At 42.1% G+C, this 144,179-nt stretch overlaps 1 protein-coding gene across 1 annotated transcript; it reads left to right on the top strand.

Moving 5' to 3' along the window:
- The first annotated feature begins 78,495 nt into the window (after positions 1 to 78,495).
- On the top strand, positions 78,496 to 139,224 carry MTNR1B (melatonin receptor 1B). The gene is made up of 2 exons (XM_089512853.1): positions 78,496 to 78,736; positions 135,172 to 139,224. The coding sequence occupies exons 1-2, from the start codon at positions 78,496 to 78,498 to the stop codon at positions 136,041 to 136,043; spliced, it is 1,113 nt and encodes a 370-aa protein (XP_089368979.1). The 3' UTR covers positions 136,044 to 139,224.
- Positions 139,225 to 144,179: the final 4,955 nt, after the last annotated feature.

Raw genomic sequence — 144,179 nt, 5'->3', positions numbered from 1 at the left:
TGCCGGTACTACGAGGTGGGGTTATTGTATCATTATAATTCAACCTAGATAACAAGAAAATCAAAATAGTTAAAGAATTCCCATATATTGGGTCAATCAGAATGGAGACAGCAGTAAAAAATCAGAAGAAGATTAGAAATGGTAAGGGCAGCTATGAAAGAACTAGACAAAATCCTAAAGTTAGAACCATTTAAGATATTGTATTCCCTATTGCTATGTATGGCTGTGAGAGGTGGACTGTGAAGAAAGTAGATAGAAAGAAAATTAATTCATTGAGATGTTGTGCTGCAGAAGAGTGCTGACAATACCATGCACAGCTAAAAAGACAAACAAATGGGTCCCAGAACTCTCCCTGGAAGCCAAGATGACTAAATTGAAGCTGTCATACTTCGGCTACATAATGAGAAGGTACGGTTCATTAGAAAAGATAGTGATGCTGGGGAAGGTGGTGGGAAGTAGGAAGAGGTGAAGACCACATGCCAGATGGATAGACTCAATCAGGGAGACCATGACCTGAGCCTGTAGGACCTGAGCAAAGAGGTAGAGTTAGGGAGGGCTTGGCAACATTGTATTCACAGAGTTGTCATGAGTCGACATTAATTCAAAAATTCAAAAGCATATTACAACAACAACAACAACAAAGTAAATACATGAATTTATGAGTTTAATAAATTTTTGCATTAATGTTAAATAAGTATTCACAAGCACCAGACTTTCCTGGTTAGTCTTTTTGGTCGCTCAGTTTAGAGACCTTCTATGTGTATGGGTATATTGCTTTATATTTCCTTTTTACCCTCTGCCAGCCTGACATTTGTTGAGCTATATTTTTTTAAAGAGAGAAAATCTGGATGATGGCTCTTATTCAGGACAAGGTCTTTCTATTTTATTTTCTTCTTTTACATTGCTCCTCTTTTAAAGGGCCCACTGAAATTTTTCTTAAAGCAAACATTTAAAGCAAATGGAATGACTGCTGAATAAAACCTACAATGGACTGATAAGGGCTGGAACATTTCTTTGGCTATGTGCATTTCATAGGTGTTGTGGGTGTAATGAACACTTTCCCACACCCCTACCATAAGATTGCAAGCCTTTCCTGCTAGAGGCAAAGAAAAGTGAACTTTGAATTTCCACCTCAAACAAACCATGTCAGATATAGGACTGAAGAGTGGGGTATAAATACCATAAATACAGTCCGTCCTCGCCTTACGCAGAAGGATCCATTCCGGATCCCTCCGCGTAAGGCGAATTCCGCCTATGCTCGAGCCCCATTGGAAACAATGGGGCTTGTGCATGGCAGCGCGGCAACGTGGGCGCGCGCGGGGCGCAACAGGCGTGCACGCCCATTCAATTGAATGGGACGCACCACCCCTTCTGCCTCGCGCGCGCCCCGTGGCTTGAGCGCGTATGCTCAAGGCCGCGTGTCCGCGTATGGCGTGGGCGCGCTGTAAATAAGTCCAAACAAGCATCATTAAAGCTCAAGCAAAACAGGTTGTTTTTTTAGGGGGGTGTATTTGCTACATTTGTATTTGTTACATTGGCTAGTTATTCAGGGAGGAGATACAATTAGATTTCAAATAAAACATATTATTTATCCATCTCTCAGGGAAGGGACCTTTCCATCTTGTTTAAAAGAAGCAGCAGTTGCTTCTTTTTACATTACATTTGTATGGCTCTGATGTATTTGTTACATTTGCATTCCTCCCTTCCAATGAGGAACATTTTAATTTAACAAATATGTGAGAACATTGGGGCAGGGGTGGAGAGACACTTCCCCAAGGACACAGAGCCAAAGCTAAAGAAAAGTTACTTATTTAGTCTAAAATTCACAAAGTCCCATGGCCAATGATTGTGCTGGCTAAGAGAATCAGAGAGTTCTAGCCTGAAAAAAGTAATTTCACTGATCTCTACTCATACCTGAACAAATATTCAGTTCTGAGAATGAGCAAAATGGGATCTACAACAAAGCTGGACATAGAGAAGTGTTCCTCTTTAGATGCTAGTCAGCCATCCATGACCTCTTTCTAGATGTTTTATTCTGCTCTCCCTCTACCAGCCCTTCTTGGGCTTTCAAACTACTTGAAAAGAGCATTAGGAAGAACTTCCTGACAGTACAAGCTGTTTGACAGTGGAACATGCTGCCTTAGAGTGTACTGAAGTCTCCTTCTTTGGAGATCTTTAAAGAGAGGCTGGATGGCCATCTGTTGGGGGTGCCTTGATTGTGAGTTCCTGCATGGCAGAATGGGGTTGGCCTGGATGGCTTTCGTGGTCTCTTACAACTCTATGCTTCTATGATTTTATGATTCCATTCCCTCCCAACAGTTGGTCAGTCTTCTTTGACCATGTCCCTTGCCACACAATAGAATGGGGAATTAATGTCCATTTCTTCTAACTGCTATAACTTTTTTGCATTTAGTAGCTCAACAATTGTTTTTGTATGTGTAGGAGGACAAAATGTGGCAGTCCTGTACACCAGAGTACTGAGTGTTAATCAGATCTCTAATTAGGTAAAGATCTTTAGCTGTGTGAAGCCGTGCTTAATATCCACTAGAGCATCTAATTCACAGCATCAGACTATCTGGTGTCATTTCTTGTGGTGCTCAGTATTGATTTGCAAATCCTGGCCACTGAAGCAATTAATTGGATTCACAAGAAGATCTTCAGAAGAGGTGTAAAAATGTAACCTGCTGTGAGGATGAAGCATATATCACACACGTTCTCTACAAATTAGACCATTATAATTAGTCTTTTATAAGCAAGCTTCACTCTACATAGGGCACAGATACAGGTTTGACACTAAGGTCTCAGATGAACTCCTGAGATGAACTCCTCCATGGGCAGCAATAATGGTAAAAAGGGCTCCACATCTTGCTATCCCACCTTTCTCCCAGTGTGAGACTCAAGGCAGCTCACAAAGTAAGTTAAAACCCAATGTAGTTAAAACTATGGATAACACAAAAGTTAAGAATCAACTGACTAAAACAATCAATCATATATTAAAACATCAATATAAAACAGTTTAAAAAGCAATTAAAACATGATCATAATGATAAAAACAGAGCACATCTCAATTAAAAGACCTCCTGCAATGACCAATTAACAGTCAAAAGTCTTTGGTAAATAAGACGGTCTCTGCCTACTGAAAAAGAGAGGTGGCTAACCTAGCCTCCTTGAGGGAGGGAATTCCACTGCCTCAGACAACCACAAAGAAGGCTCTCTACTGTGTCTGCAACAACTGAACTTGTGATGGTTGTGGGACTGAGAAAAGAGACTTCTTTGAGGATCTTAAAATCTGGACAAAGCCATGCTGGGAGATACAGTTTTTTCAGACAGGCTGGATCTAAGCCATATAACACTTCATGGGTCATATGCAGCCTCAGTGGCATCCCTAGCATTGGTGTCAAGGTGCCTGGAAGGTGGCCGTCTAACCTGCCCTGTCCTGCCCTGTCCAAGGCCATGAAACTCACTGGGTGACCTTGGGCAAGTCACATGCTGTCAGGGAAGGCAATGGCATCCCTCCTCTGAACAAATCTTCCCAAGAAAACCCCATGATAGGTTCACTTTAGGGCTGTAATAAGTGGGAATTGACTTGAAGGCACACAACAGCAACAATGTACTCAGGGCATCACTGGCAGATTATAGTCACATTTCAGGGTGAGGCACTCCCTGCCATGATGCTTACTTACTACATATAGGAGATTATCAGGAAGGAAAAAGACGTCAATCTGGCTGCTGTGTTTTGAACTAACTGGAGTTTCCAAACCTAGTACAGAGGTAGCCCAGTGTACAGTGCATTACAAAAGTCTAGAGTATGCATGACCTCACCTTCCCACTCGTGCCCTCCGCTCTGGTAGTCAAGGTCTGCTGTCCCAGCCCAGGATTTCCTCTGCCCCATCTCGGATTCGCCCATTTTCACTTGCTGCCCCTCTCCTGGAACCTTCTTCCCCGCGATACACAAGGGCCATCACTTCTTTAACCAGCTTCAAAACGGAGTTGAAGACCATCCTGTTCATGGAAGCATTCCCAGGCATTGCATGATTGTCACTTGCTATTTGATGTTCTTTTCTTGCCTGTCTTATTGAACCATTTCCTGTATTGCTATGTATTTTATATGTATTATCCTATTATTTGTTAGATTATATGCCATAGGCAGGTTTACTCTTTTATATTTATTGTTTTTATGTACAGCGCTGTGCAAATCTACAGTGCAATATAAAATAATAATAATAATAATAATAATAATAATAATAATAAGTCCTCCAATTCCAGGTAGGGGAACAGCTAGCATAACAGCCAAAGCTGATAGAGATAGTTTTACCTGATGTGGTATTAAAAAAAAACCCCACCGCATTTCCAAAATGTGGAATTCATTTCATGCTGTAAAAGAATGACAAAGTGCAAGAAGCATGAAGCTAAGAGACAAAAAATTGTGCTGGTGATCAATCATGCAACCCAACAAACAGTCCTAAGGACTGAAGCACAGCTTTAGCGCAGCTTCTGGCCTCTTAAAATGTGTGTGTCATTTAAACAACGCACTTCCAAAGTGGCCTGAAGCAGCTTTATTTTGGCCTGCCTGTTCAGGCCCATAGTGTGTTTTGTTAAACCTTTTGTGGGATTTATTATACCACTCTAAAAGAACTCTTCAGTTGCATCTGCATTGCAGAAATAATGCAGACTGACACCACTTTAACTGCCTTGGCTCAATGCTATAGAATTCTGGGATTTGTAATTTGCAGAAGGCTAAATATCTCACAAAACTACAAATCCCAGAATTCCATAGCATCAAGCCATGGTAAAGCCAGACCCAAAATGGGAAAGAAAACCAGAGCAAAGCCCAACCCAGGGTAGGAGACAAAACCAGAGTAATTCACTGAATTACTGATGAGATCCAAAGCTATATCAGTTTAAACAATTAACTACTAATCAATAGACCAACTCAAAATTTTTGAATATATTTTTGTTTTTTAAATCAGGTATTTGGTTTTTCGCTATGCCTCTGCATTATTGTTTCCTTGGCCATTCTGAGAAAGGAATTGTAAAACCACAGAGCTGCTACAAACCAAAATGATAGAAATCGTTTCTGTCTATTACCCTCAACAGAGACACGGTAACATCCTCATGCTGAGCTACTCCTCTGAAAAATTATAGCTTGCGCTTTGGTTGTACAGAAAAAACACTTTCCTGACTTCTTCCAGGAATCAGAGCAGTCAAGTGGGAAATATTTCTGCTTTGATGTTCCACTGCTTTGTGCTAGAGTTAGAACCGATGGTTATGATTATGAAGGAAAAGAACGCGACAGATGCCTGCTGGAGTTTCTGTTTAGTGGTGCCTCTAAAATGTTGTGCTTTTTGCACCATTTCTCTATTACATTATCAAGTCAGAAACCCACAGTTCTGCAGCTTTTCTGCAGCATTGTGGTCAGCGGCTGAAAAGTTCTTTGTCAAATGGGCCTCCAAAAGTCCTCAAGTGGGTTGCATGTTGTATGCACACAATAAAATGTCGAGTTCAAAACCTCCAAATAATTATTATGATTGGAGTCTTAGAGATTTTGCTAGTCACTGCCTCTGCCACTGACAGTTCAGAAAATACGTGGTGACTGACAACCTGTTAGTTAGTTGCACAAGCATAACTCCATCTTATGCCTGCATATGTCTCCTCCTCCTCCTCCTTCTTTTTGGTCATTGCAGAGATTAGTATTCTCTTCCAGCCTTTGCAATAACCAAAGCCCCCTCCCCACAACTCATCAATTTGCTGTGCTAGCCCCTTAAACAGCCATTCAATGGCTGGTGGAGAGTGTAAGGGGTCAACGAAGCATCTTTCTCTATCCAATAGTGGAAGATGTCATCTGTTTGCATCTGACTATGAGGAATGGTCACCTTCTCCCACCCACTGAATGGCCATTTAGGGCATGGAATGGCCATTCATAGCAAAACCATTAAGTCCTGGGGTTTGCAAGTGAGGAGACATAGCAGAGTTCTGTCTGCAGAACCCTTAAACTACATTGGAGAACATAGACATTTAGACAGTGTAATGACATAATGAAACAGACTCCCCAAATAAATCTGCTACTGGTTTGAATGCCAGCAGGATTCCAATCTCTTTTCAGCCATGGAAACTCCCTGGGTGACCTTGGGGAAATCACACTTTCTCAGCCTAAGAAGAAGGCATTGGCAAACTCACCCTGACTAAATCTTGGCAAGGAAACCTTATGCTATGTTGTTGTGCCAATGTAGTATAGGGTTTCCTTGCCAATATTTAGTCAGATAAAATCAATCAATCAACTTGAAGCCACATAACAACAACAGTCTGCCCCAACCCCAATTTCATAGCCTAAAGCAATGACATAACAGAAGTTCTTCCCAAATTCTCCTGCTCTGATTTCTTCCGTAAAATCTGTCCTAATGCATGGACAAATACATTAGGAATACAAAGAATGTTATCTCCTTTTATGTCTGTGTGTACATGTGTCTTTCTCTCCATGCTGGAAATACAAAAATAAAATAAAATAAAAATAATTTTCCAGGCCCAACCAGCTTTTGAGCAGTAGCTCTGATTTTGCTAGTGAATCTGAAGTAAGCTAGAATTCCTATTGTAGTTCAGGGTTGCATTGAGAATTCTCACTTCATTACCACTCCTGTCTAGGTTACCTTGCCTTATTCTATCTATGATACTTTAATTTTTGCTCTTATGCATGTACTTGACAATAATGATGAACAATTTCACACAGTTCATTTTTACCCAGTCTCCTTCCCCGCCACCAAAAAAGTTTTATCATAGAGGGTGCTTCTCTGATGAAGGAAGCAACATTATTCTAGTTAAATATTATGGGGAAATCACACAAGAGACATTGGCAGTAGTAGAGTGCATTACTTTTGGGGAAAATGCATTCTTTATGCTTTGAATAAACAGCTGGACCAATCACTCACAATCAAGTTAATATAGTCTTATGTAGGGATGGCCTATTCAATTAGGTTTGGTTTCTCCCTGTTTACAACCTTAAGTTCATCTTGTCCTATTTTCATATCACTTTGCAAAAGTTTTGTAAAAAGTCTATGGGATCTGACAGGGTTGCATGTAGGATAAGAGTTCCACATGAGAACCTCTGCTATGGCTCTCCTGTCATCAGCCCCAGGACTCACTGTACTGCATCTCTCACCATTGTTATCCCATGGTTGTTGGAGAGCAAGACAGATTAGAGAACTATCTGAACAAGGTCATCTTCCTCCAATATCAGCCGAGGTCCTCTGGAGGTTTCAGCAGATTATGTAATCACTTCTCCAATCTTCTCCACTCCCCACCAGCAACAAAATGGCCATTGGTGGTGGTTCTCACATGGGAGTGGCCTGTGGTTGTTAGGGAGAGAGGGAGGTCAGACTGGGAGACAAACTTCATAGATTAATAAAACCTCCTTTGAAAGGAAGGGCAAGCTTTGCAAAGTGGCATTTGATGTCTCCCCATGTGATTGAAATGTGCCTTGAACTTTAGTTTAGACATTACAGGAAGTATTCAAGCTGCTGATCCTGTTTTGGGGGTGGAGTCGGCCCCTTGGATAGGTCTATAGAATTATGGGTAAAACCCAGAGTGGATTCACACACACCAATTGACATTAAAATCGTCAGCAATCCATGCCTGGAACCCTTGCTGGGGTCAAGGAAAAGTTCCATCGTAAATGCAACAGCAAGTGGTAGCATTTACAAAATTGAAAGTGTTTTTAATATAGTCCTCTCAAAAGTATTGTCTATTGATATGTGCCTTCAAATCATTTCCAACTTATGGTGACTCTGAGTTTTCTTCCACCACTGGAGAAATAGAGTCCAACACATCCTTTATCCCCTATTTCAGGCATAAGGTTCAGTGTCGTGGGTAGCTCAATTAAATTTCAGACTAAAACTTGGGTGGAATCCCAGCCCATTTGACATGGAAGCCACCATCCCTCTTCCACTGATATATTTCCATTTTGTCTCCAACTTAGTTTTAAATCCAAGGCTTATAGCATAGCATCAGAGCTGTTCAGCCACTTCTTCTGAGTGGTTAATTACCTTTGGTCCTCCTTCCATTGTCAATTGGAGGCAGTTGTTCCATCAAGCAACCTGAATTGTTTCCATCCAACTGGTCCATAGCAAGAACTGTAATCTGAACCTCCTTTTGAACCTGCTTCCTCTGTGTGACCTCTGTAGTCTGTCTCACCAGCTCTCTCACCTCCTTCAGATAAAAAGTGCTGAAATATATCTCCCACCATGTTGAGTCTTCTAAGTGACAAGAATGAGGTCAATTACCATTTAACCTGCCTGGAGATCAAAATTAATTTACTGAACTTGGCTTTCAGTGTTCTCAGAAAACCAGATATGCTTTCTAGCAGAGAAAGGTAAGGGAAATGTCAGCTGCGAGAGCACCACCGCCACCCCTTCACAGTACTCCCTCTTAGACTGTGTGGGTGTGTTGGTTAAGCGTAGGTTACACAGAAAGTGGATACTCATGTCCTGCCTAGAAATTGCCCTTCCTAGCAATTCAAATTAGTAGCCTCTGTTTCCTGTTTCTTGGCTATACTCCATGCTAAGGAATTTTGTAATGGCCTTACTCTGGGTGATTATTTCAGAAGAATGCAAAGGGATCTTGCAGCACCTTTGAGACTAACTGAAAGAGAGACGCTGGAAGGATGAGGTTTCATAGACTTCAGTCTCTCTATACATCTAAGGAAATAGACTCAAGTCTATGGAAGTTCAGGTTAGCAACCTCTCTTTTTCAGTTAGTCTCAAAGGCGCTACAAGATGCTTTTTGCATGCTGATTTTCTAGTCTAACATGGGTATGGTAACAGAATGAGAGAAAAAAGTCCTTGCAATTGAAGGACCCCCCTGTCTCAAGGATAAGAGCCCTATTTTGGAGCTCATTTCTATGTGTGACTCAAGGGAACAGGACTCACATGCTCTACCCCTGCTCTACCCCCTTCTTATGTTGTCAGGGAAGGTCTTGAAGAAGCTGTAACCCCATTCAGATGAACACTGTCACAGAAATGCTCATGACCAGAAGCGGGAAATACAAATTATTATTATTATTATTATTATTATTATTATTATTATTATTATTATTATGCCTAATCAGTGTTTCCAAGCATTCAAGTCAAACTCCTTTTGTGACCTTCCCAAGCAAAGCATGGGGCACAGGCAGTAGAGGTGTTGGGAATGGACCATGCATCCCTAGCTCCATCTATTCATGTACAAAAAGAACATCAGAATAGGACTGAAGTCTGACATTATGGTTCTCAAACTTAGGTCCTCCAACTAGTTGAGACTTCAAAGCCCAGACTTCTCGACCATTGGCCATGTTGGCTGGGACTTCAAGGAGCTGAAGTCTAAAAATTCTGAAGGGCTAGAAATTGAAAGGGACTGGTCAATCATATGTGAATTTCAGCCAGCAACCAAATACCTTTTTATTAATGCAGGCCTTTGGCAATTGATCTGGTTTACTATGGAGGGCCTCTCAGGGGGTTTGAGGGGCTGGCTGCTGAAGCCCCATGCTGGCCCCTGATCAGAAAATAGCCATGGGGCCACACTGGCACCACTGGTGTGAGTAAGGGCACATAGGCACCAGGCAACAAGAGTGTAAGAGTGGGGAGTAAACATAGATGTTCCTGCTAGATGCTGACAGGCTTCTCCCCTTTAAAGTTACGTGGCAGATGAGTATAACATAATGATTTCCACACTAGGAATAATTGTATAACTTACCTATTGACTTTGACCAGCCCAGATGGCTGAGAATTTTGTTCAGTTTATTTTTCATAAGAACTTAACAGTACTTACATAGTCTCTTTCAAATCAAGCAGTGGCATTATTGTACATGCATTACATTGCGAATATGAAAATCTTCTTGCCTTATCTTCATTGTGTTTCTCAAGTACAGAAACACACTGGGATTTTCATTATGTCTCAGTCTTATACAAAGTTACAAAAATTTTCTCTTCTTTTCAGCATGGAAATTCATGTACAGTATATGCTTTGTGAAGCATTGGTCTCATAAACACATATGAATTACAGCACTGCATGCACGCTTTTAAAAAACTTTTTTCTCACATGCATTTTTCAAACACACATAATTCTGCATACATGTTTTCCTTATCAAAACTAAGGTTCCCAGATTCCTATCACAAATAAAGTGAGAGGATTGATTTTTATGGGTTTTTTAAATGAATACTTTTGAATTATTGAATGCTCCGAGCAAGAGAAAAGTCCTGTTAATATGCTCCAGAGAACAGGACCCGGAACAATGGATGCAAGCTACAGGAAAAGAGATTCCACCTCAACATTAGGAAGAACTTCCTGACGGTAAGGGCTGTTCAACAGTGGAACAAACTCCCTTGGAGTGTAGTGGAGTCTCCTTCCTTGGAGGTCTTTAAGCAGAGGCTAGATGGCCATCTGTTGGGGATGCTTTGATTTGGATTTCCTGCATGGCAGGGGGTTGGACTGGATGGCCCTTGTGGTCTCTTCCAACTCCATGATTCTATGATTCTATGAAATGGACTTTGAATTTCCTGGATTTTGTTAAACTCCCAGTTCCCACATGGCCAGAAGGAGGAGGAGCCAGCCTACAAAATTTATCTTCCTCACACCATCTTAACTAAGGACAGAAACAACACAAATGCAGGCATCTTAGTAACATCTCCATCCCCCCGCTCCTGTTTGGTTTGTAACATCTTGCCTGATGAAGAAGCCAGTGGAGCTTCAAAAGCTTGCAACAAGTATATTGTGCATTTCAGTTGGCCAATAAAGGTATCACTGGTGCGTTACAGACTGCCTGAAAGCGGCGGTCTGCCGGTGCTGCCGGTTGCTCCATGAGGGAGCTGCAGCTTCCGTACCGCGCGGCTCCCTCGCAGAGCAAAAATAAGCCCGACAATGGCGCTTCTTTCTGCGCCCCGGAAGTGGCGCCGCAAGTACCCAATGGCACACTCGCGGTGTCACTTCCGCCGCGCGACGTGTGGATGCACTACATCAAAATGGTGGCGCCCATGTGGAATGGGCGCCACCATTTTGTACGTACCCAGTACGTACTAGAGTTAGGGGCGTGCGTAAAGCATGCCCTTTCCTAACCCTAGTACGTCCTGGGGACATACTTTACGTCTGTCTGGAACGGGCCACTGTTTGGTAGATTTTGTTTGAATTTGCTAAATGGCCAACACAGCTACCCCTGCATATGCTCTGTCCAACAGTTATTGATGGTCAATGTATCATTGGTGCTCAATGTTTCCCTTGTAACATCAGCCTTGTTTCATCACAAGGGATCCTTCTTAGGTCTCAAGTCTTGGCATTGAAATTTCAAGTCCTGGGATAGCCTTAAATTGTCAACTCTAATCACCAGCATTGTGTAGTGGTTTGAGCATAGGACTAGGACTTTGGAGATCAGGGTTCAATTCCTCCCTTGGCCATGGAAATCCACTCGGTGGCCTTGGGCGACTCATATACACGGAACCCTAGAAAACCTTATCATAAGGTCACCTTAGAGTAATCATAAGCTGGAAATGACTTGAAGACATATAACAACAAACTAACAGTTCAACCCAGTAAATGGCAGTTTCACCTATAATCACATAGATGATCATCTGAACAGGTGTTGGCTACTCATGAAGGACATGTGACTCTTCCACAGTTGCAGTTAAGAATTTTGCCCTGCACACCAATGTCTTTTCTGATCTTGGGCTAGGAACTTGAATATTTTTTTGTTGCATCCACCAGCCCATCTGCTAAAACAATCACAATCTCATTGCTAGAGAGGTGGTAAAAATCTTTTGAGTGCTGCTGATTAAAAGCACACCACACAGCTACCGCAAAGCCTTTTGATTATTTATTATTTCAGACCATATTGTCTAGATTCTTAATGAGGAGGACTGGGAAATTCAGAGGTAGAAACTGAAGTACAGGGCTTGAATCAGAAAATAACAGCTCCCCCCCCCCTTTATGGAGTGTAATAAATATACTCCCGAGTGTTATACCTCACCCCGCCCCCCAAAAACCATGCTTGATTTATGGAGAGCTGGTGAGATGTAGATGAAGGTAACACACAGGGTATTCCTTCAGGCATAAATTGATGCATACATAGGACCTGACTGAATAGTTGGATTGCTACTGTCTAGCTGTGAAAGATGCTCCTACATGCAGTGTTACTGTACTGAAAAGCTTTGTTAAGTCTCTGGCCACATGAGTTACTACATAGATATTGATCCATACTTTCTTAGGTGGTTTTCCAAGACTCTTATTCCACATGTTGAATGATATTCTATGCCTCTTGATCATTCTCATACTGAGTTATCTAGCAATAACTAATCTGGCTACTTTTTTAAAAAATGCACTAATTTTTAATACAGTGTTGGATTTCACAGTGCATTTTGGTATACTTCTTAAAGAAGAGTTTTAACCACACTTAACAGCATAGCATTTACAACCCAGAATGGAGATGGGATACAATTCATTGGACTCAACTGTCTTGGAGAAAGTAACATTTTTAAACATTATCTTGAAAGAAAATACACACCTCAGTTCAAGTGTCTCCACAACTGCGAGGCTCCCAAGATATAGATTGTTTATGGAACAATGCTTATATTTCAAAATGTGGATGACTGAAATGTGCACAATCGAAATAGCGTCTGGCATTCTGTAATGCAGTTACGGCTCCGTAACATAGAGTCATGGTTCTGTAATTGCTTGGTATTCACTCACATTGCATAGTCACAGTTGTGGCCACAATTGCAAATACCCTCCCAAACCTACTTTGCCAGGCAACAGTTGCACCAAGAGATGGAGGTCTGTTCAGCTGGTGATCAAAGCACAGGAGAATCACATTTTCACTCCCATCCCACTAGCAATTGAGGTTGCAGCCAGGAATTACAACAGGGGTCCTGTTGTTTTGTTCACTGTTACAAGTAGGGGTGGAAAGATACTAAAGAAACATCCTCCTCCTGTGTCCCGATCAACAGCTGAACAGACTTTCATCTCTCAGTGTGGCTGTCTCTTAGTAAAGTGTGTGGGGGGTGTTGTAGACAGGATATGTGACTTGGGCTGCATCTGCACTGCAGAAACAAACCAGTTTGATACCACTTTAACTGTGAAGGATCAATGCTATGGAGTTCTGGGAAGTGTAGCTTGTTGTGGCAGAAGAGCAAACCCCTGGCATCAGAGCAGAGGAGAGCAAAGCAAACTCTCCAGAGCTGTAGTCCAAAACTCAAACCACTATGCCATGCTGGCTCTAAAATATGCATAAACTTTATGAAAATTTTAAAAAGTAAGTTAAAACAGTGCAGTGTAAACCAATACAGCATCCTCATTACAGTCCTTAAAAGTCTTAAGTTCTAGATGACTGTCTGAATTAAAAAAAAAAAAAAGTCTTCATCTGCAGACAAAAAGACAGCAAGGATGGGGCCATTCTGGCTTCCCTAGGAAGGGAGTTCTAGAGGCTAGGAGCAAATATAGAGGAGACCCTATCTCATTTTCCCACCAATTGTACCTGTGAAGGTGATGGGACTGAGAGAATGGCTCTGCTGTGGATATCATGGTCTGGGCAGGAACATAGAAGGAGATAACAGCCTTTCAGATAGCCAGGACCCAGCAGTACAGATAAGCTATATGAAGAACATGAAGTGTGTATATTCCTGTCCAGGGTTCATGAGATCATGTGTTGGGACTGGAAAATGAAGTATAACATAGCAGTCATTACTGTTCAATTGACTGGGAATGAGTAGGACTCTAGGCTCCAAGTTAGGCATGCTCAAAGATTTTGTTCTGGCTGCATTTTAAAGCAAACTGACCAGATTCATATTTCTTTCACAAACTATGCACACTGGAGCATTGAAATATTTTGGATTACACCCTTCTGACTATTCTGATGCAGTTATTCCTGAAAAAGAAAATCTTAAAATACGTTACATTCAAATTACAAAAAGTGTGTTTTAGGATGAAACGTATATATGTGATGGAACAAAACGGGCACAAAAAAGGTTATAAGATGGCATGAATGCCCATTTTATTGGGTTTAGGGAGTTTAAAATCACACAGTCATGGGCAAAACAGGATAGAATGGATTTATGAGTGAACACACATAAAACTGGCATGGGCTGGAATTAGATGGATTTAGCCAACTCCTGCACAGCACAGCTGAGCTTCCATTACCAAATGACTGTTTGCAAATGTATTACTTGATAAAACTATCTTTCATCTAAACCTGTTAAAGAGACAAGAGCCTCCTTTGAGTCATAAAGATTCATGGTGAAATATAAGCATGTCTACATATTTGTTTGCTTCTAAAACAAACACATTGAAAAATACCTAACAATCTGCTTTCTCTGGATGGTATAAAATTAAAAATTATGGTGTATTTCCACTGGATTCCACTGTTTCTTCTAAAATCTGGGATCCCCTTCCTTCTAGAGAAGCTTTTTAGGGTATCCTATGGACCTATTGGGGCATAGTGTTTTGAGTGTTGGACTGTGGGTGCATCTGCAGTGTAAAAAGAATCTGAACACTTCTGGTATTTCAGATAAGGGAGACTCAGCATGTAACATAAATCAACAGGGATAAAACTGTGCAAATCTAAAGGTATTTAAAACATTTCCTAAAATGCTTGATAAGATTTTTTAAAAAGCATCATTACCTGGCACCCAAAAGAGCATATTATAGGTATCAGGCAGATCAATCTGAGCAGGAATAAACTCTTCTAGAGCATGGCCACATAGCCCTAAAAAACCCACAAAAAAACTATGGATGCCGGCCATGAAAGCCTTCAACTTCACAGTTGCCTTGACTATTTTGTTTTCCTGAGCAAGGATGCATAATTACAGTACAGCACAGTACAGTCAGCCCTCTGTATCCATGGATTCTTTATCCATGGATTCAACCATCCACGACATGAAAATATTTTTTAAAAAGTATAAATTCAAAACAGCAAACCTTTATTTCACCATTTTATATAAGACACACCATTCTACAGTGCCACTGTATTAAATGGGATTTGAGCATCCATGGATTTTGGTATCCACAGGGAGTCCTAGAACCAAATCCCAGTGCTTAAAAAGGACCCACTATAGTTTTTTTTTTTCCTACAGGAAGAGAAGATGAATACTCCTCCACAGTATTCTTCAAGCACTTCAGTGTTCCAAACTGTTGTGCAGGAAATATCCTGCGGAAGAAAACAAATAAGGGGTTATGCACAAAAGCACTTTGAGATGTATGAAATTCTTATTGGTCAGCAGAAATTCTTATTGGTGTCTTATTCTTCCCAACCAGGTTTCCCACCTGTTAGCAAACTCATTTTTAAAAAAAACTTGGGAATATATAATTATGAATTTTGGCTGGCATTCTCTTTGGGACATATGTCTCCTTACCTCTGTGCAAAATTAAGTTGAGTAGTTTCACAACATCTTTATTCACCCAGGGGATGGTGTGACATTACAGCATATGGTTATCCATTGCACAGTGGTGGAGTGACTGATGCACCATGGCCTGATGCTCAATAGACACTAATGCACATTGAGCACTTCTGATGCACATCCTGACTAGGAAGTGCTGGAGCACAACAGGAATATCCAATGTGCATCAGAAGTGCCTGATGCATTGGCGTCACTAGGGCTGGCATCACCTGGTGTGGTAATTCATGGTGCCACTCCCCCATTGACCTCTTCCCATACCATACCATCCTTAGTAATGTTTTATGCAGTAATCATAATTCTTGTGTATCACTGAATGTAATGACAATAGTTTTGAAATAAACAACTAGCAAAATTAAAATTAGACGTTTAAATTACAGTAGCATACACACACAGCCTAAATGTAGTTAAAATTAAAATTTGGTAAGATGTAATATTTTTAAAGAAAAATGTAAAAGCATTATTTTAAAAATTAAATAAAAAACTACTTTTTAAAAAAACCTAAGGCCTCTCTTTTCTCTTCTCACTGAGCCTCATCCCACTCATTCTATCCCTTCAGTGTTTTAAAGGGATGCAGGAGAACACCAGAGCCCATTCTGCCAAAATGGTAACACATCTGGAAGTTGGGCCCTATGACTGGTGGCTGGAGACCTGGGTATGTTTAGCCTGGAGAACAGAAGACTGAGATATGACATGATAGCCATGTTTAAATATTTGCAATGTTATCATTTTAAGATACATCAAGCAATAGATTCAAGCTACCAGAAAAGGGATTCCACCTAAATTTCAGGAGGAATTTCCAAATGGTAAGAGATGTTTGACCTTAGAATACACAGCCCCAGAGAGTGGTGGAGTCTCCTTCTTTGGGAGTTTTTGAACAGAGGTTGGAAAGCCGATTGTTGCGAGTGCTTTGATTATGTATTCCTGCATGGCAGGGGGTTGGACTTGAGGTCTCTTCCTATGGATGACTTTGTGGGAAATAACAATCCCTCAGCCTCAGAGGAAGGCAATGGTAAACTACCTCTGAATAAATCTTGCCAGGAACCCCCTCTGATGAAATTGCCATAAGTCGAAAATGATTTGAAGGCACAGAACAATGAAGATTCACCACTCCAATGAAGTGGAAGCCACTAAGTACCACTGGATAAATAAACTGCGGAGAAAAGAAGCAAACTGACAATAAACTGTTGGTTTTGATGTGTTGAGCTGGAAATGTGAGATCTAGCACCAGCAATAAGGCAGTTCTTGCAATTTTCCTCCATATGGACTGTGGCACTCTTTCTAACCCCCTCACTGTCCAGCAGGGATCAGCAAGGGGATTTACGTGGTTCTTGTATAAATTGTATAGATTACAGCATCTGAGTCCAGATTAAGACCTGTTCATCTACTTTCCAATTAAATCAAATAATTTGGAATCAGATTTCAATTGCAGCAGTTCCATTTAGCCTTTTGCAATGTGACTCATTTGGCTTAGAATTTAATTTTAAGTTAATGTTATTATGTGTATGGTGACTAAAATAAGCAAGCACTCACTGCAATTACTGGGATGCGGACTGTGCTGGAAAAACATCAGACTGAGTGGAGGAGTTTTGTGGGATTGAATCCTATCCTTTCTTATACTTCTGATATTGGCAGTAATCCTAGTGGATGAATGGCAATTGGAGTATTTAAAATTACCACACGAGAAGATGCTTCCCACCAGTACTCTGGCAGTAGAAGACATGAGTAAAGTAACTCATTTATTAATTGTTAAGAGCTGATGGCATGCTCAGTGCCAGGAAAATGCCAATAAAGGTAGCATTTTTTCCTCAGGAACCAGAAACAGATCACCTTTTGTAGAAGATGACCATGGTTTGACAACATGACATTGGGCCATCTAACCAGAGGTATGATGAAGTCTGTATAGTACATTTATCTGTTTTCATACCTTTCTCATTGGGAGAACTATAAAATTTCACCATTTATTAAACAGTAATGTTTGTGTCCAAGCTTTATTATCTGAAAAGTACCATCTACATGGACTATGAAGCAAGATCATGCTTTTGTCTGAGTCTGGTGCACACTGTACTCTTTTCAGACATCACAGTTACATGGCAAATCTACTGTATAGGATTTCTCTACCAACAGGAATCAGGGATGGAAAGACTATTTGTAATTATTCTTTCTCAGGTTTAAAAATGGTTTCTTGACATTTGGAAAACTCTAGTGGGAAGAACAGACCAGTGAGAATTTTGTGGAATTTCCTCCTTGTATTTAAAAGTCCTGAAGCATGTTGAATTATTTTGGAGAGAAAAACACATGAACTGGAATTCTTGTATTGCAGTTATGGATTCCTAACCTAGCATTATAGATGGATAACTCCTTTGTATTCAGTAACACTATGTAGTCATAACCATGGCACTATTGCCGAAATCATAACTGCCCACCCAAATCCACCTTAATAGCTCAGAGCTTCATTAAGCAAAGGAGGTTGGTTCAGCTGACACTTAGGGTGCAGGAGGATGACAATTCCAGCTCCTTCCCACCAGCAAATAAGGCTGCAACAATCAGAAGAAAGATGCCATCACAATTCTTAGAGTCCTTAGAGAGACTTCCACTTGCTCATCCTCCAAAGTGATTTACGGCATACTATGTCAGCAAGGCAAACAGGCCGGTCTCTGCACCAGAGGATAAACAGGCATAAATCAGGCATTAGGAATGAGGATACATGAACACTTGTTGCAGAACACTTAACTCTTCCTAGTATTCCATCTTGGACCTCAGAACTGCGGTCCTTAAACAAAAGAACTACAAAGGAAGACTGGAGAGAGAAATAGCAGAATTGGAGTGTATCAACAGGTTCCAGTCCATCAAGAGTGGGTTGAACAGAGACAATGGTTTCTTGTCACACTATACACAGATAAACATGATCTAAACCCCCCTCATCCTCATGAAGGCACCCCTTGATCACATCTCCGGCCTGTTTCCCACACTATATTCCAATCCTCGTTCATATGTTTAGCTACTCTTCTTGGCTTTAGGCAACATCCTTCCTTCTGCCTTTGTCCCCCAATTATCATCATTAAAATTGAACTCATTGCCTCATCTCCATACCCACAAGGTTTTGGATTTCTATTGACATTCTCATACACAACTAGCCTATATAGGACTCTCTGTGTACTCTTCACTTCACCCCCATCCATCTGAGGAAGTAGACCCAAATCTATGAAAATTCATGCTACCAAGTTCTATCTTTCAGTTAGTCTCAAAAGTGCTACAAGATCCCTTTGTATCACAATTCCTTGTTTAGGGTGGGGGTCCATGACTCTGGAGATCAGTGTTCAAAATCTTGCTCAATCATAGATCTCCACTGGGTCACCTTAAGGAAGTCAGGCTGCTGCAACACTGCTGAATTATTGCAATTTGACACCACTTTGCTCCAAAACACACTGCAGAAATAATCCAGTTTGGGATCGCTTTAACTGACCTGGCTCAATCCTAGGGAATTCTGGGACTGTAGTTTTGTGAGACATTTAGCCTTCTCTGTCAGAGAGTTCTGGTGCCACAATAAACTACAATTCCTGGGATTCCCTAGCACTGAGCCAGGATAGTTAGAGCAGTTTCAAACTGGATTATTTCTGCAGTGTCTTTTGGACCTTAGTTAGCATCTTATTCTGTTAGCTCCCTTCTATTCCCATCCAAGTTTAACAGACTGGCGCTGAACCTTTGGCCCATCTGGTGCATTGAGTTTTGGACCTTTAACTGGCATGACTCTATCCTATGGAATCCTGGGATCTGCAGTTTTCTGTGGCACCAGAGCTTTCTGACAGAGAAGGTGAAATAGCTCACAAAACAACAAATCCCAGAACTCCAAAGCTTTGAGCCATGGCAGTTAAAGCGGTGTCAAACTGTATTAATTCTGCAATGTAATGGCAGCTGAGGTTCAACACTCAAACCACTACACCACACTGGCTAACAAAAATGCATGAATTAATGAACAAATTAATGAATTCTAGTTTTTAAGAAGAATTCTGCTTAAAACAGACACTACAGGCAATTCTAATCTCTAGTAGCAAATCCATGTGACTATGAAGGAAAGGAAAACTATCAAGTCCACATGGCATGTGAAAATATCCATTCAGACAGGCTGCCAAGAGCTTTTTATAAATTTGTGGACCATATGTTCCTTTGGCTTGTGTTCTACTAAGGATAGAAGGGATCCAGTAATCAAAAAAGAAGAATGAAGGTCATCTACATCATTTGGAAAGATTGTGCTTACTAAGGATTTATTTACTTTTTGTCACAGCTACCCACATTCTGAGGTTGTGAGACAGTCAGGGCTGCTTCTCCCATTAGGCAGAATTAGCCAGCCGGATCAGACAGTATACTTTGGGTGCTATGAAAAGGCAGCAAATGATAGGTTGTATAAAGGTATACCTCAATTAATGAAGCTGATGTGTTCCCAGTCTTTACTTCTTTAACAGAAAATATGGTATCAGAGGCAGAAATAAAATGGAAAGAATAGGAATAGCTTCCTGCACTGCAAAATAGAAAAGTACAGTTGTCCTTCCATTTTTGCAGGGGATTCATTCCGGACCCTGCCTCAAAAATGGAAATTGGCCTATATTCAAGCCCCATTGGCTTGAATGGCGGCACATACACACCTCATTTTGTCCCTCTCCATTTGCCACCAGTGAACGGGCAAAGGATGTGTACTTCGAGTCCATGAAAACAGAGGGGTGATTGTAGTTTCAGCAGGCATGTTTCAGCACACCTTTTATTCCAAACTAACAGTAAGAACACGTGAAACGAAAATGAAATGAAACAACCAGGTCAGGTAAGCCTTGCATACATAACCTGCTGCTAAGATTCTGTAACGAAGGTTATAAAATATGAGAAAGCTCAGGCACTGCTGCTAAAATTCCTGGAAATGGGGAAATGGGAGACAGGTGTCAAAAATACCGCTGGTTACATTTTGGCTGAGATTTATAAAAGAAGTGAACAGAAAAGCAATAAGTCTCCATGGACTCATTATTAGGTAAAAATCTTATACTCTCTGACACTTTAAAGAAGAAAGCCAGGGCACATGTGGCCAAGTGACATCAGAGTGTGATCAAGATGGCAAAAGGTATTAGTGAAGAAGAGACAAGTTAGGAGAGGCTGCAGAAGTTTGCTTTTGCCTTGGTTTACTGGGAAGGGCAAGATTGTGTCCTCTCCTCTACCCCTGCTGACTTTAAAATGAGTACAAACAATTTTTGCACTATGAACTGAGGCCTGGTACAGACTGGTGCTTTGCTCTGGCCTGGGGCCGATTTTAGGGCTCCATAGGGCTGTGCGCCATCTTGCCATGCCCCTGTCCATACAGGGCACACGAAAATGATGCGTGGGCATCCGAGCACTCAAATAGCGCTCGCCAGAAGCAGTGCCATCATGGCACACGAATGCCATTATGACCTAGAGTGGCTCCTTTTTAGGGAGCGCATCAGTGCCGCGCATGGAGCATTCTGACGGTACGGGATCTGAGCAGTGTCAGGTATACATCAGGGATTTTTTCTCAAATTGCAGTGCCCACAAATAAACATAGAATTGCAAGTCAGGTCTGATCAAAGCAAAATAGAGTGATACCATGACCTTGGGCAAATCACACTCTCTCAGCCTCAGAGGATGGCAATGACAAACCCCCTCTGAAGAAACCTGCTAAGGAAAGTCCAGGATAGTTTTGTCATAGGGTTGCCATTAGTTGAAATGACTTGAAGGCGCACAACAACAAGTCATAGTATGGATGCTGTACATTTCTTCATCTAGCCATGCAGTCTAGAACCACAGCCTAGATAGAGCCAGCAAGTTCTGATCTGAACCCTCTCCAAAACTAAACTACTGCCGCAACTGTGGTCAAGATGATAAATGCTAATACTTTGCTACTGAGGAAACAATACTCAGACACCAAATTCATTGACTTCTGCATATGGAATGAGTGAGTTGTTTGATCATTTTCCCCAGGCAACAGAACAACATGGGTTCGCTCTGACCTTCTCCTACAGCTTTTCAGATATATTGACTATATATCTATTATTTGACTAACCCTTTTGCCTTCGTGTCCCCTGCACATTTTGTTTCTTTCTTTCTTTCTTTCTTTCTGCAGCATGGTTACGGACCATGGTGCTTGGGATATCCTGGGAGCTGTATCTCCAAAAAGATAAATTTCACAAACCTTCTCTCTATAGAAGCATGGGAGAGATGGCCAAGAAGGAATCCCGTTAAAGGCTGCCATGCTGTAGGTCGGTCCTCACTAGATTGGACTTATTCAAGCAGTTGTTGAATGGTGAGTCAAAACGTAGCTAAACCAAATAGAATTAATGGGTCCACTCTAGTCAAGACTAAAGGTGCATCTACATTTTAGAAATGATGCAGTTCTAAATTTTAGAAATAATGCAGGAGCATCATCCTATGGAATCCTGGGGTTTGTAGCTTTACAAGATCTTTAGCCTTCTCTGCCAACAAGTGCTTTACAAAACTACAAACTCAGGATTCTATAGGATGGAGCCATGTCATTTAAAGTAGTGTCAAACTGAATTATTTCTACAATGCAGATGCATCCTAAGGCAGAATTTAGGCCAAGGCTGATTTTCCAGCATAAGAGGACTGGTTGACAGTTATCTAATCTGTGCTGTGGAAATAATGCAACTTTAACTGCCATAGCTCCTACAGAATCCCGGAATGTGTAGTTCTCTGAGACATTTAGCCTTCTCTGTCAGAAAGCTCTGGTGTCACAACAAACTACAATCACATTGAGCCTTGGCAGTTAAAATGGTGTCAAACAACATTATTTCAGCAGCACATATTAGACCTAAAATGGCTGAACTCACTGAAATAGACAAACTGACAGTTTTGATCCCGGAAAAAAATCCTTGACAAATCTCCAAAAAAGACTGGGAAATGTTTATCTCTTTTTTTACAAATATATTGGGGTTTTGTAAAATGAATTGAGATTGTTTATACAGTAGAAGCAAAAGGTATAGAACTGTTTAGAGGAAGTGTGGAACTTAACAGGATGTAACCTGTTAGAGAAGGGATGGTTAGGGAAGGGATAAGTCAGTAGGGTTATGTGTAGTTGTTAGATTTGTTGTTATGTCTTGAAATATTAGCTGATGTTATATTTTGTTTTTAGCGTGTGTGTGTGTGTGTGTGTGTGTAATATATATATATGTGTGTGTGTGTGTGTGTGTGTGTGTGTGTTATATGTGTTTAATAAAAAATGATTATTAAAAAAGATTTTAGGCCAAGGTGTACATATGAAAGTCTAAATGATATTGTTAGTTCTGAACAGAGTAGTGTCATGGATTTATCTGTGTGTTGACTCAAGGATCTACTCTACTTATTCATTTATTGTTTATTTTTTACCTTGCCTTTCTCCTGGCATGGGGCCCATGGCACCTAGTCAGAGGTAACCAGCAAGATTTGAGCCAAAGTATAGTAAACTTTCAAAAAGCCACTTTCATGTTTGTATATGCTGCCATGCACGTAACCTTGTGACAACGATATTCTATAAAATGTAATTAAAACTCTCCACTTCAATTCTGTCAAGGCTTCCTTTGACCTTTAATCAGACTTAACTGATTTGCTCCCTTTTGTAAGGACCTCAGAAGGAGACAGAGAGATCCAAGAGTGAGAGCAAGGTCAAGAATTGCATCCGGTAATAGATTATTTGAGGCATCTTTTTTTATTAACTTCCATTGACCAACATGAGGTTGAGTTCAGGCTGTGCCGTTTTCCATTGCCTTGAGGTTAAAGGTGAGACATGCACCATCACTCCCTTTCTTTGATGTTTGGCACTTTTGTTGCTTTCTCTGTGCATTTCATACAAAGGAGAAATGATAACTCCAGAGGGTTTTTTATTGCTTTAACATTTTAAATAAAAACAGACACAAAAGTTACTAACTAAAGACATAACATAACCCAAAAAACCTCAACATCTTAACACACCCCAAACTAAACATTAGACAACACAAAAACACAAAATACAAAAATAAAACACAGCCCTTCCTGTTTAGTTCCCTTCTTTTTTGATAGCCGTTCAAATAGTAAGAGTCGTCCCCTGGGCTTTTGTTATCTTCACAAACCTATCTACAACCGTGCAAAATCTGCTGCAAATCTAGGCGATCTATTGCAAAAATGTCCTCCTGGTGGAAATAAATAAGGAGGAATAAATTATGTTTTAAAACTGCCTGTAAAATATATGAAGATAGGATACTCACACTGCACTCCTTCAGTGGGATTTAAATTTTTCAAAAGTTCACCTCTGAAGAACCTGGGCTCCACAGCAGTGAATTATTGTAGCAATCAAAGTGCATTTTCATTTGCAGTAGACTTGGAAAAGGTACTTTTTTGTGCTATACCTCCCCAAACATTTCTGGCTGCTCTAGGAGTTCTGTTTTGCAGATATGTTATTACTGGCTCTGTTTATATTGTGCTGAATTTAATTCTGTCATTGAGTTTTTCCTCTTTGATATATTTTTGATCTTCAATTAGTTTTATTTTAAAACCTAAAGTGAGCAATTGGACAATCAAGTCCACATAAACTAATCACTCAGGATCCAAGGAAATTTAGGCAGAAGAGGGGTTTTTTTTGGGGGGGGGGGTGATAAATGGAAATAAAATAATGAGGAAAATAAAACAATGAGGAAAGGATGAATCTTTTACAATATCAAAGCCAAAAATAACATCCAAAATAAAAAAAAAACAGTGATATCTTTATTATGACAACTAAAGTGCACAAATTACATGTTGCAATCATTCAAAGCTCCACTGGCTTCATCATCAGACAAAAGTGTTAAAAATCATACAAGGGAAAAAATGTATAATGATGTTAGTCAAGGTCCTGCATTTTGTCAAGATGTTGCTGATGTTGTTCTGAGTGGAGATGGGATGGAGGCATATCCATACAGACATGCAAGCAGAGAGCATCAAAGCCAGGCATTTTAAATTTGTGAATGCAATTGTAATGCCAATTGTAACTGCAATTACGTTTTGTGACTGTAATTTGTAATGATTCTAAGAGCCTCAATGGGAGCATAGAATCTTTGCAAAACAGCCAGATGATACATGTTTAAGAACTTCACACATAAACCTGCATTATTACTTGGTGAGCAACTAGGTAGATTTACACAACCTGTACATTTCCGTCAGTATCTCCAGAGATAGAAGCTTTTGAGACCTGACCCCTTTCAGACATCGTCTGCTAACTCATTGTGGTTTATATCAGTTATATTTCTGATACTGAGAAACTGTGGCTTGTTACCAGCCAGAAATGACAGTTTTTGACTGCTTATGAAGCAGGAGGGGATGGTGTGTCCTTCCCTTTCCAATGGAGCTTGTTTTTAAATGCAAGATAAAAATTAATAAAGGGCCTTAAATATTCTGAGGAGAGCTGTCCCTTGCAACCCTATGGTTACAACCTTGGCTTTCCAACTTGAGTCAACAGGAGTGTCACCAGGAAAGAAATAATGAGGGAGGGGGGGAATCACCAGGAAAGAAATAATGTTGATGGTTTATTATTCCAACAGTACAGAGTAGGAACCTCATAAACAAAAAGGTGCAGCTCCTACCTCAAAGGATTTACAGTGTATTTAGATACTTGTTCAGTATAGACATAACACTCTTGATCTTCAGGCTGCAACTTGCAAATTGGAAATGTGCTATGAACATGCATGCTCTGTCTTGCCCCAATGTGCTATGCTGTCACACATAAATTTTCCCTCCCATTTTTAGCACATTGATGCTAAATATGATTAATGTTAACCAGTATCACTCAAAAATAGAATTTGTTACAATTAACACCAGCCTTATAAACATAGAAAGTATCTGTAGGCAGATGAAGAGTAATTTAGAATGTTACCTTAGACTGAGTCAGATCATTGGTCCATCTAGCCTAGTGTTGCCAGATATGAGTGTTGGTGGCTCTGCAGGGTCTCAGGATGTATCCACACTGCAGTTTGATACCATTTTAACTGCCATGGCTCCTTCCTATGAGCTCCTATGGTATGTGTATTTTGGTCAGGGATGTCAAATCTTTTATAGCTCTTCCCTGAACTGCAGACGAAGAGCCCTCCAGCAGATAAATCAAAGTAATATCACTTGACCAAATGACACTTCCCAAGATTCCACAGGAGAGAGTCATGGTAGTTAAAGTGGGATCAAACTGTTACAGTTGTGCAGTGTAGATATTGCCTTAAGCAGGGGTCTTTTCTTAGCCTTACTTGGAGATCTGCAGATTGAACCTAGAATCTAGTATATACTGCAATACAGACGCTGCTGTCCACAAAATGGATGTTAAATTTGCCTAATCTGTAAAGCAGAGGAAAGTTGTGCCTGCCATGGACAAATGAATGAAGGACAACAAAGGGATGGGGTGGGGGAGAAGAGGAGAGAAATAGAGGATAGTACGTCCTATTGTCGTAAATCAATAGTTTTTCAACTTCCTTCACGCAGGGGATTTGTTCCACACTTATTGATGAGAAACTTTCCACACTGATTCATTCCACAGTGATTGTCAATCCACATTGAGTGACATGAATCAGAAATTTAAGAAATATTAGTCACCAAAGTGCTACAGGTTCTGGTTATCTATTTAGTGCACACTAGATTTTTCATTCATAAACATCACTGGTATAATCTGTTAGTGCTGCAGATGCATGTTTTGAAGTCAGGGAAGTAAGAGCCCCACTTTTTTCTATACCAAACAGACTGCATTTGGAGTACTCTGCTCACTTCTGGGTGCCAGTGAGTGGGTCCCATGTCAGTGGGGCAGTTAAATCACGAGAGGTTTGGGCAAAAAGATCTATCCAAGGTGCTGAACCGAGTCAGAAATTGTCGGAAATACAATTGGCTCCACTCCTTGGAGAGCTCCTAAAACATGGAGTGGATTTACCACCCCATTGACATGGCATACACCAGACATCACTGCTGGGTACTTTCACATCATAAGAAAGATATAGTCAAATGGAAATCTGCCCAGCTCTGATAGAAAGGTAGAGTATAAATAAATATAGGAGGAGGAGGAGGAGAAAGCTCTCTTTTGAAAATGTATGGGTCTAAATCCTGTTTTCAGTCCTAACGAGAGCCACTGAAATAATTGCCTGTATATACCTATTGACTTAGAGCCAACATGATGTTTTGGTTTGAGTGCTGGTCTAGGACTCCAGGTGACCAGGGTTCAAATTTCAATTTGGTATAATACCATGCCTCTATCTAACTCAATGAACATGCTTCATGGATGGAATCAGAAAGAGTGCACAGTCAGCCCTCCACATTTACAGCTTTGACTTTTGCAAATTATTCGCAGATTTGATTCATATGTTTTCTCTAGGAATCTCTAGGTCTTCTAGCACAACGCTGCCAGAAGTTGACCATAGAGTTGTGCTGGAGGACCTAGAGATTCCTAGATAGGTGTTGTGTCAGATAAAAAAAAATAGTGGTTTTTTATTTGTGGTTTTCCCACTTTCACAGGGGCCCTGTGCCCTAACCTGAGTGAATGTGGAGGGCCCACTGTATTGAAAAAGATCAGCACAATAGCACAGCCTTTGTCAGATCTGAGTTAACAAGCTATGTTTCATTTCTATGCGCACTCCAGATTCACTCTCTCCTCCCTTCACACTCAGTTCCCATGCAAGGCCAGATACTATGTGAACTTGGTTCACACACAGCAATTACCTGCAGCTGCTTATCTCCTTCTTCTTACACCCAAACTCCCATCATGGCTACAGCACAGCTAAGCAGGCCTAACTTGAGCATGGCAAAGGGAGACTGTGGAGTTTATCAAATGGGAGAGAAGGCTCTCAATTTTGAAAGAGACGATAGCACGGTCAATTTGAAAATTCATGCAATTACGTGATTATTTATCACACCTTAAATTCGCTGTAACGGCCTCCCCGAATGTGACAACTCACAGATCCTCTCCACTGATGATCTGGGGTTAAAAAGTTTATCACACCGGAGGAATTTCCCTTAATTTCAAATGAAACAAAAGTGGGGCCAGAATGCATTCATGTAAAGTTGCTAGTTTAGCAAAATTACATGAATGCTCATTGCATTCAAACTGGCTCCCCATTACCCAAAAATAGCATGCCATTGCCTGAATTTGCTTGTGGCAGTCTATCACGCAATAACATGAAATCCCATGGTTGCGTTCAGACTGACTTCCCATTGCCCGAATTTGTGTGTGGCGGTCTATCACACAATAACATTAAACCCTATGATTGCGTTCAGATTGCCATTGGATTATACTTCCAATTTCCCTTGTCTGATAAACTCCATAAAGAGGTACTCTAACCCTTGGACATGGAAATCCACTAAGAGACCATGGGCAAGTCACACTCTCTCATCTTCAGAAGAAAGCAACAGCAAACCCCCTTGCATAAATCTTGCCAAGAAACCCCCAGAATAAATTCACCTTATGGTGAGAGTCAGTCAGAAATGACTTGAAGGCACACAACAACAACAACCCCATCCAAGAACTGATTGAATAGATTTATTCTAGTTTGGACTAACCAGCAGGGCTCTAGCTATGTTCATTCCAGGGAATTACAGGGTGCCTAGGTTTAGTGTGACAGCTTTTGTATTGATCATCAGTTTATGGCCTCTTCGTCAGCTTGATTCATTGCTGTAATAAACAATCTGTTTAATAAATAAATTAAACACGTGGTTCAGCTTGATTTCTTGCTACAATAAACAATCTGTTCAATAAATAAATTAAACACATTAGAACAAATTAGGCATTTAAAAACACAAGTATATGTAGTTTTAAATTGGTTTTGTTTTAAAATAACTAAACTGGGAAGTAGCATTGAAAGTGAAGTTAATAATAGTTGTTTAGAGTTTTAGTTCTAGAGTTTAAGCACACCGCTAGATAAAAAGAGGAATTGAAATATCAAACTCATTGAGAGATGCAAGAAATATTAGTCACCAAAGATCTACAGGTTCTGGTCATCCATCTAGTACACACTAAAATAATAGTGTTCAGGTCTACTCAGCAGCCTGTCACCATTGCACTTCAGAGTAGCCTTCTAATGCATTTGAAAAGCTTTTGAAGAATCCTTCCACCTCAATCCTATTGCACTTCACATTCACTGTTTTCTCTGGAGAAATGCACCCACCCCATGGGAGCAACTTTTGCCTGATGCTCCTGGAAAAAGCTTTTGAAAACTCCTCCAATGTGCAGCATGACAGACTGCTGAATAGACTTCGTTTTTCTAAAATGCAATCTTGATAAATTGCCTATGATAATGTAACTTTTTTAAAAAAAATCCAACATTGTGCATAGTTTCTTTATTTTATAGTTATTGAAACTCCACACCACCACCACCATGTCTTTTTATTTTTCCTGTTAAAGTTAGCTTCCAGACTTGAGACTTGACTTGAAAGTATTGTGTAAGGACTTGAGGCTTGATTTTATATTTGTAGTAAAAGACTGTCTCTCATGTTATTTAACACATGCATGAAACTGCTGTGAGAGGTTGTTTGGATTTGGGGGTATGGTGGCATCAGTATGCAGATAGCACTCTATTATTCTTTCCATCTCAATCCAGGGAAACTGTTTCAGTTCTAAACCAATGTGCATCACTGCCCAATTGCACCATTTTCTGCACAGAATAGGGATTATGCAGGATTACATTCCTATGCAAAAAAATTGCTATTTTCAGTGACAATCAGCCATGTCTGACTTTTGCACAGAACAAATCCCAAATTGTTAAGATTCTTGTCACTCTAGGATTCATCTCATCAGAGTTTTTCAATATTTTTTGATCATCTTTTAAAAAATATATATATTCATATGAACTGGCCATTCTGGTATACCATTCAAAACACCTAGGATAGCTCCTTTGAAATTCAGATAAAAATATCAAGCAGATGCATCACCCTACAAATATGGAGGCCATTTGCCACTGGGCTGACCTTAAGGACAGATAAGACTTATTTTATAATTTACAGAAGGGAAATTTAGGCATGGGGACACTTTTACTTTTACCCAAGGTTACCTAAAGTGTTTGTCTCTGAGATGGGCCAGTGAAGCTGAGAACACATGTCTCCGGGTCCGATTCTTCTCTCCTGTGATTAGTTCACAGGTTTAAAAAGTTATGTTTCCCAAATGCCAGGGTCCTGGGAGGGCACCCACCATTTCTATTCAATGGGGAAATTTGATTGGCTCAATTGGAAGCAGCGAGAGGGCTCCAGCAACTGAAACAGGGATCTAGCCTGTATATATTGTTTCTGAAAATACTCCAGAGTGTAAGGACAAAATTAGTTTTATTTATTATTTGGAAGCAAGTAACCATCTATGCAAAGACACTTTCTCATGCACACCTCCAAGAACTAATGATATAAAAGGCAGTAGCAGACAGCAAAGTAAGGGGGTGCAAAGGGCATTACTATACTGATTCTAGAAGTGGAGCTCCAATTGGGGGGGGGCACTGTGAAGTGGAAATAGTTCAGCATGCTGCCTGAGGATTGTGGCATGGTCAGCAAGCTGAGGAGTCAAGTGAGGTCCAGACAAAAGGGTTTGTCCAACCTCAGACAAGACCAAATTGGTGGTGGCCAAGCAGTCATGTTTATGTTACAAAACCTATCCCGGGGTAGAATTTGGGGTTAGAGTGGATTTTCCAGGAGAGAAGAATGGGAAGGGGAGTTGGAAATGATGAGAAACTCAAAGCAGATGTCTCTAGACAAAGGAATATTGCTCCTAAAAGGAGGTATTTCTGGATTTCTGTTTACTTGTGAACACAGAGAGTGGTGAAGTCTCCTTCTTTGGAGGTCTTTAAACAGAGCATGGATGGTCACTTGTCAAGGGTGCTTTAATTGTGAATTCCTGCATGGCAGGGAGTTGGACTGGATGGCCCTTGTGGTCTCTTCCAACTCTATGATCCTATGACTGTATGAGACTCATCACCCAAAATTGCACCCATCAGTGAAGGGATTGCACAAATTTTGATTCTGATTGATCTGTTGTCAGCTATGTGGTTTTGCATCTCTCCATGCTGAGCCTTCCAGATCCACAAATATTGTCCTGGGTCTCCTTATATGGTATGGCTGTTTCCTCGCTTTGGGGCTCATTCGCAGATACAAGCCTCAGATAGTCATTTTATATTAACTTAATATCAGATGGGGGATGAAAGGAGGAGGGATCTTGAGGTAACAGTTACTGTGATGCTATAAAGAATTTCATTATTATGGGCTGTAGAATCATAGAATCATAAAGTTGGAAGAGACCGCAAGGGCCATCCAGTCCAACCCCCTGCCATGCAGGAAATCACAATCAAAGCATCCCCGACAGATGGCCATCCAGTCTCTGTTTGAAGACCTCTAAGGAAGGAGACTCCACTACACTCTGAGGGAGTTTGTTCCACTGTCAAACAGCCCTTACTGTCAGGAAGTTCCTCCTAATGTTGAGGTGGAATCTCTTTTGCTGTAGCTTGCATCCACTGTTCTAGGTCCTAGTCTCTGGAGCAGCAGAAAACAAGCTTGCTCCCTCCTCAACATGATATCCCTTCAAATATTTAAACAGGGCTATCATATCACCTCTTAACCTTCTCTTCTCTGTTTATTTTTAAAGGTACATTTTAAAAAGATAAAATTGAAATTAACAATGCCAAAATGGATAGTAATGCTTACTATGCTGAGTAACTAATGGAGGGCTAGCCGATGAGCCATCTTTCACTATTATTTAATTGTGGAGAATGTCAAATATTATGCCTCAGATACCTTGCTGGGTCATTCATTACAGGGTGGAAAAGTCATCATGCATATGGATGTGGCACAATCAGGTTGGAGTGAGTCACTTATATGGAATGCTTGGTTGCCCTCACTTTGATAGAATAATTGCTCAGAAGAGAAAGTTCCTGTTGGCTGCTCCAGAGCTGAGGTATTGAAAAGCAGACAATTTAAAAAATGAAATATCTCTTTGTGGGCAAAGCATAAGGATAGAGATATGCTGAGTGGTCAGGAGCACTGCAACCAGCTTGAACTTATGGGCAATGAAGCTTGCAACCTGCATAGATATGATAGTATTACAAGCAGTAAAATGTGAAGTACTGAGTATCACTGGGCTTCTCTCTCTCTCTCTCTCACGCACACACACACACATGAGTTTCCTAATTTTGTTATTATGAAAACAGCATGCTTAAAATGATTAAGTTCCTGCAAATCATGATCCCTCACCATTGCCTTTGCTTCCTAAGGCTGATGAGAATTGTGGCCCAGCAATATCTAGAGAATCACGTATGCCCCATTGCTGGTTCTCTTCACATATTTATATATTTTGGCGCAATACATAGGCTGAGATCCTGGCATAGCTATACTTTCCTCCTCCCTGTGTGCCCAGCCTATCTGTTTTCAGGCTGAACACTCAAGAGTTCATTCAGTGACTGGTGGAGGGTGAGGGGGTGAGAGCAGCAGGCATCAGCTGGCTGTATTCCTCCAGCTGGCTAGATAAGGGAACTCAGCCAGTTGTTGTCTGATTGTCCACCATCCTCCCAATGCTGGATCAAGTCCAAAGATTTATCTAATTCAGCATTACATTCTCATGGCCAGCACCTACATGCCTATGTAAAGCACACCTATATAACACCTATTTAAGTGGTGTTTTACTGTGGCTATGGACCTTATCACACAGAGAGACTTACGTTGCCAAAATGTTGCTGAACTGTTGCAGAAGCGCTGAAGGTGGGATCATTTGTCACACTTCTAAAATGTAATTGAGGTTTCCCGCTTTCCTCCCATCGATGAAGCATGTGCGGAGAAGCTAGGAGAAGCCATTTTTTTAATAACGGGATATTCTTCCAAAGAGTCAGCATGGTGTAGTGGTTTGAGCGTTGGACTAGGACTCTGGGGATCAGGGTTCAATTTCCCGTTCTGTCATGGAAACCGACTTGGTGAACTTAAGCAAGTCACACTTTCTCAGCCTCAGAAAATGGAAATGGCAAACCTCCCCTGAAGAAACTTGCCAAGACAACTGCATGATAGGGTCACCTTAGGGTCACCATAGGTCAAAAATGACTTGAAGGCACACCACCACCACCACCAGTGTTCCTTCTAGGAGGCTGATCTTGGAAAGTAGTGTTGGGGAACTCATGTTTGACCCCCTTGACCATTTGTCTGTGGGGTCCTCTGGTGCTGCCTCTGTCTCTCATGTTATTTAACATGTGTTTGAAACTGCTGAGAGTTGTTTTGGTTTGGGGGTCTAGTGCCATCAGTATGCAGATGGCACTATATTATTCTTTCCATCTCAATCCAGGGAAACTATTTCACTTTTAAGCCAATGTACCTTTTTTCAACATAAGGAGTCATGGTACTCTGTAAACTGTGAAAATATGAGAGCATTACAGTCATTAAATTGGGTACAATATAAAAATAAATAACATGAGCAACTCTCATGTGCTGCATAAATTCACATCCATCTTTAATTCAATAAAAACATCTCTCCTTTAAAAATTTATCTGGTGTTGCAGCAAGATTTCCATTGGCAGAGTACAGCATCCAAACATCCTGTCCTGGATAGAGATGAAAAAAATTGAAACTTGCTCCAGACGAGATAGAATTCAAAGGCATAGCCATGTTAGTCTGGAAAATCAATATGCAAAAGGATCTTGTAGAGTTAGTCTCAAAGGTGCTACAAGACCCCTTAATATCCATACAAAACAGACATACTCTAGTCAGTTAAATCTATGGCTCCAGAGCAGAAGACATGGTGGTGGGGTTCAAGCCCCTGCTGAGATTAGGCTGGGTGAGGACTGTGTTCTCCAAAATGATCTGGCAAGATTTGACCACCAGGACTCTTATGTAGTTGAGCCTCCAGATGAATGATCAGTTAGAAGTAGCTAATGCAGTCATAGTATTCAGATCATTACTACCTTCAATTGGAGAATGGTAATTATGAATGTTTTAATGTACTGTATTGCATTTTCATTGTTTTGTAAAAATATATCTGCAGGTAACCAAAGTAAATAATGACTTTCCTGCCAACATCTAGCCCTCCTCCCTTAAAAACAGTTCTGGGGTTCCTGGATGAAGAGCAGATCAGGGAATAAGGATTCAGCCTGTACCAAATAATGCTCCATTGCATATAGACACAAGTCTGTACTTGGGTGTCCTCCTGGATTCATCCTTGAGCCTGGAAGCTCAGGTTTCTGTGATGGCCAGGAGTGCATCTGCACAGTTTAAGCTAGTACTCGAGCTATGCCCATTCCTATGCAATGCCTCAAATCACCATGGTGACACATGTCTTAATGATACCACATTTAGTGGATTGAGTGTTGGGAGACCAAGTTTTGAATCCTTACTTGGCCCTGGAGAACCAGGGAATGAAATTAGACAAGTCATTTTCTCTCATCCTCAGAGGAAGGCAAAAGCAAAAGCCCTCTGATCAAACCTTACCAAGAAAATCCCATTCACAAGCAAAGGTCTAAGATTCAGTAAACATTTTGATGACACTGGACACTTGAAACTAAGCAGAGTCAGTTCTGGTTAGTATTTGGACGGGAGACCACCTGTAACAGAAATTTCAGGAAACTTAAAAATCTAGGATTGACAGAGCAATAGAATTGGCAAGAGGACCTAGTAACTGAAAATCCATAAGTTTATTTCCAATTGTCGACAAAGGAAAACAATGAACTCAGTGGAATTCAAGTTCCAAAAAGCTGAGGCCCGGAACAAGACAAAATGGCTCTTTTTATATTATTCAAGACAAAGAAGCTTCTTCAATACACCTGATTGGCTAATTACAATTTAAACATACAGAATTCTTACAATCAGAACAGAAATACATGCATACATTAAAATTGCATCATCACTCCTTACCCCCTCCTGTAGGAATTTAGTAGCTTTCCTCCTAACCTTGCTTCTGAATGTCAACTATGTATCCTTATCTCAGTAGTTTATGTTATGTCTTTTTTACTGGTGCCAGCTTCCATCCAGGTCAAGATGCACTCATTATTCCTTTGCTCTAGTTTTTCCAAACTCCAAGCCTTTATTTCAAAAACCATCTCTCTGGCTGACAAAGGTGACTCCATCTTTCTATAGCTTTTTTATTTCAACAAGGAATTTCCACCACACACCAAAGAATACCAGTTGGCTATATTTGAGAGGAAGGCAGTGGCAAAAAACACTTGTGAGTATCCATTGCCTAAGTAAACCTGAAGGAATTCATAAGTCAACAAGAGACTTGAAGGTGTGTGTGTGCATACACACACACACACACACACACACACACACACACACGGAAAGGCCTGCTTTAGAGCCTTTCTCCATGAATTACTTGCTTTGCATTTGTAAGGTTTTTGTTTTTTCAATGGGAGGAAAGATCCCAAAGTAATATGCCCACTTGTAATGTGAAATGGCACAGTGCTAATTGTTAGAATAAGTGTGTTAACCTCACATTCTAATGCTCAGAATCCTCATGTTAACATCAGGATTGCTTGTTTATAAAGTATAGCCTATATAACACCTATATAAGTGGTGTTTGGGGTCTCCTGCTTTTCACCTCAGGAATCCCGTTTGGCCATTGTGTCTCTATGAAAGTAGAAATACGTTCACTTTGAAACTATGTTGGATTACTCAGTTTCACTGTGGAGAACGTCACTCGCTTAATCAAACCTGAATACTGATGGACTATGCAAGCACAGGCATAGAATACAGAATATTTGCAAGCATATGTGGCAAATATTCAAAATTTACACAGGAGAATGGCTGAAATTAACTGTTTAATAAGGGTTTTCAAAATAAACTATTGAAATTCCCTCCTCTTTTTTCTGTTAAATTAGGTTCAATGTGAAATCGAAGGCTTTCATGACCAGCCTCCATAGTTGTTTTTTTGTGTGTGTGTGTGTGTGTTTTTTTGGGGGGGGGCTATGTGGCCATGTTCTAGAAGAATTTATTCCTGATGTTTCTATTGTATCTGTGGCTGGCATCTTCAGACAATGGCGACATGGAGGTGTGGGACACACACACACACACACACACACACACACACACACACTGTGTGACCCTTGGTTGGAAGTAAGTGATTTACATGTTAATCTGTGTGTTGGTCTGTTGTTGAATGGAAAGGCCTCAAGGTGTCCATTTAATTAGTGATTCATTGTCTGCTGGGAAACTCTCTGATCCTGGGTAATGTTCATTTGCATGTGCCGAGTCTTCATTTTGGTGTTTTTCAGGACTGGTAGCCAAACTTGGGCACGTTACAGACCGCCAGAAAGCGGCTGTCTGCCTGCGCCATCATTAGCGATGGCGAGAAGCCCCAGTGGCCAAACCGCGAGGGTTCCCACCACCGCTAAGAAACGCCAAAATGGCACTTCTTCTTGCACCACGGAAATGACACAGTGAGGCGCCAATGGTGCACTCACCGCATCATTTCCGCACCACCATTTTGTACGCGCAGAGCGCGTATTAGGGTTAGGGGCGTGAGGCAGTCACACCCCTTCCTAACCCTAGTACACGCTCCATGCGTACTATATGCCCGTGTGGAACAGCCAAAGTTTACTTTCAGGGTTTCTTCTTTCCTGTTGAAGTTGTCCAGGTGTTTCTGACTATCAGAATGCACAGGGAAGCTATTGAAATCCACAAACACCTAGGACCTTACTGCACAGGAGCTCTGCGGAACAGCCTGAGAACAGAATGGAAGGGGCCTGGAACAAGTGTGGAACGAGTGGGGGATGCATTTTACTGCACACAGAAGTCTCTCACTCATTCTGTTCGCTTCCATTCCCATTCCGTTTCAGAGGAGGCGATTTTTGAGAACTGTTTGGAGATTGTAAGCCTGAGGGCAGGGAACCGTCCAATTAAAAAGATTGTATGTACAGCGCTGTGTAAATTTACAGCGCTTTATAAATAAAGGTTAATAATAATAATAATAATAATAATAATAACAACAACAGATCTCAAAAATCGCCTCCTCTGGAATGCAATGGGAATGGAAGAGAAGGGAATTGAATGAGTGAGGGACTTCCTTGTGTGCAGTAAAATGCATCCCCCACTTGTTCTGTTCCCTTTCTGGCCCCTTTTGGACCATTCTCAGGCTGTCCCAGGAGCCCTGTGTGGTAAGGTTCCTAGACAACTTCAACAAGAAAGAAAAATCCCTGAAAGTAAACAAAGGCCCTGTATAGAGAGGCCAAAATAAAGCTGCTTCGGGTCACTTTGGAGGTATGCTGTTTAAATGATGCATTTGTCGCTATGATTCCAGAGGCTGTACTAAAGCCACACTCCAGTCCTAAGGACTGAGGTGTGGCTTTGGTGTGGCTTTTGAACACTTAGGATGCATGCATCATTTAAACAGCATACCTCCAAAGTGACCCGAAGCAGCTTTATTTTGGCCTGTCTGTAGGGGCCCAAAGTTTGGTTTCCAGTCCTGAAAAACATCAAAAGCCTTGGGATCCTGGTCAACTTTATGGTTCTTTGATTATTTCCTCCACTTATAGACCCTGTTCCCACTCATTCTTTTACCTCTTCTTTTCTTCTTTGCCTTCTTCACGAGACCTATCTTTTCTTTTTGGGAAGTGAATGGATAAGGATATACTTAAAGAAGTCTTTTCAAAGAAAGGAAGACAAAAGCCATTTGAGGTTATTTCTTTGAGTGTTTCAGAGCTGTTCCCTTACATTGCCATGCAAGGCTGAAATTTTATAGCCAAGCTGTAAAAGAGATCGGAACAGAGGGATGTTAAAACAGTCTTGAGTTGGATAGCTGTAGCCAAATCCAAGCCATGTTATAGCAGCATTATAGAGCATTTCACAGTAAAGTAGCATTAAAGCTTCCTATTGAGCCCCCAGTTCTGTGGAATAGATTTCTGCTTCAGTTGTTTTGTTAAATTATGAAAAAAAATTGCAAAAATTACCTTGAATTTTGTTATGTTCTTAACAAACGTCTTCCTATGTGAGATGGAAAAAACCTGGGTTTTAAAATATTTGAAGATTGGAGACAATGAAACAAGTAAACCTGCCTATCCAAGCCCACAGCTTTGAATGGTTAACTGTTAAACATTTACATATTAGGATGTAAATCCCTGTACTGTTACTTCTGGTAAAGCTTTTAGGTGCTGGATTGGTAAAAAATTGTCAATTACAGTCCAAATGAGAGAATTTTACCTTTATTGGAGGTAAAAATCTCAGAGTTAAGTCCTACTCCATTAACTCCTTCTTCTTGAAGTTTCCCCCATTGTAGAAAAATCTGGTAATCCAGGAAGCATATTCAGTGGTAGCTATGTTAGCCATGCAACAAAATCAAAACCCACAAAACACTGAGTAATACCTTTATTGGCCAACCAAAATGCACAAAATATAACTTGCAAACTTTCAAACCACCACCAGCTTCTTTCTTTGGTAAAATATGTTTTAAAAACATAGCAGAGAACAAAAGTGATGATGGTAGAGTTGCATGCCTAGATTTTGTATCAGATTTTGTTTCTGTTGTGGTTCAGTTGTTCTGGTAGGATCTCAATGGTGGCAGAGACCAGCCCCCTTCTTGGCTATTTGGGGACCAGAAAGAAAGGGCAATAAAAGAGAGGTAATAAAATTTCAACTTTATTAGCAACAGAAAAGTAATTTCCCTTGAGGCCCAGGTTGTCCCTGTCCTCTACAAAGCTAACTGCTCCTTTCTTATGCAAGGGAACAAGACGTTACTTGAGAAGGTCAATGTTCTCTGCCTAAGAAAGAAACAATTAGCTTCACAGAGGACAAAGACAACCTGCATCTCATGGGAAGTTACTATTCATGCTGGGGTTTCCTAGTTTGACTGATAGAAAGAATGGCTTAAGACTGCCACTCACCCTGGTTGCTGGACACCTATGGTCTCCAACCTGCTTTTCAGCCTAGTCTAAAGAAGGCTTTTCATCAATTCTAACCAGCTCTCCATCACTAATGGAACTTTCTGTAGCAGTCTCCAGGCCCTTGCTGCCATGGCTTTTCAGGTCTCAGTCTCTCTCTTTTAAGTTTATCACACTTAACGTTTAACGTTACCATAGAATCCCTGTAATGTTCTGTGGAGAAACGATATGGGAATGGGTGTTACTGCATTTGATATTTTGTAACGTAATGGTAACGGTATGCGAACACATTTCATCACACTGCATATTCTGTGTCTCCATTACCAATATTACAAAGTTCTGTTCCATATGGAAATTATATTTATTAACTTTACAAGGGGAGAAATTCTCCTTCAAAAATAAATCTACAGAGAAGTTTACATTGTGATCATTCTTTTCCACAGTACACAAATAAAATGAAAAAAATAATAATTGGTGCCCTCCTCGTGTCATACCAGGAAGAACAGCAGAGATTGCAGACGTTCTAGGACGGGAGGGCAGGATATTGTCCTAGCCAATCAGAACACAAGGACAGGTCGAGAATTGGTTGGCTTATCGCACTGAAATCACCTGGAACAGTCCGAAAACATTCCTGATGGCTGAGAACCCTTTTTAACAGTTCACACTTTGGGACGGGTGAGGGACACTCTGAGCACTCAATGGGACCTGGATGAGAACCTGGCGATCTGTTCTCATTTAGTAGCCAGAACGCTGCCAGAACGCTGTGTGATAAACTCATTTGTTTAAGGACTGCTCTGCTCTGACTCAGAGATGCCTTGGTTTTTCAGTGCAATGAGATTCTGTTGTATGCAGCGCACATTCCTATGTGGTTATATTTACCTCCTCCCCCACATACACAGTAGTGGGGCCTACTTAATAAATAATAAAGAAAGAAAGAATAATAAAGAATAATAATAATTTCAGAGAGGTGAAGGCGGACAGGCTGTAGTATAAATGGGGTGCTGTGAACGGGAGAAGGCTATGGAGATGGAATGAGAAATGCAGATGCCTTATCTGGAGAGACATGAGACTGAAGTTAATACTGAAAACATGAGAAATTCTCATGTTTCTTCATAAATTTAGTGAAAAGAACTTAATGCACTTTATGTACAAACCAAATTAAAGACAGAAGAAAGTGAAAACCAGCCATACAAACATGGCCAGCCATTTAGACAAGAAGATACCAATAAGTAGTGAGGGTCTGTAGAATAACTAAAAGTGGAATCTCAGAATTTCTGGAGCCTTGCAGAAGAGACATAGACAGTGTTGATTTGCACTGTAATCTGTGGCAGCATCTACAGCAATGACCTGAACTAGAGAAAGAGCACCTCCAATTCTGTAGCGAAAGACCTCTGGAAATATCCCAAGAAGTGACAGTTACATCTTCCATAACAGGTAAGGTCACAGATAGAATCACCAAAGTATACAGAAATACAGATGTGCCACATTCAGATTGAGACTATATCTTCTGAGACCTGAACGATGCAATTTTCTTTCTTTCCTTTTAAAAAAGTGTTTAGTCAAGACTTATTAAACAGGTTTTGTAAGCTTCTATAATACTTGAGTACTTGGGAGTATTCAAGGCCAATACATCAATTCCTTCCTCCCTCCCAGAGTTGCTGAACTCTCTAAATGAGACAGAAAAAGGAATGAGTCTGCACCACCACAGAGCAATAAAATGGAAACCCTGCCATGAAATGTGCCATACTTCTCTCCACCACCCTGTTCTTTTTGAAAGGAAATGAATTTTATTCAAGAAAGGAACATCTCTTTTATAAAACATATTTCTAGTACTGGAGCTCTGTAATGCAGAGTGAAAACACTACAGCTCAGTGGTGGTGCATTTACTTTGTGAACAATAACTATAGTTTAAATAAGCTAAAGCACATTAAGCATGATAATGAGTCAAAATAAATTTTAAAGATTTTTAAAAGTTAAAATAATGTAGGATCAATATTTCGAGTGAATTAATGAGGCCCAGAGGCCTTGATGAAATGCCAGGTTTTCACTTGGTGCCTAAATGAAATGAGTGTTGGTGCTAATAAAGCCTTCAAGGGTATTTGACTGCTGAGGTGCCACAGCTCAGAAGACTTTTCTCCCAATCAGTGGTGCCATTAACCTTGGTGTCACCCCATGTGGAGGGGCTATCAGGGAGGTTGCAGTGGCCTGCCCTACCTGCCCCCCACTGCCTCACTAATCTGCCTCCCCTCTCCAGCTGCCTGTCACTTGACCAGACCAAGAGCTGCCAGAGAGTGAAGGCGGTGGCAGATTCATCTGTCTCTCCTCCTGTCCCACTGCCTCACTCACTATTTCACTTGCTTGGCTGCCCATCCAGGGTGGCTGAGGGACAGCTGGGCAAATGAGGCAGCAAGAGAAGATGGAAGGGATGCACTTGCCCTTCCTCTTCCTCCACTGCCTGGCTTCTTTCTTTCAAGTGGAGGAGCCTTGAGGGGCAAGCATTTGTCTCTCCTCCTCTACTACCTGGATTTCTCCTGGGTCTCTCCTCCTCCATGTGGCTGTTGCCACCACCACTGTGATTGTGTAGGGCTGCTGCTGCCGCGACCACAATTGCAACGGCAGCGATGGAAGCTTTGCACAGCGGCGGCAGCAGCAGGCCAAAGGAGGCCTGACCGGTGCTGGAGGAGGAGGCAACGGAAGCCCCATGCGATGACAGTGGCGGCAGGCCAGAAGAGGCCTGTCTGCATGGAGGAGGAGGAGGAGAAGAGGCTTCCAGCGGCCTTTGCTGTCAGAAGTCCTGCCCCTTCTTCTGGCCGGCAGCCTACCTGATTGGATGGCAGGCTGGGAAGGGGCATGAATTCTGAACGCAAAGGCCGCTGGGGCTTGTAGACAGCCAGAAGTCCAACCCCTTCCTGCCCTCTCAACCAATCAAAGAGGCCATCAGGCCGGACTTCCAACTGCAAGGGAGGTTGTGGCCCAACAAAGCTTGGGAACCCCTGATCTAGACACTATACTTTTATTGATGCAGGCAAAATTGCATTAGCCTTTCTAGCTGCCACATCACACTCATGACTCATGTTCAACTTGTGGCCCACTGGAATTCTGCATCCCTTTCACATGTCCTCTTGTTAAGCCAGGTGTCCTTCATTCTATATGCATTTTGTTTTTCTGCCTAAGTGCAGTACCTTACATTTCTCCCTGTTGGAGTTGAAGTTAGATTTTACAAACTAACATGGCTATATCTCTGAATTCTTGCAAAGATTCTTGTCAGTTCAAGATTCTCCCTGCCGGGGTTTCCTGGTACTTGGGAAGCATGCTCTTTTACCATTTGTTAAATATTTTCAAATATTCCTACCATCTCTACCTGAGGCTGCCCTCAAAATCAACCCAACAGTAAGACTAGCAGCCCTCAACCCTGTGTAGATTTAGCAGTGAAGAATCAGATGTATGAGCTAAAGCAGCAGCAATATCTTTAACTTCTAGGGACTGACAGCTCTTCTGCTGTTTTGCTCCTCATCATGACACATAGCGAACCACTATTGAAATAGAGGGCAATTGCAACAAACATTTAAAAAATAGAGTTGGCATTGGCAAAAAATAAATCACCTGTCTGGACTCATCCAAGCTCTCTGACACTGCTAAAGTAAATCTGTGGAACGTGGCCACAAACTCATTACATTTGGAGAGGTCCCCCCACCAACTCCACATTAGGCAACAAGGGTTGATGTAATGGTTGAAGTTCATGAAAGTCAATTCATTTTTAGCAGAGTCCTTCTGTTGGCAGTACAAGTTGTTAAACAATGGATTGTTCCCAACTTTAAAAAGGGCAGGCAAGCAGCCAGGTAAATCACTAATTGAAGTGTGTGTGTGTCTGTGTGTGAGAGAACGAGTCAGCAACTTCCACATTTTAGGATTGGTTATAGAACTCCAGGTGACCAGGGTTTGAATCCTTGCACAGCCATGGAAATTTATTGGGTAATCTTGGGCAAGTCATACTCTCTTGGCTTCAGAAGAAGGCAATGGCAAACCTCCTTTAAATAAATCATGCCAAGAAAACTCCATGCTGGGTTCCCCTTAGGGTTGCCATGAGTTAGAAGTGACTTGAAGGCACACAATACATGTACCTACACATGAGCGAATGATTGTTGGCATGACTGACTTTCCCAGGATGGGATTAGACACCACGATAGGTCCTGGTTTGCACACTTAATTTCAATCTTAATTCATTAGTAATGTCAAAGCGTTTCAAGCAAGAAGAGTCGTGGTCATAGGATTCGTTCTGCAGCTGGTCATACATAATAGATTTCTCCATGGTCCAAGTGAGTGAAAATATTGCTTAGGCAACCTTTCCCAATGTGGTATCTCTCAGATTAGCTGAGCTACAGTTCCCACAGGCCCAAGCTATTAAGAATGATATAGAATATTTATCCATCATGCCATTTTGATATGTGATTAGACTGATTTATCACCTAATGACACCTTCATGTGATACTTGCTGGTGGATTTGGGAAAGTATTTATTCTCCATTTTTTGAAGTAAAACAGATGGCTAAATTGTCCTGCCATCTCTCTTAATCTCAGCACTTTTGGAAACTCGTCAAAGAAGAAAAACTAGATATTTCATAATAAAGGGCGATAGAATTTCAGACCATCTGAAAGGGATCTGCTTCATGTAGAAAGAAGGAGAAGTTAAGGATGAGGGGGAATGATGATGAAATTGATGAGGCTCCTCCCTCCCTAACTGTCATCTTTCGGCCTCTAAGGGAGAGAGAAGGCTGGCCCAGTACCACCAGGGGCTAGCCTGAAGAAGAAGAGCCCTCCCTCCGGTCCATCTGCCTTGGTCCAGGCCTCAGAGGGAGAGAAGAATGCTGGACCTGATTCCCTCCCTCCCTCACCATTCCCTTCTCCTTTTGTGTCGTGTCCTTTAGATTCTAAGCCTGTGGGCAGGGAACTGTCTGTTATCCCCTCTATTGTAAACTGCTCGGATTCCCAGTGATTGGGCGGTATATAAATAAAACCTATTATTATTATTATTATTATTATTATTATTATTATTTATATCTCACCTTCATATCTCTAATGAAGCTCAAAGGTCTACAAGATCTTTTGTAAAAGCTACAATAAAAACCACAAAAATATAGTGCTGAATCATGATTGAAGACATTGTTACAGTATTAAACACAATTGAATTAAATACATTTTAAAAGCAGATCAATAAAAAAATAGTGTACACATACCAATATTAAAACCCTTTCTTCAGCAGCTAGTCAGTCACCAGGGGCAGCTAGTGGCTTCTTAGTCAATGGGGTTGTAAATACACTTTGTCTTTTAGTATAAAATGTAAAGGAGCTGGCCCAGGTGTGACGCCAGTGTTGGAGGACACAATTCAGAACCTTCGATAGCTCCTGTACAATTCAAACTGAAATTCAAAGGCAGGTAGTCATTGACCCATAGACATAGAAGCCACTGCTGTCAATTAAGACTGCTAGCTTTGCCTTAACTGAAGAATCACAGACTAGAGTTGGAAGGGATTGCAAGGAACATCTGATCCCACCCTGCCATGCAAGAATACACAATTAAAGCTCTCCAGAAAATAGCCGTCCAACAGTTTAAAGATCTCCAAAGAAGGAGAGTCCATCTGCCCTTCAACATGCAGTCTATTGTTGCAGGGCTATTGAACAATTCTTGTTCCATTTTTTATTTGGCATTCCTTCAGATATTTAATGATACCCATCATGTCACCTCTCAGGCTGCATCTGCCCTGCAGAAGTAATGCAATTTAACACCGCTTTAATTCCCATGGTTCAATGCTATGGAATTCTGGGATTTGTGATTTTGTGAGCTGTTTAGACTTCTCTGTCAGAGAGCTCTGGTCCCACAGCAAACTACAAATCCCAGGATTCCATAGCACTGAGGCAAGACAGTTAAAGCAGTGTCAAACTGCATTAAAACTAAATCCAAAGGTACACTACAGACACGACATGCAGCTCTTGGACCCACATTAATAGTTCCTGAAGTTCCCCAAGCACTCCACTTAAAAAAAAAAAGTTCAGTGTGGTTCTCCCACAAAGCCCCTCAAACATATGAAAAGGTGTGTAGGGGTGTGTGTGTGTGTGTGTGTGTGTGTATAAAAAACCTCCCACATATAGCCCAGAAACCTTTACTATTCCCCCCCCCCACCGCCCCAATTATTTCATTTTTCTCTTCAGCCCTTTTCAAAATGTAGACAGGAGAACACACAATATCATTTCCTTTCACCATTTTGGAAGAGAATACCTAAGAAAAAATGAAGTACTTGTGCTTGGTGTGGGTTGGGTGCAGCCCATGGGGGCTGTCTGAGATTGAGAAATTGTTCCCTGGCCTTTACACAATTGCCCACCCTTTTTGGGGGGGAAAGTGAGCATTATCAGGGTCTCTCTCCTACAAAGATTCCAGACAGTTCCTTTTCCCCAGCTGATGCATGACATTAATGTAGCTCTCTGTGAAATCTGAAGTGCCCTAGCAAACAAAACTTTCCATTTTGCTGCTATTGTTCAGAGCTATACATCACCAAGTTGAGGCAAAGAACTAATACTCAATTAGTCATCGCCTGCCAAAGTTACATTTCAGAATACTGTAAATGCAGTTCAAGCTTCTTAGAGCCAGCCAGCTCATTTGAGAAGGTGATTTGCTGCTCACAAAAGCCAAGCAGGCATTTGAAAGCACATTGACATCTAAAGACTATAAAGGATTTGCTCTCCATACTCCACCCTGCCAATACTATTACAAAAGAGTTATGAGAAGGGTGGGGAGGCATGGAACTTGAGGCTGTCAGCATTTTTTTCAGAATTACATTCAGAAGGTAAACAGAGGGACTAAACAGACTGGCATTTAATGCTGGCCTCAGGGCAGAATGTGAGCTTGGCATCCACATGCCACATGCCCCGATGTTGGCATCACGCCGCACATCCGACTGCATGGCAGGGGCATCATGGCACTCCTTTGCTGCAGCATTTAGACGTGCTGCACCAAAGAAGTGCCGAAAAGCTGCCAACACATTAAAACACAACACATTTTTGCCGGTGCAGCAACTTTTAACTATGTAAGGCGTTTGATTGTTTTATTACAAAAAGCGGAGTAGAAATAAAAGTATTGTTATTATTATTATATGGGATGGGTATTGTGACTTTATTTTAGTTTTAATAAGTTTGTAATTTTATACTGTTTTAACTGATGTTTTAATTGTTTTATAGCAATATGTTTTTAGAATTTTTATTTGTGAGCGCCTTGGGAATCTTCGGAGAGAAAGGCAGGATAGAAATTTAGAATTTAGATAGATAGATAGATAGATAGATAGATAGATAGATAGATAGATAGATACTGCCCAGGGCTGACCATGCTTAGCTTCCAAGATCAGACAGGATCCAGTGCCTTTATTTTATCTTTACTTTCTAGGACAAGATGTAATTTTTGAAAGAAGCTATACGTATCACCATTTTCCACTGTGTGTTCATTGACAACTACAGAGAGGGAGAATTGTTATTCATCTGTTCAGACTCATTAATCTTTAGGTTCTAATTAACATTTCAATTAGATCACTCTTGCCTTTTCAGTCAACACACCAGGATATTGCTCTTTCACGGTTAGTCAACATTGCTAGGCAACAATATGTACAGCAGTGGTCAGTCATAATTGCATGACAGCAGTGTAGTCCTGATAAGTCAGTTTACTATACTTAATATTTGTATAATGCACTATATCAGAGGATGATTATCATTTGAAGACTCATGTAGGTCTACAGGTTTGATTTGCAGACTGATCTACAGAATCATGACCCCTCCTGATGTCTTGGAGTGGTGCAGTAGTTTCATAATATTTGTGTGTGTGTGTAGGATTCCTTAGTATTGAACCATGGCCATTAAACTGGTGTCCAACTGCATTATTTGTGCAGTGTAGATGCAGCCGGAAGTTTGATCCTGACTGGATCATTTTTAAAAGTGACCAAAAGTTGCCTCACCCTCACCTTGGTCTTTTCTCACCTACCTAGCTTTTCCCAATGTTATGTTTTCTTTTGGACAAACTAAATATGTATATATTTTCCATCAAAGCATAGGATTTTTAAAAGCAAGTATCCTATTGATTAGCCCCACAAAAGGGTAAATAGATTGTTGAACAGTGAGTCAATACATAGACAAAACATATGGGCACAATGGGATTTAGGCCAAGCTTTTTAAATCGCTGGTGTAGTGATTTGTTGTACTGAGATTTGAGAAATCCAGGTCAAAGTCTGCACTGAACCATAAAGCTCAGTTGATGAATATGAACTGTGTGGCTCTCCAGATGTTGTTCTCCTATCCAAGCCAATATTTAGCAGCTGCGGTTCAACGATGCCCTAGCCCTACTATTAAACCTCTTCTAGTCCTCACACCAGGATCTTGAACTAGATCTGGGCCCAAGGACCAGCAGATTACATAAAGAGTGGGGGGTTGGGGAGAAAGAGAGAGGTGGGTTTGTTGCAGTGGAGTGTGTGAAAGAATGAATGGAAGTTGTGTTTAACGTAAATATGTGTGTTTGTGTGTCAGGGGAATAGAACGGGCACACTCACTCTGGTTCTGAATATCCTTTTGTCTCTTCTTCTGCTGCTCCTCTGCAATGCTGCAAAACAGTTTGTTTGAGTTTGTGGCCACAGTGTAGTGAAAATGTTCGCCTCAGTGTAGTGAAAATATTCACACGCAGATCTGTGGTATGCTGAGCTATATATCCTTCCCTCAACCTACTCTAATGCTCTTGAAGCTGCACCTCACATCCATTCCATACCTTGCAACAACCAGGCAGGACTGGAGAAACATCTGGTTAGATCCCCGTAGCCAGATGTACAATTATTAGAAAAGAATTGAGGCCTTCCCCCCCCCCCCCAGAGGATCCCCATAGCACAGATGTCTTCAATATGTGTCTAGCTGTGGGGATGTAGCCAGATACTTCTCCAATCACCTTCTATGGTGTGGATGGGTGGTGGTGGGAGAGCTTTAAGGGTTTTATAGTAAGTTGTGTGTGGTTGGCATTGTGGAGGGAGGAAGGAAATACTAACCCCCATAAGTGCCCCCTAAAAGGGCATTTGCAAGCATAAGGGACAGCCTGTGCCCCTAACAGAATTCTGGTCCATGTCTGTCTCTCTCTGCCTAAGAGGCTGAGAGTCAGAGCCCTAATACTTGCCAGGAACTGTTGCTTGCTTGGGAAGAGTTTCTTCTTGTCTCTGAAGTATTCCTAATTACGTGGAATGCCCTACACTTGCATTTCCGAAGCTGCCCTCTCTTGCCTCATTAGATTTCTAGATGCAAAAATGTCCCTGGCTATGAGAGGCTATGATTGTCTTACGTCACAAATACCTTACATAACATCTCATCTTTTCATTGTTTTGACAGTTTCCTTAGGTATGATGCTATGCGATGAACATTTTGTCGGTTCCATTATGGGGGGGTAGTGGAGGGAAGAAACAGGAAACATCAATAAATTTATCGGGTTTAAAATGCTGCCTCTCCAATGAAGTGGACTGAAAATATCCTCAAGGTAATCTTTGGTGAGTCATTTTAACAACCTCTGAACCATTTAGCCAAAGAGGTGTTACTTTTCTCAGGAATGATGCATTCATATACACATCATGTTCTTTTATCTTAAAGACTAGTGATGAGCCAGTGTGGTGTTGTGGTTTGAGCCTTGGACTACAACACTGGGGATCAGGGTTTCTTTTCCCCACTAGGCCATGGAAACCCTCTGGCTGAGAGTTACACACTCTCAACCTCAGAAAACTTTGTGGTATGTTCACCTTATAGTCACCATAAATCAGAAACAGCTTGAAGGCACATAACAACAAACACTTGATAATGGAAGCTGTTGGCTGCAGTGCCAATGGGGCAGTGTATCCAATCCAAGCTTTAAAATAAACTTTAAAGATGCAGCCAACAGCTAATGTACTGCTTTGTTGTTGTCTGCCTTCAGGTCATTTCTGACTATGGAAGCCCATGGCAAACCTACCACAGGGGGTTCTTAGCACAATTTGTTCTGTAGCTGTTTGCTCTTTCCTTTCTCAGAGGCTGAGAGAGTGTGACTTGACCAAGGTCAGCCAGTGGGTTTCCATGTGGGGGATTTGAACTTAGATCTCCCAGTGTCTGAGTCAAACATTCAAATCTTTATACCAATTGGCTCCTTGGATAGCTCTTTTAAAGTTTTCCCCTCGAGTGACATAGATGCTACCACTGACAGTTGAGAAAAAGGCTGAAGTGTGCAGGACTATATACAGAGCTTAAAAAAGTTACTTTGGGGGGCTACAACTCCCAAAGTCCCCATGGACATGCTGGTCGTGAAATTCCAGGACTTTTTTTTTTGGGGGGGGGGGGAAGGCAACTTCCCCAAGTGGACTGGATCCCTTTCTGTATTCATGTATATGTTCTACTCCTGTCACATCATACAGAATGCCAACACATGTTTGTTTACATGATTCAGAAGATGCACACACTTGAAGGAAAGTAACAAGAATTTTAGTGAGATTACAAAACACTCTCTTATAATCTGGTGGCAAATATCTCAATCTCTCAAAGGAACCTTTCCAAGCTATGGTTATTAGACTGATACTATTCATTTTTAATAGCAAAATAAAACTTCAGTGTTTCTTTTCGCACATAAAGAATATTAGCCAGCTCTGATTTCATCCATATTTTGAATCTATGGAATTTAACAAGATTGTGGTGAAAGTAATGTCAGGTGAAAGTCATGGAACACAAACCGGCCACAACAACCTGCCCAGGAAAAAATGGTATTTCTGCTGGTGAGATATATTTGATTTATATCCAGTGAGACTGATGGCAGTAGGCTGAGGGCTGACAACAGAGTATGTATAATGTGTATTTATTGATAGAAATGGGATTCACTACACAAGATGAAGAGGTTGTCACTAGAAAAGCATTTGTTTTGTACCACTTGGAAACTTTAATCCAACATTATTCATGTCAGGCTAAAATGAGGCATTATGGGTAAATCATATCTTGATGATTATATGGGTAAATAGATGGCAATTTTAGGTTGACCAACATCCAGAGTTCTATAGACAGTAAACAATACATTAAAATAATATAAAATACAAACAATGAAACAGAAATAGCACACAATAAAACCAGTGAAGACACTACCGCACATGAAACCAAAGTAAAAGCAGCAGCAAAATAGAAGAGTGCTAAGATATAAAAGCACTAAAAACATTTACAATACCTGTGAGGATACCTGCTTCGTTGCTGTTGTGTGCCTTCAAGTCATTTCCAATTCTAAACTGACTATAAGGTGAACTTATCACAGGGTTTTCTTGGCAAGACTTATTCAGAGGGGGAGGTTGCTCTTACCTTCCTTTGAGGCTGAGAGAGTGTGACTTGCCCAAGGTTTGCAAGTGGGTTTCCATTGTCAAGTAAGGATTTGAACTCTGGTTTCCTAGTATTCTAGTCCAACATGTAATAATAATAATAATAATAATAATAATAATAATAATAATTTATTTATATCCCACCTCTTCCGCTTTGAGGATCGAGGCGGGTAACAGCAAAGTTAATACATTATACAACAATAAAAACAACAAGCCCCACAAGACCCCGACCCAACCCTCCCTCCCAACTATAAAATTAAACAGTAAAAGATGGTTAAAAAGTACATAACAATACATCAAAAATCTTTATCTCACAATTATGTCATATCGCATTGATTTTGAGAGTATCTCTGTGGTCCATAACAAGGACACAAAGAATACCTGTAAATTTTTTGCACCATCGCTGAGACACCTCATTACGAAAATGCTTAGCCACCATGAGCTTTGTCTCATTTGAAGACTTTGGGTGCATCTACACTGTTTAAAAATGCAGTTTGATACCACTTAAAGTTCTGTAGCTCCATTCTATGGAATCCTGGGATCTGAAATTTTGCCAGGCCTTCTCCGCCAAAGAATGCTGGTGTTTCAGAAAACTTCAAATTCCAGGGTTCTGTAGGACAGCATCATGGCCATTAAAGTGGTGCCGATGGCATTACAGTCAACCCTCCAAGTCCGCGGACTTGAAATCCATGGACTTGAAAATATGCGGTAGGGTGACCAACATTATCCTCTATAGGGTCGGTGCCCATGCCACGCGTCCTGCATGCACACATCCCATTCAAGCCTATGGGACTTGAATATGCACGAGATTTCAAACTGGCGGGGGGGGGGGCTGGAATGGATCCCCCACAAGTTCCAAGGGGCAACTATATTTGTACTGTGCAGATGCACCCTTTGTTTTGAGAAAAAAATAATTTATGAAAACTCCCTGATTCTATAAAAACCTTGGCTTTTGCATCAGAGAAAACCAGCAGACCACACTGATTTCTGTGCAAAAATGTTGCGTTTTGATTTTTAAAAACTATCAAGGTCAAATTAAAGTTCGACATCTAGGCCAGATGATAGTCCAAAATTGAATTGGGTTGCTAGCCTATAAACTGGAGAAAACTGAGCCAAACCAAGGGTATGACATATCCTTGGTTTGGCTCATCCTCACATGTTAAGCTAAAGCAGGGGTCGGCAACCTCCGGCCCGCGGGCCGGATGCGGCCCGTGAAGGTCTCACTACCGCCCCCCGGCTGCTGTTGCCGCCGCTGCCGCGGTGGCCGCCCGTCGCGGCTTTTCGCCACTCTGGGCGCCGCCATTTTGGGCAAAAAAATGGCGGCGCCCATAGCGGCCTCTGGGGCTATGGGCACCGCCATTTTTTCGCCGCCATTTTGCCTCTGTGGGGCCCGCTGCCATCCCTGGGGCCCTCCAGGTGGGCTCCCAGGGCGGCAGGGGGCCTCTGCGGGGCCCGCTGCCGTCCCTGGGGCCCTGCAGGAGGGCTCCCAGGGTGGCAGAGGGCCTCTGGGAGGCCTGCTGCCATCCCTGGGGCCCTCCAGGTGGGCTCTCAGGGCGGCAGGGGGCCTCTGCGGGGCCCGCTGCCGTCCCTGGGGCCCTGCAGGAGGGCTCCCAGGGTGGCAGGGGGCCTCTGGGAGGCCCGCTGCCGTGTCTGGGGCCCTCCAGGTGGGCTCCCAGGGCGGCAGGGGGCCTCTGCGTGGCCCGCTGCCATCTCTGGGGCCCTGCAGGAGGGCTCCCAGGGCGGCAGGGGGCCTCTGGGGGGCCCGCTGCCGTGTCTGGGGCCCTCCAGGTGGGCTCCCAGGGCGGCAGGGGGCCTCTGCGGGGCCCGCTGCCATCCCTGGGGCCCTGCAGGAGGGCTCCCAGGGCGGCAGGGGGCCTCTGGGAGGCCCGCTGCCATCCCTGGGGCCCTCCAGGTGGGCTCCCAGGGCGGCAGGGGGCCTCTGCGGGGCCCGCTGCCATCCCTGGGGCCCTGCAGGAGGGCTCCCAGGGTGGCAGGGGGCCTCTGGGAGGCCCGCTGCCGTGTCTGGGGCCCTCCAGGTGGGCTCCCAGGGTGGTAGGGGGCCTCTGCATGGCCCGCTGCCGTCCCTGGGGCCCTGCAGGAGGGCTCCCAGGGTGGCAGGGGGCCTCTGGGAGGCCCGCTGCCGTCTCTGGGGCCCTGCAGGAGGGCTCCCAGGGAGGCAGGGGGCCTCTGCGGGGCCCGCTGCCGTCTCTGGGGCCCTCCAGGCGGGCTCCCAGGGCGGCAGGGGGCCTCTGCGGGGCCTGCTGCTGTCCCTGGGGCCCTGCAGGAGGGCTCCCAGGGCGGCAGGGGGCCTGTGCGGGGCCCGCTGCCGTCCCTGGGGCCCTGCAGGAAGGCTCCCAGGGTGGCAGGGGGCCTCTGGGAGGCCCGCTGCCATCGCTGGGGCCCTCCAGGGGGTCCTCCAGCGCTGGCAGGCCCCCCCCCCCAGCTTTTTTGCCGGTCTCTGACGGGGCCTGGGGCCCCGTCATGGGCCAGCAAAAATGGGGAGGCCTGGCCCCCGGAGGGTGGAAGCTCCGCCCCCGGCATGCAGCCCCGCCCCTGGAGGGTGGAAGCTCCACCCCAGCACACAGCCCCGCCCCGGAGGTTGGAAGCTCCACCCCTGGCACGTGGCCCCGCCCCGGAGGGTCGAAGCTCCACCCCCCGGCTTCGGCCCCCCAGTCGTCTGAGGGACAGCAACCCGGCCCCCGGCTCAAAAAGGTTGCCTACCCCTGAGCTAAAGGAACAAAGCCAAACACTGCCTGGCCACTAACACCCTTCCTTGGACATTAAATGGTTGGGAAGGGAAATGGTCAAGCTGCAGAATGATAAGTGAAGGGTAATGGAATTTCAAGTTAATGGCACCATCATGGGCATGCACATGGCATCACAATATGCTAATATTTTCATGGGCAACCTAGAACAACGCTTCCTTAACTCCTGCAGCCAGAAATTGCTCCTCTACCTGAGGTACATTGATGATATCTTCATAATTTGGACTCATGGAGAAGATTCATTCAAGACATTTCACCAGAGTTTCAAGAACTTCCACCCCACCATCAACCTCCGCCTGAAACTACCTACAGAACAAGTTCACTTTCTGGACAACACAGTACAGCTACAAATTGGAATCTAAGCACCACACTATATTGCAAACCTACGGACCACTACAAATACTTACATGTGTCCATCCATCCTGAACACACCACCAGATCCATAGTCTACAGCTAAGCCCTCCAATACAACTGCATCTGCTCAGACCCACAAGACAGGGATGCCCAACTCAAGGAATTACAAGCATTTTTCAAACTACAGTATCCACCACATGAAATAAAAAAACAAATAAGCAAGGCAAGACTTATACCCAGGACTGATCTATTACAGAACAGATTGAAGAGAGAATATGACAGAACTCCACTAGTGGGCACATAAAGCTCCCAACTAGGGCCTCTCAGGCACATCATCAATGAACTACAACCCATTCTGGATAATAATGCTACTCTTTCAAGGGCTCTTGGTGACAGACCTTTACTCGTCTACAGACAGCCTCCAAACCTCAAACAGGTATTCACCCACAGGAAAACACATGACACAGATGGGGACACAGGTACTAAGCCTTGCCACAAACCAAGATGCCAACTGTACCTGCACATTTATCCAGGAAATGTCATAACAAGACCAAATGGCATCACCCACAATATTGGGGTGACCTTCACATGCTCATTTTCCAATGTGATTTATGCCATACTATGTTATCAATGGCTGTCAGCACTCTACATTGGGCAAACAATCCAGTCCCTGTACCAGAGGATAAATGGACATAAATCAGACATCAGGAATATCCAGTGCCAAACTGGTCTTGCCTCTTCATTTCCATACACATTGGCCAGTTCACATTGTCTTTATTCACTCATGGTCATTGTTAAAATTGGACTTGCTATTTCATTTCCATACACAAAGGATTCTCACAGAACAATGGCATCTATATGTCTGTCCCTGGTTTCCACTCCACTAAATGCATCTGAGGAAGTAGATTGAAGTCTATGAAAGCTCATGCTGCCAATTGTTTTTTTTTTTTTATTTCAGTTAGTCTCAAATGTGCTACAGGATCTCTCTACCTATGGGTATTGGAAGTGGCGGAGTAGAGATACTCCTGGTAGAGTTTTATGTTACTCCATAAAGCTCCGCTTTGGGCAGCAAGAATGATATGTCTTAGGCCCACATTGCTGCCTAAAGCAAAGGTACAGTAGTTGACCAACATCCCCCTTTGCTAATTCCATATACAAAAACTGGATTGACAACTGAACATATTTTTTCAGCAATGACAGTAGGATAGTGTACCTCACCCCACAGGAGAGCAGCAAACCTGGTTAGGACACATCATGTGGCACATAGAGGACTCTTTCATAAAGGTGGGGGGAGGATGGATTTCAGCAGCTCATATCTGAGGCTCTTGCCTCATTCTGCCTAATGGCAGGGCCAGGTTAAAGCAAAGACCTACCTGATCCAGCACTGCCTATGCAAATATCTTGGGAACGGTTTTTAAAAAGTAATGTTGCATAAGATCCCAGCAAGAGAATGCAAAATTCAGCTGCAGAGAGTATCTATTTCCCTGTCTCCAACTGGATTTCACTTTGGAAATCAAAACAACTCATTAGCATCACCTTTCCCATGGCTTTTACATCATATTTGATGCTTTTACATGCTTTTCTGCTCTGTGCAGCACATCAGAGGTGTTTTTCAAATGCAATTATCTACCCATATAAAATGCCTCACAACACCACAACCTCACACCTTAATTATCTTTTCCAACACCTGCTGTTTTCTTGTCACTGAAACCAGCCAACTTTGGCACAAAAAGCTCCGTTCAGCTCCCTCTCCCCCATCCACATTTCTGCCTTCTCTCACTCTGTTCCTTGACTTTCACCCTCTTTCATGGAATCCCAAAAGATGAGTTTCAGTCATCTAAATATCTTTAAAAGAAAAGTTTTGTACACATGAGCAGTTTGCATCAATTTTGACCAGCCATCTTCTCCCTTGACTTCCTTCTCTGCATATTGATAACAAACAGCAATTTTAAAAAGCTCCCAGAATACACAAGCAAGCAAGCAAAGAAACAAACAAAAACCTATATTGGAAATGAAATGTGAGTGAAGTCCTACTTTTGCTTTCGAGCAGCAAATGGAGCAAACATCTGAATGCAAAGTGTCCAGGGAAGATTGTGGCAACAGTTCTTGAACCTTGAAATAGTCCTCTTGAGTAATCAATAACTTTCTGCCTGTGCCTCCCACCTACTGTGTGATACAAGCCTAGAAGTCTTCACAACAACGCTGCACATTTTAGCTTGCCAACTCATTTCTCTGACAGATGCTCTTTTCAGAAGAAAACTAACTCAGGGTTCTGGAATGCTTCAATGAATAATTGACTCATTTTGCAATCCAAAGAAACCATTTTCATACAATTTGTTGGTGCGTTTCAGTATTTTGGATGTTCTCTTCTTTGAGTATTATATGTCTTGTACTGGCACCTTGTACTGATTGTGATCCCAAGAATGTTTTTTTCTGGAATGTCTCAGGAAGGTCCCATCTTCTTAGGAGGGGTAGCTGCTTTCAAAGGTCTAAGTGTGGAATCATTTTACATAGCACCATATTTCTTTGGGAGAGAGAGAGAGAGACCTCATTAGTTTGGAAAGTAGAGGATTGACAGGTGATACAATAGCCATATTTAAATTCCTGAAAGAATGTAATATAGAAGATGGAGTAAGCTTGTTTTTTGATGCTCCACAAACTAGAACACCAACCAATGGATTCAAATTACAAGAAAAGAGATCACACCTAAACATTATGAAGAACTTCTTGACTGTAGTTGCTGTTCAACAGTGAGACAGATTCTCATGGAAGATAATGTAGTCTCTTTTCTTTTCTTTTCTTTTCTTTTCTTTTCTTTTCTTTTCTTTTTTTTTTTTGGGGAGGTCTTTAAATAGAGGTTGGATGGCCATTTCCAAGAGTGCTTTAGTTGTGTATTTCTGCATGGCAATCACTTCCACCTCATGAATCTATTATTATACAGCCATGGAGGCTGCAGACTGTAAACCCTGCCTAATAAAAAATGGGCAACCACTGACACTTTTTCATCTGATAATCCTTCTTTCACTCCCTCACCTCACCTGTACTGCAGCTTTTACCTGCCTTGACGAGGGGGGGGGGGGGAATGAGAACCTATATTTTTCCTCCAGTGAGCTTCCAGTTGTTGAGAGTACGTACAAATTTTCTGCCCTCCAAACAGCCCTAGTCAGCATAGCCAATGTTGGAAAGTAATGGGAGTTGTAGTGCAAACAACATCCGGAAGGCCAAAAGTTGACCACCCATGCCTCATCTAGGCCCAAACTTGATGATACAGTAGAAGTGTTTCCTCTCATTTCAATCATGTTCCTAAGTGCACTGATCAACATTTTTCTCCCATGGACTTCTTGCTATTTGTCATCAAGTTGACTTTGGCTTATGACAAACCAAATAATGAGATACCTCCAAGATCCTCAGTCATCAATTGCCCTTCTCAGGTGTTACTAACTCAGGCCTGTGGTTTCCTAGATCTATTCAATACACCTGTAATACCTCTTTACTGTCTTTCACTATACCAGGTATTAGATTTTTTCCAGTGAATCACGTCATCTCATAATATGTCTAAAGTACAGCAGCTTCAGTTTAGTCATCTTTGCTTCTTGTGAGAGTTCCTGCTTGATTTGCTCAAAGATCCAATAATTTGTCTTTTTGGAAGGCCATGGTACCTATAGAATTTTTCTTCAGTGCCACATTTAAAATAAGTTGATTTTCTTCCTCTCAACTTTCTTTATTGTCCAGATTTTGCAAATAGATATAGAAATAAAAATATTATATCCTGGATTGCTCTGATTTTGGTATTTAATGATATATCTTTATACTTGAAGATCTTATCTAGTTCCTTCATGGCTTCCTTTCCAAGTCTTGGTTGTCTTTGAATTTCTTGACTGAAGTCTCCATTTTGGTTAATGACTGAACCAAGGCATGGGAAATCTGTATTTCAATGTCTTTGTTACCCACTTTTAAATTATTTAAATCACATTTGGTACTTTTATTTTGTCATCATAATCTTCAGCTATAACCCAGCTTTTGCATTTAGTGATATATAGTGCATCCACACTTTGTTTTTTCCCCCCCTTGCTCTCCTTGGTTTTGACCAGCTTAGTGAAAGCCTCCTGTTAGCATTAGGTTTTCTTGGGACTGAGAGAATGGCCTCTCCTACAGATTTCAGAATATACATAGGCTTGATAGGGAGATATAATGTCATATAAAGACACACAAGAGCCAGTGTTATGTAGAGGCTTGAGCACTGCAGTATGACTCTGGAGATCAGGGTTTGAATCCTCACTCAGCCATGGAAAGCCACTAGGTGACCTTGAGCAAGACACATGCTCTCAACCCCAGAAAACTACATGATAGGTTCATCACCATAAGTTGGGAACAACTTGAAAGTACACACAACAACCACCACAACAAAGATTGTATAAGAGAATAACCTTCATTGCTTGTATTAGTGTAATTTTAAAATAGAATTAGAGGTGATATGATCTGAAATAGAGATAGTTTTGTAAGGTTCTCCCCAGCTTTAAATACAATTGTGTTATAGTCCAGTGAGACCAGGTATTCCACCTAGGTCTCTCCTAATAATTAGAAAAAAGAAAACAACATTTTAAGAGAACTGTTTAAAGTCTTTTAACATGAAAGCCAACACACAGAACACTATCTTTTTCCCATGGGCTGTCCATGTGTTTCCATTTGGCACTGGTACTTTGAATAACACAGCAAAGTTCAGCTGTGCAGGGTCATTGCACTTGAATCAGTGCAAAATTAACATCTCATTCAACACTGATAAATAAAGTACTTAGAAATGAAGTAGTAATCTATGTCTGTGGTTAAAGCTCTTCTCCACTCACTTGTGAACCCAGAGGTCACCCAGGTTTACCAATTCTACTTTATATCTCTTTGCTGCAAAAATAAATGACTAAATAATATGCACTTGTCTGGATGGGACTACTGGTGGCTTCTATGTCAGTGGGGCGATGAATCCACTTTATTTGGGTAGTTGTCTGAACATTAAAGGAGCTATCAAACCTGCTGAGACTGGTTCCCAAACAGATTCATCACCTTGGAGAGTGCTTTCTCTCCCTCTCTCTGCTTTTTGTGTGTCTATACAGTGGGCCCTCCACATTTACTGGGATTAGCAATGCAGGACTCCCACAAAGTGGGAAAACCATAAATTATTTTGTTTTATCCTGAGCGAACACTTCTTTAGGAATCTGTACATCCTCCAGCCCAAATCTGTGGTCAATATCTGCCAGACTGGAGGACCTAAAAATTCCTATACAACTATTCTCTCTAGGAATCTGTAGGATGTTTATCACACTATACTCTTAAAGTGCTACTATTCCACTTTGACTCCTCTAGCTGCCTCCTGTTGCATTCTGGGATTTGCAGTTTTAAGGAGGGGTATTTAGAATTCTCAGGCAGAGAACTGCCTCCTCAAAATGTCTCCTCAAAATGAATGCCTGGAGGAGGCACTGGATGAGGAAAAACAAACTGAAACTGAATCCAGACAAGATGGAGGTGCTTATTGTAAAGGGTTCTAATCTGTGTGTCAACCAATTGTGGACAGGGTTGTAGTCTTCCTGACTTTTGCAGCCTGGGAATCCTTCAGGATCCATCACTCCAGCCAGGAGTATTTATTATCAGCTTTGACTGTTATGCCAGCTGTACCCCTTCCTAGATCTGATTGACCTAAAGATGGTAGTGCAAATGCCAGTAATCTCAAGGCTTTGAAATGTGCTGTACACTGGTCTACCACTGTATCAAGTTCAGAAAATACAGTTAGTACAAAACATGGCAGCCAGATTGGTTATTGGGATCCAGGAGTCATCTTATTACACCTGTATTAAAATCACTCCAGTTGCTGCTAATTAGTGTCCAAGCAAGGTCCAAAGTGATCACCAAACAGTAGACACTAATCCGCTTTTGCTTTAGCCTCCCAGCCTGAGGCCTGCCATCAGCAACAGAACAATACACATGCAAATCACTCCTGCATTCCCAGGCTCACACAGTATATATATACTCAACATTTTCCAGGCAAGCATTCTCTTAAGATGCCAGCCACAGATGCTGGTGAAACGTCAGGAAGAAACTCTTCTAGAACACAGCCACATAGCCCAAAAACCCACAAAAAACTAAGGTACAAAGTGTTGGTTGTTACCTTTAAAGACCTGCATGGTTTGATTCCAAGTTACCTATGAGATCACTTTCTCCTGTTTAATCTGTCCCATATGCTCAGATCTTTGGGGACAGATTTACTTCATTCAGCCAGAGCTAAGCTGGCAACTGTTAACCAGAGGACTTTTTCATCCATTCCATCGGTCCATCACCCATTCCATCGATCCCCCACTCAGAAGAGGAGGAAAGGAGGCACCTGTGTCGGCTCCTGGGGCGTTGGCCTGGCAGGCGGTCATGGAAGCTGTTTTTGCCTCCTTTGAACTTTGATCTGTCATAATTGGTTTTTATTAATTGTGATAAATTGTAGTTTTGATGTTTATTATGTAATATGGATTATGGTTTTGACATATTGTAATTGCTATTTTTATGTTTTTTCTGTCAGGTATTATGTTATGTTAAATATTGTTTTGATGTGGACCTGTGCTGAGGGGTTGGGGGAAAGGATTTTTTATGAACCTTGTTTGACTTGTAATGTTCTTATGTTTTCCTATTGATTGCCACTGTATTGATATATTGCTTATTGTTATTATGAGTTTGTTTTATTGTATTTTTATTGTACTTCCACTGTTGTTAGCTGCCTGGATTCCTCGTTGATTGGGCGGAATACAAATCAATTTTTTATTATTATTATTATTATTATTATTATTATTATTATTCAGCCACCCCAAAATTTTTGGAATGACCTGCCAGAAGAGACTAGACAGCTAGATGCACTATGTTTAAACCTACATTAAAGAACAGGCCTATCTAGATGGTTTTGAAATTATGAGTTTTTGAATTATGAATCGGTTGCTTTTAATACATTTGCTTTTAAAACGTATGTTATATTCTTTCAACTGATTTTTTTTTTAAGAGTGTTAATCTTTTTACCTGTGTTGTATGTCTATCTGTTGCTATATTTTAAAGGTATTCCCCATCGTGATCCACACAGAGAGGTGAATAAGGAATAAATATTATCATTGTTATATATTTTTTAAAATTGGGATTTTCCCAGGGTCTGTATAGCACTACACTTATTGAATAATGGTTTTTTTTTCTTTTCCCTTTTGTTAACTTACTGGAATTTAAATAAAGTTACCCTAAATAAAGTTACCCTAGACATTATGATCCCTTTATTGTGAAGCTAATATCTAACAAAAGATTTACTAGAAATCTCTGGCGAGCACATAAATGTTCGTTCTCTGTTATAATCAACATTTGCTTTGGTGGACACCTGGTGTGCTGAAAGCAATTATGTTTTGGTTTCCAGGAACATGATTGTCTTGGCTTTATAGGTGGTAAACCTGGTTGAGAAACTGGTGCATTTCACAGGGGGAAGAAACTGAACTATGACACTGTTTTTGACAGGATTAATTAGGATCATCAGGAAGACTCTTCTTAACTTCTCATTTTATTTTTTAAATCTTTTGGACAGTATGGGGTGTGTTGTCCATTTCTTGCCTGATACCATGCTAATAAATTGGGAATATTTGCCAATCATTTTCCAGGCTGATTGGTAAGCTTACGTCTGTCATTTTAATATGCAACCTGGAAGCTGACTGACTCATATACTTTCATAACAGGATATCAGCTGGTGTCAGAAATACAGAACTTGGTAGGATGTTTAGTGACCTGCAAGCCCCACTGTGCTTGAATCACATTTGGATCAGGCACATCAGAGAAGATTATCTTTTCCTTACAAATAGAAATTATGAGCAAACCTCCATGTAAGCCCTGATAGTAACTCCTGGAAGAAATCTAGAAGAGCTCATTCTTACTTGTTTGGGGCTGAACAAAAATGCCTCCCCCCCCCCCTTTTGAGGTGCCATTCTCTAGTCTCAAAAGTCTGTGATTTGTGGTGGGGAGCAGGAAGTTTGAAATTGGGAACACAAAAACAGGATATTGGCCCAACTATCATGGAATTCTGGGATCTGTAGTCAACTCGCCCACCCCAAAAGTACTGTTATCTAAGCTCAACACAAAACTCACCAAATATAAAGTGATCTTATAGCTCCTTTGAGACTAACTGAAAGGAAAAATCTGGTAGTATGAACTTTCATAGACTTGAGATACCAGCTTCTTTGAGTTAGTCTCAACCATGCTACAAGATCCCTTTGCATACTGATTTTCCAGACTAACAAGCCTATGTCTTTGAATAGTACAAAAGTCATCAACATTCCTGTCCACCATTTTAAATTCCCTTGAATGCGCAGGAATGAAATAATGGGCAAGTGGATTTCAACTGGCATAAAGATGATATCCAGCTGTTCCGGGAGGAGTCTGTGGCATCCTAGACTTGTATTGGGAAACATACTACTAGCAGAAAGTATTGAAGTTTTGGAAAGACTATTGAAGAAAGTCAGGGCAGAAAGCCCAAAGGCAGGTTGACAGCTCAATGTTAAGAAAACAAAAATAACAACAACAGATGATCTACATAATTTTTAAGCAGATGGTGAAGACATCGAAATAGTTCAAGATTTTCCATACTTCAGCTCCACCATCAATCAGGGTGGATAGTGATATCAAGAAATCAAAAGAAGACTTGGAAGAGCAACTCTAAAAGAACTAGCCAAGATCCCGAAGTACAAAGATATATCATTGAATACTAAAGTTAGGATGGTCCATGCTATTGTATTCCTCGTTTCTATGTATGGTTGTGATTAAGCTGGACAGTGAAGAAAGCTGAAAGGAAGAAAATCAACTAATTTGAGATGTGGTGCTGGAGAAGAATATTGTATACTACTTTAAAAAAATATCAATAAATGGGTCCAAGAGCAATTCAGGCCCAAACTCTCCCTGGAAGCCAAGATGTCTAAACTGAGACGGTTGCACTTTAGCCACATGATGAGGAGACACAACTCTTTAGAAAAGACAGCAATAATTGGTAAAATGGATGGCAGTAGGGAAAGAGTATAACCCATTCCAGATGGATGGACTCAATCAAGGAAGCCACGGCCCTGAGTTTGCAAGACCTGAGCAGGGCTGCTGATAGGGTGCTTGGAGGTCTCTCACTCATGGGATAAGTCAAAGTTGACAAAGGCAGCTAACAACAAAAATATGCTGCTCAGATAACAGAGTTCTATAAGATGAATTTTAATGGGGGGCAGGGGGAGGAAGGAATAGCTCCCAGCAAGATCCTGGCAGCCTTTACCTTGCTTTCTTCCAGTGTTTCTCACTTCAGAAGGTAGAGACTGAAATTGTGAAAAAAATTCTGAGACATTTAAATTTAAATCCAAGAATGCAGGTAAATGAAGGTAAAAAGAAAGGGATGATGGTGTTTTTTTGTTTGTTTATTTTTTTGAGGGGGCGGTCCCTTATTGATTTTGGCAAGCAATGGTATAACTTGCAGAAATATTATTAGGAACCTTGTATTGCTAAAGGCTGACACTGTTTCATATACTCTTACAGTCTTACCATTATAGTTAGAAAATTTGAATTGTTTCTGGTGACTCTCTGAATTCTTGTAAAGTTATATATTTGGAAAATGAAGCAATGGCAACTTGGCAAATATTGTATCATTTTAAAGATTGTAATTCATTAGGCTCTTCAGAAAAGAATGGGGAGGGTTATCAGCTTGAGTTGACTGGTTCTATGCTGAATTAACACAGGGATATATTTGGCAAGAGAAAAGTACGAAATGAATTATGGATAAACTGGATAGTAAACATGGACTACTTCTTAGATTTATGATAACAGTGGAAAGACCGCTGTTTGCTCCAACTTGGAAATGGACTGAGGCACCAATGGCGGAAAAATGGATTGTTAGGATTCCTAAAGTATTATTATTATTAAACTTTATTTATAAAGCGCTGTAGCCCAAATTGTCAAATTAATGTAAAGCCAGTTGAAGAACTGTTTTTGAAAAAATGGAAACCATTTATGGATTTTGCACAACAAAGTTATAGCTCTTTGATCCCACCTTCATTGTGATGCATGCATCCTATGGAATTCTGGGATCTGAGGTTCACAGCATGTGGCTTGCTCAAAGTCACCCAGTGGGTTTCATGGTCTCTAGAGTCATAGTCATAGTCCAACACTCAAACCACTACATCACACTGGCTACCCCTGGCATGTTTTAAAAGGCACAGATCTAAAGATGAAATTATGAGAACAGCTGAGATCGATTAAAATTAAAAATAATCCCTGGAGGTATTTTGGAAGAAATGTCAAGGGGCCTGTAGAAGTTTCAAAATGTCCAAATGTTACCTGACTAGGTTGTTTCATTTTAAGTGTGCAGATTGTTAGTTTGCTGAAAACCACTGATTTGCTCTTTTCTTGTGGGGGTGTATTCTGGTTCTTCCATGCTTTTTTCTGTGTTCAGTACCCAATGTTCTGCTAAGGCAGGAATGGCTAGGGACACATCTACATTAACTCAAGTATACCTTCCACCTCCAAAATGTTGTTATTCTAATTGCTTGTTTCAAATGGAAGTTAATACAGTGGGCCCTTGGTATCTGCTGGGGTTTGATTCCAGCTCCCCCCCCTCCCCCCTGCCGTGGATACCAAATCCATGGATGCTCAAGTCCCATTATATACAATGGCATAGTAAAATGGTGTCCCTTATATAAAATTGCAAAATCAACATTTGCCTTTTGGGATTTATATATGAGTGGCAAGGGCAGGCCAATGGAAAGTAAATGGAGGTATGAGTAGGTTGCTGAGGGTGTAGAGAATGTTGAGGAGAGAAGAAAAAGGAAGATTGGAATGAGAAGCAGGAAAAGAAGTTAGAGAATGAGGGAATGAGGAGAGCTTTAAGAGAGGGTGAAAGGAAGGGAAGTGAAGGGACGGGACAAAATAGGAAGGAAACTGGTAAGAGAGTGATAAGAGATGAAAGTAAGATGTAGGATTAGTGGAGGCTTTCCACTGTAGAAGATGGTTGGATGGATGTGTAAGAGCTCTGCTGGGATTGCAAGTTAAAATAATTATTTAGTTTTTATTATTTTTATTTTTCAAATATATATGACTAGAGTATATTGCTATATTGTATCTGTTTATTGGATGTGTCGTGTGATTGTCTATGTTGTTTATTTCAAATAAGGGTGAGGAGGAATTTATAATTTTTGGAATATTTTGAAACCATGGATGCTTGAATCAGTGGATAAAAAAATCCATGGATATGGATGGCCAAATGTATTAGTTTTCCACCCATTAGATTGCTGCTGCTTCGTTATCTGTGGATTTTCCAGATTTTTATTTTAGAGCAACGAAATTGGCCATTTTGGTTGACAAGTAATATTCCCTCCCAAATACTTCATTTGCATTTGATACTTACTTCTCTTTTCCAGTTCTATTTGGTGCTAACAGCCTAAATCCAATTGCTAGTCCCAAAGACATTAAACCCTTTGACTCAGTCGGATTTACATGTATTTTGGCTTACTGTTTAGCAAGCACTTCAATGAGTCTACTTGTGCTGGGACTATTAAATGAATTTAGACTACTTCCCCCCAGGACTTACTTCCTCAGTGCCGCTGTCTCCCTGTTGGTTGTTTTTTCTCTCTCATTTGTGGATTAGTCACATGGAAAATGACAATCAGTCAGGAATCTCACATCAAATGAGCTAATGTCACAGATATAACATGATGTGGCTATTCGGATCATTCTTTCATCCAAGTCATTGATAAAGATGTTGAATAGCACTAGTCCCAGGACATAACCCTATGGCGCACCACTAGTCACTTCTCTCCAGGATGAAGAGGAGCCATTGCTGAACATCCTTAGTGCACCCTTAGCCTGCTAACCAACTACAGAGCCACCTAACAGTAGCATTGTCTATCTAGCCTATATTTTACTAGCATTTTTGCAAGAATATCATGGGGAAACTTGTGAAAGGCTTTATTGAAATCAGAGATATAGCCATGTTAGTCTTTAATGCTACAAGATCTCTCTACTTACTGAAATCAAGATATGCTACATCCGCAGCATCCCTCTCATCTGTAAAGTTCATAACTCTATTTAAAAGAGAGGGGGGGGGGGAGAGATAAGATTAGAATGGCAAGACTTGTTTTGGGGAAACCCATGTTGACTTTTAATTATCATGGTATTCCTTTCTAAGCACTTGCAGAGATGTTTGTTTAATGATCTGCTCTAGAATCTTTCCTGGTTGGGTGACAGATGGCTACCCAACCTCTGCTTTAAAACCTCCAAAGAAGAAAAGCCCACTACCCTCCAAGGCAGTCCACAGTTCTACAGTCAAGAAGTTCTTCCTAATGTTTAAGTGGAATCTCTTCTTCTGTAATTTGAATCCATCAATTTGTCTTCTAGTGTGTGGAGGAGCAGGAAACAATCTGACTCCATTTTCTATATGACATCTCTTCAGATATTTAATGACAGCTATCATATCACTGGCACCAGAACCTCTCTGATCCTGTAGCTATCATATCACTGGCACCAGATCCTCTCTGACTAACCAGAGTCAGCTGCTGGCTATATTTCAGAGTAAGAAACTGGCAAACCACCTGTGAGTATTCCATGCCTTAAGAAAAACCTATGAAATTCATGGGGTTTCCCTTAAGTGACAGATAACTTGAAGCACATACACACACGCACACCATATCACCTTTTCAGCTTCTTTTCTTCAAGCTAAACCCACCTCATAGACCTTGGTTCCGTAAGCCACATCTCAAACAGCCTGGCATTCAGACCTTTTACCATTTTCATCACCTTCCTCTGAATGCATCCAGTTTGTCTGTGTCCTCCTCTGGACACAGTACTTCAGGTGAGGTCTGCCCAAAGCACAATAGAATGGTAGTGTAACATCCCTCAGTCTGGAGACTATATTTTTGTTGATGCAGCCCACAAATGCAATGGCTTTTTTGGCTAGCACATCACATAATTAACTCATTTTTCACATTGGTGTGTTATGTACTTTGAAGTTCATTTGTTTCTGCAATGACCCCCCCCCCCAAAAAAAAAACAGACAGAAGATGCTCTGCTGTGCATCCCAAAAAGATTTGCAAAGAGTTTCTAATTGCCCTTTCTTCATGCAGAGACACAGACTAACTTAATGATGATCACCAACCATTATCTATTCTACTGGGAAATTCAACATTCATAGGATGTCCGCTTGAACAGTGCTGTGTGTCTTCTGATAATTACACTCATGTGAATGTAAGAATTCAGAGCTTTTGATAACAGAGCAGAGATAAATTATTTTGAATTGAAAATCAGCAACAAAATAGGGGAGAAGCAGGAAAGCATCTCCCAGAAGCGGCCATAAATCGATAGTTAAAATGAAAGAACAATCTGGAAAAAAATGCTTCAGGCAAAAAGTGCTGGTGGACTGCTTGATGGCTTCACCATACAGGCAACATTTCAATTTTCATTCCCAGAGCAGAAGCGTCTGGATTTTTTCTGAGGGGAGCAGAAAGGGTGGAAATAAATGGAAAGCTAGTTTGAAACTACCTCAAAGAAAGAAAGTTCTTCCCTTAGAACTAAATGGAGAACGCCTAAGAAATTATTCAATGAAGTGGGGTTCTTTTGTCTTTTAAAAGCAAAAGCCCAGCCATGTGTTATTTTGAAGTTTTCAGCCTTGTGTTGGATGAAAATTTGGAGTCTGAGAAAGTTTTTATTTCACAATCATTTCTCAGGCAGGGAGGAACAGCCAATGAAACTCAATAAAAAGAAACATGAAATCTCAGGGGTTTTTTTAAAGGCTTTAATTTGCTGAAAGTGCTCAGTGAGTTTTGGCCAATGAATTATTCTATGGCCTTCTTAATGGGAAATAAAGTTACAAGAGCTACAGAGGCTTCCAAATGTCATTGAGCGGTAATGGCCTCTGAAAATTGATTGAATTGTCCACCCAGGCCCCGATCTTTGGGTCAACAACTATTAAAGGTCTGGGTTAAATTTGTGTGTGTTCATCCATATTGGGGGTGGATTTCTGCTGTCATTTCATTTTTTTCTGTGTGGCTGCTCATCTTTAGCACCTATAAACCAGGCAGTTACAAAATGGTCTTTTCCTATACTGGGAACAATAGTAACAATTGAATTTGGGTGGTGCAAATGGGGAAGAATTTTGTTCATCTGTTCTGTTAGTCTTATTCAATCTGTGCCTACTAGTAAATGAGCACCTTTGGGAAAAGAAAACAATGGTAGTTCCAATAGGGATAGGTGCTCTGGGAATAATTCAGAACCAACTGACAAGCTATCTGAATGAAATCACCAGAGATAGGACCACAATAGCAAAACTACAAAAAGTGATTTTACTTGGAACGTGCCACTTTGTCCAACAATATATTATTGATTCCTACATTATTGGACAGAATCCAAATCACTGAAGGTCCAAAATTCTAGTCAGTAAAACTTGGTAGACTGTAAAAACAAGATGATGGTGGTGGTGGAGATACACATTCTCTTGCTGTGACTAACCTTTGATAGCAGTTGGGAAGGGAAGGGAAGTAAAGTTTTACTGTGACAAGAGAAGTAGGAACTCTCCTTTCTCCATTAGTATGACTTCAAGCCAAAGTAAGGAAATATAACCTTTGAGGAGCCATAGCTCCCAAGATGCCCCAGCCAGTGTGGCTGGGAAATTCCTGCGGGGGGCATTTTTCAAAAAGTAACATTTCAAAGCTCTATTCTCTACCAGTGGAAAAGCAGAGGGGTTTCTCAGATTTGAGAAAAAGTATTTATCTTTCCGTAGGGTAATCATGATGTAGAACCTATCTATTTGTCTTCTGTAGTACCAGAAAACCATTTGTGTGACAGCCAAGAACAGAGAGTGACTGTACGGAGACATTCTTTGACTCTGTCTCATGATTTCAAGCACCAAGTTGTCCTGGGCTATTATTCCCTGTTCCCCTTTTAAAATTGCTTCTAAGGACTAAATGTCTGTGGTATTTCTAATGCGTTGCATCTATGACTTGTTGTCAACGTCAGACACAGTCTTACTCAGATGAGAAATGTGATTTATGACAGCAAAGCAGACTTAGCAAGTTGAATGCTTCCCATCCAAACTACATTCTCCTGTTTTTGCTGCCAATCATTCCTATTCTTCATTCTTTGTTTCAGCAGCTTCCCAAGCCATTTGAAGAATTAACAAAAAACCAAAAACCAATAACAGCTTTGTCCCTGAATATGCCATCCTATGTATCAAAGGCTGTGATTAGGGCAGGAGTGATGAGGGCAGCAGGTGTTCTCCTGATGTTCTGGATTACAAGTCCCATCAGCCCCAGCAAGAATGACTCACAGCCAGGAAAGGATGGGGGCCATAGTTTAAAAACACTGAGAAAACACCACTGGGTTCTTTTCATATTATACAATTGTAGCACTATGCATCTACTTAAACTGTCATGGTTCCATTTTATGTAATCCTGGGCTTTACAGTTTAGGGATGGGTACTTAGAAATTTCTCTGCAAGAGATTTTTGGCACGTCACCAAATTACAAAGCCTAGGATTCCAGAAGATGCTAACATGGGAGTTAAAGTGGAAGCATGGTTTTGTAACTGTGTAATGCAAAAAGGCCCCTGCAGATTCCCTATATCTACCTTAGATCGAGTTTGAATTTTCAATGCCAATTTGTTGTTGTTGTTGCTGCTGCTGCTGCTGCTGCTGCTGCTGCTACTGAAACTGGACAGCTGATTTGACACCCCTTTTCTATTTTTTTAAAAAAGTCTTAAGGGCATAGGAAAAACCCAAACTAAAATAAAGCTGCTTTGGGTCTCTTTGGAGATATGCTATTTAAATGATGCATGGGTCCTAAGAATCTGGAAGCTGCACCAAAGCTACACTCCAGTGCTTAGGAATGGAGTGTGGCTTTGGTGCGACCTCCGGACTCTTAGGACCCATGCATCATTTAAATAGCATACCTCCAAAGAGACCCAAAGCAGCTTTATTTTGGCAGTCTGTAACAGGCCATAGAATCGTAGAGTTGGAAGAGACCACAAGGGCCATCCAGTCCAACCTCCTCCCATGCAGGAAATCACAATCAAAGCATGCCCGACAGATGGCCATCCAGCCTCTGCTTAAAGACCTCCAAGGAGGGAGACTGCACCATACTCCGAGGAAGTGTGTTCCACTGGCAAACAGCCCTTACTGTCAGGAAATTCCTCCTCATGTTGAGGTGGAATCTCTTTTCCTGCAGCTTGCATCCATTGCTCCGGGTCCTAGTCTCTGGAGCACCAGAAAACAAGCTTGCTCCCTCATCAATATGACATCCCTTCAAATATTTAAACAGGACTATCATATCACCTCTTAACCTTCTCTTCTCCAGGCTAAACATCCCCAGCTCCCTGAGTCATTCCTTGTAGGGCATGTTTTCAAGACCCTTCACCATTTTAGTCACCCTCCTTTGGACATGCTCCAGTTTCTCCACGCCCTTTTTAAATTGTGGTGCCCAGAACTGGACACAGTATTCCAGGTGGGGCCTGACCAGAGCAGAATAGAGTGGCACTATTACTTCCCTTGATCTAGATACTTTACTTCTATTGATGCAGCCTAAAATCGCATTGGCCTTGTTAGCTGCCGCATCGCACTGTTGACTCATGTTCAACTTGTGGTCTACTTGGACTCCCAGATCCCTTTCACACGTAGTTTCATTCAGCCAGGTGTCCCCCATCCTATATCTGTGCATTTCATTTTTTCGTCCGAAGTGCAGTATCTTACATTTCTCCGTGTTGAATTTCATTTTGTTAGCTTTGGCCCAGTTTTCTAGTCTGTTCAGGTCATTTTGAATCTTGATCCTGTCCTCTGGAGTATTAGCTACTCCCCCTAGTTTGGTGTCATCTGCAAATTTGATAAGTATGCCCCCAATTTTGTCCTCCAAGTCATTGATAAAGATGTTGAATAACACTGGGCCCAGGACAGAGCCCTGTGGGACACTGCTGGTCACTTCCCTCCAGGAGGAAGAAGAGCCATTGTTGAGCACCCTTTGGGTTTGGCCGGTCAACCAGTTACGAATCCATGTAACAGTTGCCTTGTCTAGCCCACATTTTACAAGCTTCTTTGCAAGAATGTCATGAGGAACCCTGTGAAAGGCCTTACTGAAATCAAGATATACTATATCCACAGCATTCTCTTCATCTACCAAGCTGGTAATTTTATAAAAAAAAAGAGAGAGAGATCAGGTTTGTCTGGCATGACTTGTTTCTCTGAAACCCGTGTTGACTTTTTGTGATTATAGCATTGCTTTCCAGATGTTCACAGACTCTCTGTTTAATGATCTGCTCTAGAATCTTTCCTGGTATAGATGTCAGACTAACTGGACGATAATTGTTTGGATCCTCTTTCTTCCCCTTTTTGAAGATGGGGACAATGTTTGCCCTCCTCCAGTCTGCTGGGACTTCTCCTGTTCTCCAGGAGTTTTCAAAGATTATTGCCAATGGCTCCGATATTACATTTGCCAGTTCTTTTATTACCCTTGGATGTAGTTCACCTGGTCCTGGAGACTTATATTTGTTTAGGTTAAACAGGTATTCCTGTACTATCTCTTTACTTATTCTGTGCTGAAATTCCTGTTTTCTGTCCTCTGCTCCATTATCCTCAGGTTGAGCACCCTTTGCCTTTTCTGAGAAGACTGTAGCAAAAAGGTGTCCACAGAGGAATCTAGAGATTCTTCTTTAATGATAAAAATCCCAAAACATTTTGGCACTTCAGGGTCTATATCATGCCCTCAGTCTGAGTACCATTCCTCATCCATGCTTTAATCTATTGTCCTGCCATACTGCCAATCAAATTGGATGCACCCCTGCTTAATTTTTAGACACATATGCTCCCATTGGCATCAATAAGTACTATTCTAAACAGCAGGCATCTCATGCTGACCAAAGCCTCCACATCTTATTTTTAGGGTTCAGCAGCAGCCAAATATGCAAATAGTTTCACTATAGCAAGAAATACAAGCACTTTTTTCCTGCCGTGTGTTCTTCTCATATATTGGTTCAGAACATATTGCATTATAGAAACTTTCTATAAACAACCCTCTACCAAGATCAGTTCTGAAACACCGGTGGCTAAGGGAGAAGATGAGATGGTTAAGACAGAGGATGAGGTGATTACATGGGCTCTTAATTAAGATATGAATGGGGGGAAATCCAGAGCTCTACCCTGTTTAAGAAAGGAGATAAAGGAGATTAAAGAGGTCTTTACTGCACTTGATTACCTTATCTCAGTTATTTAGGCCATTCATAGGAGGTAAGGGGAACTAATGAATAAGGAGTAGTACTTAATTCCCAGAGCTTACACAAGTTCCTTTTTTTTTGGGCTAGGGAATTCTGTCGATTGTAATCCAAAAGAGCAACAACAACAAAAACGCAGTAACTTGTCCAAGCTCTGCTTTCCTTGGAGCCACAAGAGAAAGCCTAAGGAATTCATTACCTAAGATTTCTCATCTCTCTCAGAACTGCTCCTTGATTCAAGACTGCTTGATTCAGGGCTGTTCACGCCAACATGAACACAGCCCTTATGACTGAAGCTTGGCATTAATCAGATTGGTTTTAAATACATGCACACATACACACACTGAGCTGCCTCAGCCACACATCTTGCCTCCAATAAAAGATTCCTTTCTTTCATCCTCATTTCATTCCAAAGAGGAATTCACATCTAGCCTGACCACTATTCCATTGATAAGGCTGCAACATGATGTATAGTCCCAGTGGAATTGTAAAAAAGAAAGGGGGGGGGGAGATAATAAATAATTTCCAATCTTTAAAAAAATTGTTCCAAGATTTTCTTTAGTCAATATTGGCCCAGATCAGATGGGCCAAATGAAGCGGCTTTTGGCCACTTTGGGGCCATGATGTTTACATGGCTGGTCCATCCTAGTGTGGTCAGGGCATTCAAAGCAGTGGTGGCTCCCATGTCAGTGGGGTGTTAAATCTATTCTAGGCTTTAATCCAGATTTAAAGGTGCTATCCAAGATGCTGAACCTTTTTTTGCATGGCTCCTTTAACATATGGACTGAAGCCCACTGCCCAATTGACATGGCAGCCATCTGGTTCAGGAGCTTGGAAATTTCCTTTGATTTCAGCCTTCAGCTGCCACTGCTTTCTTGGGAGGCAGTTCCACAGCCTGACAGCAATGGCTAAGGATGGTGACACTGAAAGAAGAGCCTTCAATGCCCAAATAGGCTTGCACTGGATAACACACTCCTTCAGAGAGATTGGATCGAAATTACATGCACTTTAATAATAATATGATTTATTTATATCCCGCCCAATCACTGGGAATCCGGGTGGCTTACAACAGTAGGGAAATACAAAGCAATAGCAATAAACAATAACAACATAAAACAATAAACAAATGTAACTTAGCAATACATACAAAAACATAATAATAATAGTAATATAGTAACAATTCAATAATGACAAAAGCTTAACACTAATGATTACATTCAAATCAATAATTATCAAAAAGAACTCCCCATTTCCAACCCACCATTCCAAAAAATAACAAGCAGATACCAATAAACAATGAAATAATAAAGGAAATACAGCATAACAAGTTACAACATTACCGTTAGGGATTTACAATAAAAGATTACAATCTAACACCCGGAAAAAGAGGGAGACTGCAACAAGAAATGTTCTTCTTAGTATTGCCCAAGGCTTTATGGGCCAACACCCAAGCTGAGTTGGTCCGGGGCTGGAGGAGGGGGCAAGATGTTAAAGGGGCCTCCCTCACTCAGTCCTCCATTCTCCTCCTGGCACTTTTTCCTTATAGGAGTGTCATTCACAAGTTTTTCCACATGTTCCAGATGACCATGCAGGCTATTCCTTCCTTATCCATGTCATCTCGGGTTGCACTGGTGGCAGTACCTATAAAAGTTGTGCCATACATATGGAGGGGCTTGTTGGAGGTATTGATCTTCACATCAAGGAGATTTATATGGAGCCTTCCTTGCAAGATCCATATTATGGGAAGCAGCTTCAAAACCCACCCATGTCCTTGCCAAATATACTAGGGCATGCTGCCATAACAATCTGAATGTGTGTCCCAGAGATAACTCTCATAACTTGGCCTCCTCAGTAGAGCTTCTCTTATGGATGAGAAACAATGGATGATGAATGGTTTTTGGCTATTGGCTTTGGAAGGCCAATGTGCACAATTAAGAATAGATTCAGACATCCACCTCTTTCTTTCTCTCTTTTACCACTGTGGCAATTTTTTTGTAAACTCTAAGTGGTGAAAACTTCATAAAAGAAAGTTCTCTAAAGAATGCAATGTGTTGTGGCATTTTTGCATGCTCAACAGCAGTGTCAACCTTTTTCTGGACCCTTTTCTCCTATGCCTTTTAAAACGTCCTGCAGCTTAAAAAAATGAATATGATCCTAGGGTGCATCAAAAGGAGTGTAGTGTCTAGATGGAAGGAAGCAATAGTACCCTTCTATTCTGATTTGGTCAGATTCACCTGGAATATTGTGTCCAGATCAGTAATTCCAGTTATAGAATTATGAGCATAGCAGATGAGTGGAATACTGTGAATGTAACATATCTGGATTTCAGTTAGGCCTTTGACAATGTCCCTCATGATATTCTTGCAAAAAGGCTGGTAAAATGTGGGCTAGACAATACTACTTTTCGGTGGATCTGTAGTTGCTTGACAGACCAAACCAAAAGGGTGTTCACCGATGGCTCTTCCTCATCCTAGAGGGAAGTGACTAGCAGGTTGGCACAGGGCACTGTCCTGGGTCCAGTGCTATTCAACATCTTTATCAATGGCTTGGATGATGGAATAGAGGGCATACTTATCAAATTTGCAGATGATCCTAAATTAGAAAGGAAGGTAGCTAATACCCCAGAGGATCAAAATTCAAAACGACCTGATTAGATGAGAGAATAGGGCCAAAACTAACAAAAAGAATTTCAATAGAGAGAAATGTAAGGTGCGACACTTGGGCAGAAAAAAAAGAAAGGAAAACTTCAGATATAGGATGGATGACGTTGGGCTTGACATCAGTGCATGTGAAAGGAATCTGGGAGTCTTAGTAGACCACAAGCTCAACATGAATTAACAGTGTGATGCAGCAGCTAAAAAAAGCCAATATGATCTTAGGTTGCATCAATAGGATTGTTCGGATCAAGGGAAATAATAATACCACTTTATTCTGCTTTGGTCAGACCTCACTTGGAATGCTGTGTCCAGTTCTGGGCCCCACAATTTGAGAGGGATATTGACAAGCTGAAGCATGTCCAGAGGAGGGTGACCAAAATGGGAAAAGTCTGGAAACCATACCCTATGATGAGTGATTTAGGAAGCTGAGTATGTTTAGCCTGACAAAGAGAAGGTTAATAGGTGACATCATAGTTTAAATATGTGAAGCTATGTCATATTCAGAATGGAGTGAGATTGTTCTCTGCTGCTCCAGAGACTAGGACCTGGAACAATGGATTCAAACTACAAGAAAAGAGATTCCACCTAAATATTAAGAAGAACTTCCTGATGGTAAAAGCTGTTTGACAGTGGAATATGCTGCCTTGGAGAGTGGTGGAGTCTCCTTCTCTGGAGGTTTTTAAGCAGAGGCTGGATGGCCATCTGTCGGGAGTGCTTTAACTGTATATTCCTGTGTGACAAGGGGTTGGACTGGATGGCCTTGTAGTTTCTTCCGACTCTAGGATTTTATGATTCTTACATATCCTAAAGGTTCTTTTTATTATTTCCCCTTTATGCCACAAAGGGCATCACTGGTTACCTTGTTATGTGGCATTAAAGCCACAGGAAGAATGCCAAAAAGAACACGGAACAAGGAGCTTTCTAGCACCTTCAAGATGAACAAGAATTAAATTGCATGATCTTTCATGGACGGCAGCCCATTTCTTCATATGCATCAAAAGCACTGGGCAGCAGTCCACAAAGGCTTATTTCTCCTAATAAAAGATCAGCATGTCTGTCTGTGCCTGCCTCAACCTATTGGAACATTGTATTAAGTGCTTCAAAATTTGCCAAGGTGTTTTCTATTATTGTTCAACTGGCAGTGTCCACTTCAAAGTAAAAAAAAGAAATCAAATCAAATCAAAATTCCAAAATGGGGAGCTTCCTAAAAGAAAAAGAAGTGGGCCTGCCATTATTAATTGGAAATTGTGGCAGATTTAGGGGTGTCACTAAGGGTGCAGGTGGTGCTGGCACCAGAGGACTTCTCCGTTCCTCTAAATTTTTCTTTAAAAACATCACATCTTACCAAACTTCACTTCAACTGTATGAAGCTAGCTACATATAAATAGATTTAGGCTGTGTGTATGATACTGCAATTTAAAGGTATAATTTTAATTTTGCTAGTTCTTGATGTCACAACTATTGTCATTACATTCAGTGATATATAGATATATCATGGACTTTTTGACTTCAAGGTAGACACTGCTAGTTGAACAATAACACCTTGGCAAAAAGCAAAAATGGGTGTGCCATAACTCATTGGAAATATATTTTAAATGGTTAGATGACAGCAGAGGCTCTCTGAGACAAAAAGAGAAAATTTCAAATGAATTGCCACACCGTGTGACACCAGCCCTAGTGACGCCAATGGGCAGATTCCTGAAATTTTGAAATAATATTATTGGTTAATTTCCAAACTGCAATGGACACTTTCATACTGAAAACCCAAACAGGGGTGTGCCATAATCCATTCGAAATATATTTTAAATGGCTAGATAACAGGAGGGGGCTTTCTTAGACAAACACTGCTGGTAAGATTTCTGAGTTATAGAAAACACAAGAGGATTAAGGCACTGCTGATTTAAAAAAGATGGGGGGAAATGTGAGAGGGAATAGATTCGCCAAGGAAGCAAGACCCTGACTTTGCAAAGGTTGAGCAGGGTTGTTGTTGACAAACTGGCCTGGAGGTCTTTCATTCATGTGTGCTTTCAAGTTGCTGGTTGAATTTTGGAGGGTTTTCTTAGGCAAGGAATACTTGAATCCCCTAGCACTGAGCCAGGGCAGTTAAAATGGTGCCAAACTGGATTATTTCTGCAGTGTGTTTTGGACCATAGTCCAAACACTCAAACCACTATGTTATGCTAGCTCTCTTGTCAGTACATGGCATCAGTACATAGCCAATAATTTTTTTAACATGAGAATGGAGATTTGCATGCAAGGAAGGTGCAGGAGAGGATTCGTCATTTGGTGAGGATAGGAGAGACAGCCTTTTCAGTGGCTGCTCCCACAAATAAATGAAATGCATAGATATTGGGGGGGGGGGGACCTAGCTTGACAACAGTGCATATGAAAGAAATTTAGGACTCTTAGTGGACCACAAGTTGAACACGAGTCAACAGTGTGATGCAGCAATTTAAAAAGTCAATATCATGCTAGGTTGCATCAAGGGGAGTATAATGTCTAGACTGAAGGAAGTTATAGTGCCACTCTATTCTGCTTTGGTCAGACCATATCTGGAATACTGTGTAAGATCCTGGGTACCAGAATTCAAAATGAGCATTGACAAGCTGGAGGATGGCAACCAAAATGGTGAAGGGTCTGGAAACAATGCCCTATGAAGAGCGACTTAGGGAGCTGGGTATGTTTAGCCTGGAGAAGAGAGGGTTAAGTGGTGATAGGATAGCCCTGTATAAGTATTTGAAGGGGTGTCATATTGATGATGAAGCAAGTTTGTTTTCTGCTGCTTCAAGAAATGGATGAAAACTACAAGGAAAGAGATTCCTCCTCAACATTAGGAGGAACTTCCTGACAGTAAGAGCTGTTTGGCAGTGGACTATGGAGTCTTCTTCTTTGGAGGTTTTTGAGAAGAAATAGTTCTCTGGACATCAGAAGGAAAATCTAACTGCTGACCTCCGACTTCACCACAGTTATTGTACTTTTTTAAAAGTATGTTTTTATGTTTTTAATTCCACAGTTTAATTGTATTTTAAGGGGTGGGTGGGTTGAGGGTTTGGACTGTATATTTTAACTTTGTAAGCCGCTCCAATTGCTTTTTGTAGAGAGGCAGGATATAAATAAATTTTATTATTATTATTATTAGGAGGCTGGATTGCCATCTGTTGGATATGCTTTGATTGAGTGTTTCTGCGTGACAGGAGGGTTGGACTGGATGGCCCTTGAGGTCTCTTCCAAGTCCAGCTCTTTGCTTCTATAGGTTTATAAACAAAGGCTGGATGGCCATCTACTGGGTGGTGGCTTGATTGTGAGTTCCTGCATGGCAGAATGGGGCTGGACCGAATAACCCTTGAGGTCTCTCTGATTCTCTCTTCTGAAAACGTTGCAAGGTAGGTCCCTGGCTGGGGTGTTCTGGGAGATGTAGACCCAAAAGTAACTTTTCCAAGATTTCATATAGACTTGAGAGGGGGGGGGGTTCCCCTCTTTGATTAGTGCTTTGATTGTGTCTTTCTGGAGGGCAGGAGGTTGGCCTGGTGGCCTTGTCAATTTCTATGATTCTTGCACATCCGGAAAGCTCTTCCTATGACTTTCCCTTCCTGCCACAAAGAGCATCTACTGGCTCCGTTGCTGGGTGCTATTAAAGCCACAGGGCCAATGCCAAAGAGACCGAAACAGGGAGCAAAAGAGGAGAGAGGTCCAGTTCTAGGATTCTGAGATCCCACCCTCGCCCTCCTCCTTCCTCTAGAAACAGACGCCCGTCGCCTCCTCCTTCCAAATCCCCCGGAGCCGCACAGCTTAATCCCGTGAGTAAGCGGGGAGTCACGGCGCATCGGTGGGTGTGCAGAGAGAAAGGGAAGCCTGCCCACATGCTCGCCTCCGCTACATCCCAGATGCTCCCTCCCATCTCCACCCATCATCATCATCATCATCATCATCATCATCATCATCGGTGGAGATGGGAGAGAGAAGTAGGAGTTTAGCAGAGGAGAGCAAGTGGGAAGGATTCCCTTTCCCTACCCACCGATGATGATGATGATGACTACTAGGTTCACACCTGGCTTCTTCCTCATTTCGTTCTCCAGTAAGAGAAGGTTGGCAAGTGGAGAGGGAAAGAGAAAAGATGGTGGTGGTGGTGATCATCATCATCATCATCATCATCATCATCATCATCATCGGTGGAGATGGGAGTGAGAAGGTGTAGTTTAGCGAAGAAGAGCAAGCAGGAAGGATTCCCTTTCCCTTTGCACACCCACCCATGATGATGATGATGATGATGATGACGACGACGACGACGATGATGGTCTGGCTCCTCTTCTCTGCTTTGATTGGGAGTTCCTGCATGACAGAATGGGGTTGGACTGGATGTTCAGTGGGGTATCTTCCAACTCCATAATCCTATGATACTTCATGTAGTTGCTGGCCTTACTATCATCGTCATCATCACCTTCTTCTTTTTCACCACCATCATCTTCTTCCTTGTCTCCAACTTCATCACCTTCATCCTCATTATCCACCTTCCCAACCTCCTCCTTCGGAAGCTGCCGGAGAAATGAAAACCAGCCCCCTGGAACGCTGCTTTTATACCCAGGAGTGGCTCCTCCCCTGGTGGGCGGGGGCTAGTGGGCGTGTTAAGGCAGAGTGGGCGGTGCTTCTCCATTTCCCCGCCCCCTTTCCTTCCCAGCAGTGAAGAAGCGAGCGAGGACTGGATACGGATGCCGGGTTTTCCCCCGCCCACTTGGAGGCTGGAGCTCCGCCCCTTTCCTTTTTAGGAAAAAGGGGCGGGCGTTGTGTCTTTAAAATGCTTGGCTGGCGCGGGAGCGTGGGGGCAGTTCGTGGAGGCGCTGTTCCGAGCGAGGCTGAGAGGTGTCAATGCCAGGGCTCCGGCGGTAGGCGCTCCGCCATGCTGGAGAATGGCTCCCTCCGGAACTGCTGCTGTGGGTTAGCCCAGAGGGGGCAACAAGAGGCGGCCGTGGAGGCAGCGGAGGAAGGGGCGGCTGGGGCTGGAGCTGGGGCGGACCCTCGTCCCGTCTGGGTGGTCCCTGCCCTCTCCAGCGTCCTGATCTTCACCACTGTGGTCGACCTGCTGGGAAACCTCCTGGTCATCCTCTCCGTCTTCAAGAACCGCAAGCTCAGGAATGCAGGTAAAGGGGAGAGAGAGAGGGGGAGGGAGGGAGGGAGGGATCCAGGAGTTAGGGGTCGCGGGGGGAGTTGGGAGGGGAGTTGTGGGAAGTGCTGGTTTGGGGTTTCTGTGGTCCCTTTTTGGGGGGAATTTCACACCACTCCTGGACCTCTATCTATGAAGGTGCTATTGCATCCCCAACAGATGGCCACCCACCGTCTCTCTAATAGGTAGGTAGGCAGGTAGCACTTGCATGGGTGAGTTGGGAGGATACTTGTGGAAAGGGCGAGATGGGTTTTTGTGGTCCCTTTGGGGGATTTCATGCCTCTCCTGGGCCAGTATCTGTCTGTCTATTGCTATCTATCTGTCTCTTAAAGAGAGGCTGGACGACCACCTGTCAGGGATTCTTACATGGCAGAATGGGGTTCGACTGGATGGCCCTTGGGGTTCCCCTCCAAGGCTATGATGCTATCTGCCTGTCTGTCTGTTTATGTGAGGGGGAATCCAGAGCTTGTATGGGTGAGTCGGGAGGGTAGTTGTGGAAAGTTCTGGTTGGGTTGTTCTTCTTCCTTGGGGGGGGGGGGTTCACATCTCCCCTGGACCAGTGTCTGTCTGTCTGTCTGTCTGATTATTCAACAAATATACAAAACCGCTGGGTGTAGATGTGTGAGGGGGGATCCAGAACTTGCATGGGCGAGTTGGGAGGGTAGTTGTGAAAAGTGCTGGTTGTGTTTTTGTGATCCCTTTTGTGTGTGTGGGGGGGGGGGGGGGGTTCACACCTCCCCTAGACCAGTAACTATCTATCTATCTATTAAAGAATGGTTGAGTGGTCATCTGTTGAGGATACTTTGATTGTGAGTTCCTGCATGGTGGAATGTGGTTCAACTGGATGGCCTTTGAGGTCTCTTCCAACTCTGCAATTCTGTCTGTCTGTCTCTCTTTATTCAACAAAGATACGAAACCTCAGGGGGAGATGTGTTAGCAGCAATCCAGAACTTGCATGGGCAGATTGGGAGGGTAGCTGTGGAAAGTGCTAGTTGTTTTTTTGTGGTCCCTTTGGGGGGAGGGGGTCACACTTTCCCTGGAGCAGCAACTCTCTCATTCGTGTGTGTGATGAGTGAGAAGGAGTGGTGATACAAGGAGGGATGGGAAGGTCTGTGCTATGGTTAGGACATGTGTGGAAAGGATGTATAAGGAGATGAAAGAAGTAGAGGTATAAAGTGAAAGGACAAGGAAATGAAAGAAGAAGGAGATGAAAGAAGTTGCTTGATAATATTGGAGGAGACAAATAAATTACTAATAAATAGGAGCTAGAGTATATCTGATGTTGGTGATGTTATGATACACATACATACATATATATATATATATATATATATATATATAATGTACATTTAAACAGAGGCAGGATGGCCATGGTGCTTTGATTGTGTATTCCTACATAGCAGGGGGTGGGACTGGATGGCCTTTGAGGTCTCTTTCAACTCTTTATTCAACAAATATACAAAGCCTACAAAGCATTTTAAAACATTAACATCCATATGCTGTCATCAACTACCCTACTATCATAACATCACCAACATCAAATATACTCAAGATCATGTTTCTTAGTAATTTCTTTGTCTCCTCCAGTATTATCAAGCATCTTCCTTCATCTCCTTATGCTCCTTATACATCTTTTCCAAACATGCCACTACCTTACCATATACCTTCTCTTCCCTCCACCTCCTCACTCAGCATACTTTCTTTCCACTTTAATTGCTTCTTGTTCTTCTGTCTCTTTTCCCACCTCCCTCTGCTTTCCTCTTTTTCTTCATTCTCCTCCAACTCCTTCCCTGCTCTCTTCCTTTTCATCATTTACATGGGGGTCCCTGGAGCAGTATCTTTGATGTGGATAGGATTCAAAAACATCTCTGTGCTAGTCTGGGGAAAAAAATAAGTATGCAAAGGGATCTTAGAGCCCCTTTGGGAGAAGTTGGTAGCATGAGCTTTGGTAGACTTCACCCTACCTCCTCAGATGCCTCCATGGCTAAAAGAATTACCTCCATGACATCTTCTCACCCTTCAACTCTCCTCAATATGTGCAACAGCGGGTTTTTCTTGTTGATGTGTTTTATTGGACCTTACTTTTCAGACAGTCTGGCTTGTATCTGAGTATTTTCTAGGTGGTCATCCATAAAAGTGATAGGAGCACTCAGTGAAATGCTACAACTGTGTGTATGCGCTGATGTCTAATGCCACAGCTACATGCTATACCAAATCTACAATGCATCAGAGAAAGTAGACTTAAGTCTACCAAAGCTCACGTGACCATCTTTTGTCTTTCACTTATGCTCAGTTGGCCTATCAGCTCTCTTTTTATACATGGGGAATCTGAGGATGGCATAAAAAGAGATGAAAGAGAGAGTGCAGTGATGGATCTGAGGTCTAGAGCCAGTTATTGGTTGGTTTCCAATTGTCTGTTTGAAGTTTGAAAACTTTGAGCGAAGTCATTACCATTTAAAAGGACTTAGTTTTGAATGTAAGTTCAGCCCTGCTTAGGACAGACCCATTGAAAGCAGTGGAACGTGAGTTAATAGTGACACTGTTAAATCTCAGTGGCTCTGTTCCAAGTTGGATTAACAGTAGATCTGACCTATTGTTTCCCATCAAGTATATCTGAAGTTTCCACCCCAGATCTCAATTTAAACCACTCCATCCTTGCCAAAGATTGCTGTGTTTTGTGGGCTGTAGGTGTCAAGCTTGCCTCAAAGTCATAACCTTGCCTATGGAAACCTTTCCTCCATAAACATGTAAGAAGAGCCCTGCTATGATTGGCAGATGTCGCCAATCTTGTTCCCATGAAAAGGCACAAAGTGGGCATGAAAGGTAGTGACTGGTAGTTAGAGGGATACTGCACCTGATGTGAAATCTCCACTGCACTGCCGGGGCTAATAGCCTTTATCTCCATGGATTCATTACAACACTCATCTCTCCTCAGTATATGCAACAGTTGGTTCTTCTTGTTAACTTGTTTTATCAGACCTTAGTTTTCAGACAGTTTGGCTTATATTTTATCTTATATCTGGATAATGCTACAACTTTGTGTGTGCGCGTGCACTGATGTCTACATAGTACAGCTACATGTCACGCCAAATCTAAAATTATAACAACTCTGAATTTCATTGGAATAGTACTACAGCCCTACTGTTGAACTCCTTTCCCATCATGTGGAGTAAACTAATGGAACTTCCTTCCTAACTGAAATCTGTATATAGTTAAACATTCTTGGGTATTGTTAGTCTTTTGTCAGATATGTTTGTAAAGATTAATGTATGCACACCAATTTATAAAAGTTGTTTATAAAGCTTGATTTATTATCCTTTCCAGAATGCCTGAAAATGAATATACTTCCCTAGATGTAAGTAATCCACCACCTGGGAGATGGGGCGGAGGAAGGAGAGTGTCACTGTGACGTAAAGAGATTTCCCTGGAAATACAGTGCCTGTTGTCAATGCATCTTATTTCTTTTTGTGTGAAGAACTGTCATTCTTACAGTTGTCAAAAGTGAACCAAGGCTTAGTGATATCCATGGCACTTAACATCCCAACTTACTGATCTCATTTGCCAAAATTCATCATCTGCTTTCCTGTCTTTGTTACATTCTCTCCCTCTTTTTCATTGTTCAGTAATACTTCAGAGTAGAGAAATGCCAAATAAAAAGCACAACCCATCCAGAGTTAAGTCATTGTGAAATCCTGTTGACCTCAAAAAAAAAAAAAAGGGGGGGGGGATATGCAGCTCCAGGCTAAACGTTGGATTTGGGGAGTTGTAACTGAAAGAAAGCAACTTCTCCAAAATCTAGTTAACAGGCAGGTCATTGCCAGATGTCTGTTAATAATAAAAGAGCTTGGTGGGAAACCAGAAGGCTGACTTCTGAACTAGAGTGGGTAATTTTGCAATTTTCAAAAATGTTGATCATTTTATGAATCGGCATGGAGCTTAGCAGAGTGCTTGGATGCTGACTGAAACTGATGGCTGTGCAGTTCTAGTAGTGTTTGCAAAACTCTCCCTCTGCAGGGAGCTCTTCTTAACTGCAGGATCTCTCAATGAAAAAGAGCCTGTGTGTGTTTCAGCACCTGGTAGGTAGACAGCTCCCGCATATTTGGCTTTTTAGGTCTTGAATTAGAGCATGTAAGAACTATAGGATTCCCTCCTCTCTCTGAGAACTTTGCAAAGCAGGGTAGTTCTGGAATAATGCATCCAGTTCAGAACTGACAAGCTGGAGTGTATCCAGAGGAGGGCAACCAAAAGGGTGAAGGATCTGGAAACCATGCCCTTCGAGAAGAGACTTGGGGAGCTGGGTATGTTTAGCCTGGAGAAAAGATGGTTAAGAGGTGATATGATAGCCTTGTCTAAGTATTTGAAGGGGTGTCATATTGAGGATGGAGCAAACGTGGTTTCTGCTGCTCCAGAGACTAGGACAAGGAGCAATAGTTGCAAACTCCATGAAAAGAGATTCCACTGAAACATACTTGCTGACAGTAAGAGCTGTTTGACCTCAGAGTGCAGTGGAGTCTCCTTCTTTGGAGGTTTTCAAACAGAGGCTGGATGGTCATCTGTTGAGTGTGCTTTGGTTGTCTAGCAGGGGGATGGGGCTGGATGACCCTTGAGGTATCTTCCAGCTCTATGATTTTATGATTCTTTCTTTGAAAACTTAACACAGCATGGAAGTTCTTTCTGGGAACTTTGCAAGATAGGTTACTGGCTGAGGTGTTCTTGGTGATGCAGACCCAAAAGTAACCTTTCCAAGCTCTGATATAGGTTTGATAATCACGAGAGAGAGAATGAAAGTTCTCCTCTTTTCCTTGAACAAATGTTTGGCTCTTGTACCATCTTGGTTCATTTTTGCATAACTGATGGCAATGAATTCCAGAGGGAAATCTCATTAATCAGCTCCATGCAAATGCTCTGTAGCAATCTTGAAGTTGCCTCATGCTGAGCAGATTTACAAGGCAATCCTATGCCGGTCTCATAAGAAATAAATCCCATTGTATTTAATTAGTTTTGCTCCCTGGCTAAGGCATCAAGTGGTGTGTGTGTATGTGTGTTTATATATTTGTCTGTTCTTGAAGAGTGTGGCTTCAAATTATTTTTATTTATTTAAAAACATCCATACACTGTTTAGTTCCAAAAGCTTCAAAGTGCAAAACATCAATAAAATGTAACATATGTATAAATACACAATGCACAGATTAACATAAACCATACATCTCAGCCCAACTCTTATGGTCTTTGGGGCAAGGCTTCCTCATGGTCCCACCACCCTCATGGGTTCATTTCATAGCATTTATTTATTGTTAGCAACAACACAGGAGGGAACCATTGTGGCATAGTAGATTGAGTGTTGAACCAAGACTTTGCAGACCAGAGTTTAATTCCCTGCTTAGCCATAAAAGCCCACTGGATGACTTTACTTGAGTCACATGCTCTCAATCTCGGGGGAAGGAAATAGCAAAGATATCATGCCAAGGAAAGTGTCACCATAAATTGAAAGTGACTTGGAGACCCACAACAACATTTCCTCTTTTCACCGACAGGCAAATATATTTTAATTTAAACACTTCAGCCTTTAATTGATTGGGGTAGAAGGATGTACAATGTGTTTACAGTAATTTTTTTTACTATATGTTAAATATTTTTAAATTCTTTTAAATTCATGTTATAGTTGAACTGATTGTTCAAGATTCTTTAAAACCTTTGTACTGTATACTGTTTCAATTATTCTGCTTTAACTTACTTTGTAAGCTACTTTTGCTTCCACACTGGAAGAAAGGCTGAATATAAATTAATAAAATAAATGAATACATCTTTACGTGGTCTACAGTGAGATGTTAAGTTCAACAAATGCTTGCAGTAATAAGCATGCCTTTATCAGAATTGAAAACTAAGGGTCGTTGGAGGGTGTTGAATTGCAAAGGGATGGACAGTCTATTAAGTATGTGTTTTTTGCTTCAGAAGAGAGAGTTGACACCATTGACATACAGCAGCAGTAGACACATGTATGTTGGACACATTCTGGAGAAGGCTGAGAGGAAATCTGTGATCTGCCACCAAGTTTAGTATCCGACTGTGTTACCATCCCTCCACCAAACCTACCACAAAGGTTTGTGAGAGGAGAAAGCAGAGACAATGTGGTCTTGAATTCCTCAGACAGCTACCAGCTGAGGGCTGGGTTATTTGAAGCACTCTATCTCCCTTTCACAAGTCCATTAGAGCACAAAGATTATCAGGGCCTCATTCCCACTACAGTTTAATACGGATCGTGATTCGGCATCATCCGATTTAAATGAGCATGGTTCCCACTTAATCCAAATTGCTGAAGCGATTATAAGAATAATGTTTATCTTTAGCCCACCTCTCCCTTTTGGATCATGGCAGGTTCCAAAAAATAAGCAAATATCAATAACAATACAAAGTCATAAAATCGCAATCCCCATTTCCAACAAGAAACAACAAATTATACAATCTAAAAACAATTCATCTTAAAATTCCAATCTAATTTAAAAATTATAAAGACAGATGAATAATAATTGGCTTTAATTGGAATCAGTCGGGGAAGGCCTGCCGGAAAAGATCTATCTTAACTGCCTTTTAAAAGGCTTCAAGGGTATCAATCTGACGAAATTCATATGGGAGGCTATTCCACAGTTTTGGAGTGGCTGATGAAAAGGTCCCCTGGGAAGTTGCATCCAGCCTAGTCTTCATTGGCTGCAAAAGATTCCTCTCAGAGGACCTAAGAGTGCAGGGTGGATTATATGGGAAGAGACCCTCCTGCTTTTGACCCGTTTAACCCATGTCAAAAAGACACTGGTTTTTCCTGGGTCTTTTGGGCTGAATCAATTTATTTTGAGATAAATCGATGCAGCCCAAGTGGGAACCAGGCGGATTCGAATCTGCCCTGGAAGTCGCCGGCTTCCCGGCTTCTCCATCCCCATCCTGGCCTTGCCTCTCCTCCATCCTCCCAGCCTGCCCCCTCCATCCTCTGGCACAAATGCAGTGGGAATCATGATCTGATTTCAAATAAATTTGTCGATTTGAATCGGACACCGATTTTTGGGTAAGTCGGAATGAGGCAGGAGAAACCCTACTCTATGCCCCACCACCCTCTTAGGTTCACTTGGTGGGAACAAGGGAGAGGGCCTGCTTGGTGGCTGCTCCCAGGCTCTAGAACCCCTTCCCTTGAAGAGCCAGGATGGCCTCATTCCTACTTTCATCTTGGCAACAGGTAAAAACATTCTTGTGCCATCAGGCTTTTTAAACTGATGAGGGTTAGGCTTTTTAATCCTGTCTAATTCAGATTTTAAGGTTTATATAAAGCTTTTAATACATTTTAATATGCATCGCTTTTAAATTTCAAAAATTGTTTTTCAAACTTTGTATCCACATTTTAATGTTTTTGTATTGTTTTTAGCTTGTGATGGTGCTGGTTATGTGCCTTCAAGTTGTTTGACTTATGGCAGCCCTAAGGCAAATCTATCATTGAGTTTTCTAGGCAAGAGTTGTTCAGAGGAGGGTTGATATTGCCTTCCCCTGAGGCTGAGAGCATGTGACCTGCCAAAGTTCAGCCAATGGGTTTTATGGCCAAGCTGAGAATTGAACCCTTGTCTCCAGAGTCATAGCCCAACATTCAAACCATTATGCCACACTGAGTGTCGTACTGTTTTAAATTTGCTGTTAGTCATCTTGAGTCCCTATATCGGGGAAAAAGGCAGGATATAAATAAATAAAATAATACTAAATAAGGTGCTGAAGATAAATTTCAACCCAGCCCTTATAATAAATAAATAAATAATAAAGATTTTATTTATATACCGCCCTTCTGTATAACCAGGGCGGTGTACAACATCTTAAAGATACAAAGTTACAAATGCACAAAACAGATCCAAATACATTAAAAACAGTTAAAACAATTCTGGCCAGCTTGCCACTGCTGACATAGAGGGGGGGGAAGCTAGTTGGGGCCTATATCAGGGAATGCGAGTTTAAACAGAAAGGTCTTCAGCCCCTTTTTGAACTGGGCTAGGGAGGTGGCCGAGCGGAGCTCGTTGGGCAGCGAATTCCAGAGGGTTGGGGTCGAGATGGTGAAAGTCCTCCTGGACGTGGAGACTAGTCTGGCCCCTGGAACCCTCAATAACTGCTGCCCAGATGTTCTGAGGGTGCGGGGCGGATTGTATGGGGAGAGGCGGTCCTCAAGGTATCCTGGGCCCAAGCCATTTAGGGCTTTACAGGTAATAACCAACACCTTGTATTGCGCCCGGAAGCGAATAGGCAGCCAGTGCAATTCTTTAAGCACTGGTGTTATGTGACTGGCTCTGGATGTACCAGTGACCAGTCTGGCTGCCATATTCTGCACTAATTGTAGCTTCCGGGTATGGTACAAGGGTTGCCCCATGTAGAGCACATTGCAGAAGTCCAAACGAGAGGTTACCAGAGCGTGTACTACGGTTTCAAGGTCCCTCTGGCCCAGGTAGGGACGCAGCTGGCGTATCAGCCGAAGCTGGTAACAGGTACTCTTGACCGTCGCGTCCACCTGAGCTGTAAGGTGGAGGGACGAGTCAAGGAGCACCCCCAGACTGCGTACCGAGTCCTTCACGGGAAGCATGATCCCGTTCAGGACAGGTGGAATCACCACCATCCCCGGGCCAGGGGAAACTATCACGAGCACCTCCGTTTTCTCTGGATTTAGGCTGAGTCAGTTTTCCCTCATCCAGCCCATTACCGACTCCAGACAGGTCACGAGAGGAGAGATGCCATCCTCGGTCACTGCAGCAGTCGGAGACATTATGTTTTTAACTGTATGGTTCTCTTAAATTGTAAGCCACTTTGAACTCCAATTTTGGGAGAAAGGTATAATACAAATAGCAGCAGCAACAGCAATCATCATCATCTCCATATGCTGATGTGCCATTCTGAGAGACAGCATGGCACTTCAACATGGCATAGTGGCTAGAGTGCTGGACTGCAATTTCAGAGACCTGAATTCTAGTGCCTATGAGCCATGAAACTCCAGACTGATCACTTCCTCTCAGTTTGACATACCTCAAAGGATTGTTTGATGAATGAGGTGGAGAAGAAGACAGCAGTGTATGCATTGGTTGGGAAACAGCCAGGATATAAAGGCAACTAACTCATAGTAGTGCCCAATAACACATTTATTAGTTGAACTGAACTGAGTGCTTTGAAGGGTGGACTGAATATAGCCTGTAGGCAGTACTGTCCTGATCCAGTCCTTTCTGTTTCCTGAGGCCAGTTCTGAATGCAATTTCTGTTGTTTTTTGTCTGAATTTAAATAGAATTCTCCACATGCATAGGGTTCCTGATAAATAGGTTCCCTAAATACTGGAATGGTCTTCAAGTGATCAAACTGGAATGGTCTACCTTAATTTAAATATATGTAAAAAGAACTCCCAGTCAGAACTTGCCACTCAACATGGCAAAGTCTGAACACCGAGACACCTTGACCACTCTGGTTCTAACCCCTTTAAAGCCACCCAAGTTCACAACTACACTTTCTTGCATCCATTTACACTGATGGGTTGCTGCTGCTAGTGATGATGATGGCTTGAATGAAACACATTAAACATAAGGCAATGGTCAAAACCCTATAACAGACACCCGTGCAGTTCTGTGTCCTCCCCCGGCAGCTGTCAAGTCCTCGGAGGATCCACTGCTGCTGCTTACCAGTCAAATGAAGTAATTCAGATGAGCGGGGGGGGGGGGGGGGAAGCAAGGTAGGGAGGGGAAGAGAAATGAGGATTTGCTCACAGATTCATTCATTCATTTAGAGTATTTATACCCTGCTCTGCTTCCACAGAGGCTGTCAGAGCAACTTACAGATGGTTGATTAGATAGTACCCTGCCCCCTGGTCTACAATCTAAAAAAGACATGAGACAAAAGGAGAAGAGAATGGTAGTGGGGAAGGGGATCAAGTCCAGCAAATACTGCTGGTTGCTCTCTCCCTCCGAGGCCAAGGTAGTGGTAGTTGGAATGGTGGGATGGCCTCTCATCTGTCTGTGGGCTAGACTTGGGGAAGCTGTTCCTGCCTCTCTTTCTCTCCCTCCAGGGCCAGGGTAATTGCAGTTGGAATGGATGAAATGCACCTTCACTCCCTTACCTTCAGGACCCAGATCAATTTCATCTTTATCATCTGAATTACAAACCTCCCTCCCACCAGTTAGAAGTAGCTGCAGCAGAAGCCCCTACCAGGATTTGACAGCTGTTGCAGGAGAGGTTTTAAACAGTACAGAAAGGGCTAGACTAGAGAATACCCATGTGGTCCATTCAAAAAGAGATAAATACGCATGCATAAGCCCCCATGGAGATGCACCTATGTCATTAACAGGATGCTTCCCAAAGCATCCAGGGGTTGAAATGGCCACAGCTTTATTGGTTACTGTTGTTAAAGCCTTCGTGCACCATAGCAGATGGACCAAACCATCAGGCAACCGGAATGCTCCCCAGTAACACCTGCTCCCAGCCCACCTGCTGGTGGGAGACATGTTGAATGGGATTCACATGGGCAAAAGTCACTGTATGGTTTCTGCTGCCATCTTGATGTGAGGCAGGGATGATAGTCCCATGAGCTGAGCTTGTTCCAATGTCTCAGCCTCTAAGATTCTGAAAACCAATCCCCCAAAAGGGGTGAAAGAGGCACACTAGCCTTGATTTCCCACAAAATAATCTAGTTTAGTGCCCAAACTGCTACCTTAGGGGATGTGACAAGAATTAGGCCTCCACATATCAGAATTAGAAACCTATGATAGGGCATGACTACACTAGAATTCACATGTATGGCTTAAATCGAGGGAGTTGGTTTGTGGAATTTGGTCAAAGGAGGACTGGCTGGAATGATGATCAGAGGATGACTATGCTCCTTAGTTGGACTGAAGTGAAGGTGTCCTCATCCAACATCGGTTTCATGGATTATGCTTCTAACCAATCAGTCTGTCTTTCCAGCCTTTTACAGGAAGCTTTTGCTTGCCACAGGATTCCCTGTGAAGAAAGCTAACTGCTGGGCACCAGGGACGTAGCCAAGGGGGGGATTCTTGGGGTCCGGACCCCCCCTTCCATTAGAAAAATGAATGGTGTGTGCTGCTGTGCCGCAGCACCCAAGCCCCATTATAATGGTGGCACTTGGTCTGGACCCCCCCCTTCCTAAAATCCTAGCTACGTCCCTGTGGGCACAGAAAAGAATGGCCCCCTTCATGTCTTCCTTTCAGCACCCTTTTGTAACCAGCAAAAGAAACTCCTGATAGGTTCGAAGCCCAGGATACAAATTTGAAAACAGTGTAATTTTTTTTATTTTTAGTCCTGGATAGGAGTGGAAATAATTGGAAGTTTTAAAAACACTAGAAAGAGATTTTTTGTGTGTTTGCAAACCCCAACAAGGCTTCTTGTTTTTTAATCCTCAAGGCATTTTCTTGTTTTTCCTCTGTCCTCAAACAGGTTTGAGGACTGCTCTTATTTCCCCAACCCAGACTCATCTATTCCTCTCCCCCACTGCCCAAACACAGCTATGTATGTACTACACTATGTATGTACTTTTAGCATGGGAGTCACTGGGGAGGTGCAGGCGATGAGGGATGTACCAGGTGCCATCCTAAGAAGGGGTGACACCATTGCTCTCCAAACATCTGCTTTATGGCACAATTGGGCTGTGGCAGTTGTCTGCATCCCTTTAAAATACTAAAGCTCAGCAGAAAAGATCATGTGAAGGAGCCAGGCTCAGTGGAGAGGAGAAAAGAGAGGCCTCAGGGTTTTGTTCATTTGTTAATTTAAAAAGTAATTAAAATTTTAAAATTTTCTTAAATGTCACATCTTACCAAAATTTCACTTTAACTACATGAAACTATATACATGTAAATACAGGCTGTGCATATGGTATTGTAATTACAAAGCATAATTTTAATTTTGCTAGTTGCTAGATTATTGCATACTGTGTTCTTATGGTTGGCACATGATGATGATATCTGCTGTAGTGAACCAGCTATCAGAACACAAGCAGTAAGAGGATCCTTCTTGGTCAGCTGCTCCATTTCATGTCCTGAAACATCAGGGAGAGCTGAACCTGTATCTTGCAGGAGGGCGAAAGCCAAGCAAGGACTGTAGAAGACTATAGCTTCTTCCATGAGGGACAGTGTGCAGTAGTGGTTTGAGCTTTGGACTACAACTCTGAAGACCAGGGTTCAAATCTATGCTTGGCCATGGAAACCCACTGGGTGGGTTTCCACCTCAGAGGAAGGCAAAAGCCACTTCCTTGTGAAAAAATCTTGTGAAGAAAACCCCATGATAGCGTTGCCATAAATCAGAAATATCATGAAGGCAAACATTAACAACACAATGTTTCCTGCCAACCTGCCATCCTAGAAAGCCTGAAAGCTCCCATTTTCACGAAGACACTCAAAAGGATGTTAGCTTTCTCTTTTCATATAGTTTTCACTTTTAGTACTTTTTCATTCAAACCAATATATTCCAACAAGTAGAATGTACATAATGCATAATGCTTTTTTCCCTGCAGAGGTACTAGCTTTCTCTTTTCATATAGTTTCTTTTGCTGTCTGCTTGGATGGACTGGTAGATGAAAACAATGAACACCAAGAAGCACATAACATCCCCCTTTTCAAAACACTTATTTCTTTATGAGGGCATTTTTGTTGGACCTTTCATTCCAAAAAGTTCCAAAGTGGTTTATAATTTTCCATATTAAAACCCAGTAGGTGCAATAGAATTGAGACATAAAGACTTAAAAGATCCACAAACATTTCTTTAAAATGTCCAGTACTCCTCTCTACAGCTTTAATGGCTGAACAAAGAGAAGACAGTTTGGCCTGTAACATCTGAAATAAGTCCATGCCTTCAAAATGAGTGCATTCACACAATCATGCTGTTATCACTTGGAGCAGTATGTGATGATGAGAATCTCGATGTGATGATGGACTATGCCACTTCAGCAGGGCAATAACAACAAAAGTTCTCAGAGTATTTAAGTGGAGGAGTGGACCAGACAGAAAAAACATGCAAAGCACTGAGTATCTTTAACATTAATCAACAGTTTTACTTATAGAATCATAGAATCGTAGAGTTGGAAGAGACCACAAGGGCCTTCCAGTCCAACCCCCTGCCATGCAGGAAATCTCAGTCAAATCATACCCGACAGATAGCCATCCAGCCTCTGCTTAAAGACCTCCAAAGAAGGAGACTCCACTACACTCCGAGGAAGGAGTGTGTTCCACTGTCAAACAACTCTTACTGTCAGGAAGTTCCTCCTAATGTTGAGGTGGAATCTCTTTTCCTGCAGCTTGCATCCATTGTTCCAGGTCCTGTTCTCTGGAGCAGCAGAAAACAAGCTTGCTCCCTCCTCAATGTGACATCCCTTCAAATATTTAAACAGGGCTATCATATCACCTCTTAACCTTCTTTTCTCCAGGCTAAACATCCCCAGCTCCCTAAGTTGTTCCTCATAGGACATGGTTTCCAGACCCTTCACCATTTTAGTCTCCCTCCTTTGGACACACTCCAGTTTCTCAATGTCATTTTTGAATTGTGGTGCCCAGAACTGTACACAATATTCCAGGTGGGGCCTGACCAAAGCAAAATATAGTGACACTATTACTTCTCTTGATCTAGACACTATACTTTTAGCAAAAGTCCTTGAGTATATTAGCAAAAGTCCTTGAGTAAACTAATTCTTGCATGCTTAGTCTTGTATCTCCACATGTAAAATTGCTAGATAATTTTCTTTCTCTTACACCAAAACTGAAGGTTCAGAAAGTGGGATCCAATCTCCATGGCAGTTAAAGTGGTATCAAACTTCATTATTTCTACAGTGTAGATGCAACCTAGTGTCAGCTCATTTTAGCCAGTTAGGATTGCACTTTAAATATGTGTTTGTGTCTGTGTATTCCACTGTTAGTACCTTTCCATTCAAACCAACATACCCATGCAAGAAGTCATCCCACTCACCCATCCCTTAATACATCCTGAAATGGTGTAACCCACTTGATCATCCTCCACCCCACCCGAAATAATTGTGCTACATATGGAGATCCAGGCTCAGCTGCCAGTCATCAAGTGGTGAGTCACCAAGTGCATGTGTGAATCAGCTGTGCACTTAAATTCCTTTGGATTGTGTGCTGGGTGACTCCAGCCATTTTGGAAAATGGAAAGCTCGGAAGAGGTGCAGCATTTTATTTTAATTTATTTTTGAAGGCAAGTTGTTCTCCAGGGAAGGGTGTTGTGTTTTTTTCCAAAGAGGGAAGAAAAGTAAAAAATAGAGCCTGTTTGTTTTGCGGAAGGAATGAGTCACAGAATTAGAGTTTTGAAAACAGCAAAAAGAGGTGGGGAGAGCTGAGAATGAATGCCACTGGGAGGTAAAAACACATGGACTCCATGGGAGTTAAGTATTTCACTTGATGAAAGGGAAGAAGGGAGGGAGAAGGAGATAATTTTGGAAGCTGATGAATAACTTCTTAATGAAACCAGCTTGGAGAAAGCGTTGGGGTACCAGTGGCAGGAAGGAGAGGTATTTGGTTTGAAATGAAGACACATTCTTCATATAATAAACTTCCCAGTAAGGAGAATGTATTCATGCCTATTATTCTGTTCCTGAGTCCCAATCATGTTCTATAATGCAAACTGCTGCCATCACCACAGCTCAGAAAAGTTACGTTTTTGGAATGACTCTCCCAGAAAAACCAAACAGCATGACTACTAAAATTATAGTCCAAAAATAGTTACATAGAGAGAGCTTGTAGCACCTTTGAGACTATCTGTTAATCTCAAAGGTGCTACAAGATCTCTACGTACTGATTCTACAGACGTAACTTGGCTGTATCTTTGAGTCCAAAAAAAATAACTTTTCCTCTTTCAGACCCTTTGGAAAACTGGTCTTGTAGTGAACTGGGGAAAGAAGAGGATGAGAGGAAAAGTACATATTTCTGGGTGGCCTTGTGGAACTCTCTCCACCTCAAAGGATGGCAATGGCAAACCCTCCCTGAAGAAACTTCTCAAAAAAACTCTATGAAAAACCCCTTAGGGTCACCACAAGTCGGAAATGAAGGTGCGCAACAAGATCAACAACAGGGGACAGGAGGTAGAGAGGCAGGTAGCTAGAGTTCCCTGGCGTATTCCCTTTTGGTCATGTCTGTTCTCTTACGTCCTGGCCAACAAGCTGATATTTTTCAGGTCTGGCTACACTTCTTCTCACTCTCTTCTTCCTGCATTCTCCTTCTTAGCAGTGTAACTGTAGCCAGCAAATTCCTATCCTCTGCCTAGCTCTAGTTGCTGCTTTTGTTATACCCTGCCTTTTCCCTGAAAATGTGACTCGAGGCAGCTTACGGTTTTAAACAAGCAAAATATATCTAAAAGCATACAAAGGTCCTAATTAAACAGAATTAAACTATTCACAATAGTATAAAATCCTCGATTTGGAAGTCCAACCTCATTCTGCCATGCAGGAATACACAATCAAAGCACCCCTGAAAGATGGCCATCTAACCTCTGTTTAAAGACATCCAAAGAAGGAGATTCCACCAGTCTTTGAGGGAGCATCTTCCACTGTCAAACTGTCTTACTGTTAGGAAGTGCTTTCAAATGTTTAGGTGGAACCTCTTTTCTTCCAACTTGATTCCATTGGATCTTGTTCTAGTTTCTGGACCTGCAGAAAACAAGCTTGCTCTGTCTTCAAAATGGCATCCCTTCAGGTATGTAGATGGTTACTGTGCCATCTGTCAGTCTTCTCTTACTTACATTCTCTCTCCTCATAGAGAATGGTATCCAGACCTTTCACCATCTTTGGTCACCTTTAGGTATACAGTTTAAATCGTATACCTAAAAAGCTGGAAATGCCGTTAAAAATGGTTCACTAAAAACAATACAGTGCCATTTAAAGCTATTTTTTTAAAACCTTCAGTTCTAAAAGTACGTTGGAATTTTTTTAAAACGAAAAACGTTTTTGCCTTCAGACAGAAGGATGGCAAGGAAGGGCATTTTTTGCCTTCTTGGGAAAGGAGTTTAAGAGCCTCAAGGCAGACACTGAGAAGGTCCTATCTCATGTCCCCACTACCCATGACTGTAAAGGTCATGAGACTGAGAAAAGGGCCTCTCCTGAGAATCCCAGGGCCTGGACAATAAGGACTTTATCATGCTGGGCTGGTGAGGTGCCACAATCCCATTAGTCTAGCAAATGCAAGCATATGTGTTTGGGGATAATCATTATTGCATAACTCTTCAAAAGTGTGATGGTGCTGCTTCTGTCCTGAACGCCACCTTCCTCACGCTGGTATTCATAGCCCCACTCCCTACCCTGTGCCCTTCCCAGCATGCCTTTCTGTCCATATTTATATGTATATATATATATTGAGTGCATTTGCATCACTGTGGTAATCCATTCATAAAAATAACAAAAGAAAAGGTTTAAAAAGACAAAAACAAAAACAGCCTGCTTGGGAATGATGAGGGAAAGAGGGACAGGAGCAAAATCATGTCCACAGGTGGAACTGCTTCAGTAGGAATATATCACACTGTCTCACCAGTGAAAAAGCAACATGGTTGGGAGGCATTGATGGGTTTTGCTTTCGAGTGAAAAGGAGCACTCCAACAGCAGGTGGACTATAGCCCAGCTACTGGATAGACACAGTGCCATGTGATAAAGTATGGCCAAAGATGCTATGATCCTGCTCCAATTTCACTTTTCAAGCCTGGTGTGAAAAAGTCCTCACTTTCCTTAATGTGCTCCCATGTGGATCCAAAGGAACTTCATGGCTTTTGGTGTCAATCCAGCAACTTTTCATGTTTTTCTGTTTACCTTATTGAGAAACCTAGCTGTGGAACAGAGTTAAGGAAGGAGAGTGTTCTAAATGGTGCTGGGGGGGGGGGGGGGGGAGAGATTGCTCTGACAGCTTTTCCCACCATTGCATGCAATAATTGGTATGAATCAGCAGCACTTTGCCAGTTACATAAATATATCTAACCTCTTTTGTAAGATGTGGAGTAATATCTGATCTTTAGAAATTGTGGGACGGGAAGAAATTGGTGCTTTCAATGTGGCTAATTTTGAAGAATTAATTTTGCCCAAGACAGAGCTAAAATAAAATGGCAAGTCAAGGGCACCAGAGGAATGAGGGTGTTTCTTCAATCTTGCACAGTAGTTAGAGCACCTGCTGATTGCCTTTACCACTGTTTGGGCATGACTTAGAAAAAGAATTGCCATATGTCAAAGACAACCTGATGGCACTTAGCCCATTAAAAGCTACTAGAAAATCATGTGTTCAGGGTGGGAAGTTAAGTAGATGAAACAGACAATGATAAAATGGTCTTTGCATGACACCTAATAGCACCAGAGGCTTTCTGGGAGAGGCACTACAAATAAAAAGAATCCTGCTTGCCACATGCCTCATTTAAAATGGTAGGGGTACCCCGAGGAGACCATCAGTAAATGTCCATAACAGATGGCAGACTGTTAAGGGAGTAGGAGTGTATGATGTTTAAAATAGTTTTAAATTAGTGTTTTTAATGGGATTCAACTTTTTTATTCTTAGATATTGAATTGTACTTTGTACTTGTTTGTATTTGAACCATAGGCTTCATGCAGGGAGAAAGGTGGGATATAAATTGAGAGGATGAATGAACAAGAATGTCTCACTCACTCTCTTCCCTTCTTGTAGGTCAGGCTAAAATTCAGGTCTTGTAGGCCAGCTGCATCCATCCTTGGTTTAAGTTTATTTCCTCCAATATTTCACACGTGAAAACTGGGACACGTGGCCAAGCAATGTCGGGGTAGCACAGACTTCCACAGCCTGGTTGCTCTCCAAAAGGAAAGATGTGAATCGTGCCCTTCCCTGTAGTCACTGGCAAAAGCACACTGCTGCAGTCAAAAGCTTTTTGTGAGGAAATACACATGAAATAGAAGAGGCCGCAGCAGTTTGCTTTTACCAGAGCCTACAGGGAAGGGTAAGATTCTACTCCCTCCTCTTCTTTTCACAGTACAAGTTGTGTTTATACTTTGAACTGAGTTTTCAGCAATTGAAATCAGTGGAGGACAAAGGGGGAAAGTGGGAAGAGGAGAGAGAAATTGGGACACTTTTAAAACAGCTTAAAAAGTAAGGTGACAGGACAATTGGGATATATGTAAGGTGGTAGATGTCTTCTTAGAGAGTGGAGACATGAGTGTTTTGTGAATACTACAAGGCCTAATTCCCACTTACTTTATAGTCCGGTTCTGGATCCAAATTCTTCACTCGGTTCCAGTCCTGGTGTGGTTCCCACTATGTTTGTGCCAGGTTCTGTTGCAGCAGAGGAGGTCACAGAAAAGGAGAGTCGCACAGAAGCCAGGGACACTGGGAAGGCGGTTGCACGGGAAGGAGGCCAAGGAGACAGACTGGCCAGCAGGTACAGAGGAGCAAGGGACACTTTTAGAGGCCAATAGGCTGGAGCCATTGCAGCTGCTCCCTCCCTCCCCCCCCCCATCACAGGGAGCAGAATCGAATCTGCCTCCCTGTTTCCCACTTGCGTTGGGGGGGGGGGGCGGATTCGAATCTGCCTGGTTCCCACTTGGGCTGAATCAATTTATTTCTAAATAAATCGATTCAGCCCCAAAAACACCCCATTTTACCTGCGTCTTTTTGATGCAAGTTAAATGAGGAAAAACCATGCCCCCCCCCCCCCACTTTCCAAATCGCTTCAGCAATTTGAATTAAGTTGGAACCATGGTGGTTTAAACTCGATCATTTCAAATCACGATCCAGTCTAAACCATAGTGGGAATTAGGCAAAAGGGGTAAGATAGAAATGGTCCATGAATCACACTCAGACAAGCCTAATGGCATAATGAGAGAGCATTTCCCTCCCTGTTCTTTCCTTGAAAAGTTATTTCCCCAGCAGCTATTAAAGAGCTTAATCAAGTTTTCAAGTAATTAATTTGCAATTTAAAACAACTAGGAATCTCAGCCTACAGACTGCAATTTGAAGGCAGCGAAAGACTGATGTTCTTCCTCTGTCTTAAGAGCATTTGTCATCAATATATACTAAAGAACACTTGATTTCAAGAAAATGCACTATTTCTTGGATAAAAAGTTCTCTAATGCTTCTGCTTCTCCTGAGTATGAGTTGCTTCCAGCGTGAAAAAAGAATGAATGAATCATGAAGGGCAACAGTCAGAACTTGGAAAGGTTCTTTATTTTTTTGTGTTTCAGGTCCCAGAATCCCCAAAACAGCATGGTTGCATGTCCAAATATGTAATTTTTCCAAGATCTGCCAAAAGTCTGCTTGTGTCTATGTGTCCTAGCTGTTTGTTCCTGTCTATTGTGTGGACCCAGTGAGGCAGTTACTTCAGCAAGAGGGCTAGAGAAGGGAGTCCATTCATCATCTTTCCAGTGTATCTTTTCTCAGTCCAGTTGCACTCCAGGTGTACTAGACTGTAGAATCCATAATCCCCAAATAACATGGGCCATTGTGTCTAGAGATGACAAGGCTTGTGGTCTACTCCATTTGGAGAGCAACCAGGCTGTGGAAGATCTGCTAGTGCTACCAAATATAAACCATTAAATTGGAGTGGGAATGTATGTGGCCTCCTCTAGTTATTGAACTGTAACTCTCAACATAGCTGGTGATGAGGAGTGTTGGGATTAGCAGCTCTACAACATCTGGAGGATGATCCCTGGTTTTGGCTACATCTGTGTTGTAGAATCAATGCAGTCTGAAGCCGTTCTAACTGCCATGGCTCAATGCTAAGGAATCCAGGGACTTGTAGTTTTGTAAGATATTTAGCCTTCCCTGTCAGAGAGCTCTGGTGCCACAACAAACAACAAATCTCAGGATTCCACAGAATGGAGCCATGACAGTTAAAGCGATGTCAAACTGCATTAATTCTTCAGTGTAGCAGGCACTGTGGTGTTGTTTCTCCCCCTTTCTGTCCTAAACTTCTAAGAACCATGGATACTATGTGCGCCAAGCAGCAGGTGTGTTGGGCAACAGCAACAACAACTGGAAATCAAGAGTGTATGCTTCATAAGAATTTATATTTTAGATACATTCTTTTAGACAGCAAAGCCCTCTTTTGGAGTGCATGCAAAAGCTAAGCATATTAATGGTGAACAAATTTAGGATACAGTTTGCATTTCTAAACTTTGTTTGGAATGTGTGCTATACGTGTCTGTCTTTAAATACATGGTTGTTCATGCATTAAGAGAATGTTCTATGTTTTATATGCTATGTTTCTTTCCACCTCCGTGGTGTTAGTAGGTATTAGTTAAAAAGCTCTCCGGGGACTTTAAAAGAGTTATATTGGGTTATAGGAATATTTCCTGTGTCTATAATTTTGCTTTGTGGTGTGTGTTACTTATGATTTAGAAATGACTGTGTGATTCCACGCTACACAGGTTAACCAATTTGATATCAGTCTAACTGTAGTTTGGGAGTTTGGGATTTGTAGTTTGATGAGGGCTAAGAATTGGCTGCTAGAGTATTATTATTATTATTGTATTCTCTTGTATCCTGCCTTTCTCCCAATATAGGGACTCAAGGTGGTGATATTAATATAATTCTAATATAGTTCACTGGAGTTCTCTAGCAGGGAATACAAAGTACCTCACCAAATTACAAATCCCAGGATTTTATTGGATGGAGCTATGCCACATAGGATGCATCTACACTGTAGAAATAATCCTGATGGAAACCACTTTAACTGACATGGTTCCATCCTTACAGAATCCTGGGATTTATAGCTCAGTGAAGCACAAGCCCTCTTTGACAGAAGACTAAAGACCTAGGAGTTTATCAGACAAGGGAAACTGGAAGTATAATCCAATGGCAATCTGAACGCAATCATGGGGTTTCACGTTATTGCGTGATAGACTACCACACACAATTTTGGGCAATGGCAACCTATTTTCAAGCAATGAGAAGTCAATCCGAACGCAATTTGAATTCATCTAAATTTGCTGAACTAGCGAATTCACATGAATGCATTCTGGCCCCACTTTCTTTTCATTTGAAATTAAGAGAAATTCCTCCCATGTGATAAACTCCCTTGTAAAACTACAAATCCCTGGGATTCCATATGGTGGAGGTACAGCACTAAACATGGTGTAAAACTGTGTTATTTCTACAGTGTAGATACACTCTTATAGTTCTATCAGACTGATATATCGGCATAGTATAAATACATTTTCTTTCTTAAGAGCAAAGGGGCAAGGAAGCAGGGACTTCTTCATGGAATGTTGCAGGGGAATTTGGGGGGAGGATATATTCAGGTGGACACCTGGTATCATGGTTGCTGCTCTCAAAGACCCCTTCCAAGGGTATGAGTCCACATTTTGTTTAAAAAAAAAATCAGTAAATTCAGAAACAGTTTGAATTTTGTGTAGAGGTTTATTTTCTTTTTAAAAATCCAGATGGAATTGGACTCAAGATGGAATAGACTTATGAATGAATAGACTTATGAATAGACATGAACACATATAAAACTGACACAGACTGAAAACAGATTGATTCACCCATTCCTATTTATACATTGCTTTTATTTATCATCAACTGTTTAAGGAAACTTGTCAGCTGAAAAATGGAATACATAGGATGCAGCCCTGCTTAAGAAAATTACTTGTAAAAATACAGCTTTCAGAGTCCTCTACTTCTACTGGTAGCAAGGGGATTCTGGGCGTTGTAGTCTCACACCATAAATTTCCAAGCTCCATAAAAATATGTGAAGAGGTTAACCAATAAACTAATGTTTATTTGTTTTCGAGGCTTCATTGCATTAGAAAATAGTGGCTCCTTTATGTGTGCAGCTCAGAACTGGCTTTTGCCCTCTCTGACTTGCCTTTCAGATAATGCTGCTGTAGTTTTTTTCTACTGTTATCCTGAAAAAGTTTTCTCTAAAAAAAACCACAGGAGAGTAAGACGCAAATATGTTAACATTTAATGTGTTGGAAGGTGCATCAAATAATAGATTGACAGTTTTATGGGAATATTTTTTAAATATTAAATGAATTTAAATATGTTTCCGGAAAGGAAGTGATTAAACAAAGTGCTGAATGTATGCTGCCATGGATTGATGAGCAGCGCCCACATTAAGAAGCTGAAGCATAGTTTCCCTTGACCAGCTTTATAAATTGGGGAAATTGTTCAAAGCATGCAGTTAATATCTCTTGGGCTGCCTGGCGCAATTGCATTTAGGAGCCAAAACATTGCCTTCCATCAACAGTATGATTTTCAATATGGGGTTTTGAATTCAGTCCAAAGATTTGCTTTTACTCTGGCTGGTTATGGGTAGGGTGATATGGCATTTCCAAGAAAGTTGAAATGGTGTGCAGAGCCCTGGCCCAACAGCTAGAGTGATCAGATGTCCTAACCACAATGGAGGACAAGACACCACAAAATGTAGGTCATTCAAGCAAAATGTATGACATTGCAAAATAAAAGCTAAAAACACTAATATAAATGTAAATCCATGCTTCTTAGTCATGCACAGAATGGAGAATTCTTCCTGGACAAAAAGTTGAAATGAAGGACATGTCCTGGAAAATGGGGATGTCTGGTCACCCTGCCTACAATCTTTCAGTTGTATCTCCCCCCCCCCCCCCAGAACTTCATATCCTTCCCACCATAATAATCATGCAGTATTTCTGCATTCAGTCCCACAACTAAACTTATACTGCATAATAATAAATAAATAAAAATTTTATTTATATACCGCCCTTCTATATAACCAGGGCGGTGTACAACATCATAAAATACAATTACAATAAAAACAGATACAGTTAAAAATAGTTCAAGCCAGCTTGCCACTGCTGACGTAGACATGGGGGGGGGGGGAACTAGTTGGGGCCTGTATCAGGGAATGCAAGTTTGAACAGAAAGGTCTTCAGCCCCTTCTGCATTCTGCTTCCTTGAGCAATGTAACACAAATAAATTGTCTCATCATAATCATGTAGTGATGGTTTCATGCAGCAGTATGTACCTGCCCAAAAATTGAAGTCTTCTGAGGGAAAGCGCTATATGGTCCTGCCACTGAGATCAATGCACTGTGCTGGGACAAGGTTTTGTGCATTTCTGAGCAACATCAGTCTGCTGGTCACTAGAGATGGGATTAATATTCTCTGTTACTCATTTCCCAGAGGTGAGGTTTTGTAGTTTTTGCATATCCAAAATGTTTTGGGAAATCATGTTGCTCAGAAATGCACAAAACCGGCAATGATTGCACCAAAAATCTTTTTTTCCTCCAGATTCCTAGAATCATAGAGATGGAAGAGACCACAAGAGCCATCCAGTCCAACCCCCTGCCATGCAGGAACTCTCAATCAAAGTATCCCCAATAGATGGCCATCCAGCCTCTGTGTAAAAACTTCCAAGTAGGGGGACTCCACCACTCTCCGAAGGAGTGTGTTCCAGTGTCGAACAGCCCTTACTGTCAGGAAGTTTCTCTTAATGTCAAGGTGGAACCTCTTTTCCTAAAGCTTGCATCCATTGTTCCAGGCCCTATTCTCTGGAGCAACAGAAAACAAGCTCAATATGACATCCCTTTAAATATTTAAACAGGGTTATCATATCCCCTCTTCACCTTCTTCTCTCCAGACTAAACATCCCCAGGTCCCTAAGTCATTCCTCATAGGGGATGATTTCTAGACCCTTCACCATTTTAGTTGCCCTCCTTTGGACATGCTCCTGTGTCAGTTTTCTCTGTGTCTGGAAAACTGATATTTTTTTTTGTACAAACCATTGCAATTATGCATCAAAAATGGGATCTGAAATAGGGTTTGTTCTTTTTGTACCAAACGCACTCTTTTCAGAATCCCACATGGGGCTCATTCACACTATGTTTTAACCCAGTTTGCAAAGTGCCTCGTTCACATTCAAATTGGTTTCACCCCTGAATGTATCGGGTGAATCAGGGCAAACTGGCACAAGCCCTCTTGACCTGTGTCATTTTGAAAAGGTTATTTTAGACCAGGGGTAGGCAACCTGCGGCCCGCAGGCCGGATGCAGCCCGGCAAGGCCTTGGGACCGGCCCCAGCTCAGTCCCGCCGCCGATTGCCGCCGGAGCCTTTGGCCTCTTGCGTGAGAGCGTGGGGCCTTTGGCCTATCAGGAGGAGGCGGGCAAGGGAGGGCAAGCGGCAGGCAAGGGGGCAATTGTCTATAGAAGCCTCCGAAACATGCATTTATATTAACATTTTTTAAAAAATCAGCAAATTGTTTTGCGTGTCCTCCATTTTTTAAAAAAAGTGTCCTCCATTTGAAAATTTTGTCCCACATTTGTCCCGGTTTTTTTATTTATTTTAAAAAAATCATTTAATTATTTATTTTTTGGCTTCGGCCCCCCAGTTGTCTGAGGGACAGCAACCCGGCCCCCGGCTCAAAAAGGTTGCCTACCCCTGTTTTAGACCCTGTGCAGACCAGAACTGTGGGCCAGCCTGAGGGTGGAGTTGGTACATAGTGTCTACACAATGCATGCCCAGTCTCCGCCCCAAGGACACCACGCACCACACGCAGAGTCATGGTGCTCTTCTGGTGCTGCATCCACACTGCACAGCGCCAAAGGAGTGCCTTCAAGCCACGGTGCTGTGGCTATCGTAGTTTCCAGGGCTTTTTGCAGCTCCTTTTTGCACCCTGGAAAGGCCGGATCAGGCCCTCAGTGTGCAGTTGCCACAGCCCCAATCTGGCTCACCTGAAGGCGGCTGCAGGTCGCCCTTGGGATGGTCTGCACAGCCCTTTAGTGAGTCTTTTCAAAAGACAAGGTTTGCCCCAAATGTGAACAACCTGTTGTTCACATTCAGGCAGCCGGGAGGGAGGGCCAATGGGCAGAGGGTGGGCAGAGGGCTGGTACATACCCACCCCAAATGTCCTGCCAAACTGCTCTAGCATGTATAAATCCTCCATGCATGCCATAGGGAAACACTACAACCATGGATCTATGAATGCTAGAGCAATCCCCCCCACTGTGCCCATGAGTCCTCTCACCCATTCATGCATGGTCCTGAGATCCTGCGTTGGAGTACAGGATCTGCCAAAGTTTAAAAAGAACACATGCCACACTAAGCCCCCTCCATGGACCCCCTCTCCCCTTCCCCGACCTCTGTCTGATTGGGAAAATGGGAAGCAATTCTCCAGTAGAAGTGGGAAACAGCTGCACAGTGATTTAAAAGGACCCCTTTGACAGCACAGGAAATTAAAAAGCACCAGAAGCCCCACAGAACTGGCACAAGCTGAGGGGGGGAGGGGGAAGCCTGGGAAGACATTTGGGGTGGGTAAGTTCCATTTCTCTACCCACCTTCTGCACATTGGCCCTCCCTCCCAGGTGCTGGCTCCCATCACCATTCATATGTGAACTTTAATGGGAACACAGACAGATTTGATCATGGGAAACATAGTGTGAACATCGCTTCGGTTTCGAATCACTTCCACTGTTCAAAATTATCTAGTTAAGAAACTGGTTTATCCCTAGGTGTGAATGAGCCCATGGTTTTCTTGTGCCAACCAGCTCTGTGTGTGTGCGCGTGCATGTGCGCTCACATTATGCAAAAAAGAAGGGGATTTTCTCACCAAAAGTACAATTTTCATGCAAAACCCCCATGTATATTTCTGTGCAGATTAGTTTTCTGAAACATGTTGGGATATGTGCATTTCTGGGCAAGTAATATTCATTTTCTCCCACATCAGGGAGAAAAGTGTAGTGAAATATTTACATCCCTGCTTGTCAGAATACAGTACCTTGTTACAATCCAGGCCCCATTCCCACTGGCCCAGTTAATGTGGGTGGAACTAGGTAGATCCGGATGCCCCTCCCCCGAATCTCTCCGTTAGCAAGTGCCCACTACGATTGAGGGGCATTTTAACCCGAATGCCTTATCGGGTTTAACTTGAGGGCACCTGCTGTCAATCAAGCAATCATCATAGGTGACAGTTTGCAGGGGCATCGGAAGTGTCCTCCCCCCTCCTTTTTTTTAAAGAGCCAGGCACAAAATGCCCCAAAGTGCACACCTTTTCTCAAATAAACCTCTTTGTGTGTGGGGGGGTGCAGGTTATGATCTCCCCCTGGCCCCATTTTCAACCCCAAAATGCAAGTTAATGCATCCAGTATCCCCCATTCCTTGCCACCCCAGAATGCCTCATACACAGGTAATAATAATAATAATAATAATAATATCAATAATATTAATTCCTCACCTCAGAATGCCAGAAAAGGATGCTTTTTTTTTTTTTTTTTTTTTTTTTTGGCTCTCCCTAGGCTACCCCTGAATTTCTAGCAAAAGCTGTATCAATTTGTCAATTTACATAATTGGAAAGAGAAGCATTACATTCAATTGGTAACATTCATCCAGCAGTCATTCCAAAGGAAATAATAGCCTGCCCTAGCAAAAGCTGTATCAGTTTGCCAAGTTGCAACATTGCATTCGGTTTGTAACATTCATTCGCAATCCAGCTGTCATTCCAAAGGAAAGACTATGTGCATAGAATAGACAGAGAAAAATACATTTAAAAGAATACACATCAAAGGGAAAAGGTCCCTGATGGATAGGAGAGGCTTGTCTTGCTCTGCCCCCCCCCCACCTGCCCTGAAATGACCCTTGCTCCTGTTATCTATCTATCTATCTATCTATATCTATATATCTATCTATTGCCAAGAACATGCACATTTTTTGCCAAAAATAATTTAAAAAAATACACATCAAAGGGAAATTATCAGAAATAGAAGAGGCTGCTTCTGCCTACATGCCCCAGCGTAGCCCCGCAACCCAATTCCCCCTGGAAATCCTCCTCCTCCTCCTCCTTCCTTCAGACCCTCTCCTTCCTCGGGGATGCCCATTGACTCTTTCCCCCAACAACTTCATCCTCCTCCTCCTTTTCCTCCTCCTCCTTCATCACTTTCTCCACGCCTCTACCTCTCTCTGACAGCTCTCTGCAGCCCAAAAGTCACCCCTTTGCATCCAGATTCCCCCATTTTTCGGCTCTTTCCTCCTCCTCCTCATCCTCCCCCCTCCCTTCTGATGATGGGAGGGAATGCCCTGCCCTTTGCCCCCCCTCTGACCTAAATCCCTCCCTCAATTTGCCCCGGTCATGATCATCATGTTCCACAGAACCCAGGGTTTCTCAAAAGAAACGCTATTTGCGCCTATTTCTTTTAACCCGCTCTAAGGGATATTTGCCACGGAACGGGTGTGCAAGCCTCTGATTCGCTTGTGGGGGATTCGGGGTGAATATGAACTTCACGTGCAATAATCGATTTCAGAACCGGGGTAAATTGTAATGTGAATGGCCCCCCAGATAGTTGCAAGATGCTCTGCAGAGGGCAGATAGGGCTGCCCAGCCTCAGGTAGCTTTGGTTTGATGGCCACTGAATCAATGTCAACAGTTCTCTTCAAGAATATCCTAACACTCATTAGGTCTCTCTTCCCCATGGGAAGTTGTGTCAATTACAGCTCAAGCTCTGGATGCTTATCTGAAACAGAGATCTCATTTTTTGGCTGTAAATGTGTAGGAACATCACATAGCTGACTCAGATTTGTCCTGTCCTTCTGCATCCTGCCAGCATCATTTGATTGGCATTCACCACTTTGTGGGGTGTTGGGGAGAGTGGAGAAAATTTTGGCACAACCTCGCTTTGCCCAAATTCTTTTCCTTTTCCATCTTGACTGCTGTCATAAATAGCAAGCCTGATGTCTATCAGCCATTTTGCAATGGACGGTAAGCAGAATGATTGAAAGCTATCGATTAAATTATCCTTGGAGATAAATATTACAAGGAGGCATGTTGTTGAGAGGGAGTTGGCAGATGACTGAGCTCTCAACTTCAGCAAGGTGTTTTGTCACAGAAGTACGATTGTTAGAGGAAAATTCCTAAAATCTTCCAAGCATTGTTTTCCCAACACTGATAGAGAAAAAGAGAATGAATGTTGCATAGTAGTTAGAGTACTGGACTATGATAAGACTCAGATTTGAATCCCCATTCAGCCACAAAGCTCCGTACGTGATTTTGAAACAGTCAATCTCTCTCCAAAAATTACTCAGACAAATGCAACCAGAAACAGCCAATAGCTAATGCATTTCCGGGGTCAAGTTTTAATAATATAGTAGGCCCTTGAAATTCACTGGGATTAAGGGTGCAGGAACCAGGTGAAATTGGAAAAAGTGAAAATAAACCCCCCTATTTTTTTTTTTTACCTGAAATAACTGTTTGAGGCATAAGCACCATGTGATGGAGTGAGCTCCTGTCACTAGTCCCAGCTTCTGCCAAAGTAGCAGTTTAAAAGTATGTAAGAGTGTAAGTAGATAAATAGGTACCACTTCAGCGGAAAGGTAAACAGCGTTCCATTCAGTCATGCTTTCTACATGACCACAAAAGTCGTCTTTGACAATGCTGCGATTTAATAACAGAAATGAGCACCACGCGCTATAGTTGGACACAACCTGACAACCTTGTCAAAGGGGAAACCTTTACCTTTAACACCTCTCTAAAAATCTCTAGGTCTTCTAACAAAACTCTGTTGTCAACATCTGGCAGAAATTGGCCATAGAATCATGAAGGAGGACCTACAAATGCCTAGAGAAGGATTTTGTCTAGGAATCTCTAGGTCCTCCAATGTAACTCTATGGTCAATTTCTGGCAGTGTCTCACTGGAGGACCCTGAGATTCCTATAGAGAACATATTAATCAAATCCATGAATAATCAAATCCACAAATGTCAAAGCTGCAACTGTATAACTTTTGCCCATCTGAGGGGTTGATGTTTATAGTCAAGTATGCACTTACTTAAGAGTAAGCTCTATTGAACTTAACAGTGTAACATTTAGGGGGCTGAATCTAGATTTCAGCCTTATCTACAATGCAGAAACAATGCATTTTGATACTGCTTTAACTGCCATGGCTCAATACCATGGGATTCTGGAAGTTGTAGTTTTTAAGATATTTAACCTTCTCTATCAGAAAGCTCTGACACTACAACAAACTACTAATTCCAGGATTCCATAGGATGAAGCCATAGCAGTTGTTGTGCCAAAGTGCATTATTTTGCAGTTCAAATGAGACATTAGTTCCCTCTTAAGCAATGACTGCTTTATTCCATTAATTTCAGTGGGAGGTAAATCCAATGAATTTAGTCTGCAGGAATAGACAATCAAAGCACTCCCGATGGCCATCTAGCCTCTGTTTAAAAGTCTCCTCCTTTGGAGTTTTTCAGAGGCTGGAATGCCATCCATTGGGGGTGCTTTGACTGTGTATTCCTGCATGGCAGGGGGTTGAATTGGATGGCTCTTGGGGTCTCTTCCAATCCTATGATTCTATGAAACATAATAGCTAGCATCCTGCTAATTGGTTATGATATCCTAAATTGGATTTAGGGCATGGTAACTGCTTCATAATCTCATTTTCATTTTCATATTCTCAGAAATCATTTCTGGTTTACTTCCAGTTTTTTAAGGCCTTGCACCTAAAATGGCCCAAGGAGGGGGCATGGCAAAATGCCCCCATTCATCCTAGAGAGCATTTGGAGGTATATTTCAGGGGGAAATGGCCCCTGGGAGCTCTGGGGTCAGAAAAATGGCCCTGGAGGCTACAGGTGGTCCATGGGTGGTACTTTGCCAATTCCTGGTGTAGAGGGATAATTTCCTCTCCATCACCCCCAAAACTTGTATAACAGGCTGTGGTTTTCCCACATGAATCCTGCGCCCATAGTTCTCTACACTATGTGGAAATGGCGCTCCCTAGATATGCTTACAGGGTTCCTTTATAGAGACTGCAGAGTCTAGCAGTTTGATTGAACTTGAGCTGCATGGCTCCATACTATGGAATGCTAGGATTTGTATTCTGATGAGCTCTCTACTGGAGAGCTCACCTGCTGTAGTTTAGGAGATGCATTGAACCACTGTAGCAGAGAAGTCTTAAGTTCCTCCCCATACTATAGGTCCCAAGGTTATATAAGCTGGAACCATGGGAGCCAAACTGATAATGAGCTGCTGCTCTATACTCTTAAGACTGCCTTTCTCACATTGCTCCACAGCAATTTGTTAGCATCAAAAATTTAAGACTACATCATTATAATCTTCTGGAAAGTATTACAGCACCTGGGAAGACTATAACAGCTCATTAATGTAAATGCATCTTTCACTGATAGTCAAATAATGAAATCAATGTTCAAGCCAATTTTTGTTCATTTTTTAATTTATGAAAACATTCCAATGATATATAAAGTCCAGCCAAAGGTGCTGTTCAATTGTTTTCTGATAATGGCATCTGACATGCTGGTATGAAGGTGTTTATTACGGCATATAAGACAATTATTTGTAGCCCTGTATAAATGGATAATTGAAAGAATGAGAAGGGTAACAGTGAAATCAATTCCTGAGAGAAATATAAGGAAGTTCTTCCTAATCTTTCTCCTCCATCTCCTGAAGTCAACTTTTTATAAGTGTAATCCTAATTCAGGTTATGATTTCTTATGAAATTCTTCTGCCAGGTGAGCTCTCAGAGATCTATTGTCAGAATAATCTGTTCTACTGGCTACCGTCTGCTGGCAGAAAAGCCAGTGAGAGGCACTGAGAAAAGGTGGCTTGAGGCAAGACAAGTTATGTCACATACAGACATCTTCCTCTCCATCTCTATAACCAAACACTGGAAAACCCCAGGGCAGTCCAAAATGGTTCCCAGCATCATTTTGCATTCCACACAGCTTCAAGTGGCCTAGGCCAGTTAGGAGTATACTCTAATTTAGTGCAATACAGAGAAAACTTTTAAGAGTATTTGAAAACCCTATTGGCAAATGACATTTGCAAAGTCTGAAAAGCTTTTAGTTCTGGAACCATAAAGGACAATTGGCATGTTATTTTGCAGGCTGCACAGTGTGATCTTGAGCCATTCTTCAGTACAGCCTGAGAGCTACATGCTGTCTTTGGCCATTTCAGTGAGTACAATCATCTCAACCTGTTCTTGCAAATTCTCCTTTTAGTATGAAGCAATACATTTCTTTCCTCCTTGTTCTCCTTTGTCTTTTTCAATGCTGCTATCTCCCATACTTTTCAGCCTCACATAACTCACCAAAAATAGCTTGGATCATAATATTATTTATCTTAAAGGGGATCACCCCTTCCGCCCCCTTACAGCTACAAGTGATCCCCAAAAAACCTCTCTGAAAGCTTGAACAATATGGCCCGGGCACTGCTGGAGAATCATGGGGAAATTAAAATGGCAGCTACCAGATCCAGTTGCTCACTTCCATAGCCCAAGCCATGTTGACGCCTGAACCTAAGAACCCTTTTCATGGATAGATAATTGGATTGTTTCTTCAGCAGTTGTGGTGGCGCAGCAAAGAGAGGCGGCTCCAGCCCACCTTTTGCAGGCGGTGTGTACTGTGCCTATGATTCTATTAGTCTTGAGTGTTTCTGATTGCTAAAAAATACCATCTTTCTAGAAGCATCTATCAATGCTTCCGTTATAATTTTTACCTCTCTGGCAGCTATTGCATGTTTCTTCTCCTATTCTCTAATTCTGTCTCAAACACAATTGCTGGCCCCTTAGCATAGAATCTTACCAGAAACCTGTAAGAGATATTGATTGGTGTCTATTCTGTAGAACAGGAGTGGGCAACTGGTGAAGGGGATATGGCTATTCTTCCCATGACCTCCCATGGGCCAAACTGTTGCTTTCAGTGTGACTCAAAGTGAGACCTAATGTCACCTCCAAATTTGGAATTTGGTCTAAAAATAGCCACTTTTCATGGATTTCTTGAGGATATAGTGGATACTAGGAAGGGATAAAGGGACTCAAACCACCACATTTCTGCAGTGCTTTGGTTGGGAATTCAACTGAAAAAAATTTTAGTTGGGGATTCTAGGAGCTTTGGGCATCTCCCTGTGGTGCTTTGGGTAACACACACACACACACACACAGAGAGAGAGAGAGAGAGAGAGAGATTTCTGAGGCTTTATGCAAGCATTTTATCCATTTTTGATCTTAGGAGGATGCTTTGTTACTTTTTTGTGCTACAGAGCTGCATATGGCCAGCGCAATTTCATTGACTTTTCCCAAATAAAAGATCTGTAGCACTTGTATTGAACCAAGCAAAATGAAACTCATCAGGTATATACAGTGGTCCGTTAAACTACAGTGGTCTATATACTCCCCAGTTCTTCTCCTTCTATTAAAGCAAAAGCAAGACTTTACTGAGTCTCTAGGCAGATCCCATACCTGCATTCCCATACCATTGCATTCAGTTAGGTGACACATGAGATCTGTGAAAACCAGCTGTAACCAGCTCCTGTTGATTCCTCAATGATCTTTGAAAGTCTGCTTCTCCATCTATTTTATACACATCTTCCTGTAATCTTTTAAAGTTTTGGATTAAGTAACAAATTAATGTGTCTAGAACATGGCCACATAGCCCAAAAAACTATGAATGCCGGCCACGAAGGCCTTCAACTTCACAATTAAGGTATCTGTTGCTGTGAGAACTGTTTCATAGAGTTATTGTAAATAAGAACAAAGTCCTTATCCTTGAACGGTTTCCTTTCTCCAGTTTAATTGCTCCTGTCTGGCTTACTTCCCATGTTCTAGGATTTAAAACATTGTCTGAGATTCTACATCATGCTTGTATAGAGTTATACCAACACTTATGTAGTTACACCATCCTTCTGCTGAATATTGACATTATGTAACCAATTGTTTATTTACCAACATGCCTACTTATTGTCCCATTATACTCTGGGGAATGTACAGGGGCTGGTTCTGTGATCCAAGTGATATGTTGAAGGCACTGACACATCACTTACACACTATACAAGAATACACAACTGCATGACCGGAATCCTGTTCCTTAATCCTAATAGGATTAGACTCATTCATTCAGTAATTGAATTGTCAAACTGAAGCACATCCAGAGAAGGATGACCAAACCAGTGAAAGGTCTGGAAGCCAATCCTTGTGAGGAACAGCTTAAGGATCTGGGTATGTTTAGCCTGGGGAAGAGACGATTAAGAAATATGATAGCTATTTAGATATCTGAAAGGATGTCATATTGAAAATGGAGCAAGTTTGGTTTTTTGCTGCTCCAGAGAGAGGGACACAGAGAAATGGATTCGAGCTACAGGAAGAGATTCCATCTAAACATTGGGAAGAACTTCCTGACAGTAAGAGCTGTTTGACAGTGGAATATGCTGCCCTGGAGAGTGGTAAAGTCTCCTTCTTTGGAGAGTTTTAAACAGGGGTTGGATGACCATCTGTCAGGATTGTATTTCCCTGCATGGCAGAATGAGGTTAGACTGGATGGTCCTTGTGGTCTCTTCCAACTCTACAATTCTACGATTCTGTGAATGGTGAATCAAACATAGGAAGAGCCAATTGATTCAGTGACTGTCCTCTAGCTGGGGACTAATTTAAAATTGTATGGCATGATTACATCTGTGCAACTCTGCTTATTCTATCATGAACTGAATAAATACTCATCCCAAAAAAGGTACAAGCTCATGTGTATGGGGAATCACACAGATTTATGACACCAACAGAACTCCAGCGAGTGCCTTTAATATCATGGGTGAGATAAACCTTCTAATTTCCTGGCAATAGTAAGATTGCAGTCCTGTTTGGGCATTACATAAAAATAATTGTGCAAATAGTTGTGCTTTCTCAGAAATGGTTAAAGTGTAGATCTTTAGTGCAGCCAGTCATTGAGCATGCACACAGCCTTCTCTCACACTGTTGATTTGGTGGCTGGGGAATTAATTCCCTGCTGTGCAGTAGATGAGCTCAAGGTCATGGCGCCTATTCCTCAATCAGTTGAGTAAATGTAGCAATGCAGTTATTATTATTATTATTAACCTTTATTTATAAAGCGCTGTAAATTTACACAGTGCTGTACATACAATCTTTTTAATTGGACGGTTCCCTGCCCTCAGGCTTACAATCTAAAAAGACACGACACAAAAGGAGAAAGGAGTGGTGGAGGGGAAGGGGATGAGGGCCAGCAGTTCTTCTCTACCTCCAAGGCCTGGATCAGGGGAGATGGACTGGAGGGAGGGCTTGGCTTCTTAATGGATGGTTAATCTTCTTCTAACTATACTGATGCCATAGTATTCTTCTGTGCTAACAAAATATAGCATCTGTGCCTAGCCTTCATGTACATATAAATGCAGCTTTCTGTATGCATCTTTTTAGTTATCCCCTGCCTTAATCTGGTTGGATTGGATGACCTTTGCAGTTCCTTCCCACTGTGTGAGTCTACCCCTGAGAACTGATCTGAAACAGAATTTTGCCCTCCAGATGAAAGGCCTTTATTGCAAACCTCATACAAGTTAAAACTGATAAAACTGCTCCCTCAAAATCTTGTGAATTATGGGTTAACAGGAATCCAAAAGAAAGCCTGAAGTGTTCCTTTATATAATGAACTCTTAGTTGTTCCCTTTCTTAAATTATGAGAGAGAGAGAGAGAGAGAGATTCCAACTAATTTTAGCAAGAACATATTGAAGACAGGAGTTGTCCAACAGTAGGACAGACTTTCTTAGAAGGTGGTGCCTTCTTTGGAGGGCATTAAGTAGAGGTTGGATGGCCTTTTTTGGAAGTGCTTTAGTCATGTGTTCCTGCATGGCAAGGAGTTGAATCTATGATGCTATGATTCTTTGACAATTTCCAGGATGCCTTTGGGCAGAGCCAGACCGTCCATTAGGCAGAGTGGGGCAACTGCCTCTGGAGGCAGATTAAACATTCAATAACATGTGGCAACCTGGCACCCGTTCTTCCTCAGTTCTTGGCAAAATTCTTCTCCGTTTAGTAGGCCAAAGCTATGTCTGACACAATGCCTGTCCTATTCTCACATAAACTGGCTTGTATAAGGGAAGATAATCTTCCGTTGTCAATATTCAGCTCGCACTACAGTCAGCGTCTAGGGTAAGGATAGGCAACTTGACCTTTGTTTCAGTTTGCAAAATACCTTGGACCAGTCCTTTAGGAAAGGGAATCATATCAAACTGGGTTAATTCTGTGTTTGATACCTCTGTTTTCTCTGTTTTCCAATTGAGCTCTTGCAGGATTTAGTGGTAGGAAGGATGTATAAATGTGTATGTATCTGCATGAATAGCACACTGGAAGTTTTTCATGCACATCTTGGATGCAATCCAGAGGGTATACTTTCATCCCAATGGAATCTATTTCAATGAGTTGCTTGGTTTTTTAAAATAGTGTTTAACTTTCTTTGGATGGCTGCCAGGATACATGCTATCCTTGCTTGCAGCACAAAGAAGTGCAAGCCTATTTCTGTTTAGTTGACTCAACACAATTTGCTAGAGATATGTGGGGGGGGGGGGGGATCTGCAGCTTCTCTCTAGTAGGCGGCTGCATGAAAGTAGACTATTTGCCATTGGATGGTTATCATGGAATGATAGAGTTGTAAAGAAACCCAAGGGCCATCTAGTTTGACCATCTGTAGTGCAGCCCAGTGCATGAATTCACAGCAAAAACATCCAAACCTTGTTGAAAAATAGGGGAGAGCCTGCCATCTTACAATAAGCAATACCTTACATCATATCTCTTCTCAGTCTTCTCTTGGCTAGACATATCCAACTCCCTCAATCATTTTGTAAGCATTAAAAAGAACTTTTGGACAGTAAGAGCTGCTTAACAATTGAATAGACTGCCTTGAGGCATAGGGATGGACTCTTTATTTTTGGACGTCTTTAAACAGAGGTTGGATGGCCATCTCTCGGCCATATTTTGGTAATGTATTTGTGGATAGCAGGCACTGGATGCCATTGAAAATCTTACTTAGGGATTGCTTTCCAGTGGGTGGTCAGTTTGGGGAGGATCACAGAGAGGCTGCAGTTGCTAAGGTTTATATGTTCCATTTTAAAAATTGTTATGCCACCCTACTGTTACAATCATTCCATGGTGGTTTTTAAGAATCTAACCACAACCAACAGTCAGTCCATGAGATCTACAGTGAAATATGGCAGTCTGGAGTGCAGCTGTTCTGGATTCTTGTCATTGTAATCCAAAGCTTTGCAATGCTTCAAAAAGTAACTTAGGCCCGTTACAGATGGGCGTAATAGTACAGACTGGGTCCATACTAGGGTTAGAAAGGGGCGTCACTTCTTGACACCCCTAACCCTAGTACAGACCCAGTCCATACAAAATGACGGTGCCCTATACAGATGGGCGCTGCCATGACTACGTCACCACCGCACTGCCTCCAAACGAGGTGGCGCAGTTGTGACATCATCGCACCGCACGAGGGCGCCTAGAGCGCCCTTTCCACGGCGCGAGAATTAGCTCTGAAACAGAGCTCTTTCTGCAGTTTGTGTCGCTGGTGCAGCCTTTAGACGGCTGCACCAGCGACGCAAAGGAGAAAGGGCCGAGCGGCCCCTTTCTCCTGCCCGCTGCCGTCGGGTGTCCTTGGGGCTTCAAGCCCCAAGGACACCCATTTCCAGGCCGTGGGGAAGTGGCCTTTTGCCGCTTCCCCGCAGCCTGGAAAGCGGTGGATCGGGGCCTTGGAGGCTGCCCTTCTGGCAGCTGAGGCCCCGATCCGGCGGGGAAAGGGCCAGTTACAGGCCACCCCAAAGGGGCGGTCTGTAATGTGCCTTAGGGCCCGAACAGACAGGCCAAAATAAAGCTGCTTCAAGTCACTTTGGAGGTATGCTGTTTAAATGATGCATGCGTCCTAAGAGGCCAGAAGCTGCCACCAAAGCCATGCTCCAATCCTAAGAACTAAAACATAGCTTTGGCGCAGCTTCTGGACTCTTAAGATGCATGTGTCATTTAAACTGCATACCTCCAAAGTAACCCGAAGCAGCTTTATTTTGGCCTGTCTGTTCAGGCCCTGACTTTACTTTTAAAATACTTTTAAAGGTAATTATTATTGTATTATTTATTCATTGTTTATTTTATTTATATGCCACCTTTGTCCTGATATAGGTACTCAAGGTGGCTAACAACAAATTTAAAACAGTACAACTTAAAAATATACATAAATATATGTAGATATAGCATATCTACATTTTCAGTAAGGCCTTTGACAATGTTCTCCATGACATTCTTGCAAACAAGCTTGTAAAATGTGGGCTAGACAAGGCAACTGTTACATGGATTTGTAATTGGTCGACCAGCCAAATCCTAAGGGTGTTCAGCAGTGGCTCATTGTCATTCTGGAGAGAAGTGACCAGTGGGGTCCCACAAGGCTCTACCTGGGCCCAGTGCTATTCAACATCTTTATCAATGACCTGGAAGACAGAATTGGGAGCATACTTATCAAATTTGCAGATGACACCAAATTAGGAGGAATAGCTAACACCACAGAGGGACAGGATCAAAATTCAAAATGACCTGAGTAGACTAGAAAGCTGGGCCAAAGTTAACAAAATGAAATTCAACACAGAGAAATGTAAGGTACTGCACTTAGGGTGGAAAAATGAAATGCACAGATACAGGATGGGGGACACCTGGCTGAATCAAAGTACATGTGAAAGGGATCTAGGAGTCCAAGTAGACCACAAGTTGAACATGAGTCAACAGTGCAATGCAGCAGATAAAAAGGCCAATGCAATTTTAGGCTGCATCAATAGAAGTATAGTGTCTAGATCAGGGGGTGGCAATCTACGGCCCGCGGGCCGGATCCAGCCCGGCAAGGCCTTGGGACCGGCCCCAGCCCAGTCCTGCCGCCGATTGCCGGCCTGCGGCCCGCGGGGGCTCAATGCCCTCCTCCGCTGCACGGAGGAGGCGGAGGAAGAGGAGGGTAGTGAGGCCTGGGGCGGAGGAGGTGAAGGTGGAGGCGGTGCCTCCTGTGCATGGCCGTGCCACCTTCCCCGTGGCTTCCTCCCTCCTTCTCGGTCTCTGTGGAGGCCGAAGCCTCCACAGAGGCTGAGAAGGAGCCTGCGGAGGCGGCCTGCCACTCCGGGGCTCCGTCGCGGCCCATGCAGCCCCAGGCCTCCCTCTGGAGAGAGAGGCCTGGGCCTGCAAGGGCCGTGGAGGAGCCCAGGAGGCAGCCTGCCCAAGCCCTTCCCTTCGGCCTCCCTCCCCTTCATCTGAAAGGGCCCCTTGGACCCCTTTTGGCCGAAGGGAAGAGCCGAAGGGAAGGACCTGGGACGGGTGCCCAAGCCCTTCCCTTCAGCCGAAAGGGCCCCTTGGAGCCCTTTCGGCCGAAGGGAAAAGCCGAAGGGAAGGGCCTGGGACAGGTGCCCAAGCCCTTCCCTTCGGCCTCCCTCCCTTTCGGCCAAAAGGGCCCCTTGGAGCCTGTTCAGCCGAAGGAAGGGACCAAGGAGGAGAGGGCAGGCACGCGCCTCCTCCTCCCCGCGGGGCTTCGGCAGAGCTGAGGTGTCCTTCGGAGGATACCTCAGGCCTGGCGAGGCCCCGAGGAAAGGAGCAGGGGCCGCCGGCCTCCTCCTTCTCCCCGCGGGGCTTCGGCAGAGCTGAGGTGTCCTTCGGAGGACACCTCAGGTCTGGCGAAGCCCCGAGGAAAGGAGCAGGGGCCGCCAGCCTCCTCCTCCTCCTCCTCCCCGCAGGGCTTTGGCAGACCTGAGGTGTCCTTCGGAGGACACCTCAGGCCTGGCAAAGCCCCGAGAAAAGGAGCAGAGGCCGCCGGCCTCATCCTTCTCCCCGTGTGGCTTCAGCAGACCTGAGGTGTCCTTTGGAGGACACCACAGGCCTGGCAAAGCCCCAAGGAAAGAAGGAGGGGCTCCCCTGGGCACGGCAAATGGAAAAGTTTCGCCATCACTGCTCTAGGAGGCCTGTTGCGGTCGCCAGAGCCCTCCAGCAGGGCTACAGCGGCCGCAGCGGGCCTCTAAAAATTATTTAATTTTTTATTTTTTTGCTTTGGCCACCCAGTTGTCTGAGGGACAGCAACCCAGCCCCCGGCTCAAAAAGGTTGCTTACCCCTGGTCTAGATCAAGGGAAGTAATAGTGCCACTCTATTCTGTTTTGATCAGGCCCCACCTGGAATACTGTGTCCAGTTCTGGGCACCACCATTTTAAAAGGACATTGAGAAACTGGAGTGTGTCCAGAGGAGGGTGACTAAAATTGTGAAGGGTCTGGAAACCATGACCTATGAGGAATGTCTTAGGGAGCTGGGGATATTTAGGCTGGAGAAGAGATGGTTAAGGGGTGATTTGATAGCCCTGTTTAAGTATTTGAAGGGGTGTCATTTGAAGGAGAGAATAAGCTTGTTTTCTGCTGCTCCAGAGATTAGAACACAGAACAGTGGATGCACGCTCCAGTTCCACTTTAACATTAGGAGGAACCTCTTGACAGTAAGAGCTGTTCAACAGTGGAACAGCTCTCTTGGAGTGTGGTGTAGTCTCTTTCCTTGGAGGTCTTTTAAGCAGAGGCTGGATGGCCATCTGTTGGGGATGCTTTGATTGTGAATTCCTGCATGGCAGAGGGTTGGACTGGATGGCCCTCGTGGTCTCTTTCGACACTGTGATTCTATTTAAAAAACAATAACTCTGCAAATACTGGGATTCTCTAGCTTCCGCTGATACCATCCCCTTTTGCAATTTAATCAGCTGGTAAAAAATACTAGTAGAGAGTCAATGTAGTGTAGTAGCTTGAGTTTTGGACTAGGACTTTCAGAGACCAGGGTTCAAATCTCTGCTTGGTCATGGAAACTCACTGGGTGACCTTGAGCAGGTCACATTCTCTCACCTGCAGAGGAAGGCAATGGCAAGTCCCCTCTGAACTAATCTTGCCAAGAAAACCCCATGATAGGATCACCATTACATGAAAACAACTTGGAGGCATATAAAAACAAGAAAATTCTAAATTTCAGTGAACTGCAGATACTCTTCATTGGCAAATACTGATTCACAGACACTGCTGTGAAAGTGTTTTAAATGTTTGACCTATAAAATAATCTGGTGAAAGGTAGATCGGCATAATAACTAGGACTGTATTTAAAGTTCTCAGAGAAACTTTTTTAGTTCATTTGTACTAAATGAGGTGAAAAGAAAGCAGAAACACAGATGGACTGGAGAACTTCCAAGGTCTTTCAGGGACAACTTTCAAGGCCTGGCCTTATCTTTCTAAAAGCCCCAAAATTTTATTTCTACATTTTTCATTATTTTTTTTTAATTCCAGTGTTAAAAAACAACTGCAACAGCCACTCTTCTGTGCTTAAAAGCCATGATCGCCAATAGTGTAATGGAGGAAGGTGCTATTACTGAAGGATGGATTTGATTATCTCCCTCCTTTCTCTCACAACTGGGACCCAGAGCAATTCACAACATTAACCAAACAAGTCCATACAAAATCACAAAACATGTTGTCACAATTAAATAAATTGTGATATTTTTAAAACAACCAAAGTAAAAGCAAGTAAAAGCAAACTTGGAAGGGAATTACAATGCCCCGTTAAAAGCTTCTTCCTTGGCAACCAGTCAATTCCCAAAGACCCACCTGATTATTATTTTTTGTGGAAGGACAAGAGGGTGGAGGCACGAGTAACCATCCTTGGAAGTGAGTTGCTCCTAGACAGAGAGGCTGGACATAGCCTTTCATGATCTACGCGGTCAAAAGCTTTGCTATAGTCTACAAAACACATACTGATTTTCTTTTGGAATTCCCTGGTGTGCCCCATTAGCCATTGCATGTTTGCAATGTGGTCTCTAGTGCCTCTTCCTTTCCTGAACCCCACTTGGACCTCTGAGATTTCTCTCTCCATGTATGATTGGAGTCTATGTTGCAGAATTTTGAGTATAATTTTGCTTGCTTGAAAGATTAGTGCTATGATCCTATAGTTGCTGCCATATTTTGTGTCTCCTTTTTGTGGATAGGGGGGTATATTGATGATTTCCATCTGTTGGCTATCGTTATGTTTTCAGTGCCTGATGACATGTGTTAGTTAGCACTATACTTGACTGTCAACATGGTTTACAGCAGTTTGACTGGAATATCTATTCCTGGTGATTTGTTTTTTGCCATTTCTCTTATTGCAGCTTCCACCTCGCATTTTAGAATCCGAGGTTCATCATATCATAGAATTTGGGCTTCGTAGTTATGCTTAAAATGGAGGACATTTTGAATTCCTCCTGGACAGAAGGTGCAAATGCAGAGCATTTCCTGGAAAAGGAGGACTTCTTGTTTTCTTCCCTTCATTATCCACCAGTTGTGCCAGAGCTGTTAGAGCAATCATAATGGAGTTTACAGATCAGCTAAGCAATAGTTACTGAGACAAAGCAAACCCCTGGCATATGCACAGAGGCTTTACTTCTAAATGAGAAACTGTCTTTTGTCAGTCCATTCTTTAATTTCATCCACTTGAGCTTCAGACATGGAACAGAAATAAATAAATATTAAGCTAATTTCAAAATCCTATAATTATGTTTTAAGCTAGCTAATCTGGTGGCTGGTTAATCCTCTTTCGTAGCTCTTATGCAACATGCATTAGAAAGAGAATATAAAGGTTTTTGAATCTCTGCCTTTTTTGTTAAGGTTAGCCACAGTTTTGGATACATGTTTGGAAAGGACCACATAGATGGATGGAAGAATTCATTTTCCTCTTCCCCTCCCTCCCTCCTTCCTGTTTCAATAAAGGTCTATCCTGGGCATTGAATTGGGGCAGGGTGTGTGAGTGTGTGGAAAAATACCACACAAACAGCTATAATGTACTTGGGAGCAAAAGAAAATTGATCCCAGGAGGCCACAAACATAGCCCTGGGTGGCGCATGCACTTTGCCCTCACTACTTTAGTTAGATGCACTGCAAGGACATCATCTCAGGGACTCTGGAGGTTCCTGCTTATGCTTATCACAGTATGTCCAACTAAAGGGAAATAATTGGATACACTCCCACTGATCCCCCTGCGAATTCATTGTGTGTGAATGTGGGTGGGTGGGTGACTGGACTGTTTACAAAGTGGTTTTAGAGGGATAACATTGGGATTCATGGTGTTGTTATTGTTGTATGCCTTCACGTCATTGACTTATGGTGATCTCAATCACGGGGTTTTCTTGCCATGATTTGTCCAGAAGAGGTTTGCCATTGCCTTCCCCCAAGGCTGAAAGCATATAACTTGCCCAAGTGGTTTTCATGGCCAAGTGGGGAATCAAACCCTGGTCTCCAGAGTCATCTAGTCCAATACTTTAACTACTGCGCCATGCTGAGTCTCAGGAGGTGTAGCTACAGAGATGTAAATACATGTTATAGGTACATTTCTCAATAAACCATCTCATCCTACTTTTGCACTTGTTAGAGATGCTATAGATTCCCAAGCCTGGGTTTAAAAATGGACCTCAAAAAAAAGGTTACTACTACTAGTGTCCCTGTCCAGTTGTATGCCAAAGACCAAAACAAACCCTTCCCTTCAATTGATAGAAGTAGTGAAAGCAGCAGCAGAGGTGGGTTTTTGTGACAGGGATAGTTTGCTAACTTGATTTTCTGACCACTTGCCAATCGGTTCTAGGCAGATTTGGAAGATGGAATGGAATGGCTTTTCAGGTTTGTATCCAGTCTTAAGATCCCTTGACTTAACTAACCACAGTGAAGGTAGTTTATTTTTTCTATGTGAGGAGCAACCAACAAGCCTAGATTCTTGAGCTTATGGTTTCTCTGGTTGTCTAAATCTTTCAGTTAAAGAAAACTATATGAGCTTTAGGAGGGAGATTGTCTGATTCAGGTTTCTATTTGACCATCCCATTTACTTACCTTTTTGTCTTCTGCCTGTGAACGTGCCATGTACCTTTTTGCTTTCCACCTACGAACCTACCATGAATTGTTAGAAGGATGGGAAATGTTAGTAGATGGTGGTCTTTCAGGTACTCTTCCCAAAAAGAACAGATAGGAAAGTCTGTCCTTGGCTTATAAGGAAACTTTAGATATGCTGGTTGAGAAGTGGGCTTTCTATATTGGTTAGGAGTGCATAGGAATAGACTTTGTAAGGCTGATTTCTGCCTCCTTACCATGATCCCTATCCAACAAGCCAGTCCAGCATGTGGGTAGGATTCAGAAACATAGCAGTCTGTTGCCCCCACACTGGGTAACAACAAGCATAGCAAAGCCCCTTGTATTGGAACCATTCAAGCCTCCATCGGGACGGCATTCCACAGCTGGGGTGACATGGCTGAAAATGCCCTCTCCCATGCTTTCACACCTTGTGTTGAAATCATTGGTTGGATACAAAGGATCTCCTCACCCCAGTAGATCTCAATCATCAGGAAGGCACATATAGGGAGAGGTGCTCCAAGAAGCCATTAGGTCTTTAAGCACCTTGAATTCAGGTGGGAAGTGTATTAGCAGCTAGTACAGTTCTTTTCGAACTGGTTGCCATCTCTCTCTGGTTATTCCCCCCCACCCAATTCCTCATAGCCACTGAATGTCCAGGTGAAGGAACAGCCAGCCAGAAAAGAAATGGCTCAAGAAAGGAATCACGACAAATGAAAGCGCTGAATTCCTCCATCCACCATGACCAAAAAAAGTCTCACTAACAGAATGTTAGCCACAGTCTCACCTGGGATGGAAGGTGAACAAATCTCTTATCCTTACCAAAAAAAGGAGAGAACCAGACTTGATCTGCCAATGTTTTTTTCAAGAAAAAATAAATAAAACTTGATTAATTGCAAGATGGATGCTTTCCTAAGGACATGCCTATAAATTGCAAATCTGCAACGTTTCTTCCACCAGAACAGGGAACTGAATGCACAAGCAGAAATGGAAAGCTGGCAAGTTCCCTGCAAGTTAATGAATGCTTGCAGTATGTTTTGACTACAAATACAGCCCCGTTAAAGTACTCTGCTGCTGATCTGCTGGGAGGATGTTAACAGAGGCTTTTATAGCCCTCAATGTATTTTATAGCCTACCTGCAGTGTTGTGATTTAGTGGCCATTTATGAGGGTGATGGAGTGCTCCTCTTACCTGGCATGCCTGCTGGCATACTTGATTTCCATGGCTGGACTGTGCCTGTTATTTGGATGCTTCAGTCAGAGATCTAAGCCATCAGAAAGCAGAAAGGGGAGTTAAGTTATTACAGTTGTTAATCATATCTTATGGGCAATTGTACCATGTGTCCTGGATGCCTGGGGCATGTTTGGGTTATGCTGTGGATAACAGTGGAATCCAATATTGATCTGTCATTTTGAATCATGGAAAATTCGTAATCAGCTCATGTGTTATGGGGTGACTCCCTGTCACATAGCATATGATGATCTAACTCCTAAGCATCTCAGGTCCTCAACACATGGAAAGCTTAGATCTGTGTGAGTATATGTTGCTCACCTAGTTTCTTATGAGTTAAAATGCCTAGAATTCATATATCTTTTTCTGAGTAGTCAAAAAGGTGGTGATTTACCTTGTTCAACCTTAAAACAGACATGCAAAGTGGACTAATAATACTATCCTTATGTTGAAGATGTGAGGAAAGGTGCTGAAACTGAAGAAACAAGGTGCATAGTATAGTGGTTTATGACTGCTTTGAGATTTAGTGGTATGTACAGCAGTTGCAGTTCTCAAGTGGGAAACATTTGTACACTTGTGTAACATCCTTCACAGCAAAGATCAAGTATACAAATGTTTCCCACTTACGTAAAGTTTGTAAAACTCATAAAAGGTCCATTCTCTTTGCCAGAGGTGTCACTAGGGGTTGTGGGGCCTTCAAATTGCTCCATGTGACAACCTAGTGAGGGCTACACTACTGGTCCCTGTTGGGCAGAAATGGATTGTCATGTTTGTCTGCATCCCTTTAAAACACTGACGAGATAGTGTGAGTAGGGTGAGGCTCAGTGGGAGGAGAAAGGAGAGGCCCCAGTTTGTATTTTAAAAAATTAAAGTTTAAAACTTTTAAATGTAAAAAAAAATATTTTAAAATTTTCTTTTAAAAAATCACATCTTACCAATGTGATGGTTAACCACATGAAACTACGTACAGGTAAATACGTTTAGGCTGTGCATAGATATTGTAATTTAAAGTTTAATTTTAATTTTACTATTACAGTTCATACATTGATATATGGGAATTATGATTTATGAGTAACATTAGTACAAAAAACATTACTAAGGATTCTGTATGGTGTGGTATGGGAGGAGGTCAGTGCAGAAAGTGACACCTTGAATTACTACACCAGATGACACCAACCCTAGCGACATCACTGCTCTTTCCCCCTGCTGCAGATCTACATCTCAATGCTGCTTAGCTACCTTCCTATTCCCTCAGGACATACATTTCTGTAACCCAGTTACATCAGCGTATGTCACGAACAGATTCCACCTGAGTCTCCAGCTTAGGCATTACTTGTGGACATATTTCATTGAAATATCACCAATATAATGAATTTTTTTCAAAGCAAATTACTTTGCTTCAGGGTGAATAAAATCAGTGTATAATGACCCACAATTCACACACTATACAATACTGTATCTGTGATCTGTGTGTATGGTTGTGCTAGACTTCACCATGGGATGATGGTGTCCACAGTGAGTATAATATGTAGGCCAGCACCACGGGCCAGCTCATACACTTTCAGCGTATGCAACAGAACTATATACAGTGCGCCCCGCGTCATACACAGGTACGACATACACAGCCTTCTCCTTATGCTGAAAGCCACGTGCCAGAAGGGACAATGGCCCATGGCCCATGTGCCATGCCTAAGGCATGAGCCCCATTGTTTTCAATATCTATCTATCTATCTATCTATCTATCTATCTACACATTGTATTCTGTTAACATCCTACTCCTGTGCATACATCCATTGATGAGACTCACATCTACTGAGTGCTGTCATACATGGTGGATCTTGGAGCTATCTCATTCACAGGGTCACCATGAGTTGAGGGTGACTCAAAGGCAGTTAACAACAGCAGCAGCAGCAGCAGCAAGAATTTTGGAACTAGATTGGTCATTTGTCCTATTTACACAGAACAATCGTCTTGTTATGTGGTTGTTGGAGAACAGGCCTCTATTTTGAAAGGCAATTCAGTTCAAGTCCACTTGAAAAATATAGAATCTTTATCACTTTAATGATAACTAAAAAGAGCAAGGAAAAACATGGAAATTGCCCAACAACAGTTGTATCTTGATAGCAGAAATTAAGGAGACACACAAACCACCATGTCAAAGTCTTCCTCCACTCCACTTAGATGTATTGCATTCCAATTTAAATTATAGTAATGATCATGAAATTGATTTTTTACATTTAAGTTAGCATTTGCAAATACAATCAGCTCTTTTTATACACTGATGTTTTATACACGGATTCAAGCATACATGGTTTGAAAGTGTTCAAAAAAAGTATAAATTTCAAATATCAAACCTTGATTTTCCATTTTTTTATAAGGGACACCATTTTGCTATGTCATTATATTTAATGGGACTTGAGCATACACGGATTTTCTTATCCATGGGAGACCTTGGAACTAAACCCCAGCGTATAACAAGGGTCCACTGTACTGTGCAAATTGAAGACCTCTTTGGAGGGATATGATTCAATCATATCCGGAGCACCACCACAGCAATATACTGTCCATTGAAGGGCAGATGTGGGTAATCTGGTGATGTATTACTGATCACAAGAAACAAAAAACGAGGCAAAACAAGGCATATTCTTTTGGATATCCCTTTCAGGAATACTAGTGTTTGCTTATATGTCACATGGAAATGTCTTCTCTGGCCATACCCTCTACTGTCTAAAAAGGCTGGGGGGTATGCTACTCAGTAATTAAGATGTGGTAAGCCTAATAAGATGTTGTAATTAGACTATTTCACTTTTTGTGGTGGCTGCACCATCACAATGACTGAAAGTGCCCCCAAAACCTACCTTTTAAGCCATGCAGCCCCTCCAACAGTAGAATTTCAGAGGTGATGGAGAACAAGATGGTAATTGATGACACATTCAGCCCACTCTTGGTAGTGAGGCACTCTGGTCTCATTGCAGCATATATGTCACAACACACCCCACTATCAGGAGAGGGCTGGTTGCATCATCACTTACTACTCCACTCTCCAGTGCCTTGGACATTTCTCTGCTGTATCACTTGGAAAGTAAGTTTGTGGGAGGGAAGCATTAGGAGATGCTGCTACATCATGGTGACTATGTGGTCATAAATGCAAGTTCTCAGCCATTATTTCTAGGAAAATATTGGCATTTTTCAAGACTGCAAATTTTCCTTGAGGTTTCCATTTAAAAATAATCTGTATAAAATCCATTTTTGGATTCAGTGCTATAATTTGCTTTGTCCATTTTAAAGGAGACACAAGGTGGCAACAGAGAGTCATTATAATAATCTCACCTTGATTGATGCTGAATGAGATCCTGGGGGGAAGGAATGGAACAACTTTATCTGTGAATTTATGGTGGTGGTGGTGGTGGTGGTGGTGGTGGTGATGATGATGATGATGATGATGATGATGAGAAATGTTCCCATTTTGGGAATTTGCAGACATGGAAAATAATCTGTAATCTGTAGGCTTGCTACAGCTCATCAAGAAGTAGAACGTTGTAGACCACAGAAAATGGGTTTGTGCACAGCAGGATCTCCATTGTGCACCCATATTCTGCGGGCATAGTGAGCACAGTTGTGAAGCCTTGTAAATAAACCCACCCAAGCTTGCCACAACCCAAACCATGTGGTCTAGTCTGCACTGCCAAAACAATGCAGCTTGCCACCACTTTAGCTGACATGGCTCAATGCTATGGAATCCTGGGATTTGTAGTTTGTTGTGGCACCAGAGCTCTCTGACTCTGCAAGCTCTCAGAGCTCAAATGTCAGGATTCCATGCACTGAGCCAACATTTCTGCAGTGCAGAATAGACCATGGCCTTCAAAGAATCTGGTAGTCTGTGATGCCAAGTTTACTCTAGAAGAGGGGAGATTCCCTCATCTGTGATCACAACCAACAGCTTCTTAGCCAGCTAGTAAAGAAAAAATAAATTGCTTTCTATCCAGACAGTGGGTTCCATCTTCTAGGGCCTACACTGCAGAAATAATGCAGTTTGGCACTGCTTTAATTGCCATGGCTCAATCCTATGGAATCCTGGGATTTGTAATTTTGTGAGCTATTTAGCTTCTCTGAAAGAGCTCCTTTGATATGCTGATGCCACAGCAAACTACAAATCCCAGGATTTTATAGGATGGTAAAGTTAAAACAGTTAAATTACATTGTTTCTGCAGTGCTCATCAGACCTAGAAGTGACTACTTAAAAAGCTTCCTTTCTATTATATGCAAACAAGCTTTTTGAAAGACCCTGCTATGAGCCTGCCTAGCTGTTAAGATTGTCGAGGAAAGCTCTTTTCTCAGCTCCGCTTGCACCAGAGGCATTGCTGGTGGGGACCTGAGAAGAGTTTGTTGGCTGTTCCAAAATGATTGAACACGAGATGCTAATTCATAGCCAGAAAGGTCCAGTGCCCTTTAAAATTAGGATATGATCAGATGCAGCCATAACAGTTGAAGTGGAACCGTAGTGCTATATTTATGTAGTGTGAAAGGGCTCTCTCTTTCTCTTGGTCCCCCTCCCTATTGGTCTCCTTCCTTTCTGGTGTTACTTGGTCTCTCTTCTTGTGCCTAGTTTTTGCAACTAACCAGATGAAGAGGGCATGGCACATGGAAAATTTTCATCCCTTTCCCTTGCTCAGGAGGGTATAAAGTAACAGGAAATAGTTGGTGAAAGGGCAAGACTGGGGTGTTCTGTGGTCAGTAGTAGCCCCTAGTTGGGGACAGGTTCTCAGCAGGTGCCACTGATCCCTACAGAGAGAAAAAAATCCAAAACCCCTTGCTAACTAAATACACATGTTACACAACCCCCAAAAAGTACAACCATCTGTGCAGGGGACTTTACAGGGCTATAAAACACCATACACCTTTAAATTCTCCTATGTATATGGTTATACTTTTGGGGAATTGTGTAACATGTGTATTCAGTTAGGAGTTGTGTTGAGTTCCACAAGTATGACTCTGGCATGAACACATTCTTGGATGGCACATAACCATTTGTCAGGGCCTTCAAAGTACTACTTTTTTCATTGGGACTGCAGATACAATCATGGCATGTTTCTTGTTTCACATCATTGATAACACAATTTGTTGCACATTGTCAGTTTTCAGGCAATAGATGATGTGGTTCCAGCCACATTTAACTATGTGAGTGTTGATTTACGTTGCACTAGCACAAGCTTGGCCATAGTCTCAAAAGCATATAGCTGGAGCTCTGCTGGATCAGACTAAAGACCTATGGTGTTCAGCTCACACTAGATTTCCCAGCCTATGTCTAGGCCAAAAACAGAGACTTGGTGACAGGGCTTCTGAGAAAAATTTTCCAAGGTGGAATAAGGCAGCTTTCATGCCCTGATGGAAGCTCCTAACAAAATTGAGGATTTAAGGACCAAATGAATGTTGAATCTTTAATTGGGTTTTTTCAATAAAGATAATGGTATAAACTGGAAGTTAAAGATAGCTAGCGAACATGACAATCCCCCCTCCTTTTTTTTTCATTCTTTTACCCCACGGCAAATGCTCTTGGAGAACAGGATCCCATCTTGTTCTATCAGACTTAAGAAGTTTTCATTGTTCGGATCTCCAATTCAAAGTCCACTAAACCGTACCCCCCCCCCCCCCAAAAAAAAAAGAACAGTATAAATTATATGCTTAAAAACATTGTGCCATTTTACTGTTTCAGTTTGGATTGTTGCTTCTAATAAAGAGTCAGTTCCTTTCCCAGATGAAAAATGTCTTTGAAGCTCTCTCCAAGCGATATAGTATTCCTTGTGGCTATTGCTCATTTCATGTTCAAACACTCAGTTTTTGCCACTTTACACTAGCAGTCCAAACACAGAGAAACAGAATGGTTCCCACTTGGCAAAGGGGTCAGACAAGGCCACATCCTTTCACCCTATCTGTTCAACTTGTATGCAGAACATATTAAGAACAGCAGACAGACACAGAAGAAGGAGGAGTGAAAACAGGAGGAAGGAATATCAACAATCTAAGATATGCTGATGAGACCATAGTACTAGCAGAAAACCTCACAGACTTGGAACACCTACTAAGGAAGATCAAAGAAGAAAGTGCAAAGGCGGGCTTTATGTTGAACACAAAGAAAACCAAAATAATGACCACTGAGAACCTTCACAAGTTCAACCTAGGCAATGAAGAACTAGAAATAGTAAAAGAATTCCCTGGGATCAAACATTGATAGAAGTCTTCAGAAGAAGATTAAGAATGGGGAGGATTGCTATGAAAGAACTAGAAAAGATTCTAAAATGCAAAGATACACAACTGAGCACAAAAGTTAGAATCGTACAAGCCATCATTTTCCCTATTAAACAAAAAACAAAACAGCTTCATTTATATACCGCTTCATACTGAATTAGCAGTGTCTAAGTGGTTTACAACTGTAAGCTAATTGCCCCCAACAAACTGGGTCCTCAATTTAGTGACCTCTCAGAAGGGTGCAAGCCTGAGTCAAGCTTGAGCCCTTTTGCTGGTATTGAACTCGCAATCTTATGGTTTTGAGTGAGTGACTGCAATACAGGCATTTAACCACTGCGCCACCAGGGCTCATATTACCAGGTATGGATGTGACAGCTGGACAGTTAAGAAAGATGATAAGAAGAAAATCAATTCACTTGAGATGTGGCGCTAGAGAAGAGTGCTGAGGATCCCACGGACAGCCAAAAGGACAAACAAATGGGTCCTAGAGCACCACCTTGGAAGCCAAAATGACCAAATTGAGGCTGTCATACTTTGGACACATCATGTGAAGGGAGGACTCACTTGAAAAGACAATAATGATGGGAAAGGTGAAGGGAACTAGGAAGAGAGGAAGGCCATATGCCAGATGGATGGACTTTATTAACGAGGCCGTGGGTATAGGGTTGCAGGAATTAAACAGAGCAGTGGAGGACAGAGGGTCTTGGAAATGTCTCATCCATAGAGTCGCCATGAGTCGATATTGACTTGAAGGCCATTAACAACAACTAGCAGTCCAAACTTCAGGTGATACTGTGAAGTTTTTGTAGATTTTTTGAGGGAGGAGATCATCAGAAATTCAAGGGTTCTTCCTTGGCTCTCCAGGACTCAGTCTAATGTACCAACTGACTCCCACTCTTATAGGTCCTGTCTAGTGATGACAGCTTCTGGTATCAGATGGAGCAGACTCTGGTTATGTTTAAAGGGGGTAAATTGGCCATTAGACATGGTACTTTATGTATCATGAATATCATATTTGAAGGGATATCATTTGAGGATGGAACAAACTTGTTTTCTGCTTCTCCAGAGACAAGGATATGGGGCAACAGTTTCATTCTGCAGAAAAAGAGTTTCCACCTAAACATGAGGAAGAACCTCTTGACTGTAATGCTGCCTTGGAGAGTGGTGGAGTCTCTTTCTTTGGAGGTTTTTAAACAGAGGCTGGATGGCCATCTGTCAAGAGTGCTTTGAATGTGGCTTCCTGCATGGCAGTGGGTTGGACTGGATGCCCTTGTGGCCAATCAATCAACTCTTTGATTCTGATTCTAAGTTTCAACAAAGCTGTAACAAACAGCAAGTTGAACAAATGAGAACCAAAAATACACATACACTTTTCAGTGCCCTGAGAAACCTCTCCCCTCTTCTAGAACTAGAAAAGCAGGTCCAGGCCATGACACTCAGGGCCAGGCTCTAAGGTCTGGGGACCCTCGTTCACACTATGGCCAGCCAAATGTCTATGGAATCCCACAAGCAGGACATGAATCTGCTATTGCTAACTACATCCTCCATAGTATTTGCCATTATTAAATGACATTGAGATACATACTGCTTCTAATGCTGCAACGACTAGAAACCACTTGATAATCTTATCCTCCATATAGCTCTCTAATCCTGAATGTAGATAGTTCTTAATCTCATGCATACTGAATGAAACTCTTTTCAGGTTTAGAGATGAAACCTGCTTCTTTTCTTTTCTTCTTAAAATCAGGGCAGGAACATTGTGTCTCAGCTACGTTCTGATGTCCCCATGCAGAAAATGAAATGCTCAGTTTTGAAGTCATGGTAATTCCCTAAGGGTGAGAGGGGAAGTCAGAATAACTTCATATGCACCTTTTCAGGATTATGCCCAAAGTAAATGGAGCCTTAATTAATGTAGCTCCCCTTTCTTTGTATTATAGTTTAGTAAATGCATATGCAATATTCTGTCATTTTGAAATATTAAAATATAGCCTTATGCAAAGCCAGCCCCAGTGGGGAAAAACAGAACACTTATCGCCAACTGATGTGGAACAAAATATATGAGGAAATGAGATTGAGGAAACATCAACAAAAATCTAACCAGCCAAATTTATTAATGACACACATTTGCATTAAGAAAGAACCAATGTTAGAATTCTCAACACACCGCAACTGAGAAGTGTTAATATCCAGAGGCAACAGGCTTGCAGTTTACTCGTTTAATCTTACAGCTGGTGATCAGAACAGTGGTGTCACCACATTTGGTGACACCCGGTGCAGGCGTGGGGAGGGTTGAAACCTGAGTAGGGGAGCAGCAGTAGCCTGACCTGCCCCCTCCCCTCCCCACTGCTCACCCTTTGTGGCTTCGTCGCTGGCCAGGCTCCCTCCTCAGGGAGAGAGCTGGGCTAGTGATTTAGTTACCATCGCCATCAACTCAGCTCCATCCCACCTAGTGGGGAGCTGCTGAGGGGGCAGCAGTGATGGCAATGACCTGCCCAACACTCTCTGCTGCTAACCCCTTGAAGCTTTATCACTGGCCCCAGGGAAGTAGCTGAGTGCTGACGAAGCCACAAGGGGTGCGCTCACCCCTCCGCAGCCCTTGCTGACACCTCAGATTCCTGCCTGAGGATGGAGCCGGGTTGTGACAAAACTACGAGGGGCACACTCACCCCTCTGCTGCAACAGGAGGAGATTCCCACCAGGGTGTCATCCCTCCTGTGGGGTGTCACGTGTCACCTGGTGCAGTCTGCACCCACACACACAGCCAGTCAGTGACACCGCTGGATCAGAGTACATGACCCTTTAGCTATTATGATCACTTTAAATGGGAGGTGGTTTCTTGTTCCCAATTTGGTTTAATTCTAGGCTTCCCTAAAAGTGGTTTTCAGCACCAGACGCTGGCCCTATCTTCACTGGCCAAATAAAATGTCCTCCCCTGTCCTCTGGGTGGGAAGGCAGGATGACACAGGGCTTAATGCCCAAGTCTGCTGAAAACAGTCTGAATTATGTCTGGCCAATTCAGCACCAAACCCGGGGAATAACACCTTTGTAATGGATTTTAGAAACTCACTGTTTGCTCCAGATCTTCCCAGAAAATCCTGAGCCCCTCATTCCAATGCATTCCACTATTCCGTCTGGTGTCACAACATTACATCACTCATTCTGTGAGTAGAATGAGGAGCCCTGCCATGTTATCAATGTTAGATACCTTGTTCTGACCTCAGAGTAATCCTCCATGGCAGCAGCCATGCCAGATGGTTCAGTGAGATGTACATGTGAACATTTGCCAAGTGTTGGAACAGAGAGCCCCAGGTAACAGACATAGGTCACAGCACCTTTGCGGTCAGGATACTCTGCCTGCTTCTGGGGTATTCTGGGCCATGAAGACACCATCCCTCGCACATTTTACTACTGTGGCATGAGATTTATTGTGGCAAAAGAGGCAGCAGACAGCACACCGCAGATAAATATTTCAGTGCTTTTGCTGATGATTCCTCATGACCAATAGATGATCCCTTGGCCAGCAATCAGACTCCCCACCACTGGATGTATGGGGAGCCCTTGGGCTGGGGTCTATGCTCTCTAAGACAAGGCCAATAGAAAATGGATTCCCAAGGGTTAAATAGTGGAGAAACAAACAAAGAAAACCAAACTGTGCAAGTGTAACCTATCTCACTCTCCTTAGCTATGAGAGCTACATTAGCAAGTTAGCAACAAAGAAACGCTTCCTCATTCTATTTTCTGCTTCCTAATCATTTCCCAATCTCAAACTGTAATGCCAATGCAGACAGTATCCAACAAGGTCACTACTGCAAGTCAACTCTTTCATGCCATGGAACAGCTGCCGACGTTTGGCCATGATGCAAACAAGGACTTGAAACACCATTTGCTTGGGGGCAGAGGCCCAACTCATAGGAGGGAATCATGAGGCCTTGCAATATTCTTGGACTGCAATTGCTAACATTCCAGATACTAATAATAATAATAATAATAATAATAATAATAATAATAATAATAAATTTTATTTATAGACCGCTATTCCGCAATGATCATAGCGGTGTACAGTAAAAAATTGCAATACAATACAAAATACAATGTGACAGTTAAAGGAGGGAGAAGTCTCGTCCTTCAGGCAGTCCCTGATGTTGCTGGGTCTGCCTGATCGCTCCCTCTGAGGCCGAGATGACAGTTGAGGAGGGAGGGGCCTCTTCCTTCAGGCAGTCCCTGATGTTGCTGGGTCTGCCTGATCGCTCCCTCTGAGGCCAAAATGACAGTTGAGGAGGGAGGGGCCTCTTCCTTCAGGCTGTCCCTGATGTTGCTGGGTCTGCCTGATCGCTCCCTCTGAGGCCGAGATGACAGTTGAGGAGGGAGGGGCCTCTTCCTTCAGGCAGTAAGATCCTTGCTTATGTTGACTAGGGTTGTTAGAATTTGCAGTCCAGACAGCATCTGAAGAGTCATACAATATTTTTTAAAAAATTATATATTATTATAAATTTGCAAAGAGATCTTGATATGGCATAGTTGTTTGAGTGTTGGACTATTGACTCTGAAGACCAGGGTTCAGTTCCCAGCTTGGCCATGAAAAACACTGGGTGGCTTTGAGAAAGTCACACTCTCTCACCCTCAGGGGAAGACAATGGCAAACTTCCTTTAACAAATCATGCCAAGAAAACCCCATAACAGGTTCACCTTAGGATCACCATAAGCTGGAAATGACATGAAGGCATACAGCAGCAACAACAAAAGGATCTTATAGCATCTTTCAGACTAAAAAGACGTTGTAACATAAGCTTTTGTAGGTTTGGTCTGTTACAGATTATTAATTATTGATTATTTCAAAACCAGAATTTTAACCAGAAAGCAGGGAGACCAAAGAGCTTGATTGGAAAGGAAACATGTTTATTTTCAGCTGCAGCATTGTTCCCAGAGGAAATTTATATTCCAAATTCTGGGACCACAATTCTAAAATGAACCAAGTTTTTATAGTATTTTGAACAAAGGAAACTACAAATCACATTTTCATTGGTTACACTGAATTAAACATTTACACCCTTGTATATTTATTGGATGTCCTAACATACGTCTCTCTCATGTGGGTTAGCCATCAATCAGTCTTTTTTCTATATCTTTTGTTTCACTGTCTCTGAACTGTCTCTTGCAGTACCTCATTTGGGCTAGCAACTTAAAATCTGGAGCCATTGCCAAATTGTTTACATTCCAAAGCAGAGAATTTGACAATCCTTCATCCTGACAAACTTTGCCCTAAATTCATTTCAGTACTATAATTTTCAACTCTTGGACATAAGTAAAATTCTTAATTTTAACCACTCTACCACAGTTCTGATGCACATTAGGTACTTCTGATTTACCAGGTACCAATGCAGCAGACATGTGGAACATGCTGTCTCAGAAAGTGGTGGGGTCTCCTTCTTTGGAGATTTTTAAACAGAGATGGTTGGCCATCTGTCAGCAGTGTTTGGATTGTGTCACGCTGGATGGAAGGGGATTGGACTGGATGACCCTTGGGGTCTCTTCTGAATCTATGATTCTGTGATTCTACATCTGAAATACACTGGGTATGCCCATTGTGCTCTGGCATTTCCTAGCTGGTGTCTTGATATGCATCAGGGAGAACCCCAGTGTGCACTGGTGGCCATTTCTTATCAGGCCAGTGCATATTACTCACTCCATTGGCTACCAACATACACAAGATGCCCCATGTTGTAATGTAGTATCAGTGTGTTGTGTCTTGTGCCTTTAAGTAATTTCCAACTTATGGCAACCCTAAGGTGAGCCTATCATTGGGTTTACTTGGGAAGATTCGTTTAGAGGAAATTTTCCCATCAATAAAAAGCAGCACTTCAATGCCTCTTTATTCATGGGATAATTGTGCGCTAATTGTGACAACACGTGACATTATGTGATAATTATAGCATTATTGCGCAATATTAACAGGATCATCCCGCTATGCTCTTGTCTTTTTTACATGTGTGATAAAGTCCTAAGACATTCCAAATGCATATATAGTTTTCAAAAATCAGCTTTTGGGAGTCAAGGTTTTGGCTTTGGTTTATCCTTGCACCAACACCCATTTCTTAGCCTGAATTGTCTTGGTTGATCCCAAATAGAGTAGATGCATTGATTGTTAAGTCAACATGTAGGTAGATACCACTGGTTCAATGAATCTACTCTTGTTAGAGCAACAATAGAATTCAAGCCCTGGCATGCCATTTTTCATTATCAAGTGGCATTTGAAAGTGTTTGTTTTCTGTGATTTTGATGACCAATGATTGTTTTCTCATACTTTCTCTTTCTCTTTTCTCCCCAGGTAATGCATTTGTGGTCAGCCTGGCCTTGGCTGATTTAGTGGTGGCCTTGTACCCATACCCCTTAGTGCTCACTGCCATTTTCCACAATGGCTGGACCTTGGGGGATATACACTGTAAAGTAAGTGGATTTGTGATGGGGCTGAGTGTCATTGGTTCCATCTTCAACATTACCGCCATTGCAATAAACAGATACTGCTATATATGCCACAGTTTCGCATATGACAAAGTGTACAGCTGGTGGAACACCATGCTCTATGTCTGCCTAGTCTGGGTGCTGACAGTTGTTGCAACTGTGCCAAATTTTTTTGTTGGCTCTCTCAAGTATGATCAGCGCATCTATTCATGCACATTCACCCAGACTGCCAGCTCCTATTACACCATTGCTGTTGTCGTCATCCATTTCATAGTTCCAATCACCATTGTGAGCTTCTGCTACCTGCGAATCTGGATCCTGGTGATCCAAGTGAGAAGGAGAGTCAAGTCAGAAATCAAGCCGAGGCTGAAGCCAAGCGATCTTCGAAATTTTCTAACCATGTTCGTCGTCTTTGTGATCTTTGCCTTTTGCTGGGCACCACTGAACTTCATTGGATTGGCTGTATCCACTAACCCCTCAGAAATAGCACCCAAAGTTCCTGACTGGTTGTTTGTTGTGAGCTACTTTATGGCCTACTTCAACAGTTGCCTTAATGCGATAATATATGGACTTCTCAACCAAAACTTTCGGAAGGAATACAAACGGATCCTGATGTCACTGTGGATACCAAGGCTGTTTTTTCAGGACACATCCAAGGGAGGAACTGAAGTTCAGAAGAGTAAACCTTCCCCTGCTTTAAACAATAATGACCACATGAAAACCGATACCTGTAAATAGATGGAGGTTACATGCAAGTGGTTGCCATTTTGTGTACTGGTATCATGTAGGTTTTAAGGTTGTACACTTCATTCCTGCTTTCCCTGTTCTGTGTGTTCCATTTGAATGACATACTATGACAACTGGAATCCAGTCTTCTCAGCAAAGTGCATTTGTTTACATGTTTATAAGTTAATGAACAGGTACCAATGTGAAGGCTTCAGAACTGAGGAGGAGGAGGAGGAGGAAGGAGATAAATCTAAAGTGTATGTTTTTTAAAAATATATATATTTGAATGCCTGTAACTGGACCTGGAGATACACAGAGGACCAACCAATGTGTTGTTCATATTTGTAACTATGGCTCTCAGGAAGTGGAATCTTTGCACTGTTTTTCTTGAAGAACTAGGGTAAATGCTGTCTTACAAAATATATATCTTTGGTTTTGAAAGGAAGATCAATGAAATCTATTTCAACTGAATGCTGTTTGTGTTTTGCACAAATGATGGAATCCTAAAAGAGAAGGATAATAGGGGAAATATTATCTTCACTCCTAAACCAAGATGTATTGTATCCAGGGCCCTCAGGCTCAAAGGACCAAGACCTTTTGATTAGCAGAATGAATGACATTGTCTACCGTCCCCTCCCAGGCTCCCCTGTTCCCCTTGAATTTAGCTGCAATCCTCACAGTAGGAGGAACGGAAAGGACTGTCTCAGAATAACATATTGTTATGAACTGTATGCTTATGTTGTGAATGAGTACGTATGAACACACAAATACAGGGAGGGGGGAATTGGAGAGCTGGATCAGTACATTACATTTTTGGATTTTTGGGGGGTGTATCTCTATGGGGCTTGTTATTATGATCACCTATAATCCAAAATTGGACATAAACATTTCCTCTAGCCATTTTATGTGGCTACATGCAATCTTTGAACAAATCCCAATTTTGCAATTATAGGCAACCTCCCTAATCCTATAAATCTTCCACTGAAGATCAAGTGGTATCAAAATTCTGTGGGAGCATTCTTATTTTCAATTATCCTTTAGATAACCAGTGACATGTCATCTAGGAACAAGTTTACTTAACAGCACTTTGATTTTTTAAAATAAAAAACAAAATATTTAGAAATCTCCCCCCCCCCCCCCAGTCTGATGAGATAATCCCAGCTTGTGATTTAGAGTTACTGTAGCAGGGATGTGAATCTTGGGTTTTTTCATTCTGATATGTGAGAATTACACATTTTAAAAGTTTTCTCCCTTTTCCCAATGGATGATAATATCAGAATTCCTGCACACCTTTGGTGATTTCCCCCCTCCCCCACTTTGGGAGTTTTTGCAAACAAAAATGTGATTCTGTCATTGAAAAATTTAATGTGCAATGAAACAACATTAGTTTTGTCCCCACCATTGCTACTGGTCATATGCTATGTCAGTGAAGTTGCACAGGGACAAAACTGTTTGGGGGGGGGGGGGGGGAACATTGCTGTGTCTCAAGGGAACAAATATTCTTTACATCTCCATAGTGCAAGCTTGGTCAAATCTAAAGAATATGTGGGCATATGGAAGATTTCAAACTGATAAGCACTGAAACTGAAAATGGTTTGGGCTTCAGAACTAATTGTGTTTTTGTGTGGGCTTGTCTGTAACGCAACAGTCCACATTTCTGGTTGAGTGAAGGTGAGCCCTACATGGTACCCAAGATGACTCACAGATAAAGTCAATTAAAAACTTACCAATACAATTTTTTAAAAAAAATTAAAATCATTTAATTTGAACAGTATAAAATGATGTTTAAAATTGTTGTTGTTATTGTGTGCCTTCAAGTCGTTCCTGACCCTAAGGCATTCCTATCATGGGGTTTTCTTGGCAACATTTGTTCAAAGGAGGTTTGTCATTGCCTTCCCTGAGGCTGAGAGAGTGTGACTTGCCCAGTGGGCCAAGTTGGGAATCAAACCCTGGTCTCCAGAGTCATAGTCCATCACTCAAACCACTATGCCGTGCTGGCTCTCTGATGTTAAAAATACAAAAGGTAAAAGCATAAATAAACTCAGCAGGCACAGCCTCCCTGACCATGATTACATATTAAAAGCCTGCTTACACAAAAACTGCTGGAGAAAGGAAAGCGGGGATCGAGGCGGCCTAGCTCCCCATAGAGGGAATTACAGAGGTCTCTCTCATGTCTCCACCAAGTATGCCTGGAATGGTGGTGGGACCAAGAGAAAGCCTTCCCTTGATGATTTTAAAACTCTGGCAGGTTCATGTGGGAAGATACAGTCTTTTGGACAGTTTGCACCTATGCCATATAGGGCTTATGACCAGTCATGACCAGCACTTGGAATTATTATTATTAATAATAATAAAGTTCATTTATATTTCCCACCTCTCCCAAGGATTGAATTGTTCCCAGAAATGAACTGGTAGATAATGAAGGTGTTTTAACAAGTGAATTATATGCTCCTTATAACTGACCCTGGCCAGTGTTCTACCTGCAGCATTGGGAGATGGAACCCAAGTCTAAACATTAAATTCATTCATGTTTTGTGTACACCTTATACACATACCCTGAAGGTAATTTTATAATTTCATACACAAAGTTGCATGCACAAAACCATCGGAGAGCAAAGGTGTCACTATCTCAGACACCCGTACGGATAATTTTAGGTTTTTGAGTATTTCAAATTTTGGAATTCTGAATAAGGGCAACTCAACCTCTACCTTGGTTTTCAAGCACATAGGAACCAGCTGGATGCTTTTGGGCTTCCCCTGGCCTCCCTGGGCAATACGTGGAGGTCCCAAAGGATGACATTATGGTTGTGCATCTGACTAATAGAGGCTTAGCCAAATTCTTCTTAACTGCCTCTGACCTCTATTAGTGGAGTGTAGGGAGGTGACATCTGGAACAAGGGAGATGGGAAATCCCCTTTTAGGATCTCAGCTTTTCTTTTTCTTTTTTTGTACAAGGAGCCCTGATGGCACAGTGGTTAAATGCTGGTACTATGACCGCAAGGTTGTGAGTTCGATCCCAGGGCTCCAAGGTTGACTCAGCCTTCCATCCTTTTATAGGTCGGTAAAATGAGTACTGGCTTGCTGGGGACAATTGGCTTACAGATTGTAAACTGCTTAGAGAGTGCTGAGTTCATCGATAAGCTGTATAGAAATGTAAATGCTATTGCTATTGCTACATGTCTCTCTAATAGAGATGGACAGATCACATTGTTTCCAGATGCACTCATTGTTGTGTGCCTTCAAGTCATTTACGACTTATGAAGACCTTAAGACAACTTTATCACAGGGTTTGACAAGACATTTTTCAGAGAGTGTTTGCCTTTGCTTTTGCCTTCATCTGAGGGTGAGACAGTGTGACTTGTCCAAGGTCATCCAGGGGTTTTCTTGGCCAAGTGGAAATTTGAACTCTTGTTTCCAGAGCTGTAGTCCAATGCTCAATTTACTGCACCATGCTGGTTCTCATGCGCTCATTATAAATTGTCTACTTCTCCCTTAATCTGTGAGTTCTCACAAACCTCATGAAAATCCCCATTTAAATACATCTAAATACATATTTTTGAATATACTTTCTCAGAGAAGATGTAACAGAATGCTGCATATTTTATTCAGTATGCCTTGTTAAATGTATTTTGTACTCTTTAGAGCCAAAAACTGCACCACAAAATTTGGAAAAATCCAAAGTCCAACTGTGTTCCAATTTATACATTCATCCAGAAGATGCAGGTTGCAGTTCACATCATAAACATCAACTTCTTCAAGGATCCCTACATTCAAACAGTCATGTATATCCCACTCCCTTGACTTTTCATTATATAGAAATTGTTAATGAAAGAGGAAATTATTTCTGATACTTTGAAAAGGAAAATACTATTTTACAAGTTTTTGACAGAAGTTATATGTTTTTAGCATGAAATGGAAACTCAGGAAGGATGTACTAAAACTGTGAAAGATTTTTATTCATCTTTAAGGAAGAAGAATGTCAGTTCTGGAGATTTAAAGAATTCATACTAGCTATTTGTTTTAATAAGGCTGTTTTAATATTTCAAGGGGGAGTAAAGTGCAATGTGTTTAATGTGTATCTGTAAAACATTTGGGAGAAAACAGCACTTCAAAAACAGAAAATGTCTGCTTCTAAAAGAAAAAATGCCATTTCTTCAAACATATTATTCTCTCATAATTACCATGTTTTTGAAAAATGGTTCTGTATTTTTACTAGATCAAACATTCCATGGAGTATTTCCAGTGCATGCAGCTCACTGTAGGAGAGTTGTATAACCCACTATGGTTTTATTTGTTTTCAGTATGCAAAGGTTCGTGTAGCATCTTTGAAACTATGCACCCTTTCCAATGATTTTCTAAATCAGATTACCATAGGTCCTCCTTTTCCTGGGCATGTCCTCCTCCCTTTTTTCCCACAGACAAAATCTGTTTGTTTGTTTTTTAATGTCAAAGGTGCTATAAGATCCTTTTATGTACTCGTTTTCAGACTAACATGGCTATGTCTTTGCATTTATTTCTTTTGTTGGCTTTATAGCTCATTTTCCTTCCAAAGGAAAATGGACTGAAGCTAGTTCAGAGTAGACTCAATAAAAATAAAGTGAAATCTGAAAACATATGTACATTAAAAAAAAAACAAATAAATTGAAAACACAGTGTAAAACTCATCCAATAGAAGGAAAGGAAGTATGGTCAAGATGGCAAAAGTTATTCACGAGGAAGAACACACAAGCTAGGAGAGGCTGCAGCAGTTTGCTTTTCCTTGAGGCTCCCAGGGAGAGTAAGGAGGAAAAAGAAACTGGGACATTTTGAAAGCAGCTGAAAAAGTATAATGCGGGAGGCTTCATCAGGACTGTTCAAGCCATATAGGGACAATTGCACTCTACAGGGCATATATGTACAAATATAGCATGGTTGCATCAGGCACTTTGCAAAATGTCTTGCCACTCGCTGGAGTTAGGGATGAAAGACCACCGTGAATGTGGAAAAACTGCAAATAACACTCTACTTTTTACTTGAGAGAACACCTCTCTAGGAATCGCCAGATCCTCTACTGCAACTCTATGGTGAACATCTGCCAGAAGTTGATCATAGAATTGTGCTGGAGCACCTACAAATGCCTAGAGAAGTGTTTTCTCTAAGAACTTTTAGTTCTCCAGCACAGCTCTATGGTCAACTTCGAGCAGAGTTGTGCTGGAGACCTAGAGATTCCTGGGATTTTATCACATGGTGATGGTCATCTTTATCCCATCCAGAAAGTGTGATTGAACATGATCATGTGAAAGGCTTTCCCAACACATCACACTGATCTCATGAATGTCCTGTGAATGAAGTGGAATTGTATTCCATTGTCTAACTGCTCTTACCATCAAGATGTTCCTTCTAATGTTTGAATGAAATCACTTTAGGCTACAGGCTTGAGATGGAAGAATCCTTCTAAAGCTTTTCAAAAGCATTCCAAAAGCTTTAGAAGGCTCCTCCAGTGTGAAGCTGGGCCAAGTAGATCTCAGGCTCCACCTCAAGACCATTGCCTAACACATTTGCTGTTCCCCTCCAAGAAATGTACCCTGTGCTATGGAGGCAAGTCTTGCTTGCTGCTTCTTAGAAAAGCTTTAGAAGGCTCATCCAATGTGCCACAACAACATGTCCATCATGGGGCACCTTTTATTAGCATGATTAATGAAAAGTATAATGTATATTATTATAAAATCAAAATGCCTTTATCAGACTCTGCTCAAAATTACAGCTTTCTCTCAGAACCATGGTTACTGCATGAACTCTGGTTTCACACCTCTCCATTCTGCTCAGTGCACTTTATATGTCAGGTCAAATGCCAACTTCTCTGTGTGGCCGCCTTGAACCAATCATAGCTTCTTGGCTGAACTTATATCACAGGGTTGTTGTTAGGATTAAAATGGGATGGAGAAAATAATGCATAGGATTTTTAGGATCAGGATCGGGAGATGAATGGAATAACTTAACAAAGATTTAATTGGAAATAGCATGATTGTTATAAAAGAAATCTATGCGTTCCAATAGTCTTCTAGAATATTTCAGGCTACAATCCTATAGACATTTACATAGGAGCGAGTCCCACTGAATTTTTTTAATATATTTTGTTTATTTCAGCTTTGCAAACCTTAAACCAATAACAGCAACAAAAATGATTGAATGAACTTATCGGAAAAACATATATAAGGAACATTTAGCTGGCAATTCCATTTGGGTAGTTATCTGGATGACATGGTATGTTTCCAATTAGGATGAACACAAAAGTTCACTGAGGAAGTCTTACAAGATGGGGTCAGGATCAAGCAGAAACTATCCCTCCATTAGTCAGCAGTTCCTAGCGGTGGTCTGGGCAAATATGGAGCAGCAGAAACATAGTCAATAAGAGTTGACCAGTTCCCATAAAAGGAGTGTAATTAATTTTATCCATTATGAAGTAACCATGTATTCCAAACTCTTGCCCAACATTTTTTCCAGATTTAAATCTTCTGTCTTCCAGATATTTTGGTTCTTGCAGTGGCCAAAAAGAAGGCAAGAAGGACTTTTGTGAGTCCCAATGGCGCATTACAGGGCGGCCTGTAGGTGCGCCTTTCCCCGGTGCATCGGGGCCTCAGCTGCCAGACCGGCAGCCTCTGAGGCCCTGATCCGCCGCTTTGCAGGCTGTGGGGAAGCGGCAAAAGGCTTCAAGCCCCAAGGACACCCCGCGGCAGTGGGGAGCTTTCTCCCTTGTGTTGCTGGGCGCAGCTGTCTGAAGGCTGCGCCCAGCGACGCAAACCAGGAAGGAGCTCCGAAACAGAGCTCCTTCCTGCTCCGCGCAAAGGGCGCATTAAGCGCCCTCGAGCAGAGCGATGCGTCAAGTCCGCGCCGCCTCGTTTGGAGGCGGCATGTTTGTCACGCCATCATGGCGGTGGCCATGTGGAAAGAGCACCGCCCTTTCTTAACCCTAGTACGCGCTCTGTGCGTACTTTCATGGCGGTCTGTAACCCGCCAATGTTATAGGTAGGGAGAATCAATCTATGAAGCCAAGGCCCTGCATATGCAAGACCTGAGAAGGACTGTCGATAACAGGTTGAGTTGGAGATCTCTCATTCATAGGGTCACCATAAGTTGAAGTTGAACAGCAGTTAATAACAAGAAATCTCACCAAACTCAATGAGGCTTATTTCTGGTTAGATGTGTATATGCTTACATTGAAAACTTAAAAGAATATGGTCTATCCAGAAATACCTCCAAGAGTAAGTAGACTGCAAATCTATCCAAATGCTGGCCCTCTACAAGTTACAATTTCTTTCTGGTGGCACTGTGGAGCCCTGGTACACACAGACATGAGCAAAGGATTAATAAATCATTAATAAATAATAATAAATAAATCATTAATAACCATTAATAAATGTTTAGACAATCAAAAGGTAAAGAAAACCAGTAAAACTAAACCTTAAAGTATAAGGATTAAGGTTTATACTTTACAACAAATCTGCAAGCAAAAATTGAAAGGGGAAGAAAAATATTTCCAAATCAGGAATGTCCTCTGCAATACTGTTAAGATTTTAGAGATATTGGAAATGGTGGGAGAATCTAAAATCTATTAAGCGGGGGATGGAATCTGTGTGTTTCTGACAGAGAATGAGAGACACACAGTTTAGAGGGTTTCATTGTGTTTGTTCTTTTTTGCTTACCTAAAAGACACAGTTAAGGTTATAGAGGCTTCTTCCAAAACTTAAGCAGATGCAGCGCTGTTTGCCTCTGGCCCTGGGCCTACTTAAAGGGACATGGTTGTGCCACCTCCTTTCTCCTTCTCTGCAGGAGTGAAGGAGTTCAGCTGAGTGGAAAGTATTAATAGTTGTAATAACTTTTGAAGGCATCCCCAAAGCCAGCTTTAAAATACATTTGCAGCCAGTTTACTTACATTGCATCTGCTATTTAGGAAAATGAGCAGAGGCGAATCGGGAGCTCCTTAAGATAAGAGAAGGGATCAAGGACATGTCTACATGGGCCAAATGAACCTGTTTCCCCCACCACCACCTTCACAGCACCCTGTTCATGCAACACCCTGATTTGAGTGCAAACTGACTTCACAACGTGAGTTCAGATCTTCACTGAATCTCAGCCATCCTTTTCTTAAACCAGATTAAAAAGACGTAC

This window comes from Sceloporus occidentalis, unplaced genomic scaffold, assembly GCF_023333645.1.
Source record: "Sceloporus occidentalis isolate IW3139 unplaced genomic scaffold, rSceOcc1.0.p SCAF_2, whole genome shotgun sequence".
Taxonomy (NCBI): domain Eukaryota; kingdom Metazoa; phylum Chordata; class Lepidosauria; order Squamata; family Phrynosomatidae; genus Sceloporus; species Sceloporus occidentalis.
This window is presented reverse-complemented; position numbering and strand designations above follow the sequence as displayed.

What these genes read in the sequence shown, in the direction of transcription:
- MTNR1B (XM_089512853.1), top strand. Translation starts at nt 78,496, where the DNA reads ATGCTGGAGAATGGCTCCCTCCGGAACTGCTGCTGTGGGTTAGCCCAG. An exon ending in CCGCAAGCTCAGGAATGCAG is followed by an intron (nt 78,737 to 135,171) that starts GTAAAGGGGAGA and finishes TTTTCTCCCCAG; the next exon opens with GTAATGCATTTGTGGTCAGC.